The 143431-nt window shown below is 46.0% G+C and overlaps 3 protein-coding genes, 1 long non-coding RNA gene and 1 pseudogene across 5 annotated transcripts; 2 read left to right on the forward strand and 3 right to left on the reverse strand.

Annotated features, from left to right (window-relative positions):
- Nucleotides 1–4075: 4075 nt before the first annotated feature.
- Ube2d1 (ubiquitin conjugating enzyme E2 D1) lies at nt 4076–34332 on the reverse strand. Its single transcript, XM_048451523.3, has 7 exons — nt 34182–34332; nt 11313–11376; nt 11194–11225; nt 9146–9223; nt 8105–8210; nt 5637–5730; nt 4076–4955 (listed from the first exon to the last, which is right to left on the reverse strand). The coding sequence occupies exons 1-7, from the start codon at nt 34203–34205 to the stop codon at nt 4910–4912; spliced, it is 444 nt and encodes a 147-aa protein (XP_048307480.1). The 5' UTR covers nt 34206–34332; the 3' UTR covers nt 4076–4909.
- Nucleotides 34333–34382: 50 nt separating this feature from the next.
- LOC146890846 (uncharacterized) lies at nt 34383–36738 on the forward strand. The gene is made up of 2 exons (XR_014998358.2): nt 34383–34535; nt 36523–36738. It is a non-coding gene; the product is annotated as an uncharacterized LOC146890846 (long non-coding RNA).
- A 12684-nt stretch (nt 36739–49422) lies between these two features.
- LOC125411579 (large ribosomal subunit protein uL18 pseudogene) lies at nt 49423–52798 on the reverse strand (annotated as a pseudogene).
- A 15494-nt stretch (nt 52799–68292) lies between these two features.
- Nucleotides 68293–81565, reverse strand: Cisd1 (CDGSH iron sulfur domain 1). Of its 2 annotated transcripts, none has more exons than XM_048451521.3 (3): nt 81406–81565; nt 73077–73282; nt 68293–68976 (listed from the first exon to the last, which is right to left on the reverse strand). In XM_048451521.3, the coding sequence occupies exons 1-3, from the start codon at nt 81434–81436 to the stop codon at nt 68887–68889; spliced, it is 327 nt and encodes a 108-aa protein (XP_048307478.1). In that variant the 5' UTR covers nt 81437–81565; the 3' UTR covers nt 68293–68886. The 2 variants fall into 2 exon arrangements, with proteins under 2 accessions (XP_048307478.1, XP_048307479.1); XM_048451522.3 differs by lacking the exon at nt 81406–81565 and adding an exon at nt 74231–74252.
- A 1428-nt stretch (nt 81566–82993) lies between these two features.
- Nucleotides 82994–120217, forward strand: Ipmk (inositol polyphosphate multikinase). The gene is made up of 6 exons (XM_085679748.2): nt 82994–83248; nt 98766–98851; nt 101711–101807; nt 108184–108356; nt 111863–111944; nt 115554–120217. The coding sequence occupies exons 1-6, from the start codon at nt 83110–83112 to the stop codon at nt 116165–116167; spliced, it is 1191 nt and encodes a 396-aa protein (XP_085535874.2). The 5' UTR covers nt 82994–83109; the 3' UTR covers nt 116168–120217.
- The last annotated feature ends 23214 nt before the right edge of the window (nt 120218–143431 follow it).

Below are 143431 nucleotides of genomic sequence, written 5' to 3' on the forward strand. Positions count from 1 at the left end.
TTCTGGATAAGTCTTTTATCTTTCTTTGGTTTTTCGAGAAAGGGTTTTTCTGTAGCTTTGGAGCCTGTCCTGGAACTAGTTCTTGTAGACTAGGCTGACTTTGAACCCACAGAGATCCACCCACCTCTGCCTCCTGAGTGCTGGCATTAAAGGCATGCATCATCACCCCATTTTAACTCTTTTATCTTAAATTAACCCATTTCCATAGGCAGAGTCCAGGAGAAGCCATGTAGCCCTGCTGGAGACAGACAGATGCCAGATGCCGGATGGAACTTTACCCAGTAAACCACAACCACGTGACGATACTCAGATTAATAGAAATAGGTTAATTTAAAATGTAAGAGCTAGTCAATAAGAAACTAGAGCTAATAGGCCAACCAGTGATTTAATTAATATAGTTTCTGTGTAGCTATTTAGAGTCTGGGCATCTGGGAACAAACAAGCATTCTCCAACAACAAACTGGCACCAACGTGGATGACTACATCCATAAAACCTGAGAGAGCATTTTTTTTTTTTAAGATGAGCTTTGCTGGTGACAAGACAGTGAGTAGGAGCGCCATGGTTCCTTTATGATTAAGAGAGATCTTCTTGATTCAGCAGGAGCAAAACAAACAAACAAAAAAACATACGCAGTTTTGAAATGGCAGCTTCCTGGTTCGTTCTGCTAGTATGAACTTTGGCTCTTTCAGGTGGAGCACTTGAATGGGGTTTGTGGGCAGCATGTTCATGTTGCAAGTTACTTGGTAGCAGCATGGGGCAACTGGTTACCAGAGTTGACGTGGGAAGCATGCCTCCCACCTGGCAGTCTCAGAGGCAGTGAACGGGCCTCCGCCATGTTGGACTGGGCAGAGCCAAAAGGCAAAGAAGCCTTAGTCCTAACCATGCCACTTTGCATTTTAAGAAGCGGTCCTGGTCAGAAAAGGATTACAGATACACAATAAAGACAGATTCAGATAAAAAAAAAAAGACCTCTAAATGGGTCACAGTGTTGGATAAATGTGTGTAGGCTTCAGAGAGAGAGAGGAAAAAGAATATAGACAGTTCTAAAAGGAAGTAAATGGTTTAAAAAAAAACAAAGTCTTTAAAGAGACAAAGTACAGTCAAGATTAAAGGGGTAAAGACAAATAAACCATATAAAAACAGAATATACACAGAAAGTCTGAATTATGTATATTGTGTTTTCTTTGAATTTTTTGTTTGTGAATGAGCTAAGTACAGAGAAACATTTCATTGTATAGACTGCTAAGCTAAACCAACATATATATTTTAAAGGTATGTTGACTTCAAAATTTGGGTCTAAGGATTTGATGCTTTGGGAAAGAGGTTCTTCTTTTGTAGCCACAGAGGATGAGAACCTGTGGATTCCTTCCAGACTAAAGTAGTTTGATGGACCAAGATCCCCCAAAAGGTCACTGTGAACACCCCCAAAAAATTACTTCACCCATTAAAAAGCAGGAAGCAGTTTGGAGAGAATTATGCCCAAATTCCCAAATATTGTCTATAAATGTTTATTCACACACACAAAAAATAAATGTTTATTCACATTTAAAGGGGGATATGCTATAGGCATTGATATGGATCTTGGTCAATTGATACAAATTTTAGGTCAATTTTATTATATGTATATTTCTGCTCTTGATTAAGGTATTGTGTTTGTGCAGCTCATCTAAAAATGTAAGGTATAATTAAGAAATATAGTCATCTATAATAGTCAAGCTTGTAGTCATGTTAGGTTTTCTAGATGTACAGAGATATAGTTCAGATGGACAGGCATTTCAAAGACTTCTAAAATACAGCATTTAAAATGTTCTAAGAACTTAGGACTTTTCATAACATGAGACACATTTGCTCCTGGCAGTACCAATCACTTCAAGAGGATGATGAGCATTGAAGAGGTTCCTTATAGAGTTTGTTAACCATTTGGGCAAGAAACTGCTCTTGCCTGAACTGCTTGACTGGACTTGTAGGATCTACAGAAAAATGACTGTTGAAGCTGCCTAAAGAAAGTGAGACAGTCCTTTGGGGTTCCTGTTTCATGAAAGAATCTGTAAGACATTCTGCAGGACACAGAAGAAAGTGACTGACAAACTGCCAATATAGGTGGAACTGTTTTTGAAATTTCCCGCTTCATGGAAGAGTCTGCCGGATACTATGGGTCAGTTGGCTGAAGATGGGTGCCTGCAATGTTACAGAAGAACTCTGGGTGACTGTCCAGGCATCTAGATGTCTCTGTCAATTCTAAAGTTTTGGAAGTTGCCTACAATGCCCTTCCTGTTTACTTAGATAATATTATATCCTTCTGGAGTCTTTGTTGGAGTTGAAGAATAGATAGTTATAGTTTTCCTTAGTTATGATAAAAGATAAAGTAGATATAAATGTTGTAACTGTAATTCTTGCTTGATACCTGTTTTGTTATATGTAATCTTGCTATGTTAAAGTTAAAAACCTAACTTTTTATTTAAACAGAAACAGGGAGGTGATGTGAGAGATGATATATGCTGTGAATGTTTTTTTTGCCATTGGTTAATAAAGAAGCTGCTTTCGGCCAATGGCTTAACAGAATAAAGCCAGGCTGAATGAAATATATATAGAGAACAGGTGAAGTCAGGGAGAAAAGTCATGTAGTCCCGCAGGAGACAGATGCCGGACAGATGCCTGATGCTGGATGGAACTTTACCTGGTAAACCACAGTCATGTGGCAATACACAGATTAATAGAAATGGGTTAATTTAAGATGTAAGAGCTAGGCCAAGCAGTGATTTAATGAATACAGTTTCTGTGTGGTTATTTCGAGTCTCAGCAGCTGGGAATGAACAAGCAGCCTCCGTCAACACACACACACACACACACACACACACACACACACACACACACACCACTTTAAAAAAAAACTTTAAAAGAAAACACAAAGACACTTCTGAAAGTAAATGCCATACAAATGGAAAAAAATTTTATTAGTTTGTTTTTGAGATATGATCTCTGATACTATAGCCCTGGTTGGCCTAGAACTTGCTAGGTAGACCAGTTGGCCTCACACGCACAGAGATCCTCCTGTCTCTGCCTCCTGAATGCTGAGATTAAAGGTATGTACCATCATCGTCAGCACAAAGGAATTTTTTTTCAAGTGATACTTTAAGATACTCAAGAAACAAAATGTCTTACTTTCACAATACACTAAATATTATCTAAATATAAGAGCACCTAACCTCAAGAGACATGTAGTTCACATAGAATGGATAGTAACATGGGTTTTGTTCATGAGATGACTACTTCAAGACATTAACATCTCTATTTCTCAGACCCAGTATTTTCTTACACATCCATTTCACATTTTATTTAATTATTTTACAATCATTCATAAAGATGTATTTCCTAAGAGGCTAGCCTGTGCTCCAATAATAACAAATCATGACAAAATAATCAATGGAGTTGAATTTTTTTTGCTACCAAGTAGTTCCGTCAGATTCTTAACCATTTACACATACTTTCCAAATTGTGATGGCATTAAAATTCTATTTTAGAGATTCCAGACTTTAAAACATTGAGTGATGTCATGGCAGTGATACTGAGAGTCTTTCTCACAAGTCGGCCTGGATGTTCCTCAGAGTTATCAAGACTATTCTTTAGGGTAGTGGATACAAACCCACAGTCCTTTTGGGACATTTATAAGTACTCCATCTTGGATGTTGATAAACCCCAGCCTCTAAATTCTTGTTTACAACAAGGGACCAAAGTAAATAACCCCACAGCCAACAAGCTGATAAAGAGGTACTAACTTACTGGAATAAAGTGGCTATTAGAAATGCCAAGATAGGAGGTGGGGTGGTCAAGGATTAGAGGTGACCAAGTGACCTGAGCTGGATTTTAAAGAACCCCATGATGGAAGAAGAGAATCGACTCCTTTTCTTCATGTGGACCACGGAACTCACTCCCAAACAAATGTCTTTTAAATACAAAAAAAAAAAAATATTTAATTTTCCACATTGGAAATAGTCTTCATGAAAAATTCTAGAGTTTTGATCCTTAAGGACAGATCAAGCAGTTTTGGTTTTTATATTAAGTAATCAAGACAGATAGTAGAAAAAGCATTTTATTTATATGGAAAACGCTACAGTAAGATCTGTAAAAGGTGTCAATATAATATTGCCTATACAGAAAAAAAAATTCAAATGTGAAGAGCAACCAAAAAAAAGAAAGTGACACACCCTCCTACTTAGCAGTGCAATTAATTCACATTGCAATAAAGTTAAGTCAAGTACAATAAAACCAAAACAAGGGTCTCTCCATTCTAATCGGTATACTGGGAAATACAGTGTGAAGATCAGTTCCGGCTTAAGAAATATGCATTCAACCCACAGAATATCCTAAGACAAGGGGGCACAGTTAATTCATCATCAGTTGTTGGGGGCTTCAATACTGTTCACAGGGAAAAAAGTCATGAGTTGACATAGAATATATTTAGTCTATACAGTAAAAAAATACAAATTATAAAGTGAGCTAACAAAGAATGAAATCTGAGTTCAGATTTATAAAAGTGATGACATCTTGGACAGTACATACAGTGTTTCTCATGTAAAAACATCTCCTTTCAGCAAAAAAAAAAAAATCATCTGGTTGTTTCTCAGTCATGTCGCGGATCTTGCTTCGAAGATGCAGGTGTCCAAGTGTCTCAGAAACCAAAATAAATGTCCTCCTCAACGAGCACAAGATGCCAAATGCTCTCAGCACAGTTTCAAGGGTAGTTTTGGAGGTTTGTTCTGTCTTGCTTCAGAAACACATTTAAAATGAGTAGCAACCAAAGGGTTCAGTGGAACAAAGGAGACAGCCCACAGCGCTCGATTTACTGCTAATGTTGAAAAAGACATAGATTTTACAGTACTCTGGTATAAGTGAAAGTGTTTGAAAACATTACATTGCATATTTCTGAGTCCATTCTCTTGCGTGCCTGTTGTATCTGTAGGCATACAAAAAGAGAGAGTAAAAACACACATGTTTAACCCGCAGGAGCCTCACTCTGCTCAGAATCTGGTCCTCTGCCTCCTCACGCGACCACCATGCTCTCACCAGCCACGGGGTTTAGGCAACACAAACACGCCAACCCAAAAGCAAAAACCAACGACCTGTAAATTCCTAGATTACTCAAAACAAAACAAACAAGAGACAGAAAACCAACTTCGAACAGAAATCTATAGACACTACCCCGGAGGCAGGGTTATCACGCACCAGGAGAAGGAAGCCACTGGAAGGAGAAGGTCAGAGTGGGTGGGCAGAGAATTAACTTCTCTTCCTAGGAAAAGACAGCCAAACAATGCCCAGGGCTTCCCAGTGATTAAATCCTTCCATGTCTAATTTACCAGCTCGAAATGATGAGGGCACAGCACAGACAGAAAACACATAACACTGACCCGGAAAGAGGTTCTGTTTTTGTTTTAAAGACAGTTAAAAAAAAAAGTCTCCAGCGGGGGTGTGGGGATGTGGAATGACACCTTACACAGAGCTAACTACTTCAGCTATCACCCACAGGCAGCAAACTATATTGAAATGCACCCAACAGGAAGTGTACAACAGGAAGTGTACAACAGGAAGTGGACAGCAGGAAGTGGACAACAGGAAGTGGACAACAGGAAGCACTTACTTTTCTTTGTCTGATTTATAGATCTGTGCAATATCTGGTACTAAAGGATCATCTGGATTAGGATCACAGAGCAGCGAGCATATGGACAATAACACTAGATTGGGAAAAAAAAGAACCAACAAGCATTTCATTAGGTGATGCCCTTGCTGCTTTATAAAGCTTACCCACGCGGAACTCACTGCACTGACTATAAAGGAAACGAAAGAGGAAAGGGCCATGCAGAGGCAAGAGAGCAGCTCGGGGCAGGTGGCTTGCCAAGCAAGCCTGAGACCCTAGCAGAAAAAGAAAGAAGGGAAGAAAGAAAGAAAGAGAGAGAGAGAGAGAGAGAAAGAAAGAAAGAAAGAAAGAAAGAAAGAAAGAAAAAAAGAAAGAAAGAAAGAAAACCAGCATTGTAAAACTATAAAAGCCACATGGGGGTTACATTTTTAGTGTTCTGCCTGCAAGCCAGAAGAGGGCACCAGATCTCATTCCAGCCATCATGTGCTTGCTGGGAATTGAACTCAGGACCTCTGGAAGAGCAGTCAGTGCTTTTAACCTCTGAGCCACCTTTTATATTAATTTTCTATATTAACTTCAGTTGGTAGGTAAATATACTGCTTTTTAAAGGAATGAAATAATTACTTTTGACATTTTGAACTCTACGTTATCTATGTTTACTTAAACAATGTGTGTCATCCAAAGTAGCTGCCGGCAATCTTTCAAGTCAAGAACTTGGGTGTCTGTCCATGAAATGCAAGGTCTTTTCCCAACCAAGCTCCCACTCTTTACACCTTGTATTTAACTAGATTCACACTCACCCATGTCTAACTTATATATTATAAAAGAAACACAGAAACTGGAAGGTATTTGTTTGCTATCATGTCAAAACTTCTAATGAAAACAGCTACACTAAAAAACAAGCAAACAAACAAACAAAAACAAACAAACAAACAAACAAAACCCCTCCATCAGGCAGAGAAGCACAGGCCAGTCATCCTGAATGTCCTGGAACTCCTTTGTAGACCAGGCTGGCCTTGAACTCACTGAAATCTGCCTGCCTCTGCTTCCCAAGTGCTGGGATTAAAGGCGTGTACCACCATCGCCCGGCCCACTGCTGAAATGTTATGAAAGGATGCTACATGACCATTTTAGGTCAGGAAAATGACCAGTTATAAATAATCGAACCGGAGGTTCTTTGGCTTTACCTAAGACTTGAAACAATTATGGCTGTGGCCCCTGCCTCTGGTAAGATTATCCCATTTAAGAACAACTTCTAGCACTGAGATATAGCTCTGTTGATACGAGTGCATGCCTAGCATGCACAGGGCCCTGGGCCCCAGCCCTAACATCCAATGAAGGCTCATGCCTGTCACCCCAGCACCCAGAACATAGAGACAGAAGAATCAGGAGTTCAGTGCCTCATGAAACCTGCAAGGAAAAACACCTGACTCAAATTTATTAAAAAAAAAAAAGGGGGGGGGGATGTGGTAGCTAGTTCAGGGGCAGATGTGTGTAATCCAAACAGTTTTTTCCAACTGCCAGGTTCTATTCTATTAGAGACACTAGGCAAGGACTGCTGGCACCGTATGCACTGTTGGCCAATGAGTGGAACCAAAATGGTTTCTAAGGATCTGTGAGCACAGCTGATGGCTCAGCAAAGGACAAGGTGATGCCGCCTCTCAAAAAAGCACCAGCATGGGGCAGCTGCCAATCACAGTGATGCTGCAGATTCCTCAAACTAGACAGGTACGCTACCTTCACAACATCGCTCTGCAGCATGAAGCAGACCTTTCCTTTTTCGCTGCTTATTTTATCATCCAGTCCTCAAGTTGTCCTTTTTACTGTTACTAGACACTTCAATGATTGGGATGAGTCCCAAAATATGCCCTCCCATCCCCATCAGACAAGCAAACTCCTCTTACTGGCATTACTCTTACTTCTTTTGTAAAGACAGAAGGACAGACATCCACAGGCTTATCATAAAATTTCCAACTCTAGCAATGTTTAAATTTAGATTTTCCTAGTTTTAGTTATGTGTATGTGTGTGTCTGTCCGTGTGGATATGTATACATGTGCATGTGAGCGCAGTTGCCCTTGGAGGCCAGAAGAGGGCGTTGGGTCCCCTGGAGCTGGAATAACAGGTGGTTGTGAGCTGCCCAACTCGGGTGCCTGAAACCCATGTCAGGTCTTATGCAAGAGCAGTATGCACTTTTAGTATCTGAGCCTTCTCTCCAGCCCTTAGTTCCAGTAATTTGAATCTATGATTTTGTTTCTATTTGCCCATCCATTCATTTCTCCCAACCCCAAAGCTTACTAAAAGCCAGAGTGACCGAAGAGTTAATAGAGAAAGTAAAATCAAAAGAGAAGTAAGCACAGAGGGTTGAAGCATTGTTTTTCTTTGTCTGATTATTGGCTTTTGTTTAAATTCTGATCCCTAGACATTGTACAATCTTCCCCATGCCTATTTTAAATCCAATAATTAGAATTACCTTTAGATACAGTCAAAGCTGGCGACCACTGGGACCGCAGGATGTCAAGACAAATACTTCCATTACTGTTTATATTTGGGTGGTAGATTTTCGTCGTGAAAGCAATCTATAAATAAAAGAGAGCAAAATGTGTTGACCGTCACAAACTGTGAACAAGCAGAACCGATCCGCTCAAGGGTGAAATGCGCTCAGCGTTACCCAGCTTTGGAACAGAAACATCTACACGCAGCTCAGCTACTGGGGACTTGAAGGAGACTCAGTCTAAGCGCTGCTTCTCCTCCAGGTGTGGGCAGGTGTCTGGGGTGTAATAGCTGGTGTGACCGGCTCAGTGGCACCTGGACCGATTGCTCTGGCTTTCATCACACCGCCAACTACTCCTGTTAACCCGCCCGTCAGTAACACCCAGCGGGCCACCTGGAGCTATAAACAGGCCACCGAGTCCATCAGAGCAGAAGGGAGATGCCCCCAGCTGGTCACCTGTCCTGTAAAACCCACTGCGAATCTGCGTCTCGACAAGAGGCACTGCCGTGTGATGTCATCCGTGTAAAGTAGGTATTTTAGAATTGCTACAATTACTTCCCTAGCAGCTTGTGTTCATTTTCCCTCCCTCGTGTGCCCATCACTGCTTCTTCCTTGGGCTCTAACCCTCCGAGGACGTGATTTCCTCCCCTCTGCCGTCCGGTGTGCGTCCTTCCTGGTTCCCATTGTGAGGGGATGTGGTTGAGGCTCAATATGTGTTCAGTTTGGAAAGATAATGTTAAGGATAGAAAAGCTTGATCCTTGACAACAAAAACATTCCAGACTACACATATCTCAAGGAGGAGAAGCCCATGAGCCTAGTTGGCAGCCAATGCCACCTCTCGTTTAACAGGCAAAGGCAACTACTTGACTAAGAAAGAGTATTTTGTGTTTCAGATCTGGAGGGTGTACCAAGGAGCTTGCCCTCACTAACCTGCCCCGAGTTTGGGACATCATGAGACCATCTTTAGACAAACAGTGGAAACCCCTGCTATGGGACACATCAGTCACAGAAATAAATACCTTTGGTGGTTTAAAGGGATAGTCTGTCGGGAAGTGGACCGTGAGGAAGAAGACTCCACCTTGATATGCACTGTCAGGCTGAAATGACACAACAGGGCGCATCAGTGTCCGGCCGCAACACGTACACAAGCCCGAATGATTCCCCCCGGGTGTGAACGGCATGAAAGGCTTCTACACACCGTCGTCAGATATCAGCTTGTACAAAGAAACATGATGCTAGCACCAGACGTTGGAGTGATTTACCTGGAGAGCAGGCTCCTTGCCAGGAATGAGGTTTTCCAAGGCGCCCACAGAATTTAAAGGGGAGCAGACACACACAGCAGTATGATTTAACCAAACAGACCACTTACGGGGACCAGTGTAGACGCAAGGGCTGCTGTGAGGAAAGACAATCGTCTAGAGCAGTCACCGGTGTTTTATAAAGGCTAGGACTAATATTTACCTTCTATTTCTTCACTTCCAAATTTTAAGTTCTAATGCCCACTTAAGTGCAACCAAAGTGGGTAAGTGCGTAAGAGGGTTAAGTGGCGCCACCACACAGTTTACCCCCCAATATTCATTTGCTAGTATTTTATATTGTAGAAGACAAAACTCCAAAACCTAGCTGGATACATTCAGTATTCATGATATATTGAATTAAGCAACAGTTTTACCAAAGCTTGGTTACCTCCTAAGTGGCAATAACACACACATGTACACACACGTATACACACACACACACACACAACAAAATATTAAAGGAGAAAAAAACCAAAATATATCCGAAATTCTATTTTCTTCCTATTTCCTGGAATGCACCATGGGTAATAAAAGTAACTGTCATCCTTTCCTCGCTTAAAGTTCTGCATAAAGATTAGAGCATTCGTATTATATAATATAAGAATAAAATTATTCTTACTATGTAGCTGATTGAGTTCTAGTGTAGTAACTGTGAAAAATGTTATGACACTAAGCGTGGTCGGCGTGGACAGTGAAGTGATGTGACAGAAGGTGGTGGAGAGGGTTGGTGCTATTGAAACAGGACAGGCATGCAAAACAACTTCACAGTTGCTCACGACACACGGTTCACCTGGGAAATCCCGTGGCGGCCCCAGCTCTGACGGCGAGGCACACCTTTAGATGATGGGACTTGGATGGCTCGTAGCAGATAATGAACAGCAAGCAGAAGGAACCAGCTTCTTATTGAAAGCTGTTAGGTAAATATGTTGCATTTCCCCCCCTCTAACATAACAACTTAATAGGCTAATGTAGTCATTCAGGGTAATTCCTCGGAGGCTTTTCTTTGAAATTCAGCATTTTTTTTTCTCTCCCAGTCTTTGGATATGAGGGCAAAAGATTTAAAACTCCACGACCGAGTAGATAAAGTGCCCCAGGGGAAGTATGGATGGCATTCAGGAAAGATATTGCTAGCGTGTTCTCATCCAGAAAGTAGACGGGAGCACGGTGCCGGCTCTTTCACAATTAGCATTCTGTTCATAGAAAGCAAAACCTGTTTCAAGCCATCGATGCTTCTCAGGTGTAGGAAGAAACATAGATAACAAAGAGGGGTCAGTTTAAGGCAGTGCAGCAAACTCAAAAGGCGACGAAGGCCACCCACTGCAGGGCTCCTTCACTTCTTCTGCAGTCAAGAGCCATGATGAGACCTACTGCAGACGGACACTTGCCGGGTGTAGCAAGTCCATTCCCGGGTCAGACTTATTGCAAACCTATGAAAACTGTGGATAGGCAAGGGATGCTCGGCTCCCCTTAAATACAGCGGACTCTGTTTTAGAAAATTAACAAGGCCAACACAGATGGCCTGCACAGAGAGCGTGACCTTGCTATATAACGGGGAGGTATCAGCACAGGGAAATATCGCTGTGACCCAGCAGGTGCTTGCCAGTCGTGCTTTAGAGAAATCGCTCCCGCCCCCTCGGTCGTGTTTTGCTCCCTGAGTGATTCAGCGGACAAGAATAGGCAACCTGAGTTACAAACATCAGCTCACAGGTCAAAAGGCAAGAGTGAAGAGCGGCCGCGGGGGTTAGTCCACACGTGTGAGTTGTACTTACGGGCCCCATGATGGTTGCTTGCCAGTGGAACACTGAAACACAGAGGGATGGAGGTCACTTAGAGCTGCTCGAAGCCACCCTTTCAACGGTAGCAACCCCTAGCAACAGAGTAAACTTACGGTCATCTCCCACAGGTCCCGCGGAGCAGTGGGCAGGTGGGTCGCGCTGTAGATCACTTAATTCCTGAAGGAAAGCAGAAATACTTGCAGTTAATCCTCCCCTTCCCTTAGGGAACAGGCACTGTGGACCCAGAAAGACACAGGCTAGGGACATCGCGTGAAATTATTTTAGCTTAATTCTAGTCGCCATGGACTCTGCCACTGAGGTCCTTGATGAGATCGCTTCAGTCTCTGGAGGGATTTAAGCAGAATAAAACAGTGTTTTCCTTTAAGATTCCTAACATGAAAGCAGTTTGTTCGCATCTCCTTGCGCAAGATCGTATATGTCATTGCTACGCAGATGGTACCAACAAAGCCAGCAGGTCCTGGTTGGCACTGTAACTCATGCATGAGCTCCCCAGGTTTTATTTCCAGCCCCCTAAAAACAAGGTCTGACTTCTAGTAAGTTACAATCTAATGAGCGGGGGTGAGGACTTGGGGAAAATGGATACTTAAGGAACAACTTGTAGCATCCAAGCATCTGTGTACAGGATCTTTCCAGAAAGTGCTCGCTGCCTAAGTACGAGAACCTGAGTTCAGTTCCCAGCACGCGTGTAAAAAGTCAGGTGCATGAGGCAAGCCCGGAATCCCCTCACTGGCGAGAGACTGGAATATCCTTGGGGCTGGCTGGGTTGGCTGGCCAGTCAGCCTGGCTACCTGGGAAGTTCCAGGTTCAGAGAGAGACCTTGTCTCAGGAATAACATGGGAAAAACAAGTGAGGAAGACGCCTGACACCAATCAACGTCTGGCCTCCAAACGCCCACATGTGCATGTGTATTCAAACTCGCAAACACACATGCACACACACAACATACGAGTACAGCATATGAAGGCAGCCAGGCCATGTTCTGAAACCCACAGCGCTGATGATTCACGGGCCCGTCTCTATCCTCAAGGTTTCAAAGGGAAGGCCAGTGGCAGACACAGCTTTCAGGCTGGTCAGCTTTCAGGCTGGTCAGCCTTGGCCCAGAATCCCAAATATAAGTGCATCGACTGCCTTGAAGAAATCACTTCATCTTCCTAGCTTTGGTTGGGAAAGAACTGACCCTCCCCAAATGAGTGAGGTATGACCTCAATATTAAATACTGTGCACTGGAGGGATGGCTCAGCAGCTGAGAGCGGGCTCTACTCTCACAGAGGGTCTGAGTTCAAACCCCAGCACTTACACAACAGCCCACAAACATCTCTAACTCCAGCTCCAGAGAGTCCAATGCCCTCTTCTGGCCTCCATAGGCACTCACAGTCATGTGTGCATACACACACACACACACACACACACACACACACACACACTTAAAGATCAATCTTAAAGAGAAAAGCACTATCAAAAACCATACAGGCTGGGAATGTAGCTCAGGAGCGGAGTAACTGCCTAGCATGTGAAAGGCTGGGGCTCCATCGTTATCACTACACAAAGGAAAAGATTATCCCTGAAGAACCCACTTTAGCTTGGAAGATCAATGAGGGTCTATCCCTGACGAAGCCAGTGAAGCGGAACCACAAGGGATGAGTGGGAGCTGGCACTGAGTGGGTCGAGCGATATGCCATGAGCCTGGGAAGGCGTGTGGAAGCCAGGCAGGACCAGAACACACACCCCACGAAGGATACAGTGCTACACAAAGTGCACAGAGATGGTTTTTAAGAAGTAGTGGACTCCATATTTTTGAGTGGCATTTATTTATTTATTTATTGGTTTTTTTTTTTTTTTTTTAAGAGAAAGAGGGAACATGGAAGTTGGGTGGTTAGGGAGAGGAGAGGATATGGTCGGAGTTGGGGGATGGGGAGGAAAGGTCTGGCCAGAATATGATAAAAACCCTTGCTGCAATGTCAAGGGATGAGGCAGAAGAGCAAACTGCAAGATGAGTTACTGAAGGCAAGATGGGGCAGGCGTGGGCACTAAACTTGGAAGAGTGGCAAGGAGACACGAGGCACTGCCCTGGGACACTCTAGGGGCTTCCCTACCTCAGGTCTATGAAAACAAAGGAAGGAGAAGCCACCAAACATGCTGTGCAATATAATGACATTGGGGCAGCAGAGGGTTCTACGGTCTCTGTCATCTGGACCATCCTCAGAGGTGAGTGTCGGCAGATTCCCCTGTTCGACACATGGAAAGCAAGCTACCGCGCCATCTGCAAACCCGGGTAGCCCGACTCCTTACTTCTTAGCTTTCCCGATGTGCAAATAAAGACGTGTTTACTGAGGCAGGGACCTCAAGAAGACAAGGTGGTGAGGAGAGTAGCCATGTGGAGTCTATGATTGAATCTATGATTCAACATCTCCGTGGAAAGATACACAAACAATTTGCACTTTTCATCGACTCCAAAATCCTGCTGGGGATCATCCGACTGTGCACCGCTAATCACCGAAAGACACTTTGCCTACACTTCAGAAATTCTAGAACCTGAAAGACGTCAGCTCATGACAGTGGCAAAACAGCCATGATCGCATCCATTTGGCGTGCTAATAAAGACAAGGAAAAAGATGTGACCAGATGCATGGCTGGGAGCCCAGTGCAAGCCAGAGGCCTCCTTTAAAGTCCATGTCCCTTCAGCGCCTTTTGCTACTTTCATTTCTGTTTTTTTTTCCTCCTTGTAAACAAAAAGGAACTAACTCATTCGGCCCCTCTGTTGCTTCATGTACTGTTAAGCAATGGAAGACTTCAGTCTTCTGCTTTGCCCCACCCCACCCCATTCAAAAACAAGGCTTTGACATTTCATCCCCGGCACCACCACTCACCTGGTGACCATGGAATGACTTTTGCTTTCCAGGTATCGTTAAAATACAGTGTGACATTACTGTTTCATCTACAGTTTCCATGACAACCACGGGACATGATACAGGTCAAGTGTGCAGCAGGATCTCTCTAGCCCATAGCAAACATCCCAATTAACGTTGAGACAATACAGAAGTAGAGCTCATCAGTTCTTGGGTAGCAAAAGATAACGGTTTAAACAGTGTGAGTGAGAGAGAGGGAGAGAGCTGTTTCTAATGACAGTCCCGTTACAGAAGGAGCCTTTTGACGATTTTTTTTTCTAATTTGGGCTTTGGGAAATGCTTTTAAAATTACTTGTGGAGCTGTCTTCTAAACAACATTCACGTACCCCAACTTTTTTTTTCTCCTTTTTCTTTCTCTCTCTCTCTCTCTTTAAGACAAGGTCTCACTATGTAGCCCTGCCTTGCCCGGAACTCATTGTGTAGATCAGACTGGCTTTGAACTCCTAGAGATCAGTCTGCTTCTGCCTCTTAAATGCTTGGATTAAGGCATGAGCCAACATGCCTCCCTCTAAACATTAATGTAAATAGTACTTGTGTTCATTTTAACTAGTTAATCAGAAAAATGCAATCTCTATGGCTTAAAAACTATTAATGATATGCATGGAAATTTGCAATCTGATAATGTGTGCAATAAATCGGATAGAGATACAAATGCACACTAATTAATTTTGTTTATTAACAAGGCAACTCAAAACCATATTTTAGCTGCAACAGCCTTGAACCATATTCAAATCTCAAACGGCAAGCTGTTCTTCAAGTCTTCAAGCATTACATTTAGAAGAGATATTTTCTCATTATTATTTTTTATGTCCTGATTCCACTTCCTCTTTCGAAGAGGGAGGGTGATGGATGAGAGGAATAAAGAAACAAACCTCACAAGTAAATTCTGCAAAGGGCGGGCTCTTAAAGTGTTTCCAGAAAGCTCCCCTGCTGGAAGAGGAAACTGACAGAACATTAAACAGCCTACACTAAGCCCTGCTAGGCTGTCAGGGAATACGCAAGCACAGCCATGGGGCACAGTTCAGGCAGCAAGCACAACAGACAGCAAGGCTCCTCCCTCACCTGCAAAAAAATGCAGATCTTAAATGCAAAACAGAAAGCTGGGTGGTGGTGGCACACACCTTTAATCCCAGCACTCAGGAGGCAGAGGCAGGCGGATCTCTGTGAGTTCGGGACCAGCCTGGTCTACGAGAGCTAGTTCCAGGACAGGCTACAAAGCTACAATGAAATCCTGTCTTGAAAAACCAAAAAGCAACAACAAAAAAAACAAAACAAAACAAAACAAATTGCAAAATAGAGACACGAGGAGGCTTAGGAAATCCTGAGATGAACTAAGGAAGTGAAAGCATTAGGCTGTGAAGAAGCTGTCCATGAAAACTGCACCCAAGCACACCCAATATCCACCTTTGTAAAAGTCAGCTCTGCAGGCAAGGTAGTTTCGGGGGACACAAGAAGTCAGGGGTCACTCAGTCATCCTCTCTTTTCAAACTGCCTTACAATCGGAGTGGCACTTCCTCCCCTTCAACGGGTGTTATTACACATCTACTTCTATCATATCATACACTTGGTAGTAAAACTAATTGAGGGAAATCAATCAAGTTCAATCACCTAAATTACTCAACTGCTCAATCACTGTAAACGAATCATTTAGCACCAATCAGAGGGGTCCAGTATAATAACCTGAACTTCCTTGACCTTCTGCAGCTCCCTTAAATGTGGCAACGATATCGCTGGGTTGTATTTGTGTACCGACAGCTGATTTTCATCTAAACTTTGCATCAAAGAGATACATCAAATTCGCTATACTTGCATTTATTAACTGGGGCATACTCTTTTATATTAATATGAAAATAAAATTCCGACTTCGACCCATACAGTAAAACGTTTTACACTTATTTGTTTCTTTTCAATCTGCTTGCATAGCCTGGAGCTAGACACCGAGTGATCAGTGTTAATTTTATTATGTCACTGATGTGTATCTGGTATTTTTACCCTCACGATTACTTTAGTAGGTCAATAGAAACTATCTAATTTCGACAAAATTTCACACGTACTCTAATATTAATTGTCACGGATACCGTAAGAGTGTGATGAAAGATTTATGTTTAGATGGATCCCCATAGAAAGGAGACAAAGACAAGGTCTCCTGAGTAAACTGGGAGTGTGGGGGTCACAGGAGAGGGTAGAAGGGGGGGGAGGAAGGGAGGGGAGCGGAGAAAAATGTATAGCTCAATAAAAACAATAAAAAAGAAAGAAAAAAAGGTTTAAGAAGATGGGGTGTTAAAAAAATAAAAATAAAAACTAATTTACTGATGCCAGGGCCAGCAAGGTCGACGCCGGAAGCCAAGCCTGATGGCCCAAGTTTGAGCCCTAGGAACCGCATGGCAGGAGGGAACTGGTCCATGTAAGCTCTCTTCTGACCTCCAGGCCTGGCATGCATGTACAGCGCACACACACACACACACACACATACTCTTCACACACAGAATAATTATGATGAACTACATAAATTTAAAAGAAATAATGATAACATGTTCAGGTTAAGCTGTCTCTCCACGTGTTCGAATCTTTGCTCTCTAAGAGTTGACACTATAATTATACAGTTTGCTCAAGAATTCAAGGTTCTCATTGGCGCCAACCACATTGAATGGTTGAGACCTTGAGTCTCAGACACACCGCAGGTGGTCTCTTCTGGGGTTTCATGGAACCCTCAGGCTCCAGGCAGACCCCTGCATAGGCAAGCTGGACCAAAAGAGCTCGCAGTACTTAAGGCCATTCTTAGTATACTCATGATGCCATCCACACGTGAGCATCAAAGCAAAGCAGTGACTCGTGGGGACAACAAAATGCGCAGTGGATGAGGCAAACACCCGCCAGACCATGACCCAAATAAAACCATTGTTAGCAGAATAGAATACCCCCATTTATGCCCAACTGGGAAGTGAGCATGCCGCTCAGTGTGGGAGGGGTGTGTGTTGAAAGACAGCTTTGGGGAGGGCAATTTGGTAATGACTATGACAGTAGAAAAATGCATTTGGTCCTTGGTCCAGTGACTTACTTCATACAAATCACCATGCAAATAGACATACACACACACACACACACACACACACACACAAACACACACGCACGAGGATGTTTGATACAGCATCTTGTCTAAGTACAAAACACTGACTGTAACCCATTGGCCCACCAATAAGGGGACAGCTTACAAACCACATAACTATGAAATCCTGACAGCCATTGAGAAGAACAGCACGGATCCCACAGGCTGACAACGAAGAGTGAGAAGCAAAGGTAACACAGCACTCAAGGGGAGTTACCTAGTTATTAGTCTCTGCTGCTACAGTCTCCAGATTATATACGACACACATACATAAAACAGATGATTGGAAACACACATGGAGCTCTGGGCAATGCATAGCCCTACTGTTCTGCTACTTCTGCTGTGTTGTCTTGTTTGAGAGAGTGTCACTACATGGCCCACGCTGGCCTGGAACTCATAGAGCCCCAGTTGGCCGTGGACTTAAATCCTCCTGCCTCAGTTTCTTATACAATTTAAAAGAGATGGAATGGCACTGTTTTTCTTTCCTTTCTTTTTTTTTTTTTTAAAAAAAAAATCTCTCTATATCTCAAGCATTTTCTCTTTCCATTAAAAACTTCTGATAAGACCAGGAGAGACCAGGTGCAGTCGCGGACCGCAGCATGGATATGCACAAGACTGGGTCAGCAAATCCAGGGCGAGAGTCTAGCTGAATCCTGGAACAAGGAAAGGACAAAGTAGGAGAACCAGGAAGCTGAGTGTTTCAAGTTATTTTCCTCATGCTAGCAAATGCACTACGGTTACAAACGCTATGGACATCACAGGAAGAACATGGATCGACTCCCAATATCATGTTGAAATCTTTCTGAAATAGTAATACCATTTCATATTACTTAATGAATGTTGTGGGTGCTAAACTCGTCTTGTATAGCCTGGGCAACCACTGAGCTAAGCCCTCAAAGGCCATTATTTTTAAAGATTTATTGTGTGTGTGTGTGTGTGTGTGTGTGTGTGTGTGTGTGTGTGCCTGCGCGTGCCTCTATGGGGTATGTATACCTGAGTGCAGGTGTCCATAGAGGCCAGAAGGCAGCATGACATTCTTGGAAATGGAATAACAGAGGTTCTGAGCTGCCATGTGGGTGCTGGAAACCAAGCCTGGGTCCTCTGCCAAAGCAGCAAGTGTTTTTTAACCACTGAGCCATCCCTCTGGCCGCAATGACTATTTATAGAATGAAAAGTTTTGGAGTCAAATTTGGTTAGGTTGAGCCTTGTGCTGATTTTGCTAGTAGCTGTGCAGCCCTAATTAATTAATCCCAAATCTCGAGTACACAGTGTGTGACACAGGGACAGCACCAGTGACCTTGAACTCTCCTGAGTATGGGAAAAGCACAGCGCTTAGTATTGGGCACCTGTAATAGATTCTTAATAAATGCTAATTTCTTCTCCCTTTCCTCTTTTGCTAGAATGGTTTTTTGCTTTTTTTTTTATTTTCACTTCTATTTCAGGAGAGGCTCTCACTAGCTAAATGAGTTAGTCTCAAACTTGCCATCCTCCTGCCTCCCCCGGAGCTGAGAGTGTGCGCCCTCCGCCCAATTTGGAAGGCTTTTGTTTTGAAATCAAGACCTTCAAGCCTCCTGTTCCTGCATTCCTCTATGACAGCGGGCAGGGTGCTTTTGATACTTACATGTTTGGTATTATTGGAGTCATGCTCCAGTCAAATTCCTGAAGATATGGGGAATGAATAGATTTGGCAAACAAATAAACAGGTGTGTAGGTTGCATAGAGCAAAAAGTTTAGCGGTGACCTGAGAAATTACAGGTCACTTAGCCTGGAGTGCCCTTTGTGATAATGTATCATTGAACATCATGGTACCTGAAAACGAATACCAAGAAACTACCAACCATGGAGTATTACCTCACAGGGATTTCTAATACACGGTATATAAAATGTAGTCTAGAAAAGTCTCCAAGCCCAGAGGGAACATTAGAATGTTCTGGGCCTTATTGCTTGTATAGGAAACCTCAAAACTCTATTCCCTCCTATTCATCCGGGATGCTGCTGACCTACTTTCGGGTCACTGCCTCGGGTGGCTCTTCTCCGTGGAGTAGAGGTCCGTGCTGAGCTAACCTCATCCCGAAGCTCATAGAGCCCTGAGCACTGAGATCGCTCGGGGTCAGCAGTGGTCAGACAGGCTGGGGGCTGTGGTGCGCACGGAGACCTAAACACCGGGGCTCTTGTGAGGGATTTCCTGGGTGTGAGGTTCACAACTCTCTTCATTTTGTAAAAATCCATCACCTTTTTTATAGTTCACCAAAGGTTTACATTGTAACTTTAAAAAGAACTGGTGTGATAGCTTTTTTGAAAAGATTTTATTTTTAACGGGGTGTGTGTGTGTGTGTGTGTGTAGGTGAGTGCAAAGAAGGGTTTTGGATCCGCTGGAGCTGAAGCTCTAGGTTATTATGAGTCCTGGGAACCAAACTTGGGTCCTCTGCATCAACAGCAGAGTGCTCACCACTCCACCATTTCTGTGGCCCAACACTGTAACTTTTTAAGCCAGGCTTCCCTCAGTAAATAACAGGACAATATTAAAAGCATAGGCAAGGATGTCTGGAGGCCACATCGTGCAAAGTACGGCTGTTAATGTCCTCAGATACGCGTCACGGCAAGGTGAATGTGAGCGTACCTTGTAGACGTGCGTTTCAGTTTCATTCCAGAAATTCAAAAGTGGGATTGTTGATTTGATCAGGTGTCTTCACAGCGGAGACACCACTTCAAAGAAGCCAAGCCTATATCTGAATATAGACTAAGCGATGAATAAATACCATCAACATGGAATGAAAATGCTCCCCAGAGGAAAGTGGTCTCTGCCAAAGAAGCAATTTTCCAAGTTCATGCGATGGACGTGTGGCAGGGGTATCTAAATTTCAGAATGCAAGTTATTAACAGGTTACAGGCCAATGTCCTGACAGCTTGACTAGACCCATAAAACAAAAACAAATAAACAAAAAAACCCTTGCAAGGCTGAAAAAATTGTGTATTTATTGGATTTCTAGATCCTCCCATGGTTAAGCATGTCTATTCCAGTGCAGACTTCTATAATCAGCAAGACACAAAGAGAAGCATTGGGAGGCCTCAACTGAATTTAAACGGGCACAGATGGTATGTTTATAATCCCCCCCACAATATGCTAAGTGTTCTCCACAAAACCAACCAGGACACAGCCCCTGCCTCTAGGGACTTAACATCTAAAAGTAGATGAGGCCCGCCTAATTCAAAGAAAGCAAACAAATACAAGGAAATAAAGCTGGGAGCGGAGAGGAGGCTGCGTCCATCTCCTGGCTCCCAGAAGAGTAACGCCCGCCCCTTCGCGGAGGGGACCAGCGATCCACGGCGACCTTATTTACCCTGAGATTTAATATGACGCGGCACAGTAAACACTTCTGGAGAACTGGCACTGAGCACACTGAAAACACTTTTGTGGTTTCCTCGCTGTAACAGGCAGACGCTCTGAACTTGCATAGGAGACAGCATACACCGGGCTGGGCGTGTGCAGCGGGAAGCACGCAGCTCGTGCACGGGGGCCTGACTTACGGCCTCAAGTTTAAATTATTCAGTTCCACGCACAGGAAAGCATGATTTCAAAAGCCCTGGCTTCCCCAGCAATTAATTAACAGGATAAAAGCTCCTCTCCCTGGTGCTTGGTTGTGGATTTTTGCATCCGGTTCCATCAATTACTGGAAGAAGGCTCTAGCTTCTCCGGATCCAGTCTTCCCAAGAGAGGGAAGAGGGAATACGGGAACAAATGAGATCAAGATCGTGATGGAGAAAATCTACGGAGACGGCTGAACCAAGCTCGTGGAAAGGCATGAACTCTGTATGGACAGCTGAGGAAACTCCATGGGTCGGAACTAGGTCCTCCGGATGCGGGAGCCAGCTGATGAGGGGCCCCTGGTGGTAGGACCAGGATCTATCCCTGGTGCAGGAGCTAACTTGTTCAAGCCCATTCCCTATGAGGGGATGCCTTTCTCAGACTTAATGCAGAGGGGAGGGGCTCGGTACTGCCCGAAATTAATGTGCCAAACTGTGTCGACTCCCCACGGGAGCCCTTACCTGCTGGGAGGAGTGGATGGGGTGGTGAGCTGGGGCAGAGGTGAGGGGGGGAGAGGAGGAGGGGTGGGAGGAAGAACCTTGGTTAGAATGTAAAATGAATTAAAAAAATAAATAGAAGTTACAAAAAAAAAAAAAATCTCTCCCTCAAAAATCCCAAACCAGCCGGTGACTCTTACAGGACTGACTGCATTTTCTTTTGCCTGATTTGGTGTCGCCTCTGAAGGGCAGACACGCTACATTTGGTGTCTGGGTTTATAATCCAGGTTGATCTCCTCCCCCAGCAGACTGGAGCTCTTCCGAAAGGGCGATGTCACACAGTCACCGGTGTCTCCCCACACAGGACCCCTATGCATCTGAGCTAAAAGACATCTTGATTTCATACCACACGGTTTCCTCCTTGGAAGACTTCAAAATGCTGGTGCATTCAATTAGTTAAGGGATAGGAGGCGAGCTCACTTCAACAAGCCGGTCCTGGTGACGTCATACACCAGGTGTGTCTGCCAAAGGCTGCTCTCAGGGGGCATCTGTGAACGTAGGTGTAAGTACGTGTGGACTCAGATCCACACGGAAGCCATAGGTTAACTTCAAGAGCCGCTCACCTTGGTTTCCAGTTTTTGTTTATTAACCACTAGTGTGCATGCATATGTTTATATGTGCGATGTATGTGCACGTGTGAGCATGAGTGTGGCCGTACCATTAAGCACACATCACAGTTAAAAGGCCAGCTCTCGGGAGTTGTTCTCTTCACTGGGGCAAGTCTCTGCCATGCTGGTGACACCAGGCTAGCAGACCTGGAAGCTCCCAGGTGATTCTGCCAACGCCCTCTCCCATCTTGCCATCGGAGGGCTAAGGGTACAGATGTGTGCCCCCACATCTGGCTTCTTCCCATGGGTTCCAGGGATCAAGCCTAGGTTGTCAGATTTACACAGCAAGTGCTTTTATTCACTGAGCCATTGCAGAGGCCCTGCTGTTTTTCTAAGACATAGTCTCTCACAGGCCTGGAACATGCAAAGTAGATTAGGTAAGCTGTCCCATGAGCCTGGTGAATCTGCCTGCCTCCCCAGAACTAGGGTTACAAGCAGGTTCTTATATGGGCGCTCAAGTCCCCACTTACATATAGCAGGCACTTTGCCCACTAATTCAACTGTCCCAGCCCAAGGCAGCTTTCTAAAGAGATAATATATGCTGTGGGACAATGGTCTTGTATTGTTTTAATAAAACGCTGATAGGTCAATAGCCAGGCAGGAAGTATAGGCAGGGCAACCAGGCAGGAAGTAAAGGCAGGGTGACGAGAACAGGAGAATTCTGGGAAGAGGAAAGGGTCAGTTTGCAGCCGTCATTCAGATACAGAGGAAGCAAGATGAAAATGCCTCATTGATAAAAGGTACCGAGCCACATGGCTAACACAGACAAGAATTATGGGCTAATTTAAGATGTAAGAGTTAACAAGAAGCCTGAGCAAATAGGCCAACCAGTTTATAATAAATGTAGACCTCTGTGTGTTTCTTTGGGGCTGAACAGCTGTGGGATTGGGTGGGACAGAAACCTCGGTCAACAAATATAAACAAATTCCTGGGTACGGGGTAGGGGAGTGAAGACAGCAATGACCCTGGTGCCTCTGTCCCATTGCTGTGCATCAGCATCAGAGTCCAATTTAGAACAAAATTTAAAGGTAAGGATTGGGAGCATTTTTACCCACACGTCATCTCAGCACCCACTTTCCCAGACTTCTGAGCAGCCACAATGGCTGTATTCCCCAACTGCTATCTTGTGTCTAATTTCCAACAGTCCTTTTATTTCATTTTAACTTTTTAAAACTTGAGTGTGTGTGTGTGTGTGTGTGTATTCATGTGTAGTGAATATGTGTACCATGTCTGTGTGTACCATGGGGGGGAGGGCGAGCGGCGGACAGAGCACGACCTCAGGTTGGCCCTCACCTTCCACCTTGTTGGAAGCAGAGTCTCTGTGCACACCATGCTAGCTGACTTGCAAGCTTGCAGGGATTCTCCGGTCTCCTAACCCAACTCAGCACAGGAGTGCTAGGATTACAGGATTTCACATGCATGCTACCATAGCTTTATGTGGCGTTGGGAAACTGGAACTCAGGGGTCCTCACATTTGGGTGGCAAGTGCTTTAGCCACTGAGTCATGTTCCCAGCCTTACTCAGTTACTTCTATAAACATACACTTGCATATATATATATATTTCCCTCAGAAGAATCACATAAGTAAAACACACTTTAGACAAATCCATGAGATATATGGATCTTCTTGAGGAAGTCTTAAAGTTAAAAGGCAGTAGTCACCCATGAAAGTGACCTGAATTCTAGCTCTGGGTTTCTGACTCTGTCCCATCCTGACCACCCTAGCTTCCCACGCCCTCTCATTAATAAGGCCACCAGAGTTCTGAGTCTCCTCAGTCCTCATCCCTCCCCAAAAGGGGTCCAGCAGGCAACTTCACACAACCCAGTGGAGGTCCACGGGGTGAAAGTGTCTGATGTAGTCACAGCAGCAGAGACCTATCAGGATGAGGAGTCGGAAAGACCCCACTAAAGCCTCCAGGAGCACGCTGGATGAGGAGGGGGGAATTGAAGAGACTCCCAGCCAGATAATCTCTAAGATTTGACTTGAAGGGCCAAGCAAGGGAGGCAGGGAAGAGTGGGTCAGAGCAGCTCCAGAGGAGACCAGCAGTTGTCTTACCTTCTCATTCCAATGTTCCCTCCCTGCCATCAACCTGGCTTGGACCCTCATTGATAACACTTGAACACAAACAGCTGTTTGGGTTTTTCCACCTAACACACATCTGACACCAACATGCTCACAGGGCCGCCATGTCGAGCCTCTGCAGTAGTTTCCATTCAACATAAGGTTTATAGCTGGGATGATGGTTCTCCAACCTCAAGACACTGAGAGTCATGAGTTCAAAACCAGCCTGGACTACTTAGTAACTTCAAAGCAGACTTAGACTACATAGCTAGGCCCAGTCAGGAATGAATGAATGAATGAAAGAAAGAAAGAGAGAAAGAAAGAGAAGTGAAAGATAGATAGAAAAAATGGAGAAAGAAAGAGAAAGAAGGAAGGAAAGAGAAAGAGAAAAAGAAAGGGAGAGAGACAAAAAGAAAGACAGACAGACTGCATTATTCAAAATGACTTTCAATTTTTCAAAGTATTATCATGCCTGTATTGTTCATCATGGCTTCAACATAGCTTCCTCTTAGGAAGATTCTTGATCACTTCACCTCTCAACTCACACATATATTCAATTCTCAATACCCCTCTTTTCTCTCCCTCTCCCTTTCTCTCTTCCCTCTCCCCCTCTCCCCTTCCCATTCATTTCACCAACCTCACTTTTTTTTTGTTTTTGTCTTTGGTATTTTCAAGAAAAGGTTTCTCTGTGTAACCATGGCTGTCCTGGAGCTCACTCAGTAGACCAGGCTGGCCTCGAACTCACAGAGATCCGCCTGCCTCTGCCTCCCGAGTGCTGGGATTAAAGGCGTGCGCCACCACCGCCCGGCTCTGGAGCTCACTCTGTAGACCAGGCTGGCCTCGAAGTCACAGAGATCCACCTGCCTCTGCCTCCCGGGTGCTGGGATTAAGGTGTGCACCACTATGCCTGGCATGTACCCACCTAACTTTTATCTTCAGAGGTTTTCTCTCATCCTCAGTGGTCCTTACTCCATTCCCAGAATAGCTTGCCCATCTTTGTTCAGAACATTCATCAGAATCACACACACACACACACACACACACACACACACACACACACACACGGAATGACACTGTATCCTTTAAGGGCAAGGATGCATAGCCAGTCCCAGATTAGGAGATGTGAATGTTTCATGGCTTCACCAGGCAGACTCCATATTGAGCATACAATTCTCAGCATGGCCCTTCCAGGTCCTCCCACGCTCTACCTCACCAATGCTTCCCAAAGGCATGCTTGTCTGCTCCAAATTAGTCATGAGGTTTCTGGTGCCTTCGATTCTATAGCTCTCTGTACAAATAGGGCTTCCCTGTGTCTTTCGGATCGTTTCCCGTCCCTCCAGATCGAAGTCTAAGTCCATCTTTCCCACTGAAGAGCTCCTGATTTCCTCCAAACGAATTTGCCCTACCCTCATTTGGCTTCCTTCCTGCATAAATACATTGTTCTTTCCTTGTGGTATTTCCCTACGTCCATCTATTTATAGTAGCAGTTTCTGTCCTGCCCTTCTGACTAGCTATGTCTACTTTCCTGTGGAGCTCCTTATTCATTTAGTATACCTTGTATCAGAAGGTGTTCTATAAATGCATGACTCAGGATCTCTAAAACTCCACAGATGAGGCAACTATGTAAGGCAACACTCTAAATACCTGGAAGAAACAACCCTTAAAGGACAAAAAGACACCTGTCAAAGAGATGGAAGCCAAAAAGAGTCAGAAAAGCACATTACATTCTTAGCCTGTCATAGAAACACATCTTATTTGCATCACAAATAAGTGATCCGTAATCAGAAGACTTACAAATGTTACAGTACACCGTATGATGCCAACACTGAAAAGTCCCCATAGCTAAGAGTCAATAGAATTTCTCTCTTATAGCTGCAGGGCACACAACTCAGTTTTTACCTTGGTGACAAGTTGAGATGTTTGCTGAACAACAACAACCGCAAATGACAGTTAAGTTTGCTTCAAATTATAAAGGGGAGGCTCTGGATATTGCTTCTTGGGAGAGAGCTTCACATGGCATTTGGGTTCAATCCCCCTACCACAGTGGAGGAAAGAATTAGAGAATGATAGCATGCATGCACACATGCAAACACACATACGGGTAGTGTACACAGCACACAGATCCACAGAGGGGCCAGTGAAATGATCGTGCTCACTCACGAAGTTTCTAGATGGTGAAAATAAGGAGTTCTCTTAGCCAAGGTCAGAAGATAAAGCTAGGACAAGGTAGACTGTCTGACCTCTGCTCTAGCACTTAGCCACTCACCCCAGAGCCACTCACCCCGGGACTGTGGTACCCAGAGCACACTCATCTCCACGACTCCCCTGTTCTTGACCTTTGTCTATCACAAAAGGTTTGAAATGACACCATCTTGGGGGCTGGAGAGATGGCTCAGAGGTTAAGAGCATTGCCTGCTCTTCCAAAGGTCCTGAGTTCAATTCCCAGCAACCACATGGTAGCTCACAACCATCTGTAATGGGGTGCCCTCTTCTGGCCTGCAGGCATACACACAAAGAGAATATTGTATACATAATAAATAAATAAATATTTTTAAAAAAAGAAAGAAAGAAAATAACACCACCTCGTAGGCTTTCAGGAGCATTTGTGTTCAGAGCATTTCCAGAACCAAGAAAAACATGACAGGAAATGATTGTGTACAACTTTACAAAACGCACAGCTGAATCTAGACACAAGGAACATGCTTGCTATTACCTTTTTCCCCGCCTAGTCTTATTTATTTATTTTATAGGTTGATCTGTAAATGATTTTTATTATTTTGCATGTATGGGTGTTTTGCCTGACTGCATGAGAACATGCCTTGAACCTGTGGAGGTCAGAAGAGGGCATCAGAGTCCCTGGAGCTGGAGTCACTGACAGCTGTGAGCCATTATGTGGGTACGGGGATCAAACCAGTGTCCTCAGGAAGAGCATCCAGTGCTCGTAATCAGTCAGCCATCCCTGCAGCCTCCTCTGCGTTTTGAGTCCTACGTTATCAAAGCCCACCATTTAGTTCACAGTACCAAGAAAGATGGTGTTTCAGAAAAAAAAAAAAAAAAACAAGAGAAAACTCATTTTTTAAATGTATGTAAAGCATGAACACACCTTCCAAGCACTTGTTACTAATAGTGCTTTTCAGAGCTCTATTCTTTTTAAAAAAATATATTTATTTTTATTATGTCTCTGTGTGTGGCTGCCTGCAGAGATGAAAAGAAGGCAAGAGTGCCCTAGAGCTGGAATTGTAGGCAGTTCTATGTCTCATGACAGGGTGTGGGTGCTGGGAACCAAATTCTGGTCTTCTGGAGTGAGACCAAACACATTGGGTCATCTTTCTCTCCAGCCCCTAGAGTTCCCTTCTTAATAACTGGCAAAGAATAGGCACTTAATTGTAGGGCCATCTTATACAGGCCCATATTTCTACATGGTACGGCAGCCAGACTTTCTGGCCACAGTCTGCACCTGCAACACAGAAGGGGGTCACCTGGCCTTTCGAGATAAACTGACACCATCCTAAACAAAGGGTCAGCATTTGCCAATGTCGCTCTGCTCCTTCTTTGTAGTTTTGGGAGATCACCTGGGAAAGAGGTGTTAATTCAGTCTATGTGACAAAGCAGACATACAGAGCAGCCATAGTGACCTACGTATATCCTGCTACCCCCCTCAGTTTACGTTTTGGTATAAAAGTTGTTTGGAGAATAAACATGGGTGAATTTTCAGAATGTGAACTCAGGATTTCACAACGGCTCACTTAAAACTCCCTCCTGATAAAGCCACGTGAATCGTGTCTCAATTATTCCCACGCCTCCCTGCGGGTCCGAGAAATAATTTAGGTCCTGGCTGGTCCCGGACCACGACACTTAATAATTGTTTGTGTTTGGAAACAATCCATCTTAAACTGGGCATGGTGTTGCACACCTATGATCCCAACACTCAGGAGGCCAAGGCAGAAGAAACACGGGTTTGAGGCCAGCTATACATATTCTGTCTCAAAACATCAAAACTAAAACTAATCAGGGTGCTTCTCCGGGACCGAGGCTGGACCCCACTAACTGTTTACTCTGTAGCTACTTGAGGCAGAAAACAATGAGTGTTGACACTCTGTATTCAAGGGCAGAACATTTTACCTTGTGTATGAATGACTGGTGGGCACATGTATCTATCTATCTATTTATTTATTTAATGAAGTAGAGTTGGAATTTATTAAGTAAAAATTTTAACACTGATTTAAACTCAGGTGTTAAGAGAGAGGACATGCAAGACTGGGGCTTTCTGGGAGAGTTGCCTTTGGGTCTCATTAGTAAGTAATTTTCGCATCTTTCCTTTCAGCCATGTACACTGAGAAATAGATTCTACATCATGAATTCTTCTACTGTTGCTTATTGCTTTTCAATAAGCAACATGGTATCCTTAAGAGAAGCAACCTACATAGAACTGGAAGAGAGAACGTTTGGCAGAGTACCCAGGAAGAGGCCAGACAGTGGAACCTGGTGCTTCTAGATCCACGCTGCTTCCTCTCCAGCCCAAGGAGAGCTCCTGCACGTGGAAGGCCCTTGTTGCTGTCTGTGCGTTGCTGAAGCAGAAGCAAACTAAACATTCATGATCTCAGCTTCACGGGGCTCACGCAGACCAAGGCAGTCTAAAGCCCCGTTTGCACTGCCACGTGTGATGTTCTCTGATGCGCGGCCTGAGAGCCTCCCACGCCTCAAAGTACCAATCTGGGTCTACTGTGCAGGACTTTAACGGGTGAGAGAAGGGAGAAGTCACCAAATTCCTGTTTTCAATGAAATATCATTTCTTCCAGTATTTAAAAGGTGGGTGGGGTTAGGACCAACACATTGGTAGGCAACTGCGTTATATCACTTTTGATTTGAATGAAAACGCAGGCCCAGATGTGTTTGCATCTATTTCAGGCAGCCGAAGGGGCAGGGATGCTGCTGGCTTCCTGGAGGCAATTTTCACCCTTTGGTTTCCATGTGTCTGGCTCCCCTAGGTAGGCATCAACAGTCTCACCTGGGTCTGTGCCGTGTATTTCCTCTGAACTTTTAAGCTATAATACATTCTCTCATCTTCTTGTACCTTTGCTATGTTAAAGAAAGAGAAGCACAGACAGGGGCAAAAGACTGAGTTCAATTACAGAGGCTTAAGGGTAGAAAAATCCCCACTGTGGCTTCCTTGAGAAAGAATATTGCTTCCCCTTTCCTTGAGGCAAACTGCTCACCCACAAATGATAGAGACACTGGGCTTCTCATGTTTTCTCTTGGGCTATTTCCCTCCTCCTGCAGTCCAGCATTTACTCTTTATCATCGTGTGTGAATAGTTTACGACTCGAAGCCATGACAGGCCCTTCCACAATGGGGCCAACTGGCAATTATGTCACGAAAATTCCACAATGAAATGATACCGACCGAATATTTAAAGAACTACCAGCAACTGTTTTTCTAAATCCTTCTGGAGGAGTCAACACTTCTAGGGGCATGGGGAGATGAATGAAGCTGTTATTCGCCAGTGTTCAGTGATGAGGGTCATCTCTGAGGAGAAGGGTGACTGAGCATTGCTCACAGCTGACGATTAGCTATGCAGAGGCCTAATTGCAGGGTTGGATGTCATACGGCTAAGCACTAGTCTCTATAAACCCATCTGACTCCACATTTTTCTTCTGTGTTTGTTTTTGAGATAGTGTCTCGGATAGCCCAGGGTGGCCTCAAACTCAGTAACTGTGGATGACCTTGAACTGATCCTTCCTGTCTCTACCTCCTAAGTGCTGGGCTAACAGGAGTGAGCCACCATGTCAAGGATGGATGCCTTAGGGAAGCATTTTACCAATGAGCTAAAGTCCCAGATCACTGACTTTTAGCTTAGAAAAACAACATAGAGGTCCACAGGAAGGAAGCCTGAACTGAAACCACCGCTGGAGGGACGATCAAGCTGGGAATCCTAACCATTTCCATATGCTAGATATGCCATCCTGCGTACCCTGTGTCATCCTGCAACCCTGTGCCATCCTGTGTACCGTGCCATCCTGCGTACCCTGTGCCATCCTGTGACCCTGTGCCATCCTGTGTACCCTGTGCCATCCTGCGGACCCTGTGCCATCCTGCGACCCTGTGCCATCCTGTGTACCCTGTGCCATCCTGCGTACCCTGTGCCATCCTGCGTGCCCTGTGCCATCCTGTGTACCCTGTGCTAGCTATGCCACCCTGCATACCCTGTGCCATCCTGTGACCCTGTGCCATCCTGCATACCCTGCACTAGATATGCCATCCTGCATACCTTGTGCCATCCTGTGTACCCTGTGCCATCCTGTGTACCCTGTGCTGACTATGCCATCCTGCATACCCTGTGCCATCCTGTGTACCCTGTGCTGGCTGTGCCCTTCTGGTTAGCAACTCTGTGCCTTTGTTTCTTTGCCTACAAAGTGAGAATTAGATCGCTTCTTAATCCAGGGCCTCATGAACGACTCAAACTACTCCACTCATGCAGGTTACGTACACTCTTGGCATGGAGTTAAGCAGAGCAACCTCCACCCATGGTGGTGGTGGTTGTCATTCTTGGGGACATCGTGTGGATAAGAAAACAGAAGTCAGTAAAACCACAGAGCCAGGAACAAAAGCTAGATCCTCTTTCTCTGGATGATGACCCAGACACACGGGGTCAAGCTGCGTAGGATACCGTGTTTACTAGACCGGCACACAAACACCGTGATTTAGAATCACACAAATCAAAGTCTCAGCAGCCCAAGACATGTACAAAGCTGCATTTTAATCTATGTTCATGCACACAATTTAGATTAATTATTAAAAAGTCCAGTGCTCAATGTTTGGAACCAAAGGCAGCCTATTTCTTCTTGCAGTGTTGGCAGTTGAACCCTGGGCTTTTGGAGCAGTAGACGTGTGCGTTCTAGCACAGTGCCACACTCCCAGCCCCAGATGTTGCATTTGGGGACAGAACACTATACAGAAAAGAATAATTATCTGTGTTACGATATTTAGGAACGAAAAGCCTTTTGTTTCACTTTCCAGAATACAGACAAAAGAAAAAAAAAAGGCTGAGATCTAGCACATACCCTCCAGTGTGATCACTGCCTAAATTTCCTTATGTAAAATCAGCACAAAAGGAACACGACAAAGGTGCTGATGACGGCTGTACTAGGGCTCCTTCCTCCCCTGGGTTTCAAAGCGTGCAGCATTATCTCAGAACACTGACGGCTGAAAAAGTGATGCTTCAAAGCAACGTGTACTAAAGACCGAAAAGCGGTGTTCACAGAAGAAACACCTAGAAAACAACTAAAAATAACAGCCAACCGAGAAGCTGCTCTCTTCTTCTCAAATCGGCTTCAGGCTTCTCTCCTCGGATTTTGCTCAAACTTTATTCCTTCAGTGATTTAGGTGACTGTAATAACATCTTTCTCTCTGTCTAAAAATAGGCCACGGGTGTGCAAATTTATGAGCTGAAATGCAAGACTGGCACAGAGTGACTAAATTAGAGCATTAAATCATTTAGTCTACGCTGGCACGGAGATATATTTGAAGCGCCGATGTCCACATGTTTTGTATAAAGACACCGTTTTTAATCCAACATCCTTGTTCTTTTCACAGGTGGAGAAATGAGAAGCCGTGAACATTATTCTCAAACGTGCCAAATAACTTCTCGAGAGATGAACCCTGGGAAAAACCTGTCTCGACTCCAGCCTCAGGTCCCCTCTTTGGAAAAAGAGAAGAAACTAGAACATCGGGGCTTTTGATCTTACCATGCTAACCCCCAACTCAACCTTGAGATTCAGCATTTCATGGGCAGCAGTAGCGTCTACAGCGCCTCCGCTCCCTGCCCTAGAGACTGTCTCCTTGCCCATACTCTCGATTACGCCGCTGCAAACCTAGCTTTCTGAGCTCCAAGGCCTGATACATTAGGTAAAGAAACAGTACAACCCAGTGGGCTGGGGCTGAAGTTATCCAATTACTTTAAAATATACTCAAAGACAGAAGGCCAGGGGTTAGAGAGATGGCTCAGCAGTTAAGAACACTTATTACTGTTCCAGAGGACCCAAGTTCAATTCCCAGCACCCACATCACATACAACCTTGTCTGTGGCTCTAGCATCAGGGGATGGAATGCCTTCTTCTGGCCTCTGTGGGCACCCGTACATACGTGGCATGTACTCACAAACACACAAATCCTTTTCTTCTTTTTTTTTTAAAAAGCCTGAAGGTTAGCCTTGAACTCCATCTGTAGGAATAAACTGAGGATATATATATATATATATATATATATGCGCATGGGAGAGCTGATCATGAGGCAGTCTGCTCAGACTGGACTTGGTTCTCAGCAAGACAACAGGTTAGGAAGGGGTAAGATGGGAGAATCAACTGGTTTTGAAGGACTGGCTGGCAGGTATGGCTGATATGATTCGGGGCAGTCAATGTCCTATGAGAAAAAGGGAAGCCAAGGTCTGATACTGAAGGATAGTATCATGCGACCTCCAATGGTGTCTCCAAAATATCAGTTGTCATAGGTTTGACATCAGCTGTACTTACATGTTATCTGTGTAATGGACAACTTTGCTCATATTCTATTCAACAATATCTACTAAAAAAAAAAGAAAAGATGTGGGTGTTTGCCATGCTAACATAAGTTAAATACATGGGCTTAGCATGACTGACAAGACTTATCAAGCCTGCACTTACAATAATGTTTCGTTTTTTTGAATGGACGTTCCATAGATAAATCCTATGGTACCTAAGAGCTACTGTGTGTGAAGCCACATGGAAACGCCCCACCATTGTGAAAGGAAGCAGAGTCCGAAAACTTCCTTGGAAAAATGTGTGCCGACTGATCCAAGTGGGAACCAACATTACAGTAAACGTTCAGAAGTCGGCACTGTGAGGACTGCTGCTTCAAACTTAGGGCTGTTTGTTTATATGGTCAAAAATAAACCCCCATCGTGCTATCTTCAAAAGAGAAAACGTCATTACTTAATAAATGCTGATTTTCCATTTTAGAGTGAGTTGACCTTCAATGGCACAAAGAATAGCAACGATCTACACAGCTAACGTTTGGATGCAAAAAGAACCCCAAATCTGGCTGGGTGTAAAAGTTGCTGTCCTCTGTACCGAAAGATGCCTGTCTACTACGGCTCTAAACTCAGAACATTTGTAGTGAGGTGTAGCTGGGAAGGTTGATAAAATGTTCGGGGAGCCATCCATTTCTTGTGAAATCAATTACCAAACACATTATCCACTGTAGGCGCAGTTGTTTCCAAAGCGCTCCCATACACTGTGTTCCCGGCAAGGACTACTGCTGTAAATGTGAAGACTTGAGGAAGGGGACAGGCCAGAGGGAGAAATGGGTGCGGTAAAGAATACAAAGAGAGGAGGGCTGGGATGGAGCGTGTGTGTTGGTTGACCATTCGTACTTGTTCCTCATTCTCTACTCATGCATCAAAGCATCCAAACGATTTAATTTGTGGTCCTCACTATTGTGTCTTCAACTCTACAGTTTATAGTGAGGGTGTAAAAAAGAAAGAAAGAAAGAAAGAAAGAAAGAAAGAAAAACAACAACCGGCTTGGCTTGCCTCTCCATGAATCACAGCCAGGAGGTCATCTTGCTGTGTATCAGCAACTATGTTCACAGTACAGCTATGTGACCTGAAGTGGCAGCTGCATGCAGAGCCACCAAAATAGCAAGGGCAAGAGCTTTCTGTTGGCTCCTCGTCCCCAATCCCGGTTTCCCAGCCCTTTCCTCCCACTGAGCACCAGCCAACTGCAGAGCCCAGAAAGACCCAGCCCCACGCTCTGAGAATAAAGGCCCTAGGCCCACCACACCTTCCCTGTCCGCCGGGGGAGTCCGGGGTGCAAGCACAAGAAGGAGGGCTCCGGGGACACTGTGAGGACGCACGGCGTGATAGGGGACGCAGGCCGCCCATTGCAGGGCAAGCACCGGCCCAGCGGGGATGCACACACCCCGGGACAATCTGGCCACCACACGGGCACCCGCAACCAGGGCTACCGGTTCAGCCGGGAGAGGGCACGACGGGATCGGGGTACCCCACGTTCCAGCACCCGGACCCTGCGGGTGCACACCTCACCTGTGCGGGGCCGATCGGCACCCCGGCCTCCCTAGTGCCCACGCCCCTCCCACGCCGTGCGCCCGGGACTCCTAGGGACCCCTCGGGGGCGCCCAGGTCGTCCCTGGTCGCCACTCACTTTCTGGATCCGCTTCAGCGCCATGGGGCAGGCGGCGGGGGCTGCGGCTGATCCGCGTGTCCCGGGCTGCCGCCTCGCGGGGCTGCTCCGTGTGCGCCCGAGCGCGGTGCGCGAGTGTGCGGGCGGCGGCGCCGGGCTCTTTTGTTTCCGCCTTCGCTGCTGGGAAGGAGCCTGCGCCCTCCCCGCCGCGCCCCGCCCGCCTGGCACACTGGGAAGTGTAGTTCCAGGCTTGGCCTCTTCGGCCGCCCGTGCGGACGTCGTCGGGTCACCCGTGGGTGACAGCTGAGGCCAGGCTGCTTCTCCTTGCAACTGCTCTGCAGAACAAGGTCCCGAATCTGCAAAACAGTACAGCAGGTGAGCTGTTGCTCTCTGGAGCTTCTGAGGTCCATGGGTCGCTCCTCCTCGCACGGACCCTGCAGCGGGTCTTAACTTCCTTTGCAGATTTCTCCATCTCGTCTCCGCTTGCCCCTGGAGGCAAGAGGGATCTTCTTCAACTGCGCTCCACCTTGTTTTTTTGAGACAGGGTCTCACACTGAACATGAGCCTTCTCTTTTTTCCTTGTCTCCACCTTGCAGCAATAGGACTGCAGACAGCTTTCAACACACCCAACCCTTACATGGTCTCTAGCATTCGAACTCAGGTCCTCAGGCTTGGGCAGCAAACAATTTACCCTCTGAGCTGTCCATCAAACCTTTCTCAATTCTTTGATGTTGCTCTCCCTTTGAATTATGACTTTTGGGCTTGACATCAGCAGAAAAGGTTTTCGCTTTGGTCAGTCTCAGATTTCTGGATGACTTCGGTCAGACTTAGGTTTCTGATGACTGAAGTCAACCCATTCCTTCTCCAAAGTAGTTTTGAATCCCGTTTTGTTTCTCATTGCCCTGGCTTCAACAGTGTCACCGCAGCTGGGTCGGCTACTTCCGCGAAGTTCTCTTCTAGAGCTTGGCAGTGACCTGCCTGAGACCACCCTCATGCCCTCTGCACAAACTAGAGCTGGCCTGCAGCCCAGAAGAGTCTGAGGGATCCGGCTTTGCGAGGCCCACTCAAGCGGTCTTGCTCTGTCTGCTCATTGGTCCACTTTTCTGCCTCCAGGTCCTCGTCACCGTCTCTTTCCCACGGCATGGGCCTTTTGCCGCCTTGCCTCTGTTTCGCAGTGTTCTTCCAGGTGCTGTTTTCATTGGTTCGGAACCACGCCAATCCCTCTACTATATGTGTGTGTGTGTGTCTGCGTGCGCGCGCGCACGCGTGCGCGCGTATGCACACACGGCGTGCACATGCACATGCACACACGCGTGCACCAGAAATTATTTCCAAAATACATCTTGTTTTTTGAGACAGAGTCACTCACTGGAACCTGTGGCTCACCAACGGAGCTAGGCTGGCCAGACATCTGTTGACTTCACCTCCTTAGCCTTAACACAATCCCCTTCCGGCCTACGTTTTTACATGGGCACTGGGGATGGAACTGGGTCCTCATGCTTGCTGGTCAGCACTTCACTGGCAGTGTCTTCCCACCAACCAGCCTTATTACACTTCCTGCCTCCTCCCCCCAGAGAGAAGAGTGGCATCCTCCCACTCCATCTTTTCAGCTAGGGAACAAACCCTAGATTGACTCTTCTCGTGTCAGATCATGGAATCCAGGGGCTCATGCACACTACAATAAAAACGCAGTGAACCCCCGAGCATACCCCAAAACCCAGCTTGGGAGTGTAAGGAAATACTCTTGGTCAAAGAGGCTTCTGGGATACACCAGCTAAATCCTGCCTTCTGCAAAGAGCAGTACAGAGGCTAGCTGGGAGCCTGAGCAGCATCCTTGTGCTCTGGGACAGGAACACTACCTTTGTGCTCCTCCGGAGCATCCTTGAAAGTGGAGTCAGGGATGTTCGGTCTGGTCTTGGACCCCTATTGCCTTCAGTGTTGCATTCCCATGCTGATGGCTTTCTGATGTCATGCCGGAAGATCGCCTGCTACCCTCATGGCAAAGCATCACTTCCAGGTAACTTGCTGCCCGGCAACTCAGACAAACCTCCTGCAAGAATGACTCAGTGGTTGGTACTAACCAACCCCACAGAAAACAGAAGCACATTCTCCTCCAGCATCGCTGTAGTTAGGAAACTTTGGTCTCAAAGTCCCTGAGGGTACAGGACACAGACATCAAGTTTTCTCTCTTCTAGGAGGTCCTATAGACCGCATATAGACTCACTAATGGAATCACCCTTGTGCTTAAAGATGTAGACGCCCAAAGCCCCAGCTTCGTGCAAAATACTATCACAATTTATCACCACACTCCTTTCCAACTTTTGCTTACCTGCTGTCATTGATGAGTGCTTTTCTTTTTTAGGCAGCGAGTATTGGCAAGGGCAGAGAGACTATCTCCCTCACACATCACTGCTGAGACTATGAAATGGTGGGGTTTCCTCTAAACACAAAGTTACGAAGAGTAATGAAGATGGCCAACCAGGCAAAAACTTGCCCACTGAGTGCATTTTTTTTTCATAATGAAAATGTATAAACAAAAATACACTTCACTGTCCAATAAAAATAATGGTCTGCTGTAGTGGAGAATATTATTCTGCACTAACATGAAAGAAATGTTCCAGTGTGCCCGTGAGGAGTCCAGTCACAGAAAAATTACATGCTGTGTGAGTCTGTGTATATGAAGTGTCCAAATGGGTTGTCAAGTAGATTAAAGGTTGCCAAGGTTCTGGGAGGAGGGGTGGACATGCTTAGAAGGGGTTGGGCGTGGGACTTGTCTAGAGATAATGAAATTGTTCTAAAATTAGATTGTGGCTATTGTTTCAGAACCCAATGCTTAAAATTGCTGAATTGTACACTTGAGCTTCGGGATGCCTAATTCTATCTCAATAAAATGGATACAAAGAAAGGATGTTCTAGGCACACTCCAACTTGAATCGTTAGGTATCATGACAATCACTCTTTTTCCGAGATTCTTCCCAGAGTCAACCCTATCTGAAGCAGTCTACAAGTCTTTGTTTTATGTTTTTATCTAAGTAAGAAAGGAGCTAAGGGCCCAGAGCCCTCACCTCAACCAACATCTGTAAAGCAAGAAGAGCCTTGACTGTGAGCTGAGAATCTGTGATCACATTTGAGAAAACCCCAGTTGAAGCTGAAGAGCGCAAGGAGTTGGGGTAGTGGAGACACGTGCACTTGCAGGGTTGGGGCTAGCCTCAGCACAGGGAGCCCCCAGGAGGCCCCCTCTGCAGGTTCCCCCAGCCTCAGGTCCCTAAAGTCTGACTCAAACAGTTCCAGAATAGAGGGGATGCTGGATCTTTTTTGTGTGTACATGTGTGTGCGTGCATGTGCACACATGTATGTGCACAGGTATATGTGCACGTGTGTGGAAGCCAGAGGTTAAACTTGGGTGTCTTTTCTAGTCATTCTGCAACTTGTTTTTGATGCAGGGTTCCCCACTTTTTACTGGAACTGACTCATTTGGCTAGGCTAGATGGCCAATACATTTATCCAAGGAGCAGCCTGTCTCTGCCTCCCCAGTGCTAGGGTTCCCAACTCAGACTCATGCTTGTTAGCTTGATCCATCTTCTCAGCCCTGGATTCAGGATCTTGCTGGAGTAATGTAATGGTCCAGGAACTGAATGAAGGTGATTGAATCATTTGTAGAAGCCTTCAAAGAAGATCACCAAGGGAAAGGTGTGAGAGTGAAAGCTCTCTGGAACCAGGCAGGGTGTGCCCACCAAGATATACCCACTTGATGGAGTCAGTGGCATGTGGAAGGTTTTCAAGGACCTTGGAGAAAATGGCATAATGACATTAGTCAGATGTCCCAAAGACTATAGTCAACAGGATGTGTGCCTGGAGGCCAGGCTGTATAGCTATGGCCAGGGAAGACCAGCAGAGGGAGGCTGAGCTGCCAGGGCTGCCACTAACTGGGCCCTCTCTAAAACAGAGACTACCTGATTTGTGATTGTGCATTTTGCATCTCCTCTATCTGGTCTCAGTGGAGAAGTGTCTGTCTTTGCAAATGCAGAACCCCTTTGTGCCTCCTCTCAGAGGCTGTGCTACCCAGCAGTTATCCTTGCTTGGAGCAGGCTACCCAAAAGTTGTCTCCACCCATGGGTGCTCTCTTTGGATTGACAAGGGTTCTCATTTGTTCTGGGACAGCTCTTAGTTTCTAGGCCACGCAGGCCTTCATATACAACACAGCCTTTTCCTGCTTGTGGTTTAGACGTCCCACAGTGGTAAAACCAGAATTCCCAGGAGGCAGGGCTTTAGCAGGAAAGCTGAGAGTGGCTGGTAACAGGTGTTTGGCTCCCATACATACGATCATCATTCATCGCCCATGTGTTGCCAACAGCTGTCTGGGGCGTTGGCTCGTGAATCCCTGCACTGTCAGCTGCAGGCCAGAAGACTGGGGAAACATCCTTGGGCAGGGGCCCTCTGCCGTCTTTATAGGGCCAGTGTTGACTGCAACCCGATTGGAAATCAGCAGAAAGCCTCAATGGAGGCAGAGCCGGCTGGACTCTTCTCAGGAGCAACAAGCCTCTGTCCAGAGTGCTTCTGCCCAGTGCCCCTTACATTTCTCTCAAAACTGCTTCTGTTTGTGATCTTTTCTTTTCACTTTATTTATTTATTTATTTATTTATCTATTTATTTATTTATTTATTTTGAGACAGGGTTTCTCTATGCAACAGCCCTGGCTGTTCTGGAACTCACTCCGTAGATCCAGCTGGTATTGAACTTGCAAAGATTCAGCTGCCTCTGCCTCCCAAGTGCTGAATGCCCCCACCACCCGACATTTCTTTTCTTTCTGATGTTAAACAAACAAACAAACAAACAAAAAAACCAACCAAATAAACAGTCTTGAGCCCTGAATGGCCAATAAACTGATGTTTAAATATTCTTTTGGTTGTCTTTTTTTGTTTGTTTGTTTGTTTTTGTTTTTCTTTAATTGTTGAAGTCTAGAAAGGAAAACCTACCTGTGATCCTAACTGTAATTCATCAAAAGAAAGTCGTCATGAGCCAGGTGTAGTGGTGTATGCCTGTGATCCTGATAAGACGGCAGCAGAGGCAGGAGAACCAGGAGTTCAAGGCCAGCCTTGGTTGCATAGTGAGGTCAGCCTAGGTTATATCCTTGTCTCAAAAATGAATGAAGAGAGGAAAGGAAGGGAAGGGCGAAGAGGAGAACGGAGAAGGAAAGAGGGATGAGCTTTAAGTGGCCCTTCTCAAACAGGGCTGACCCCCACTTAGGCATGGTGCCCTGTGGACAGGCTCCTGACAGTCCACGCTGAGGCAGGTGGGTATTTTTTGACAGGCCCAAGATGGTTGGAAAGGGTGAACAGGCTTGAGGTCCAGCCGTCTTGCTCTCTACGGTCACTGGGAGGCTTGGGGACACTGGCTTGACAGCATCCCTTGTCTGGTCGTGAGAGGAGCCCACCCTGCAGTGTGGAGGGCTGATGTGTGTTCAAAAGACGTAGTTACAAAGCTTGGATTCGTAGGGGAGCTTGTTAGAGAAAATGGCTTCTGGGCTCTGTCAGGAAAGTGCTTGTCTCACAAGCATGAGGCCCCAAGTTCAACCCCCAGAACTCACATAAAAAGGCAGGGTGTGGTGGTGCATGCTTGTAATCTCAGCTCTGGGGAGGGAGATCCTTGGGACTTGCTGGCCAGTCAGCATCGTCTACTGAGCAGTTCTAGACCAGTGAGAGACTTTGTCAAGGAATAAGGTGTCTGTTGATTAAGGAAGGAGAGCCGAGGTTTGACATTTGGTTTCCACATACATGTGAACCCATATATACATGCATGTATACACACACATACATATATACAGAGACAGAGAGAGAGCAACTGTTGGCGTGTTTCTAATAATTAAACTAGTTTGGAAAACAATGGCTTCGCCCACAATCCTTGTTAAAGGATTTCTATTCCAATTCCATTAACAATTTCTCCAGAACCCAGGACTCTTGTGACCTCCACATGAATTTTCAGAACTGTAGTATCTTTTTTCTTTGATGTCATGTTGGGTTATGGTATAAATTCTCCTGTCAGAGCCTTTAGCCCTGACTCTCACACTGGGACACTCTGAGACTCTTTCCTCTGCAGAACCATTGCCTATCACTGCCCAATCGCCTTTGGTGCCACGGATGACGTCACTCATTCTTAGACTCGTACAGGACAGTCGATTGCAGTTTACCGAAAGGGGAATGTTTGTAACCTCCACCCCCGCTGTAAGCTGTAATAAGCATGTTAATTCCAGGACGGTTGTTGAACAAGTCTACAAGACACAGCCCTTTGACAAACAAACCCACTTCCAGGATCCCTGAGTCATAGCTGGCTGTGTTTGCTGCAAAGCTGAGCAGGAGCTAATTATAGGCAATGGATGCAGAGGTGACTCTAGCATCAATTAAGAACGGGGAAGAGCCAGGAGCCGCTCACCTGCCAGGGCCTTCACGGAAAGGCAGAGAAGGGATAGTTCCCTCTGCCAAAGGGATTTGGTTAGACTACCTGGTTAGACTACCCCAGGGAAAATATACTCCATAATATATCCTGATGTCATCCTTTCAAACATTTTATTTATTTGTTTATTTCATAGGCACAAGTGTATGTGCACCTGTGTGCACATGACATGCATGAATGGAGGTCAGAGCTCAAGTTTTGGGGAGGGTGGGATCCTTACTTTCATCATGTGATTCTGAGGATGGAATTCAGGTCTTCAGGCCTGGTGGGAGATACCTTTACCTGCTGCGGTCCCCCATTTTGTCTTGCTGCCCCCCACCCCAGTAGCTTTCTAGGCTTCTGCTGTCTGAATCTTTACTCCACAACATCCTTCCTCCTCCATTCCCCTTCCTTTCTCTCTCCCGGCTCCTCCTCTGCAGCCAGGCTACCAGGGACTTTTCACTCAACCCTCAGAATACCAGATGCAGCGTTCCTTCAGCCTCGAACCCACACCACAGGCCTTCAGAAGGCGGGAACTCTGGCAAGCTACCTTTACTGAGTCTTCAGGACATTGTGCTCACGAAACGGTCCCACGCAGGATCCCATTTTCACCAGGTACCTCAACTGCGGCCCCTCTTGCCTCAGTAGGAAGTCGAGGGGGATGAGTGTGAGCACAGCTGTCGTCTTCACCCCTTCTAAAGATCACCTCCTTCATCTGGTGTTAAAGTTTCGGGCCACTGGCGGGTTTCAGAGCGTGAGGGGTCTTGGAATAGTTTCTAGACATTTCTAACAATACACTCCGAAGAGGGGGGTGGTTGCAGGGAAAGGGAAAATGAGTTCAGGTAAGGAATTCTAGGACCCAGCACCCAGTTTCGGAGGCAGGGAACCAGTAAGATTACCTCTGAAGAGTTGTCATTTACTGCCGGGATCCTTGTGGCTTGTTATCTGAGCAGCTCCAACATGGTCACCTGTGTCGATGCCCGGGTTTAGAGCCCTAAGTAGAGTTCAGCTGTGACCATTACATGATGTGGCATGCTGACTGCATATGTGCCGAGATGAGCAAGTAGGTGCCCCCTGGAGGGGGGCTCACTGCAGAGAACGGAAGAAGAATAGACAATACTAAGAAATGGCAGGGATCAGACTCTCCAATCTTCCAAAATATGACACTAACTGAAGGTGAAACAGTCCGGTGTGTGTTCTCTATGGTGCTCTGTGGGTTCTACATCTTTATGTGGACATACCTGCCACAACATAAAATCCATCTATTTAAAAAATGTCTTCACTACTTTTTTTTTTTTATAGGCATAGAGGTGTAAGCCTGGAACATTTTCATCCACTGAATTTTAGTAATGCAGGTGGGAACTTCTAATTAGCACATTTGCCTGCGAACCCTTGATCAGCCTTGTGCTGGGTCTTACCTGGGATGCTTTCCCGTCTTGTGGACGGCCGTCCTCCCACTCAAACTTAGCAAGACACCTTTGTTTAGATCGTGAGATCAGGGTACTGTGAGCTGACTGAGGTCTCCTGGGAGGCTTCGCCCTCACCACCTGTGGAGTCCTAAAGTCTTTAAAGAATAGATCTAAATTTAACAGGAAAGGTGTGAGGTTACCATCCCCCCTCAGTTCTGGGGTCAAACTCAGGGCCTCATCTAGCCTAAGCTGGAAGTCGACCACTAATCCAGGTCCCCAGCCCTTCCTGGAGACATCTGAACGCTCTGTGGTTGATGCTAAACAGACAGATGCAGCAGTCTTCTGGGTAAGGAGGCAAACCCCACTTTCCTTGTGCTTGCTGGCCACGATCATGAAAGACTCAGGGAGTGGAGAGCCCATCATTCCCGGGCAGCTTCAGGTTTAGGACTGGATTTGAGGAGGTAACACTCCTGTAGTCGGAACAACAGTTCTTTATAGCATGGTGTTTAGGAATAAAACTTGACACTGACTTTTCTTGAAAACATATGATGCTTAAATTATTGCATATATGCACCTATGTGCAGGGATATTCCTCCCAGGACTGGGGACCATGGACACAGAGAATGCATATTTTTTTTTATTTAAAGAAAATTTTTTTTCATTTTACATACCAACCCCATTTTACCCTCCCTCCCATTCTCCCCCACCCCGCACCTCCACCCCTCCATAATGCCCCGCATCCACTCCACAAAGGAGATAAGGCCTGCCTTGGGGAGTCAACAAAGTCTGTTAAACCAAGTTAAGGCAGGACCAAGCCCCTCCCCGCTGCATCAAGGCTGAGCAAGGTATCCCACTGTAGCAAATGGGCCCCCAAAAGCCAGTTCATGCACCTAGGATAAGTCCTGGCCCCACTGCCAGGGGCCGCACTAACAGATCAAGCCACAGAACTGTCTCCCACATTCAGAGGGCCTAATTCAGTCCCATGCAGGTTCCTAAGCTGTCAGTCCAAAGTCCCATGAGCTCTAGCTCAAGAATGCATATTTTTGCCTGTTTAACTGCGGAGGGTTTTCTATTGAGCTCTAGCTCAAGAATGCATATTTTTGCCTGTTTAACTGCGGAGGTTTAACTGCGGAGGTATAAACAGAGCTGCCTCCTAATAACTGCTTCTGGCTGCTCTACGCTGTATTTCATTTGACTTCCATTCGTTCACTTCTAGGCCATCTCTTTACACTGGCAATTACAAAATACCATGTAATAATTTTAAGCTTACATCGCTTACATACATGTGAATCCATTCTAGGACAGATTCTTAGACGTGGAGTTTCTAGATCAAATGATATATGAATTTTAGATTTTTAGAGGTTAGCATCATGCAATCCTTCATAAAGACGGATGCTTATTTTTCTTCCCCGCAATCTCATCTGAAATGTCATTATTTTCTTGTAGAAGTGGGAAGTGGATCTACTAGTGCTTTGAACTGTCCCAGCAGGCTCTACCAAGGCAGTCCTGCAGGCTCTACCAAGGCAGCCCTCCCCGAAGGCACATGGCTCTTGGTTCCTATCCGCTCACATTGCTGGAACCTGCACTGCATACAAAGGAAGCATAGTGGGTTCTGCAAGCACAAGACGGGGTGGGGGAAAAGGTGTCCCCTTTCACACAGGACCAGGGACAGGGCAAAGAGCAGTCTGTAGAGACGTCTTAGAGGAAGGTGGCTTCTGTCCTTTGGCTCCTGTGAAATCCTTGAGAAGCGGTGATGGCCAGGAGTGAGGTCTTGGCTCTTCCTGTCTTAAGAGAGGGTGGGGAATCTGCGAGCAGACGTCAAACTTCTGTAAACATTTGAGACAGAGGCTGTGTTATGGGTGGGAAGGGACAGAGTTCAGAAAGAGCAGAAGGGGTGTGGGGAGGAGAGGAGGTTTGTAGGGAGAACGGGGTTTAGGGAGAGGACATTGTTGAAGGAGTTCATCATCATTGTCTCTGAGTGGGTTCATCACACATGGACCAAAGTTGTCTCCATTATCTTCACTGGAAATTTGATTTGTCATTCTCTGGTGGCACAGGCCAAGACATCAGGGTTCTCGCCCTGTCCTCTTCATATACTTTTCTTTTGATGCGCTGAACAGCTAGTGCCACCTTGAACCCCCATACCCATAATCCAGCATGAGAAGACAGACAGGGGACATCATGCCTTGGATGCAAGAGAAGGTTTGCTTTGATGAGGTGAAGCTCCCAGATCTTTCTATCATATCATGTCTTTCAAGTGAGAGAAAGAAATTCTCCGAAATCAGTCCAGAGAGATGCCCGACAGAAGCAGAAACCTGGGAGCTTCCTAAAGTCATAGGATCGAAAGTCACAAAGAATGTCAGGGGTCAAATGGTCTCACGGGGTAACTGACATAAAAATATTCAGACCATGGACGTAAGGGCCGGTGCAGGGAAGAGCGACTGGAGGAGGGAGCTGGATTCTCACTGATACCCAGAATGAGCCTGTTTGCTACCCTTGTAGCACCTGTCCTTCAGTCTGGGGTGATGTGGAATTCCCCTCTGTATGCTGTGAATATGTGTTATTACCATTGGTTAATAAAGAAGCTGCTTTGGGCTATGGAAGGGCAGAATAGAGCAAGGTGGAAAATTCAAGCAGAGATAGAAGAGGAAAGAAGGTGAGTCAGGGAGACACCATGTAACTGTTGAAGGAGATGCCAGAACACTACTGGTAAGTCACAGCCTTGTGACAATACACAGATCAATAGAAATGGGTTAATTTCAGATATAAGAGATAGCTAGAAATATTCCTGAGCCACTGGCTAAACAGTGTTGTAATTAATATAGTTTTTGTGTGATTATTTGAGTCTGGACAGCCGGAAAACAAAAATGTAGTCTCTATTTACAATGGGTTTATTATCATGAGTTGTATAAAATAAATATAACTTTTCACTCATTTACATTCTTCAAGGCTCTTGTTGGAGAGGTTCATGTTGTAAAAATCCAAGGAGGACCTTGGGATAAAAAACAAAACAGGAAGAGAGAACAGTAGCAAGCTACAGACTGTGGGGAGCGGATGGCCACGAGGGTGGAGTAAATCCTTCCACAAACAGTCTTGATGTGAAACCACAGTCTGATCAACGTCTTTATTCTAGACTCAAGAGATCCTGGAATGGAGCTTGGATTCCTGACTGCTGAAAATCATGAACTAGTGATTAGCGATATCTGAAGGTGCTCTACTTAGGCAATACCAATATACAGCAATAAATAAGTAGCCTGCTGTGGGGGCGTGCCTGTCAGCCCAGCAGTCAAGACGTGAAGGCAGAAGGATGGTGTAGAACAGCTTAGACAACACAGTGAGTTCAAGGGCATCCTGACCCTGTGTCAGAAGAACAAGGGCTGGCGGTGCAGTTTGCTGGCAGAATGTTCCCCCAGTGTGCGCAAGGTCCTGGATTCAACGCCCCACCATCAAAAAGCAAAACAAAACAAAACCCACAGAAACACGGCAAAGGGAAATCCTCCATTGGAAAAGTGTCTGCAGTACAAACATGAGTGCCTGAGTTCGGATCCCAGGAACCCACTTAAATAACTGAGAGTGGTAGAGGGTGGCTGAACCCTTAGCCCTGAGGAGACAGAGGCTGCTGGATTCATGGAGCCTTCTGGCTGGTCAGTTTAGCCGATTACTGAGCTCTGGATTCACTGTCTCTAAACAAACGAACAAAAATAACGTAGGTGGATTGGTGCAGGGGTTAAGAGAACCCCTTCCAGAGAACCCAGGCACAATTTCCTGCACCCACGGGGTGACTCACAACCATCTGTAACTCCAGTTAGTCCCAGGGATTCGACACCCTGGCCTGGCCTCCTTGGGCACTAGGCATGCATACATATGTACATACATTGTGCACAGACATACGTGTAGGCAAACACCCATTCATGAAGTAAAAACAACTAGGTAAGCTGGGCGGTGGTGGTGCTCAGCTTTAATCCCAGCACTCGGGAGGCAGAGGCAGACAGATCTCTGTGCATTCAAGGCCAGCCTGGTCTAAAAAGCAAGTTCCAGGACAGTCATCAGGACTGTTACACAGAGAAACCGGTCTCAAAACAAAAACAAACACAAAACAAAACAAAAAAGCCTAGATAGAGCAATAAAGGAAGGAAGATACTCATTGTCAACTTTGGCTTTACATGAATGCACATGCATGTGTACATACACCAACACATGCACAACACACACATACATACACCTTCATATATGCTCAAAAACTTAAAAACAAAAACCTGAAACAAACTCTCCCCTCCAAGCTCTCCTCTTCCGCATCTTTTTTCCTTTGCTGTTTGCTCTCTTTGCTCTCAACTCACTCGCTAGCCTCATCCAAAGACGCTTTCTTCCCTCTGGCCTTCATCTATACCTAGCATGGAGTGAAAAAGGAATCTACTGGAAGTTCAGTCTTCAGAGTCAGAGAGGGTTGACTTTGACTCCCAAACCCTCTCAGCAGCAGCTGGGTGAAACTGGATACGTTACTTAGCTTCTCCGAAGTTCACCTGTGGTTAGGTGAGGTGGAGAGCGACTCTGTGCTGGATTGAGCTGAGTCGAGGCGGCATTGCAAGCCGCTGCTAAGCCTATTGCTGGAATTGCTTTCACTGTCAAATTTAGCCTCCCGCCCGCCCAGCTCCATCTACTGGAAGGTGCCTGTCTCCTTGTTGACAGTCCCTTCGTTTTCAAAGTCGTGGGAATCAGAGCGAAGGCACAAGGAAGGAGGTGTCCGACTGGGTCTTGCACAGCTGCCCCTTCCAGAACTCAAAGAGACTCTATTTGCAGTTCATAGTTGCGGCATTTCCTTCTCTTCGTCTCCACAGAAAACTTTGAGCAACAGCTCATGGTGAGGGCGGAGGCTTGGCTCAGTCAGCATCTGAGAGCACTGTGTGTTTTAATCTTATATATAGAAACTCCGAAGATGCCACTTAAAAGCCATTAGAACCAACAGCCGAATGTATCAGCATAGCCAGGTATAAAATCCACCCCCTTATCAGTGGTTTTACTGGTATTGCTGTGCAATAGTGAATTATCTGAAATAAGAATCAAGAAAGGAAACCATTTACAGCAGGCATCGGGAAACGGAAACCAAAGGCCTGGAATATATTTAACCAAAGAGGTGAAAGATCTCTGAGGTGAAAATTGCGAAATACTGGTCATGAAAATTGAAGATAACACACACATACGTACATTCACCTACAAACGTACAAACACACATACACACATACACACTCATATACATGCACATATGTGCTTACATATATACACACATGCACACAAATCCATTCACATACACACATGAGTTGAAAGACATCTGTTTAGGAATGGACGCATCAGTATTATTAAGACACTACTCAGCAATTTGCGTACTTGATAAGATACATTTTTCACGGAACTGGGAATAACAGTTGTAGATCTTTATGGGGTGGGGGGTAAATGTCAGTCACACAACACACAACATAGTGGAAGGTGTTGAGAGCATGCGACAAAGTCATAGCAATCAAAACAGGGTGGATACATAGACCAGTGGGACAGAACGAGAAACCAAGGGCATGCTCACATCCACAGTTCCTGAGGGCTTTCATGCGTTCTTTTTTGAGACAGGCTCTCTTGGGGCTCAGGCTGATCTGAAACTCACTGTGTAGCTGAGGCTAGCCTTCACCTCCTCCTGTCTCCACCTCTCAAGGGTGATTGCGTCACCATACCTGAGCGTCAATTGATTTTTGGCAAAGGTGCTAAGGACACACACTGGAGAAAGGGCGACTTTCTTCATTTAGATTTATGAATATTCATCCTGTTCTTTGGGTTTGTAATTCAGTTCCCTTGCTGTGTTGCATAAATGGTCCTGTCTGGTTTCTGTTTTCCTTTGTAAAGTTGCGGTCCACATCTCTCCTCCCTGCTTTTTACATTGTTTTAGAACAATGACTTTGTCGTGTATGTATGTTGGGTTAGCATTTAATAATTACACGCAATAATGGGTTTCATCATGGCGGTTTTACACATGTATATAATGTGTCTCCAGCCTATCCACCCATAACTCTCTCGTCTCCCTCTCCCTCCCGCTAACCCCCTTCCAGTCCCTAACTAGTCTGTCCTCTACTTTTATGTCACCCCCCTTTTATGACTCAGTGAGTTTCCATAGGATTGTTTCCAGGACACGGGTCAGAATTATCTCCCCCTTCAAGCAACAGCAACTGCCTCGAGATCCTTGGGGGTGGGGGTCTGGGCTGGGGCTCAGGAATCCTTCCCCAGTAATGGGTTTCACTATACACCATACCTCACTCTTTCTGGCTAGCTACACTGTTTTCCTCCCCTGTCCCCAGCCTCCTCTGGCTGGACCCTTTTCTCCCCACAAATGCCCCCTTCTCTGTCTCATCATAGAGTTAATCTAGATTTTTGCATACAAAAATGCTGGATTTTGTCTTTTTATACTCTCATTACCCTCTCTAGTTTCCCTATCCTTTCCTTTTAGACTTCTTGTTCCCCCTCTTAGAACCTCTCTACTTTCCCATGGTGTGTGTGTGTGTGTGTGTGTGTGTGTGTGTGTTTAAATATAGGTTCTGTGTATGAGAGAAAATACTCAATTCAATGCTCGTCCCCTGAGTTTGGCTTTACTGCATTTAACACCATGTTCTCCAGTCTGGTGCCACCACTTCCTGGCAAATGGCCGGATTTCACTCCTCTCTACTTTCCTAGTGGGTGTGTGCCACATTTTCTTCCATTCATCCGAGGGAGCTCTTCCCTAGTGTGGGGTTCTAGGCTCAATAACTGGTGCCACAATAAAGTGGGAAGGGAGGAAAGAAAATGAACTCTTGATCATTGTTGGTGAACATGTAAATTAGAATAGATATTATGCAAAGACAGAAGCCTGTTCCTCAAAAGATTAAAAGCAGAAATACAGTACTGTCCAGAATTCCCTTCAACTCATCCAGGCACAGAAAGACACTCATCTGTGGAAGGCCAAACCGTTCTCATAGGGACGGGAAGTAGAAGGCAAGCTGAGTACCAGGAGGCCAGCAGAAAGGCAGGTCCCTGGATTCCACTTTACAGTGCTGCACTGCCACGATCCAGCACCAGGGGGCAGGAGAATCGCGAGTCCCGGAGTCCGAGGCCAGTCTGAGCTGTCTGGGGGAGACCCTGTCTTTATCAAAACAAAAGCAACAAAACAAAATCCCAGAATTAAGAAGTCCCGGTGTGCTGTGTGTGGTAGGGTGACCACAGATGGAAGGTATAAGCTGAGTACCTCAAAAAGCCAGATCAAAGAAGTTTTTGTTGTGTTTTTTTGGTTTTCTACCATGAAAAAAAAAAAAAAAACCTGAAAGGACATTTAACCTGATTTTAAAATGACATAAAATCACATGGACATATATATCAAAGCAGAACTTGCTACACTATTAATGTTACTTTATTTTGTATCTGTTAAGGTTCATTTATTAAAGGAAACACTGGTGTGTGGGGAGAGGGGGAGCAAAAAATAAATAAATAAAACAAAAAAAGAAACAGCATGTGTTGTTTAAGATCCTTCAGTGATGCCCTAAGGCCTGGGCACTAGATTAAGGCTATCTGCTTTTCTCTTTGTCTTCTTCTTGTGACTTATTTAGACATTTGGAAGATGTAAATATTATGTGACAGACCCGCAATTGTATGCAAATGTATGTGGTATACCTATATTTAATGTATGTGTACATATAAGTTGTGTGCAATACATATGCAGCATTCCATATTGCAGAAAAAACTATGCTAATTATACTCTCCGAAGAGACAGCTGCTATGCCACAGTTATGTGTGACTTTCTTTTAAAAAGGTTTATTACGTGTGTGTGTGTGTGTACCTGTGTATCAGTTTGTCCGTGTATGTGCAGGTACCGTTTGAGGTCAGAAGAAGGTGTCAGCTGCTCTGGAGTTATAAGGAGCTGTGGGGCATGGGTTCTGGAACTGAACCCTAGTCATTAGTAAGAGCAATCAAGCACTCCTAACAGCTAACCTATCTCTCCAGCCCTGTATTTCTGCTTTTTATTTAACTATTAGTTGGAAGACTTGATTTTGCTATGTAGCCCAGGTTCTCTCAAACTTGTAATCCTGCCTCAGCCTCCAGTGTGAGAATTACAGGTTTGAACGACCTGACCAGTCTCTGTGTATATTTTTCTATAGTTTTGTTCTGTATTTGTAAAAAGTGGCTGTGTAGCTGTTATCACTGACTGTAATATTACTGTCTTTTTTTTTTTTTTTTGAGACAGGGTTTCTCTGTGTAACCCTGGCTGTCCTAGAGACCAACCAGGCTGACCTCGAACTCACAGAGATCAGTCTGCCTCTGCCTCCTGAGTGCTGGGATTAAAGCCCTATTGTCTAGCTTATTACTATTATAAAAATATTAATTTGTACTTTAAACTATATTTATCAGCTAGCCAGTTTCTTTCCTTGTATGGTTTGGGGACTGACTTAATTTGTATGTGCCTGCTGAACAATTTAAAATGTTTGATGCTTTTTATGAGCCCCACACAACTTATCCACTGGCTTAAGTCAGTGGGGATTTTGATTGTTTAGGCTTGTGCTACTACGGACAAAGTATCATTAATGACTTTTGCTTTCCAGGTCTTGCAGCTGAGCAAAGGTTCTTCTGAGGGCCACTTCGTGAAGTTGGTTCTCTCCTTCCACCTTTCAGGGGGTGGTGGGGATTGATTCAGGTCACTGGGCTTTTGCAGCAAGTACCTTGAGCCTCTGAGCCATCTCGCTGACCCAAGCGAAGGGTTTTCTGGGTGAAATTCTAGACACAAAGTTCATGGATCTCACAGTCCACACACGATCTTCTCTGCATGCTGCCAAGTCACCTAAGCTGCTGCTCCAATTCACAGTTGCTCCTTCTTGTTCAAATTTAGTATGATGCCTCCTACTGCTTTGTTAGGGCACTTGTACCCTACTGGTCTATTGATTGCATATTCATAGTTTCCAATTTTATGCTTTTGTTTGTTTGTTTGTTTGTGTGTTGTATGTATCTGCATGTGTATGTGTTCCTCATGCTTTTTTATACTGCTTTAAAATCTCTTTCTTTCTTTCTTTCTTTGGTTTTGGTTTGGTTCAGTTTTTCAAGGCAGGGTTTCTTTGGGTAACCACTCTGGCTGTCCTGGAACTCACTCTGTAGATCATGCTGGCCTGGAACTCACAGAAATCTGCCTCTGCCTCCCAAGCGCTGGGATTAAAGGTATGTGCCACCACTGCCTGGCTACTCTTTCTTTCTTTTTTTTTCTGCTTGGTCAATAAGTTTATTATCTTTACGAAAAAAATCTTCATAGAAAATTGCTTTAGCTCTTAGCAGCCCATTCCTGAGCTCTGAGGAAGCTTGCCTTCTTTTGAGCAACCTTATTTTTCTTCTGGGCAAGAGACATTTGGGGAGGGTTGCACCTCTTCTTCTTCTTCCCTGCTCTCCTGATCATCAACTATCATCTTCTTTTCACAGACTGGATTCTCTTGTATAGCAGCATGAGCTTCCTATACATCTCTTCCATATCTGGAGTAATGCTGTTTTTCATGTACTGAGAACTGTGTCTTGTAAGCATCTCCATCTTCCTCCATTAGGTAACTCACGTAGCCTGCAACATTCTGACCCATGATGTGCCTATGATGTGCTTCTGCGTTGACCTTGCTTTCAGAATCATATCCAGGGAATCGTTTGGTACTATAAGGAATAGACAAGTCTCCATCCACAGCTCCCTTCAGGGCCCCGAAAACTTTATTGCCAGTTGGAGTTCGGGCAAGACCTGCATCCAAACAGCAAGTGAAGGCACCAGGCTGACCATCAATGCTTTCCACACTGTATTCACCTCCAGTCACCTCCACTTGGCCTTCATAGATCGTGTCCACACCAAACCTACTGAGAAGCCTGTGGGCCAGCAGCAGGCCGGTACAACAGGCGGCAGCGTAATTTGTCAGGCCAGCTTTCACTTCATATTTCGGCAGTTCGTGTGCATACGCTGTGCAGACTACCATATCCCCTTCTATACGGGCACAGGCAATCTGGCAGATGGCATCTCTGTTAGTAACATCAACTATCATCCTGTATTTGGGTGTGTTGTACTTATTCTTGTCCTGGGTCACTAATCGCTTCCGAGCATAGTAGTCAGTTTCAAATCTCACTTGGTATCTCTTGAAGTAGGCCTTCTTCTTGACAACTTTCACAAACTCCACCCTGCAGAACAGAAACCCGCAATCGTGGCTCCACGCAGACCTGCGGGCCGGGCGGTGCTAGGGGGAAAAGCCGGCTACTCTTTATTATGGCTTTTTTTTTTTCTGCTTTGAATTTTTAAAACTATTTTTCTTCCTGTGTTTGGCGTTCCTTCTTAAGCTTTTTGAATTTTACACGTGCCCATTTTCTAAGTAGGGAGGGAAAGAAGACATGGAGATGGATGGATGGAGAGGTGGGGAGATCTGGGTGATGAGAGGGGAAACCACGATTAGAATTTACCGTTCACAATTTTCTTTATTTAAAATACAAGACAATTTAAGGAAAGGAAATTGGGTGTGATTAGAGGGCTCTGGTAATCAGAGGCCCAGTCACTGGGATCCTATTGTTATATTTAAGTCAGCAATCTCCTGGCCACACAGGAGGTGAAACATTTTCTACCTGCTCAGGTGTCCCTGCTCACACGACTCCTTCACCCTTTGAAACTGCCTTTGAGGGAGGGTCAGAGGAGTAGGTTTCCCCCTTCCTCCATGTGGATCCGGTGGGTAGGGTGGGGGGGACCAAACTCAAAGTGTCAGACTTGGCAGTAGGTACCGTCCCCCGCTGAGCCATCTTGCTGGCCCTTCCTTTTTTTAACCTTATTCTTCTTTATAAATTCTGCATATTAGATGGGAGTTTTAAATATTTATGTAATCAAATCCCGGAGGGATCTAGGCAATCAGCTCTTTCCCTTTTGAGTTTGTGTTTCTGGAATCTTATTTAAGAATTCTCTCTTCAACTCAAGGTCATTAAAGTATTTTGCCGTATTTTTTTTTCTCTCCCTAAAACATTTGTTTTTGTTTGAGTCCCAAGTTGGCCTAGAAATCTGGGTGTCCCTAGCTTCATTCCCTGAATGCTGGGTTACAATGTAGTTATAGACGTACATGAACAAACCTAGCTTTTCTAGACATTTTCCTGTTTGTGTTTTAATCTGGAATTGTTACTGGGAATGTATGTGGAATGGTTCAGAAAGCTAGTCTGTCATTTTCCGTGTGATGGACGGTGTGTCCTTCACTGTTTAAGCTCTGTAAATCTCTCCAGTGCTCCTTTCTCTGGTATGATTATTGCCCCACCCTGAATTATACTACTTCAATTACTTTAGCTTTATAATGAGTTGCACTTGGCTTATTCTTTATGTCTTTATAGAATCTCACAGTGTAGTCCAAGTTAGCCCAGAACCCACCCCGTAGCCTAGGCTAACTTCAAACTCATTAATCTTCAGTCTCAACGGTCTGGTGCTGAGATTTCAGCTGTGAACAACCAGTATGCAGCGATTCTTTACAGTTTCATGTTCATTTTAAGGTCAGCTGTCAAAGTCCACGGAAAGCATAGGGATTTGACTGTAATTACATCAAACGCAAAGATTACTCTGGGAGAAACTGACATTGTTAACACAACAATCCTGTTTTGTATGGTGGATGTTCCATCTACTCATGGCCTGGTATGTGTTTGCTTGCTTGGGTTCCTAAATTTCTCTTTCTCTCTCTCATGTTTATATATGTTGTACGTGTATGTACATGTGGGAATGTGCATGCTGGTGCATGTGCACATGTGTATGAATACATGTGGGTGCCAGAGGTTGATGCTGTGAATTATCTTCAATGTCTCCCTGCCTTGTTTTTTTTTTTTTTTTTTGAGGGTTTTCCACTGAACCTGGAACTCAACTATTTGCCTATGCTAATTGACCAAGGACAAGGATCCACCTGTCTCTGCTTCCATAGAACAATTAAAACTGTACCTCACCTTGCCTGTTTTTTTATGTGAATGTTGGAGCTCCAAAGTCAGGTGCTCATGCTTTTTTGCAAGTCAAGCACTTTAAAGACCGACTCATCTCCCTCACCCCCTTGTTTGCTCGCTTTTAACTGAAAGCTTAGACTTTTCTCCCTCAAAAAAAAAAAATCTATGTATCTTTTGTTATATTTATGGCTTGCAAATTTTAGTTGTTCTTGGTTCCTAGGTTTTAACTGATTTTGGTATCTGTTATAACTCAGATCTTGAAGGCCAACCTCCCAAGGGTCACGTGTTAAAGCTTTGGCTCTCAACTAGTGGCACCATTGGGGGGTGGTAGACTCCTTCAGAGGGGTACTTAGCTGGAGGGAATGAGTTCATTGGAGGTGTGCCACTGAAGGAGACATTGAGACACAGGCCCTTCCTCTTTCTTTTTGCTTCCCAAATGGGCTGGCGTGAACAGGCTTCTTACGCCACGCATTTCAAGCAAGATGAACCATGCTGTCATAGGCCTGAAACAACAGAGCTGGGTCACCATGGACTAAAACTCCAGAGATCGTGAGTCACCCCATCCCTGATTCTCTGTGGGCAGAATTGTGCTGTCCTTTCTATCTATCTGGTTTTGGTAAAAACTGAGATTGATAATTTAATGACTATAATCAGGTAAGTGGTTTCACCATAGAATATTATCCTTTGCTTGTTCATCTGGTGCTGGGACTCGGACACAGGGCTCTGGCAACAAGCAATGGTCTCCCACCACAATCCCCAGGCTCCCTGTTGTAATGTTTAGACTGTAGCTAAGAATTTCAAATATCGTCTTTCTGTTGTTTGTTTGTTTCTGATTCCCGTATTATCTAATATATATTATCTTAACTCCAGAAGTCCATGATCTTTGGCTATTTGTTCTCAGTTAGCAGTGATGGGTGGGTATACTTTAGGGGTCTCTGTGTATGTCAACATTTTCTTCAGTTTCATGTTGGGATGGGGTGAGTAGGGGGTGGGAAGAGAAGGAAGCAGGAGGGAAGAGGCTCAGGTCTTCTTGTTTAACATGTAGAATGTCGTCCAGCCATGCTAGGTGTGTTGTTACCCAGCTTGTTGCTGTATCTGGTATTCTGGGACTGGGTTCTCCTCCATAGCAACAGATGCTCACAGAGAACCCTCACTGGTACTTGTTGCTGTATCTGGTACTCCGGGACTGGGTTCTCCTCCACAGCAACAGATGCTCACAGAGAACCCTCACTGGTACTTCTGAGGGGAGAGAAGGGAATGACATTCACAGTGTTCAAGGCAGTCATTCAGCTCTCCTGTTTTCAGTCCATGCCTCATACTGCCATATTTAAGGTCACCCTTCTTGGACACCCACAGTTCTAGCATCCTGGAGGTGGAGACAGGAGGACCCTGTGTTTGAGGACAGCCTCAGCTACATAGGAAGACCCTGTCCCTAAAACAAATAACAAACATAATTATACCCAATTCTTGATTTTCTGTAGAGCTCCATTTTTCTAAATGGTAGGAGTTTGTTTTGATTTTTTTCAAGACAAGGTATCTCTGGATACCTGGAACTCTGTAGACCAGGCTGGTCTCAAACGCATAATAAATCCACCTGCCTCTGCCTCCTGAGAGCTGGGATTAAAGACATGCAACCACCACAACCTGGTTATGAGGGGTTTTTTTTTCCTTTTTAAATTTTTTTTCCTAAAAGATTTATTTATTTATTTATTATATATACAGTGTTCTGCCTGCATGTATGCCCGCACACCAGAAGAGGGCTCCAGATCTCATTACAGATGGTTGTGAGACACCATGTGGTTGCTGGGACCTCCGGACCTCTGGAAGAGCAGTCAGTAATCTTAACTTCTGAGCCATCTCCCCAGGCCAGAGGTTTGGTTTTTTTTGTTTTTTTGTTTTTTAATAAAATTGTTATAAAGATAGAATATTGAAAACAAGTATTTTTATGCCCATGATTTTCTATAGACTTCTATTTTTCTAAGTAGTGTAACATTTTTAAAATGTTATTAATATACAAATGTTGTTATAACTCTTTATCTAAACGTTTAAAAAAAATTGACCTATCTTCCAAAACTATAGAGTTTCTTTGTGTTCATATTTTTGGGAAGGGGATGAATCTGGAATTTGGTTTAGAATGCTTCATTAATGAATTATCATCGGGTGTATTGCTATATTTAAATCTTCAGTATCGTACGACAGAGACAGGATGAGGGGTCTAACCTCTCCCCAGCTGACTACCCAGACACGTCAGCAACAAGCTATGAATAACTGATCTTTCTCTTCTTTTGATGGCTCGAAATGACAACGTTTATGTTAAAGTCTCATTTGAATTAAGGTCCCTTCTAGGTTTTTTCTCCCCCCTCATTTCTTTTTAAATCCCCGTTCCATCTCTCACATCATCTCATTTGTCGCTTAGGTGTGACTCTGCTTTGCTCGTCTGAGGTTAATAATAGCTCTGCTCTTCCGCACTGAGCTCCGCAGTGCGTCCCAGCACACACTCCCTTCAAAGGCCTTGTAGCGACAATCTGTTGTCTTTTCCCCTCTCACTACATCCGATCCATCTCACGCTGTGTGCTAATCTGCAGGAGGGAGATGCTACCAAACATGTACAGGGTTAAAGATACTTTGTATTAGAGGAAGCAAGTAACGAGACGAGACGACAAGCGTTTAAATTTGACAAAAGAAACCCACAAACCTACTTGAAAGGAATGAGCAGGGTGCACACAGTGAAGCATTACTTTTGGAAGGAAAGCTAAAAATAAGAAATCGTTTAAAAATGATAGGGCTGCAACTACTGGTACCAGTATAAACACACTAAAATATATTAAAAGGAAGAATGGTTGGCTTATAAGCAAATTACATCTATTTATTGATTTGTTTGTTCGTTGAGATCGGTCTCACTGTATCGCTGAGGCTAGGTTGGACTTTCCTATGTAGACCAGGCTGGCCTTGAACTCACAGCAATCTTCTTACCTCTGCCTCTGGAGTACTGAGACTAACCATGCCCTGCCACAAGTTGCATTTACAGTACATACTTCATACGCAGAGCACAGCAAATTAAAGATACTCAGAAAACGTGCAAGTAAAAGCAGAAAGACTTTCTAAGAAAGTACAAGGAAAAGGAAAGTCATTCAGGGATGGAGGTCTCTCTCAGCTCGCCTCAGGTGGGCAAGGCCTTGGCTTCAAGGTCTAGCACCATGAAACAAAACAAGAGTGAGACGGAACAGTGTGAGCAGACATGGAGGTAGGGGTACGGAGCTCAGGGTGGGCAACACTAAGCAATGAACAGAGGCTTAAATGTCAGGCAGGTGAGGAGGTGTGTATGACAGAGGAAATGCTCTGTTCATATTATGGGGGACTTTGACTGTTCACGGGTAATGTGAGACAGTGGGGCCGACATCTGCTTTGTGAAAAGTCACCACAAACAGGAGTTAGAGAAGCAGGAAAAGATGGGTCTGGGATATAGCTCAGCTGCTAGAGGGCTCACATAGCACACACCATCTCCAGCATGTCGCAAAGTGGGCATGTTGCTCACGTAGCACACACCATCTCTAGCATGCCATGCAGTAAACATGTTTCTCATTTGGTACACACCATCTCTAGCATGACACGAAGTAAAAGCATGTTGGTGCACATCTTTAATCCCAGCTCTGGGGTGGGAGAGGCAGGAGGGTCAGAAGTTCAAGGCCCTTCTAGGCTGAACGGTAAGTTCTGGACCAGTTTGGGCTACATGAGATCTGGTTGGTAAAAGCAAAAACGAAACCAGGACTGATGCACATACGAACTCACAGAGACTGTGACAGCAGGCACAGGGTTTGCACAGTCCCGGGGTTGAGAGGGTCAGTGAACACAAGCTTCCAGGCCTAACCAGGACCTTACCTCCAATTGCAATGACTTGCAAAGGAAAAATCAGTTTTCTCCAATGGAGTCTCACTGGGTATACAAACTACACTTAAGGGCAGGGCCCATGTCTAGCAGTAGATGGCAGTACAAAACAGATTCAATGACATTTTTGGAGATTTTCTTTTTTCATATTGCTTTTTTTTTTTATAACCACCTTACTGTCCCTTTACTTGTATATTTACAGTCTTGTGGGTTTTTTTGCTTTTCCTGTGTGTTTCTCATATATTTCTTTGTTTCTTCATTGTTTACCTCCCACCCCACCCACCCCCGCGTGCTAAAGAGAAAGAGAAAGAGAAAGAAAGCAGGGAATTGGATGGGCGGGGAGGATGTGGGAGGGCCGATTGTGATCAGAATATATTGTATGTGAAAAATTCATTTTCCATTTAAAAAATTTTAAGTTAAAAAAAAAGCCAAAAAGCCAACAAAACAGAAAAATGGATGAAAGAAACAGTGGCAGCTGGAATAGAAAAGATCAGTGCAATTGGAGGTGAAAGGTCAAATGCCCCATGAGGCGAAATGTCTGCCGGGAGGAAAGAAATGAAGGAAAGAACTTGAAAGAGGTGGAGGCAGAGGGAAAAGACACAGAAGCAGCAAACCACGAATCTGGATGCACACGTCCTCGACACAAAATGACTGCCGTGACATGCCAGAGACAGGGGGACACATTTGTCACAGGGTCACACAGCGGTAAGCACAGGGTCAGAACAGCGGTAAGTTCACAAGGGTGGGCCACACGTCAGAACCCCACCTTCTTCGGCAACCCAGATAAGGCAATGTGGGTTCTTTTATCCCAGCCTTAATCACGAAAATTAAGCCCCATCATGCTCAGCACACAGTAAGTATAGCTATCCATTTCTAGGTCCACATTTTTTATTTCAGAATACAGGGTAAAGAGGATACAGCAGAGTTCCAGAGCGTCTAGAAATGCGGAGGGAGAAAGGCAAATAGAGCCTGCAACAAGTAACCAGGGAAGCCCAGAGCAACCCCAAGGGAGCTTGCGCTGTAGAGGTCAGGGCGTTGGAAACCGAGGCTTGAGATTCAAGGTGTCAGCTACTGAGGCAAGAGGGCAGAACAGGGTCAGACCAGGAAACGATGGGCTCAAGTCCAAAGAGGTGAGGAGGCAGGCCGTAGCTCAGCAGTGGAACAGGCCGCATCAGTGTCCGGAGACTGAGCTGAGCTGAAGCCCCAGGGACATTCTCTGCCTGCCAGTCCTTGATGTCCACACCAGTTATCAGACATACGGTTCTGAGACCATTGCCATCATGGTGCTAAGTCTACTGATTTAGGTAAGGGAGCTGAACCCTTTCTCTGGCCCGACACATCTTATAAGCTTTTGCTCCTGGTTTTCCTAATACTATTTTAATACATACACGTGGCCTTATGATCTCAGTCCTGCTAAGTTACAGGGAAGCTTCCTGTCTTCTCCCTGGGATGTCTTTATCAGACTGTGGTGTGCCAGTGGTGCCACACAGATGATGCTCACCTGTCGAACGGCAGCACAGTCTCCCTCCGCCCTCCAGAGTTAAGGGATGTTTGGAACATGGAGTCTCTCAGGGAATGACAGCGTGAAAACCCAGTTTTACACAGTAAGGAATACTTTAGAGTAGGGCACAGCCTGGTATCAATGCAGTTTTTCCTTCCCTCCATTTGGAGATTGAGCTCTGAGCACCGTGTGTCCCCAAGCTTCTCAATCTGTGGTTGGTTTCAGCCATGCATGCAGAAGCCATGATTGTGTGTTCGAGTATGACCCAGGAGGTGTGAGCTGTAGATGCAGTAGGACTTCGGATCAGCATGTAGCTGATTTTGACTTCTGTCTTTCCCTTGTTCACAGTTTGACCTTTGCGAGGCATCTACCTGTTCTGGCCATCCAAAGATGAGGAGCAAGAAACCTGACCTTTCTGGGCTACTGTGACATCCACTGGGATGATGCTGGAAGGAAAATGTCAAGAGGGCCATATTCGTTAGAAATCACTTGTCTTAAACCCAAAGCCTAAGCGACTAAGTGAAGATAAAGGAAATGCTATGGCATTTGTACAGGAGGGAAAGCACCAGAAATCCTACTTTATAGCACACTTTTCTGTCAATGCCTTGGCCTATCTTCCCACATTGCCAAGGGAGAGGCAGTATATCTGTGCCATTGCTGCCGAACACCAAGGCAGATCTCTTTTATCCCATGCTTGGTATTTTATATATACCAAATTATATATATATATACCAAATTATATATATAATTTGGTCTGCATTCTCCCTCTGCACCAGGCAGGTATGAACCAAGAAGGATGAAGTGTGTGGTGGTGGTGGGGCGCAGTGGAATGGCAGGGCTGTTCCTACTGTTCTCTCATTCATCCCCAGAGTCTTCCCGTCACGTGGGCGGGTGTTTGCCCTTCTTATCCGTCTCCAGTTTCCTCTGAGGGAGTTTGATCAAACAAGGGTCATGCAAACAAAACAACCTGGCCCCATAGGAAATGGTTGGTCAATTGGGATTATGATTAAGTTGTAGACTCTGCTCAAGGAAACAGCTTCTCAGACATGAAGCGGTCAGAATTCCTGTGGCTTGGTGGCATGCTATTCAGCATCAAGAGACAATGAGTAACTGGACACCCTTAGGTGCTGGGTGAAAATTATGTGTTGTCATGGCTCGGAGCAAGCTCCTGCTCCAGGCTCCAAGAGCCCAGAGTCAGAATGGAGATGAAATGCTTCCTAACCAAATGACACCTTTAGGGAAGGAGATAAACCCAGACAGAGCAGCTCTTCCGAATGCCAAGAGTCCGGGCTGAGGCAGCTGAACAAGGCGACCGGCCTTTGCTTAGGTCTTTATTGAAAAGTAATGTGAGCTGGGGTGTGCTGCAGCGGTAAAGCACTGGCCTAGCATGTTCGAGGCCATGGGTTTGGTCCCCAGGGCTGTGAAGATCAGTTTCGTTTGAATTTTTATTGTCTGTGTACTGTCCTCATGCAATAAAGCCTTGCTTTACTCCTGTCCAGTGGGAGCCCTTGTCCTATTTTGTAGAATGGAGGCTGCTTCAATTTCATACATCTCTAACAAAGGCCAATTAGATTTGTAACTAATTCCGTCGTGTTTGCCTTCTGACAAATATATAACCTGTGTTTTATCTTCATGACCACTCTGTGAGACAGTCCTATTACTTCTGTGTTATAAGGGTTCATGAGGGTTAATGACCTGACCAAGTGCTCTAGCCCGATTATTATTATATATAATTAACACCGTCCCCTTTGAAATTACATATGGTGCAGCTTAATTTACAAGAGACATCTGTTCTCTCATGCTTATTGCAGCAGTGGTCAGCCATGAAATCAACTGCAGTGTGTGTCAACAAATGAACAAAGAAGACGCGGTACCTGTGAACACCCAGTGGAGCCCGTCAGTGGCTATGACACAGATGGAACTTGACAATGCGCTCAATGAAGTAAAAAATCAACCTTGGATCAGGAGGTGGAGTCAACAACCAGTTGACAGAAAGTAACCATAGAGAGTCAGAGGGAGTCTGGAAGATGGATAGAGATGAACAGGGAGTAGTAGGGAGAGACGTTTTGGTTTGGTGGAGCAGAAGGATGCTCTCTTCTGAGACGCTGGTGAAGAGGGAAGGTTAGCTACTTGCTCCTCAACCTCTCTGAGCTCGCGGGCTTTCACCCTGGCCTCTGACTCCCCAGTCTTACTGATAAATAGAACAATAGAGATTTAGTTGATTTAGTTAAAAACTACATTCGGTGGCAGCTGCTGGAGGTGAACAGCCGCTGCCTGAGGAGTGGGCTAGTAACTGTGGACTCACAATTACTGACTGGAACAATTGTAGATGCAGGTGCAGCCACTGTGTTGGCAGAAAATAAACAAAAGTAACAAGCCAACACTGTTTGCACAGAGGTCAGGGGAACATTTGGCTTGGACAGCTCCTCATTATATACTGACAATGGCTAAGCAGCAACCACTGATTTTCTACGCTTTCCAATGAGGTCCTGGTAGGTAAACTCCTGTGTATTCTGGTCTCTTCTGCCCTGACAATCAGGGATGACAACTCAGTCTCCAACTGCACTGTACAAGGCAGGGAGACACACAGCTTCTCTTAAAATATAGCCTAAGCAGGACCCAAACTTGTGACCTTTGTGCCTTGCCCTGATTCCAGCGTGGACCCACAGCAGCTGGCAGTGGGGCACATGGCTGTGAGCACCCAACCCGGGGAGTGAATTCACGGCTGGGGCTCTGAAATTGGACCATATTCGGCCTTCCCAATCCTTTCGGAGGACTGGGTGGAGTTTGTGGTGTTTTGCTGACGGAACTCTGCTTTATTTCTTCTGCTGATTGAACTTCATCTTACTCTAAAGCACGCGCACACCTCTAACACTGATTATTGACTGGTCAATTATCTGAGGATCCCGTGTCCTACCCAGTGGATGTGTAAAACTAACCATGGCAGAGAATAACCTTGAGAACTCAACGAAGCGAGTGTGAGTCTGACTTGGACTCTTGCAATCCTGATGCACACCTGTGCCTGCCATCCTAAGGAGGCAATACACGGCCAGCAGGCTGTGCAGACCAATATGGGCAAAGTCAAGCTTGGTCAGGGCAGTGTCTTTTGTGCTTACGGTTTAGAAAGTACGTATTTGTCCTTCCCTCTGTCCGACCCTGAGCTGACCACTTTGCGCAGACTGTCGGGGTCCCAGAGGTAACCGTGCACAGAGGACAGATGGCAGAAAACAATGAAAGGAGGAGATATTCCTTCACAGGTCCCGGAGGATGAGAGAGCCAAACAGACAAGGAGCTCTGGCCTGCAGAGGGACAAAGCCCAGACTGGTGCGGAAGGGCTGCTGCTTCAAAGGGTCCTGGCCTAACTAACAATGAGGATCCCACCGGAGTATGTCCCAGCCCCAGAGCCTGGCACCCTTTGTGGCAGCTTGTCATATCTCTTGAAACAGCTTTGGAAGCCGTGACTAATGCTGAGGGCTGGGGAGGGGAGACAAGCTGCCAAGGCTGGCTATCACCTTGTGGCATGGGTGCTGTCTGAGCAGTGCTGTAGACAGTGGTCAGCTCAGGGAGTGGCTGGAGAGATGGCCCAGCCATTTTGAGCATTTGGTGCTCTTACAGAGGTTCTGGGTCCCAGCACCCATATCAGACAACTTACAACTGCCAATTCTAACTCCAGGAGGACCTGATGCCTTCTGACTTCTCTGGGTACTTGTGCTTATGCGGTACACACAGACAAGCAGGCAAATGCATATACATGGAAGTAAAAAATGTTTAAAAATTCATTACGCGCCAGGTGGTGGTGGCACACGCCTTTAATCCCAGCACTCGGGAGACAGGTAGATCTTTGTGAGTTCGAAGCCAGTCTGGTTTACAAGAGCTAGTTCCAGGACAGGTTCCAAAGCTACAGAGAAACCGTCTTGAAAAACAAACATACAAAAAATTCATTACGCATATGCATCTGTGTCTGTATGTGGGTATATGAACAGGTATCTAAGTATCCTTGGAGACTAGATGTGCCAAATCCCCTGGAGTTGGAGTTACTGGGTTGTGACCCACACAGTGTGGCTGCTGGGAACCAAACCTGGGTCCTCTCTGAGAACACTGACTGCAGACTTTTTTTTTTTTAAATATTTATTTATTTATTATGTATACAGCATTCCATCTATGTATGCCTGCAGGCCAGAAGAGGGCACCAGACCTCATTACAGATGGCTGTGAGCCACCATATGGTTGCTGGGAATTGAACTCAGGACCTTTGGAAGAGCAGGCAATGCTCTTACCCTCTGAGCCATCTCTCCAGCCCCTGACTGCAGACTTTTAACCTCTAAGTCATCTCTTTAGTCCCAAAATAAAATTTTAAAGGTGGGGGGTGCGTGTGTGTGGTAAAGACAAATGAGGTAGGTGCCCTTGTCATGGGTGATGGGCTGTGTCAAGAGAGCAGCTGCATCACAGGGTACATACCTCTCCCTGCTGCCCCCTGAGCATGCTCCTTCAGAACAGCCTGGAGGAAGGGGTGTGGCTTTTCCTTCTGCAGCGCTGGGATCAAGCCACACCAGGTGAGCACTCCAGCGGCACCCTCAGCTGGGTCTAACTTGGTTTCCTGGTTGGTTTTTTAAGCCAGCTAAGCCACAGCTTTACTGTTAATTGGATGGATACATTACAGCCCAAACCTGTCAGGGCAAGTTATTCAGCACGTTTTCCTGGCTGGGAAAGAACTTACCAACCAAAACCAACCAAACTAAACCAACCAAACCAAACCAAACCAACCAAACCAAACCAACCAACAAAAACCAACCCGAGTTTAGCATCTGTGGCTTACCAGAATACAGAAAACAATCAGGTAAAATAAATAAATAAATCAAAATGGATTTTCAGGTTTGGAGAGGCGAAAACAAGAATGTTGGTTTCTGGGCAATTATCTGTAGCCTTTAAAGCTGCATTCCATTGCATGCATGGACCCGAACCAGTACTCCCTGAATGCTGTTCTCGGCACTCACATGAATGACCAAAAATGTAACACTTTTCCCTCAGAGATTAAGAAAACTGGTTAGTTCCCAAACCAGATGTCCGAACCACAGGGAAGCTGAAAATGTCAGCTGCTGAAAGCGAATTCCATTTTAGGGGGACACAAGGTCAAGGACTTCAGACACAACCAGATTTAAAAAAACACAAAGGGTAATTTAGGGTTCTGTGTTGTCAGTACCAGAGGCTGCGCACTAGGTGGCACTGTGAGCCAAGACTGAAACCGAAAGAGCAAAAGGGCGCATGCAATCTAGGGTTTGCAGGGTTCTGACCGAGGGTGCATTAAGTTGGAAGGGTAAAAGATGAACAGACTCAGAAAAGTTCACCATGGGGCGAATGTGTGGGAAAGATGACGGCTGAGAAATTTATAGCCGCACTGATGAGTTGAACAGGTAGCTGGGCTGTGTCAACAAAGAACCAAGACTCTGGAGACACAGTGCTGAGGCAGAAGGCGGTCAATTGAGGTCGGGGCTACACACAGGGAGATCCTGGCTCAAACAACAAACACAAAAAGAAACAAACGCAAATAAATACAAGAGAAAAGGATTACTCTGCAGGGACAGAGGACGTAAGAGATTGGACTTTAAAGGAGCTGGGAGGCTTCCTGAGTTTAAAGGATGCTAGGACCTGGAGCACACTTCCCTAGCCCGACAGAGAATTCGGGCTGGTGATGGAAACAGAAGATACAACTTATTCCATAAGCAGGCAGGCAATGCTAGAAAGTTATTTTCAATGATAAATGAAACAGGGAGGGCAGCGAGACGGCGCAGCAGGGCAAGGGCTCACTTGCTGCCAAGTCCTGACCTCGTATTAGATCCCCAGACCGTGGAAAGGTGGAAGGAGAGAACGGGCTCTTCCGACATGTGCCAGCCCCACCATTCACACACAGAAATAACGAACAATAAACTGCGAAATCTACACGGCTCTCAATACTCACCTGAGGCCTTGGTGAGAATCAACTCCTGACTCTCCTTAGGAGACACGAGGAATAGTCTTGTCACCAGAGACCTGTACAGGAGCTACCAACAGTGAGGGCTGTCTTCACGACACGAGGCTGGCCGGGCATTCTCCCAGCACCTGTTTGATGTGGAACGGCTTTTTTTTTTTTTTTTTTTTTGGTGGTTCACGGGTGTGGTGGTTAATTATGATGGCCAACTTGACAGGATTGAGAGCTAAGAGACGGACCTGGATCTGGCTGTCAGCGAGTCTCTAGGCCCCGCTAACAGAGATGAGAAGGATCAGCACACTGGGTGGCGCCACGCCACTGCCCGGGGTCCCTGACCAATAAGAACAGTGAGTTCAGCACCAGCATCTATCTGCTTCCCGGCTGTGGATGCCATGTGACCAGCTGCCACTGGGGAATGCACCCCCAACCTGTCTACTATCTCTGTCACAGGAAGGAGAAAAGTAACTAATTCCAGAACGCCACTGATCGGCAGTCCTACTGAGGCGAACCCTGGGCCTTGCAATGAGAGGCTGGGACTAAACTGCTGAGCTGACTCCCAGCCCAGACTTAAGCCTGTAATAAACCTGGGCTTTGCTCAGGAAAGGTGGATGCTCAGCAGAAACTCATCCTTTGGGAAATCTTCCTTCAAAGATGGTCCGGCTTTCACCTAAAGTCATGCAGTCCTGCCCTTGCTCTGGACCCATGGCAAGTTGAAAGCATTCAAAGCAATTACTAACGCCCGATGAACCCGTAAGTGCTGAGTTCAGATTTGAAACTTAAGTCAAGCATCAAACAGCACTGACATCAACAAACACATTCCAGAGCTTTAGATAGGATCTTGGCTTGCTGCGGCTCAGGCTTTGTGAGTTTGCAGAGCAGTTAAAAATGGTAGGGACAGATACATGGATGGCTGCCATCTTATTTTGTCAAAGATTAGCCGGGTGGTAGTGGTGCGTGCCTTTAATCCCAGGACTCGGGAGACAGTGGCAGATGGATCTCTTTGAGTTTGAGGTCAGCCTGGGCTATTACACGGAGAACTCATCTCGAAAAACCAAAACGGAAAAAAAAAAAAGAAAATTACTTAAAGGAAACAATACCACTACCAAGATTTCAGTGAAGGATACTTTGATATCGTAAATATTGGAATTGCCTTACAATAAAAAGTAAATTCATGCTGATAACTTTTTATTATTACTTTTCCTTCCTGGATAGCTAAACATTTGACCTTGGTCAAAATTTGGGGACCAAAGTCTTATGTCATTTAGCACAATCACATCCACTTAAAAAGCTGAGAAGAGAAGTGGCTCTGCCTGTCAGGGACAGGTCTACCACGGAAGCTTAGGTCTGTGACCCTAGCAGGAGTGAGGCCAAGACAGGCCTGTGTTCAAAACTAGCCTGTGTTACACGATAAGACTCTGTCTCTAATAAATACATCTTGGCAACTAGCAGAATACACTCTCAAACAGAGCCTATATCACTTATGCTACTAACTGGAGACCTCAGGCAATGTTTATCTTAAAGCCAAATATCACCATAATGGATGCCAAAATTAAAAAAAAAATCTACCTAACTGGGAGCGGCTATCATTTACCAAATAAACCTTATTGTATGATGCCATAATCGAACGCATATCTTTTTGGTTACATCACAAACTGTGATATCCAATTATGGGGTATAGACATCTGACAGACAGATGTCTCTGCATCTCTAACATGGCCCTTCACACTGGAAACCAAGAGAACTCAAGACCTTTCTGCGGAAAGTGAGGCCAGTCTTCCAGCGGTTCCCCTTTCTGGTGAGACAGTCGCATAAGTGTATGTTGGTCTGAAATCTGGAGACAAACCCTGGAAGGGCCAGTTAGTACAACTTCCTTGACTTAAAAGGCCGAGAAACAGGCTGCAGACACAGTTTCGTGGGTAAAGTGCCTGCTGTGGTGTGCATGAAGACAAGTCAGGATCCCTAAACCCCCAGAAAAGCGAGGTGAGCCTGGGATTCCAGCACTGGAATCCAGTGCTGGGGGTTGGGGGAAGACAGGAGGATCCCTGGAGCTCCTTGGCCAGCCAATGTAGCCAAACAGATGAGACCCAACAGTGACTGCTGGCCTCCACACGGGACCACATACCCCATATGAACACATACAACATGCACACACACAGGCTGAGAGGCCAAGTGGTTTGCTGAGGTCAGTAAATGGCACAGAGAAGAGAGCACACTGTTCACGGGGGCTCAGCTCGTCAATGAGGAGGACGTGTGAAGCCTTGGGTGTTCAGGCAGAGTAGCAACGGTGCATATTAACACTGTCTTCGAGCCTCTGTAAGGAAAAGGCTGCACAGCTGAAAAGAAGATGGAATCCTTTTTATCTTCAAAGCTAGTTTCTTTACTAGCGCAAGCCATGCACTTGATTATCCAGGGTGGGAAATAAGAATTTCCTATGCTTTTGATGGAAACTTGTTACTCTCTGCAAGGCTCTGTGATTTCGGGATCAATATACATGAACATGGGTATCGAATCCCATAAGGCCTTCAGTCCGATGCCCTTCTACTATTGGGCTTAAGTCCTATATGACTACATTTTGTTTTGTTTTTGCACATATGGATGTGTGTAATCATATTCACATGTATGTGGTGCATGTGTGCAGGTGCAGGGGTGTGCAGGGGTGTGTTCAAATGGAGGTCTGAGGTTGACACCAGCGTCTTCTTTGATAGCTCTCCACTGATTTGAGGCAGCGCTTCCATTTAACTCAGACCTCATCGATTCTGGCTAGTCCAATTGGTCAGCTTGCTTGGCTGATTCTCAACCCCTGACTCCCAAGGCTGGGATGACAGGCAAGCCTCCATAACTGCCCGGCTTTTACATAGGCACTTTATCCACAGAGCCATGGTCCCAACATTCTTTGTAACTACTTAACCAGCATCACTGTGGTGGTCTAGATTTCTGCTATTGGTGGATCAATTAAATATCCACAGAGAGGAACACAAGGAAGTTGTTGCCCCTTTATTGTTGACCTGGGCAATTTTAAGGAGAATAACATTTAGTTAATTCTGACTGAAAACATTAAAACACACAAGCTGAACCCACACTATCACCTTGGCCACAAGGACAGACAAGGTCATGGCAGATTTCCCTTATCCTGTAATAAATCAATGCAACTTGATCACCCTCCATCACCTTCCAAGTTAACTAAGTAATCTGAAAAGGTGATTTTTCTTTAAATTTACAAGTACAATGTACATGTACATGATGTTGAGAATAATTTAATATGTTAACCTCAGATACATCTATATTCTAAGACTATCACTGTAAAGGAACGGATCCTTACATGACCAAAATAACCCATATACCATGAGGTTGGTTTAGCCGTTCTTTTTTATGCCCTTTCAACAAATGTGCACCACGTGCTCCAACAGCAAGGCTAAAGCCATGAATACAAAAGCTGCGATTTGCGAGGTACCAACCACATCTAGAACCCAGGGAGGTCAATCAGACAGAGTGAGTGTCTCATTAATTAATTAATTCTAATTAAACGATCAGGTGACATCACAACACTCTGGGGTGCAGCACTGAAAATGTCCATTAAGTTTCTTTTTTCTTGATGATCAGAGGTCCCACGTTGTCTCCAGTCTCCTCATTATGTTTTATGTGAGCCCCATCACAGAATGGAAACTAGGAAGAGAGAAAGATTGTAAGATGTCTAATCTCCACACCAGTCTCTGCTTGCAGCAGGGGATAGGAATGCCTAGTGCCCATACACCACAGCTTCTATATTTCTTGGCTAGCAAATGTATTTCATTGAACAGGAGGAAGAAATGGACAGGGGGATAAAATCCAGATCGCTACTCTCAGACTTCCCTGAGATCTGGTGACGCATGTTAAAGGACACCACTCTAGGGACTTATGCCTTTTGTCTATTTACAAATAGGCAAAATAAAAACAAAACAAAACAAAACCCAATGAGGTGTGTGCTGAGGGTTGAATCCTGGGTTTTGTGCACACTCTCCCACATGCCCATGGCTCTACGTGGAGGAGTTCAAGTGTATTCCATTACAATCAATTTGTCGTTGGGGGTAGTAGTTACACACCTATAAGGTCAACATTTGAGAGGCAGAGGCACAAGAATCAAGAGTTGCAGGCCACATAAAATCCTGTCTCAAAAACCAACAAAACAAACAAACACAACAATCCAGAAGAAAAATCAATTTACTATGATCCCTATGCCAACCATCCTTGCTGCAATCTTTGCTCCAGGTTCTCCATTTTGCTCATTCCTGAGCCCCTAGTGTTTTTCCCTTTAATGTATAGTTCATTTTGAATGGGTCATGAAGACATTTTCTTTTTGAAATATGATTATAAATTCCTAATGTTCCTTCATTTTCACTAATCCACATCACAGATCTAACTGACATTATTGTGTCTGCCAGTGTTTTCCAGAGAGGTTCCAAGAGCCAACTTCTGCAGGATACGCACTTGCTTCTGCTGTGCTTACGAAGCAGATCAGAGACTGATCTGAGTCACAGCAGACTTTTTATTATTATTATTTTATTTTATGTGTATGGCTATTTACATGTGTGTGCAGTGTCAGGGAAGGCAAGCAGAAGGCGTCAGATTTCTGGACCTGGAGCTCCAGAACAGCCACATGTGCGCTAAGAACAGGGAATGTCAGCCCTGGGTTTTAACTGTGGGGACAAAGAGTATTCCTGGGGGATACTCTTGAGCCAGGCTGCTGATCTACTCACAGTGTGATAGGCATTTAGGACACCAGCTTGTGCCTATTCTTGATTCTTTCTGAGATCTTAACTCTAACAAAATCGTTATCTACTTATGGGACAAGTCAATGCCAGAAGTTTCCTCCTGCCTCTGCGAGCCCTCTTTCCCTGTTCACTCTCACCGACAGCAGCTCATACTGGTAGCACTGGTTTTTTTGGTAACATAGGCTTTCACCGACTTGGACACAGAGTTTTAATTATTCTGTTGAAACGGCAGCAAAAGGTCAGCTGCTAATTGCTTAATCCAAGAGTCTCCCCATCATCACCCACTCACCTGGCCATGCTGCCAGGCCAGTTCAGCACCAGAGTCTGGAAAACTCTCCTTCCTACTTCGACACTCTATCTTAGCTTCTCTCCCGACTCTGTATCCAAATGCAGAATATTCTTTGAGATTTCATCTCTGATTCTTATCGAGTCCACCTTGACTCACCAGTTCTGGGGGCCTCCGCTGCCACCTTGTCCCTAAGCCACGCCCACTGCTCCTGCAGATCAGCACCTCAAACTCACTCTTTGCAACTTAACTGCTTAGCACTGCTGTGGAGACATTAGCTTTTCAACCTGAACTCCGCGTTTCTGGTGAAGATGCCCCCTTTAAATCACACACTAAGACCCTGCAGTTTCCTCCCCAGTCTCCCTGATAGTCCCTGCCAGGGCTGGAGAGACATCAGCAGGTACTTGTCTGCTGCTCTTCCAGAGGACCTGAGTTTGGTTCCCAGTACCCATGTCAGGTGGCTTACAGCTACCTATAACTCTAGTTCCAGGGGGACCCAACTCTGTGGGCACCTACACTCACGCACATACAAAAATAAAGCGAATAAAAGCTGGGCGGTGGTAGCGCACACCTTTAGTCCCAGCACTCGGGGAGGCAAAGACAGGCGAATCTCTGTGAGTTCAAGGCCAGCCTGGTCTACAATGGCTAGTTCCGGGACAGCCAGAGCTATACAGAGAGACCCTTTCTTGAAAAACAAAACCAAACCAAATCAAACCAAACCAAACAAACAAAACGAAGAAAAAAAGTCTTTTCAAACAGTCACTCTTTTCCACGGATCCTGCAGATCTCTCTGTACGCCCGCAGTCAGCATTCTACTCTAAGTCATGTCTGAAAGACCCATGGCCCAAAGCATGAAGCAGTTTGCACACCAGCCCCCTCTCCTTAGGACTGCGGCTGTCTGGCACATTTTGAAAAAGCATTCCCAATGCCTGCATGTGCTCATGCACGTGTCTCGTTCTCCCAGGGACAGTCGAACTTTCAGAAAATTGTAGCCCACGGCACAAGCACTCCCATTCAGCAAAGCACCCGAATTACACATACCGGGCTCACCTGGGACACCAGTGTTTGCATGGGAGCAGGTGCACACTGAGCAGGTTTAGGAATCTACATTTCACATTACTGATGAAGAGCTTCTGTGACTGCGGGGAAGTCTCCATGTTTCCTTCCTATGGTTTAATGAGCAGCACGAACGGAGCCTATGTAGGCACAGCTTTGAAAACAAGTCTAGTCTACAGAGCACCAGAAGATTATGTCCTAGCAGCTCCGGGAGTACCTACAGTTCACATTCCATATCCACACCAGGCCTTGTGGGACACGTGACATCTCTTAAACTGTGTTTTATGAGTACTGCTCCTGCACAAGACCTGAGCTTGAACCCCAGCTTTCAGCACTCGCTGGGCGCCTTACAGCTGCCAGTAATTCAAGCTCCAGGGGGATCTGATGCCTGTGGCCTCTGCAAGCACTTATGCTCATGTGAACACATCAACACACGCACGCATACAAACACACAGTATGGAAAACTAAAAAGTAATAAAATAAATTACTCCCCCAAACACACTTTCTAGTAGGCATTATATAGCCCTTTCTATGTTTATGACACAATTCATGATAGCATTCTCCACTGCGGTAAGCCTCTGATATATCGCCATTTCAGAAAATGGTACTTAAAATTATGTGGGGTTGGTTTTTTTTTTTTCCTTTTTCTAAGATCTAGCACTAAACTCATGGCTTCCACCACTGCCTATACTCCCAGCTCGGCATGCCACGGCCTTGGAAATTAAGCTTTGGAAATCAATTTTCCACAAATGTGAACAGCAGCCCATTCAGAGACAGCACTGGGTCTCTCGGGACATCTGAAATTCTGAAGTCACCCACTGCGTCCCCCAGTTGTTTAGAAAGAGGATCCCACTGTCCATGCCTAGAGCCTGCAGGTGTCACCTCCATCTGACAGAATAGAATTCTTATCACAGCAAGTGAATTTTAATGGATTAAAAATTGCCAGGTATTTAATTATAGGAACTGTAGCTAAAAGAAGGCTTAGGATATTTCCCAGTAAAGAATCTAAGCCAGGGGGCTGGAGAGATGGTTCAGAGGTTAAAAGCACTGACAGTTCTTCCAGAGGTCCTGAGTTCAATTCCCAGCAACCATGTGGTGGCTCATAACCATCTATGAGATCTGGTGCCCTCTTCTGGCCTGCAGGCATACACGGAAGGGATACTATATACATAATAAGTAAATAAATCTTAAAAAAAAAAAAGAATCTAAGCCAGGTGAGGTGCTGTACACCTATAATCCACACTTGGGAGCCAAGACAGGAAGGCTGGCACCAGTGCAAGGCTATCCTGGCTACAAAGGGAGCCTCTGTAGGTCCACGGGCTACCCAGCAAGATCCTGTCTCTCGCACACACTGGCTCAGGCTCAGTCTCTTTCTCGCTGCACTCAGGCTGCAGACGTTCCTCCCGAGATAACCTTGGAGAAGAATTCCCAGTGGAAAATCAGAGACTTTTCCTTCACCTTTGGGGAAGGAAGATGATGGTTAACTCGGTTGAACTCAGTGAGGGTATGATGTAATACAGCTGTGTGGCAGCTGTGTATCTGAAAAAATATACTCCACGAGAGTAGGGGAAGCTGCGTGTGGTGGGGCAAGCCTGCAACCCCAGCGCTGGAGGCAGAGGCAGCAAGTCTGAGCTGCCCTGCGAGACCCAGCCTCACACGGGGGCAGCGCTCACCTTTTTGGACCTCCAGCAGCGGCAATACACAGCCTTATCTCCCAGGTCCTCCATGTCGAAGGCATGCACGACCTTGGGGTTGTCTTTCTGGATCTGGAGGTTCACCATAGCTTTGGTACGATTATCTTTACCATAGAACTTTTTGTAAGCCAGGTAACCGAGAGCAGCTGTCCCAGCAGCAAATGTCACGGCTGCAATCCACTCAACTGCAACAGACAAGGGAGGCATAGAATTAGAGACAGGAAAGCCCACGGAACCTGACAGGCATAATTTTAAAAATCACATTCATTTCTGATTTATGTGTAGATGGCACGTGCTCACAGCACGTGTTGAGGTCAAAGGGCAACTTCTGGGAGTTAGCTTGCAGTCTCCCTCCATCACGTGGATCCTGGAAATCTAACTCAGGCTGACAGGCTTGGTAGCAAGCACCTTTACCTGCGGATCCATCTTGCCAGTCTGGTAATGATTTCCAGTGTTAACAAATGACCCAAGCCCAGTGGTGCGGCAGTCCTTTCCTCACGGCTTTCTACAGCCCTCACTAACACAGACGTGGTTTTGCTGCTGAGTGGACAGCTAAGCTAATCTAAGAGAGGGAAGAGCGAAGACGGCAGCGAAGGGACAGCAAGGCCTGATAACCTTTCAAGTGCCCACTAACATCTTCAGCCTGCAAGTGTCTACTGCTTGAAGAAGAAAACTAAGTCTGAGAAATAAGACCCAGGTTATAAACAAAACAGAAAGGTCAGGAGGTGCTGGCTTTCACTAGCAAATGAGCTCACTTAAAGAGCAAAATCCTGTAGTGGCTTTGAAAAGTTTTAATTTATCAAAACCGCTACAGTAACACAAATAGAATCAGATCTAGACAAGACGAAGAAAGACCTATAACCCCCACATCCCCAATCACCAAGCATTCCCAGGATTTGCCTGGCAGGGTTGGGTCTAGGACAGAAGTTATTCAAAGGCAACCAAAATGTGCACATTGCTTCCTCATAAAATACAAAGCAGACTATAATAGTTTCATATGAAACATTCAATAAATTCATTTCTATTTTCTTTTTGAATTTCTAAAACTTCATTTTGAGGGAAATATTATTCTAATTATCCTATAATTAGATAATTACTATTATCCTAATAATAGTAAAAATTATTGGACTAACAGGCCATGTATTTATTCCTTCTGCATCCAAGGACTCCTTAGAAACCCAAGTGCTTAGCAGCTACCCCGGCTCCAGGCAGTGAGTGCAGAAGCTAAGTTCGGCATTATCTGGTTGGCCTTAGCCTCAGAAGAGAGTCGTCTAGTCCCAGCATGGAGGGGTTGCAGGAAGAAGTCGGACAGGGTCAGGAGAAACACACTGGGCTGCTTCCTAGCACTTCCTCAGTCAGGTCTTCAGTGTCTGAAATGAGTTCCCAGACTATCAAATAAAGCCCTAGGGAGATAAGTACAAGAACATTTTATTGCCAAACACAATCCCATGGGCGCAGTGGACCCCAGGACGTTTCTGCTGTCTCACAAGCGGGACGGATCTGATGGTGCCTACACAAACCACAACTGGAACTCTAGCTTTTCTCTTTTCTTTCTTTTTTTGAGACAGGATTTCTCTGTGTAGCTCTGGCTGTCTGGGAACTTGCTCTGTAGAGCAGGCTGGCCTCGAACTCACAGAGAACCTGCCTGCCTCTGCCTCCCGAGTGCTGGGATTAAAGGCATACTGGAGCTCAATCTTCAAGAAGAAGCTCAAGCTTCAAGAAGAGTCTTCATACCAAGCTAATCCTTTTCATTTCAGTCTTCTCAATTCTTAATAGCTTCCACCATTGTCTCTAATGGGCACACTCTATGGATCATGGGCTCTGTTTTCAACTACATACAGCAACATCTTTCTCTGCAAAAACCAATTCAGATTGGCTTCCATCCCAGGTCATTTCCATTTCTTCTTGCTAGGGCACCTAAAATAAACATTAACTGGTATTTTGTTATTCCCAGGTGCCACATGACCAGTGGTCACCTGACACCTTCAAACCTTTGACCTCATTGGGAATTTTTTTTTTTTTTTTACAGTACTGGGAACTGACCCAAGGCTTCTAGGCAAATGTTCTGCCTCTATGCTGCACGCCAGCCCTTCAGCACATTTTGTAACTATGTATTTTGTGCACATTTCTCTTGAACACCGGTGTTCAAGTGGGGTTAAAATTTAGTTCAGTTTGCCTGACCCCCAGCATTCCCCTTCGACAAAGAGTTCAGGAAGAAGCTGCAGGTAGCTACAGCCAATGCGAAGTTACTCACAATTCAAATGGAAGAGTTTGAGGCCAACCTTAGCTAGACATTGGACCCTGTCTTAAAAAGATGAAAAACCACAATGTCACAGTGTCTGCTGACATGTAATCGGAACTCAAAAGGCAGCTAGCTATAACCCTTCGTCTAAATTAAGATAGCACAACTCCTTGAATATTGTGATCTTAGTTCTTCTGTTTCAGGAACTTAATTTTCCAGGTAAATTAACCCACCCCTGATGCCCATTTGCTGTAATGGAACCCAGGCTCCACCTCCTGAGAAGCCTTTTATATTTATTTTAATGATCCCCACAAACTTCAAATGTACTGAGGTTTGTAGAACAACTGGCTGGCATTTAGTTGAAGGTAGTAAACATTCTTCCATTCTCTTTTCTCAGATTACGATATTAATATACAGGATGACATTAAAAAACAAATCCCAAATAAACTTTACCTTCTCCAGGTTTTTTTTGACCAGGGGAAAAATGAAAGAGGATCGGACACAGAAAATCAGCCATACCATAGATGTTGTGACAGACAGACACTCAGGGTGTCTGTCCCATGGGAATCGATATACAGGCCCTGTGACCACCCTGACAAGTGTCACAGTACCTACCGCACGGATGCTGGAGAAACAGCATTGAATGCACTCCAAGTGAGTGCTGAGACTCATAGGGCTACATAAAGCCTTGGAGGGGAAATTCTATTCTTCCTTCTTCCCAATTCTGATTTTCTAATCTCACTTAGGGACAAACTGCTAGTTTCCAGACAGGAGAAAAATGTTGCTATTTTATCACTCCATTACTGCACCCTCAGTCTTTTTTTTTTTTTTTCTGGCAAAAAGTGGCAAACACCCCTGGTAACTCCAGGGCAAAGAAGGAAAAGGGAAGTACAGAGTTAGAAAAAAACGATTCAAACGCCAACCAGGAGAGAAAGAATCAGAGAGTAAGCAAATCACACAACCCAAGAACACTCAGTGTTTGCCCTGCCTCTTCAGGTGGGGAGCGCTCAGCATGGCAGAAGTCTGTCTCTTAGGATTAGTAAGACACCACACGCCTGTCGGGCTGGAGTTCCGCATCCACCACCAGACGCTGGGTACCCGCTGGGGTCCTGCTCTTCACACTCAGGGCATGGCGGGGTCAGTCTTATGTTCATTCACAACTTCAGAGACAAGGCAGGACTCTTGAGAGGCAGAATTGCTCTCTACTGGCCCTATCGACCCTGAGCACCTTCCTGCCTCCTCCAGGGCTATCTCTATACAGTTCTTAAGGGTGGCTCTTCCTGGAGATCCGTCAAACCTGTTTTCTTCTACATAAACACCATTAAAGGGAGATTAGAGTCAGGCAACGGGGCAACAAGCTCTCTGCTTCCTCCTGCTGCCGTGGGCTTGCTTTATAGCCTCTGGTTTTCCTTGGACGTGCTCCTAAACCCACAGACCTCTTTATGACTGACTGATCCCTCCGATCTGCTTCTCCGGGAGGGTGAATTTGCTTTGCCTTAGAAATCTCACCCTTCTTTTCCTTTAGACTAGTTTCTGCCCAAAGGACCTTCACCTACCCACTACCACCACCAACTGCCACAGAACCGGAATGTGTGTAGGTCAGGAGAGGGGGAGGGGCAGCATGCTGAAACCAAGCCTTCCAGGCCTGCGGTTTTTTTCCCCCTCCAGGTTTGGTACACGCGGCATCAATGTCAACATCAAGGGAGCAATATACAGTGGTAGATGACCAATTCACTTGATTTTCACCTGTCTCTTCCATGGCCTCAGTGTTCCTATATCTGAGCTTTACTTTCTCAGACTCAGAAAACAAAAAGCATCAGCATAGGGCACCGCAGACACTGCGGTTATTTTTCCTCATTCCAGAAACTTCCACCAAAGACAACAGCTCGTATTTCAATCCCAGCTCCAAACCCCACTCTAATTATCTGCTTACTATGTTTTTGCTGTGACCTGTACATTCTTTTGCAGAAAAAAAATCCATTAAATAACTTTGCGAGACTCAAAAAACTTACTGAATTAATAAATTGTGATAGAATGACCTGGGAAGAAAGAAAGGAGTTTGAAGAAAGCATGGATATAAATAGTGTATAAACTGATGGGCCAGCATTAAGAGCTTGTGATGACCCAGGCTGGGAGTGAACAACAAAGCACACAAAAACACATAAATCCCTCTTTACAACCTGTGGACAGGCCCAAGTAAGAAAATAACACAAGAGAAGGCAGGGCAAGGCAGCCACCATTAAAACACAAAGCTTAGGGCTGCCAAGAGGGCTCAGAGGTGTAGGTGCCTGCTGCCAAGTCTGTCTCCCTGAGTTTCATCCTGGACCCACACTGCGGGAGGAGAGAATAATGCCCACAGGTTGTTCTCTGATCTCTGCTCAAGTGCTGTGATCTGTGTGCCCCCCATCCTCGACTCATATAAAATAAGTAATTTATTTTAAAAAAAAAAATTTGATTTGAGAGGCTGGTGGGATAGCTCCGTGAGTAAAGGCACTTGCTGGGAAAGCCAGATGACCTCACCTACAGAACAGAAGAACAGACTCTACAAAGCTGTCCTTCGACTGATACTCTGCTAAGCAGCACGCATGCCTCCTCCTTCCACATCAGCAGCATGCATGCCTCCTTCCACATCAGCAGCATGCATGCCTCCTCCTTCCATATTAGCAGCATGCATGCCTCCTCCTTCCACATCAGCAGCATGCATGCCTCCTCCTTCCACACCAGCAGAATACATGCCTCCTCCTTCCACAGCAGCAGCATGCATGCCTCCTTCTTCCACAGCAGCAGCATGCACGCCTTCTTCTTCCACATCATGTGCACACATACGTGTGCTTATGCACACAAACACACACAGAGGAAATTATTCAGTTGAGCTGGCTTCTTAGTTTTAGAGGTAAATTATGGCTGACTTTTGGCTGGACAGAGTAAATCATTTATATGGAGCATGTTTTAAGACAAGTAGTCAGATGTGGCTGCTTACATCTTTAACCCAGCACTGGGAGGCAGAGTTAGGTGGATCTTGATGAGTTTGAGTCCAGCTTATTCTGTGTAGGGAGTTCCAGGCCAGCCAAGGTTATATAGCAAGATGTTGTCTCAAATAAATAAACAAACAAAGCAAATGAAAACAAGCCTTGGTAAGACAGCACAAGATAAGGCTATCTAGAGAGCCAGGAAGGCTGACAGCAGGCTCTGTGAGGTGTAGAGGCATTTACATCAGAGCGAGTCCAGAAAGGCCATCTACTGGGCAAGAGGAAGAATCATGAGATTGCATGCGTGGGCACCGAAGGCCACTTTCCAGAAACCAGAATGAGCTCACAGGTGCATGCCCAAAGTGTCTCTTCCTAACTAGGGGAGAGTCTCAAGTTCTAGTGCTCTTCTGCATTGTCTCTAACTCTAGTTCTGGTCTGACATCAACTTAGTTTTATTAACCACTTTCCCCATGCACCCAAGGCTTTCCCTCCCCAATATAAAGAATTCTGCGAGCATAGACATTCTCCCCCGCCCCCTTTTAATTTTTTTTTTTTTTGTCTTGCGATAATCATGTTACATAGCCTAAGCTGGCCTCCAATTCTTTGATTCTCCAGCCTCAGCCTCCTGGGTTAGCAGGTTATTTCCAGCCACACCTGGCTGTAAAGCAGTATTTTATTTTTTATTTATTTATTTTTTTTGTTTTTTTTTTGAGACAGGGTTTCTCTGTAGCTTTGTAGCCAGTCCTGGAACTAGCTCTTGTAGACCAGGCTAGCCTCGAACTCACAAACATTCTCCTGCCTCTGCCTCCCGAGTGCTGGGATTAAAGGCATGCGCCACCACCACCCGGCTTCAATATTTTATTTTTCAACTAAATACCAGTAGGAATGTGACTCTGAGGGTCCAGGATGTGGTTCAACTGGCACATTGCTTGCTTTGTTGGCATGAAGCCCCGAGTGAAATCCCTAGCGCCAAATAAACTGGGTGTGATATTGCATATCTACAATTCCAGCACCTAAGTAGAGGCAGGAGGATCACGAGTTCAAGTTAGAAGGCAGCCCGGGCTAAACAAGACTCTGTTAAAAAAGAAAAAAAAAGCAAGCAAACAAACCACAACAATTTTATGAGGTACAAGAAGTAAACTTTAAAAGGTATATTGCAGGGGCTGGAGAGATGGCTCAGCAGTTAAGAGCTGTTAAAACTGTTTTTCCAGACTACCAGGGCTCCAGCCCCAGGACCCATGTGTCTGGATCACCAGCTCGCGGGTAACTAACTGACACCCTCTTCTGGCTTCCATGGGCACATCATGCACACCGTGTACCAATAACACGCAGCCCAAAAAGTCGTACACATTAAATCAATTAAATCTTAAAAGGGGGGCATTTCTTTCCAAGGCATTCTATATTCCAACTCTGAGGGGGAAAGAGCAGGAAGAAGAGATTTGCAAAGACTTTGGGACTCTCCTTATGGTCTTTATAATGATCTCTCTGCTGTTCCTATTTTTAAAAAGTTACCCCACATGACAAAGGTAAGTACTTCACGTTGGAGCTAATTGGGGGGTTCCAATAAGAGGTTTCATATATCTTCAAGAATGGTAAGCTAACGGAGAGCCACCTTTGAGATTCCTTGTGCCCACAAATTAAGCAAAACCAAAACTTTATCTTCGTTTCAACAGCATACTAAATCAGGTCCTAGCATCTGCTCATGCAGTAGGATCCCAGATTTCAAACAAAAACCTATTTTGCAATCTCTTGGCTCACCTCATACATGTGCAACAGTGTTCTTCCTACAAAGTTAAGACAACTGCACCACAAATCACATGCGTGTTTTATTTTATGCAACAGTATTACTGCCAAGAACACTGTTTTTACAGGTGTGGTGGCCCAGGCCTATGGTCTAGGCACTGGAGTGGTTGCTACAGGAAGATTTTGAGTTCAAGACTAGCCTGGGCTACAAGGAAAGTTTATGTCTCAAAAAACAAAACAAAACCAAAAAAAAAAAACCCCAATAACAAACAAAACAAAACACCAGATTTTAAAAGCCATAAAGACAATTTAAACTCACCAAAGTGAATGTATTTAAAGGAGTCCCAGATGGTTACCCTTTGGAGTAAATTTTGCAAAATTTAGTAACTTAAAAATGTTTGGGCATTAGCATGATGGCTCAAGGGGGAAATGTGCCTGCTGCCTGACACCTGAACTTGATCCCCGGGACTCACACGGTGGGAGAGAATCAACTCCGACAAGTGGTCTTCTCACTACCACATGCGCCATGGCACCAGGGACACTCACACAAATACATGTTAAAAAATAAGTAAAACGGTCAAAAACGTTTTCCTCCCTTTAACATGCCAAGTCAGTTTCGTCGACATAAGTAGAACCTTCCAGTGTACAGAACTTAACTACTACCCAATTAATGTCCAAGTTAGGAATGGCTACAGAATCGAGCACCACAGACAACCAGTATTTGCTGGATGAATTAATGTGGTTCATCGTAACTTTTACCTTTATTTGACTAAGGTTAGAGGCAACCAAACCCTGGGGTGTGGCATTTTATACCTGGGCAGAGTCTATCGCCCATATTGCATAGCCTGTGGTCAACTTTAACATAAAACCTTACACTAGCCAAGTTTCACAAATTCTCTAAATTTCAGCCAGATTTCTTCAAAATACTGTTTTCAAGGCTTAGGGAAGAAGACTATTTTCAGTTGTTTCTTGGACCACTGCCACCAGTGGCCGGATTCAAGATGCGTAAGAAACTGAGAAATTAAAGACCTCGGTCGGATTAGATTTCTTCACCTTAAATTACAAAGCCAGCAAAATATCTACGACATGACCATTCCCGGACGCCAGAGACGCAGGAAGCTTCCAGTTTCCCCACACCGCCTCTCGGTGTCCTGGGAGGGACTACGGGGCAGAGGAGTTTTGGGGTGGACTGTGACCTGCTAGCCTGTGCCTGGCTGGGGAAGCGGTCCACGGTCAGAGATGCCGGCCCACACCAGCATCCCATGAGCTCCCGGCAGGCCTCATGCCTGTCCTTGTGCAGGTCAAGGTGACGGTCCGGATAAAGGTGGCGGGGACCCGGCCGCGGGCAGCTCACCTCGCACTGAGGAGTCGTAGCCGAGGCCCATGGTGCGGGCAGCGGGAAGGCCGTGGCAGGACCGCGCGGGCGAGCGCTGGGGACGAGGGAGACCCGGGCAAGACGCGACCTCCGGGAACACTTCCAGTCACTGCGCAGGCGCCGCGGCAAGCTTGGAGAGCGCGTGTGAGGGCGCGCCGGTAGAGTCGCGCATGCGCACTTGTCCCAACCCGGAGGAACAGTGAAGATTTGACAGCCGCGGGACAGCTTTGGATGCCAAGGCGGTGACTGCGTCTGTGCCAACCGGGCGAGACTATCCAGGCCGGGTTTTACAGGTGGTCCAGTTGTGAGCGGTTCAGGTGACTCAGGACTAGTAGCTGCAGGACTGTCGCCCTATGGTCTGCCAGTTCTTTATGGCCGCTCATAAGCCTGCTTTGGCTACAGGTAACGCAAGGTGTGGGCCAGCTCAGTTGTGGGTCCTGCAAATCTGGCCAGCTCAACTGTGGGTCCCGCCAGATCAGACTTTGCTATAGGATGCCAGTGCAGACACCGGCATTGATGGACCTCTCTGCTAGCCCTACACTGGGCCTCCATCCTTTGTCTTTGACCTTGCCAGTCATCCACCCAGAGAGTAACAAAAACGACTTGCTCCGACTGGCAAGACAGTTTAGCAGTAATGTTCTTGCTCAACGCCATTGTGCTTGCTCAACATGCACAACGCTCTGCCTTCAATTCCCAGCATCGCCTTGAATAAATAAACATAAGTGTCTCGAGTATTCGTCTCTTAAAAAAAAGTGTTCACTTAGAAAAACGACTTAGGAAGCCGCAGAGTCTTAGAGATTAAGAGCACATAGAGCTTTTTCCATAGGACCCAAGTTTGATTACCAACACCAACGTAGGTGACCTGCTCTTCCAGTTCCAAGGAACCCTACTCCACTGACCTCCTTAAGCACCGGCATACACATACAATTAACAATTTTTTAAAAAAGTGAATTAGGATGACTGTCAATCTCTAACACATAAACTTGTCAAGAAGACGATGAGGCCGCGGTTCGACGGGGTGCCAGCTGGAAGGCTGCATTCTCCTGCCTCTTTGATCTGGGAGGGCCAGACGTGGTGGGAGGTCTGACTATAACCAGCCACCTCTCTGGGTTGCCCTGCCGCCGCCTCCCAGGCATGGGGTACCTCACACTGGGAAGCACCTGGGATGACTGTTTGCCCCGGGAAGTTCTGGGGTGATGGGAAAGAAGCAACTAGTCGGCAGGTGAGACAGGAGTCCAATCCTGCGGTATCTGAGCATGCTCAGTGCTGTCCGGTAGCAGGTTCAGACTCAGTCAGACTCAGAACTTGCTCAGTTCGGTGCTGGCCAACCTTCTGGACGTGCTCCTGGAAGGATGAGCGGGTCTCGTCAATGGCTACTGCGCATGCTCAGGGGGACGCTGGCTGGGCTCCAGTAGGGTAGCCTCTGGGCATGCTCAACACGGCGGGGCCGGATCCAGGCTAGTAGCTTTTGCGCATGCTCAGAGTGGTGCTGTCCGACCGGAGCGAGAAGGGGGCGGGCAGAGGCGGGGCCGAGGCACCCTTATCCCCGGCGCGGGCGGCCGGGGTTCAGAGTGCGGGCCGCGGAGCGGGCAGCGCGGTCTCGGTATGGGTCCGCGCGCTAGGCCTGCGCGGGCGATGCCGTCCGGTCCTCCCTGACGCCTGACGCCGAGTGCCGCCGCCCCGATGGCCGCCGAGCCCCCTGCGCTGCGCCTGCGGCCGCCGGGGAGCGCCGGAGACAGCCCGCCAGTGCCGCGCCTGCTCGGAGGCTGCGTGCCGCTGTCGCATCAGGTGGCTGGCCACATGTACGGCAAGGACAAAGTGGGTGAGTGCAGCCTCGGGTCCCCTTCCCCGGTCTCCGCTGTACCCTGTCCGAGCAATCCCCGGCCTCCGCTGTACCCTGCACCGGCAGTCCTCGGCCTCCGCCGTCCCCAGCTTCGGTGGTCCTCAGTACTTGGCTGTCGCCATCCCGACAGTCACCGGCCTCCACTGTCCCCACCCTGCAGTCCCAGGCCTCCGGATCGTGGTCTCAGCTGTCCCCACCCTGGCTGTCCCTAGCCTCCCATCCTGATCTCAGCTATTCAGGGATCTTCTATTCCCTACCCGGCAGTCCCCGGCCTCCGCTGTTCCCGATCCCGGCTATCCCTAGCCTCAAGTCCCCAGCTCCCGCCGCACAAGCTTCCCCTGTCCCCGGGGCTCGGAAGCCGGGCGCCCCCAGGAGCGGCCACAGGCTCCTGGTGGCGCGGAGAGGCGTGCCCCTTCGTCCCAGGGAAGGCGCGTGTTGATTGGAGAAGGCGTTGTTAGTAAAAATAAGGAACTTGGTTTTCTCGTCTGGACCGGGAAGTAAATTCTCCCTGGAGCTCAAGATCTGTTTATAACCCGGAGTAGTAATTGCAAAAAGGACCCAAATGCATACATACGATGCCAATCCGATGCTTCTCTGCTTGATGCAGCTGCGTCGCTCGAGGGGAAGAAAAAACAAACTGCTGTATGTTTTTAAACTTGCCTTGGCTCATCCGAGATCACTCCCTGTCCCTTGAGGAGGGTTCTCGGTGTCTTTGATTGCGCTGGGAGGCGTGGTTCGGCAGTGCAGAACCTTGACTCCTGGGTAGGCTACCCGCCCCGACTGTTACATAGATCAGTACACATATGAAATATACATCCTTTCCTTGTTCAATTTTATAGACTGTTTCTTGGCATTTGTCAATGTTGTTTGTGAATTCACGATTTATAGAACAGCAGAGGGTCTACTCCAGGGCAGAGACTGTGTAATTCATCCCGCTCCCGCTACTCACAGCGGGCCAGTGGCAGACCTATAAAGAATAGGATGAACTTGGGACTCCTGTGGATATCTGACCCGGAACAACCGTTAGAGACGGTTTGTGTTTTGCTGATAAAGTGGTTCAGGTTTAGGCTGGTAAGCTAATACGTTTTCTTTTTCTTTCTTCGGCGGTATAGAGGATTGATTTAAGGACCTCAGATAGGCTGGGTTAAGAGCATTACCACTGACCTACATCCCCAGCTCTCCTTTTTCCTTTAAGACAGGGTTTCCCTAAGTGCCACTTGGAACTCTCTGTACCCCAGGCGGGCTTTAAACTTTCAGTCTTCCTGAGTGCCTGGGGGTAGAGGCATGAACCCACAGGCTTTGCTAAGGTAATACATTTTAAGACAAGCGTGGCTAAGTGACACACCTAAAGTCTCATTGCTAACAGTGTCCTAGAGGCAGAAACCTGCACCCACTATGTGTTGTGCCTGTGAGAAGCAGCATACAGACAGTCTCAAGCTCTGCTACGTGCAGGAAATGTTGAAAGGCTACGTCAGAGTTAAGGAACTACACTCTTGAGGTTCTTGGCTAAGATATTTCCTCCTATGCATCATATCTGGAGTCCGCTCGCCCCTGAGGACAGAGTTTCTACAATGTAAAGGCGGAAGAAAGTGATTGTTTCCCTGGCCAGGGTCCTGGAGGTCTGCTTCTGAGCAAAGAACAGACCCAAATAAAGAGCATCTGTGACTGGCACTTGAGACTAGCTCATGATGCTAGCAGCCTCTTTAGAGTCATTGGTGATTGATTACAAAGTGTCCTGAATGTGTGTCCGCATTATAGACAATGCTGAAAGAGCTGATTTTTCAGCCGACATGCCTAATTGAAAGGATAATTTAGCTTGCAAAGAAAGTTGTCCCCAATTTTAGTATTAAGATTTTTTTTTTCCAATCTCACTAGATTCATTTGACTAGGAGAGATCAAATTCTTCATGTTGTGCGGCAGTCCTCTGCTTGTTGCTCTGGGCTCTTAGGTATTTACCCTGTAGACCGCTCTAGTCATCTTCCCTGCTCATAAACAGATAGCAAAGTAGTCAGCAATCCAAAGTTCAGCAGTTTATTATTGTTCCTCCCACTGCCACAGCTAGGTCAATAGTTGAGACCAGTGGTTCCCAGCCTTCCTAATGCTGCGACTCTTTATCGCGGTTCCTCACGTTGTGGTGACCCCCCCCCTGCAACCATAAGATTAGTTTTGTTGCTACTTCATAACTGTAACTTTGCCACCATTATGAATTGTAATGTAAACATCGGTGTTTTCCAATGGTCTTAGGTGACCCCTCTGAAATGTCTTGCGGCCCACAGGTTGAGAACTGCTGGTTCAGCCCCTCCTCTGCGCTGCCTTAGCTCTTGATAAACTTTTGAAGATATCATGGCTGTTTGCATTTGTTACCATCTTTTATTCTGTGTTTAGCTTTTTGTCCAGACCATTATCCATAACCATCTATTGGAGATTTCTTGGGGTGGGGGTGGGGATCTTCCTTGATCAAACCTGATTTTTCTTAGCCAAGAATGATTCCACAGCCTCTCATTTCCTTTGGAAACAAAAACAAAATCTCTTCTCCAAAGTAGTATCTTTTGACTTAAATTTTGAAGTCAAAGCATTTTCAAAATATGTATGTTTGGTTAATGTCTTTTAGCAGCTGTTGCTCCTTCTTCAGCATTCAAACAATTCAAAGAGAACATAATAACATACAGTATCCAGATTCTCTATGTTTTCCACCTTTATGTGGCTTTATTTTAAATTGTATTTCTTTTAATTTTACTTTTAATTTTTGGCTTTTTGAGACAGGGTTTCTCTGTGTATCTTTTGCTGTCCTGGAACTCATTCTGTAGATCAGGCTGTCCTTGAACTCAGAGATCTGCCTGCCTCTTCCTCCCAAGTGCTGAGATTAAAGGTGTGTGCCACCATACCCAACTACTTTCTTTCTTTTTTAAGGACTTTATCCTTTTTCTTTTCTCTCCCAAGCGACATATATTTTTAAACACACTGTAAACCATTTAGAGGTTTTCTTCATCTGAATCTATCTTTATGGTATATCTCTCTTTTTCTGATCAGGAGTCTTTAATTTGCTAAGTGATATGGCCTTGGGTTTGACCCCTGGATCCACCCCATTCCTTAGCTTTCTGAGATTCTAGCCTCAAGGCAGATTTACTGGTTGGTGCCAAGTTTATTGCCCCAACTCTTTGGAGTTTCAAGGTCACTGCTACCTACCACCAAGAAGCCTGCTGTGGGCTATTCATAAACACCATTTAAGTGTTTGATAGCAGAGGCTCTTAAAAGAGCTGCAAGGTTTCACAGCTAAAGCTGAGTAAAGGAAGCCTCTCTTAACTGAGATGCGCTTGTCTCTAGCAAAGAGAGCCCACCCAAGGAACTGCTGAGATCAATAAGCCATACTTATTTTTTTCTCTCTGGAATTACTTCCCAAGCTCTCTCAGGCTTTATGTGGATGCAATTGTCCACGTGGGCACCATTTGTTGACTAAAGTTTCTAAGTTTCTGTCCTACCCAGCCCTGCAGCTGTTGAGCCCCAAAGAAATACAGAGATCTACTACATTAATTATAAACTGATTGCCTATTAGCTTAGGCTTCTTATTAACTATTTTTTTTTGTTTTTTTGTTTGTTTGTTTGTTTTTCAAGATAGGATTTCTCTGTGGCTTTGGAGCCTGTCCTGGCACTAGCTCTTGTAGACCAGGATGGCCTCGAACTCACAGAGATCTGCCTGCCTCTGCCTCCCAAGTGCTGGGATTAAAGGCGTGCGCCACCACCACCACCCGGCTCTCTTATTAACTCTTATAACTTATATTAGCCCATAATTCTTGTCTGTGTTAGCCACGTGGCTCGGTACCTTTTTTGGCGAGGCAGTCACATCTTGCTTCCTCTGTGTCTGGATGACGACTGCCTTAGGATTGACCTTATCTCCAAAAATAAAAGAGTTATTGATTTAATTAATTATTTTTTTTTTAAATGAAAACCACAGAACTTAGAAGAACCCAAGCCCTTGAACAACAAGCATAGCCGAGGAAAGGCTGTTAGTACTTCTGACCCCACTTTGATTGGTATTCTTGACTGAGATCGTATCTCATCAAAGAACATTGAAAACTTAGTTCTCGGGATACAAAATGTTTGGCTCCTGAAAATCATAAAAACGGCTCACGATCCTTTAGAAAAAGAAACAAGTGGTGCCCCTTACTCTGACTGTCCTAGGGTCAATCACTGGTGGCACCATTCTGCCTGTCCTTGGGCCATTGTTTTCGGGTACTCACTATACACGTAAACAGCATTCAGAACCTTCACACGGATGCTACAGTGGCACAGGCTCTCTTTTACTCTGTCCTGTATCCTGTAGTAAACCATGTTCATTTGATGTATAGGTGTTCCTTGACTTGCGATGGGGGTACTAACCCTCACCAAACACACTGGTGGCTGGTGGCCTTCTGGAAGCTTCCCTTTGCCCCACTTCAGAGCATCTCTTACAGAGTGCATGGATCTTTGCTTACCTGTTCCTCTCTTGCTGGATGTCCTTGAGTTTGCTGTAACAGAAGGTGCAGTAGACATTCCTGGACACCATAGCTCACCTTGCGCATGGTAGCACCGAAATGCAACAGTTGGTGTAGGTCCCCAGAGTCCCAAATGTTTGTTTACGACTCCTTTAATGCTTTAGGATTTTATCACAGACCACTAGCTTCACTTAGAGCCGGAACTGGTGCCTTGACCAAACTTGGTACGCAGAAGTAAGGCAGTTGGTGGGGGCAATGAGGGTTAAGCTGACACCCCTAGTAGGAACCCTCACAGATATTCGGCATTATTGGTCTGCCCGTTCTGAAGTTAGCACAAAGTTCTGTAAAGCTTTCAAGAGAGCTGCAGGGACAGCGGAGAGGGGGAGGGAGGCATGTTGCCCAGTCTGTGTTCTCAGCTCCTCGCACGTGACTTTTTTTCCCCCTGAACTTTTCCATAAGTAGGTTGCATATGTCCTGCCATTTATATAGTGACACTTCTGCGTGGATTTCCTAAGAACATCCATATTCCCTTCTGCAGCCAGGGTGTATTTATGGCATGTGGGGATTTAACTGCTACAGCTCCGTTGTTAGAATCCTCCTCCTCATTTAGCCAAGTTTGAGTAAAATGATTTATCCCATTCGTGCTCTGCAGGACGGCAGTCCTCCACCCTTACCACAGGCATTCGGCTATGTCTGGCCGTGTTTGCAGCACAGCCTCACCCTTCCTCTTGAATGCTGTTGACGCTGAAGAATACATGTTACGTCTTTCAGGAAATGCTGTCCTGTCTTGAGTTTACGAAGGTTCCATAGAATGAGATTCAGGGTGTAAATTTCTGACTGGCACAGAATGCCCATCTGGAGACCCACGATAATGGTCTGACCTTTATTAGTGGTTAATTTTGATCATCTGGTTCAGGGATGGTACAACTTCTCACGCTGTAGTTAGTATTTCTACCCTTGGAATAATGGGTAAGTCGCCTGTGATAGACACTTGAAGGCCCTGTGGGTATTTGGACCATCGTCACACCTCACTCCTAGATTTTGATGTCTAGTGATGCTTCTGGTTTGAAGCAGACGGTTGTGAAACTGTGATTTCCCCTTAGATCTCCCACTGGTGTTAACAATCGCAGTTCTAAGAAATAACTTCCCTTTGCTCCTCCGCTTGTACATCGGGACTCCGTCAGACCCAGCCACAGAATTCGATTTCCCTCGCCATTGGGACTTTCTTTCTGTCCCAAGCTACTGTAGAATGACATCGGCCCTCCCCAGCTGTAGAATTAGCCTTTTGTTCAAGGCACCCTGGCTCCCTTTTTAGTGGGAAATGCTGTTTCTGTTTTCTCCTCCTCCTCCAGTTCCTCGATTGAACTCGGCCACAGGGCCACTCTCCTGACCCAGGAAGTGACCCTTGGAATTGAAGACTTGGGTGTTAGGGGTGTTGGTATTGGGGTGTCATGGCTGGCAGGCCCTTTGTGGATGCAGTTAATGCTGCGTAGATATTTTAGAAATCACAATTGCATAACCACTGGTGGCCTTCCTTTTCTGGACTCTCAATTTGCCTTTCTCCTCTTCCCCAGTGAGAACCCTGATTCCCAGTGTTCTTAGTCTGTTTGTTCTGTTGCATAATGATATAGTTCTTAGAATTTTTATAGCAAGATTTCAATAGAAAACAAATCTACATAAGTAATTCAATGTCAGTTTTTTTTTTTAGTTTACAGTTTATTTTGTATTTATGTGTTTGTGCCTACATGAGTTTAGACCCACCACATTTGTGTGGTACCTGGGTAAACCAGAGGGCATTAGTCTCCTGTCATTGGAGTTACAGGTGATTGTGCATCATTTGATGTAGGTGCTGGGAACTGAACCTGTGTACCTTGTACAAGCAGTCAGCGCTCTAACCTTTAAGTCGGCTCTCCAGATCCATGGTCAGGAGTCCTACACAGGGATTATAAGATTAGAAACTGCTCAAAGGGTTTTTTGGGGATCAGAATTTTTAGTTGTCATTTCTTTCCCTTCCCTTTTATAGCAATATTTATTAGAACTCTACTTGGTTTTGTTTCTTCTTGAATTAGTTTCCCCATTCCCATTTTGTTGCAAAGATCAAAACCCTAGCTAGAAAGGGTCAGGTGGCCTGGTGCACGCTATTAGATCCCAACACTAGGGAGGCAGAAGCAGGCAGATTTCTATGAGTTGGAGGCCAGCCTGGTCTACAGAGCAAATTCCAGAATCTATGAGCTGGAGGCCAGCCTGGTCTACAGAGCAAATTCCAGAGCTAGTCCTCTACCGCATTCCTCGGCACTCCTCGTAGGTAACATATTTCAATATTTTCTTATGCATCCTTTCTGAGTCTCTTTAATAACACTTTTCCCTCCTCTGCCTGACACATAGGGTGTTGTGCCGTAGATAACTTTCTGCAGGTGGCTTTAAATGTTCACACCATCACCTAGGAATCAGTATGCTGTCTACCAGCAGACACAGCTTTTTTTTTTTTTCCTTCCTAGTTCTCTGTGCCCCTGGGTGTGCGCGGACCGCGGTTTATTCAGCCGGTCTCTTGGGTCTTCTCTGGCTCACTGCTCAGTGCTGGGGAGTAGGCATCAGGATAACTGAGTAAGCATCCTACTTTCTATTTCAGGGCTGTCTTGCATTTTTCTGGTTCTTCGTGGCCAGGTGTAGATTTTCAGCCCCTCCTTATGGGTCCTTTCAGCAACCCGACTTCGAAGTCCCGTTTGGCATTGCTTTCTCACGTCACAGATTGCTCAGGAGCAATTGATTTGGTTTCGTTACCACCTTGAGCCCTCCAGAGCTCAACCATGTGGCCCAAGGTCAGGATTTTAGGTATGTGCCACCACACCAAACGTGACCTGTTGGCAGCATCTGAGGTGTGAGATTTTCACATGCCTTTAAAGTGTCTGATTGTTTTATTATAATTTGGGTCAGACAGATTGCACAGTTTTGATGTGTGAGCTCAAGCGTTCTTGGATCAGATGGCACAGGTGATCAGTGGCATTGCCGTCACCATAACTTTGTTCACGTGGCTAAGTGCTGGCTGTTGGTATTTCCACCGTGGAATTACTCTTTTTTGCCGTTGTAATTAAGTAACTTGAGAGGAATATTTGAGTGTTATACACCCCTTTCCTTGCTTAAGTAATGTTGGAAGCATCCACTTGAGAACTGCCAAGCTCATGTCTCTATCACTTGGAAGGCCACACCAGGAAATACTCCCGGCTTTCTCCAGTAGCTGGCATTGTGCGCTGGAGACCCGCTTTTCTCCCCATGCATTCTTTTCAGGTTGTACTAGTATGTCTCAGTACTCAGTCAGCGGATATCACCCATATTGCTGCTGCTACTTTTAATCATCTACAAAATGCCACTTTCCTACATTTGGACAGTGGCAGCTTCTGAGGCTTGCTCGCCTGTCTCTTTGACATTTCCTGTTTTTAATTTTAAAGTGTCTTCTCTGCTTCTGGCATAAAAAAGGTGATGCATGCTTGTTTTGTGTCTTCCCTCTTGCTGCCCCGGAACTGGGAAAGAACTGTCTGTCTTTCAGAGAGGCGCGGCATTTCCAACCTGGATTCCAGGTGTGCTCAGTGCTTGTGCGTGGTTCTGCTTGTCCTTTGAGCAGCCTGGAAGGAAGAGACCGACAGCCTCATACTTCATGTATCGGGGTTCTGTGTGTTTACCTGCATGCATGTGTGTGCATGAATGCACGCCCCGGGAACTGCAGGCAGGGCCCCGCCCATGCACGAGCCTGAGCAGCCTCTCCCTGGGCCTGGGCCTGTGTTTTGAGCTCAGCATCTTAGGGCTTTGTCTCCCATCTTCTCAAAGCATTATTGTGTTTACTCATTTTGAAATCCTAAGTAAACAGTGTTGCTGGAAAATTGTTCTCATGTATGTATTGTTGCCTTATTAATGTTACCTGTTATTTTGTTTGTTTTTAAAAACAGGGTCTCACCCTGTAGCTCAGGATGGCTTGGAGCTCTTGTGTGTCTGGGTTGGCCTAGAGCTCATATGGGCATGAGGCACCGCTCCTGGCTTTTGACTTTTGCCATTGTTTATTTTTCATTTTATTTTTATGAGATCCCCCCCCCCACACTTTGTCTGTGTACCACTTGTGTACCTCTTGGGCCCATAGAGACTAGATGAGGGTTTCAGATCTCCTGGACTGGAATTGCAGACTATTGTGAGTCATGATGTGGGTGCTGGGAATAGAACTGCAGTCGTCTGGAAGAGTAGCAAGTGCTCTTAACTACTGAGCCATCTCTCTGGTAACTTAACCATTTTTTTTAATGTTTACAATATGGTTATTTACTTTTTAAAGATGGAATGTCATATAACCCACGCTGGCTTTGAACTCATTATGTGGTGCGGGAGAATTGTCTATATTCTGTCAATCATGTTTTAAATAAATGCTGATTGGCCAGACAGGAGGTATAGGTGGGAAAACCAGACAGGAAGTGGAAATGATGCAAAGAGAGCAGGAGAATTCTGGGGAGGAGGAAATTGATTTCTCCCAGTCCTGCCCAGACCACCGAAGAAGCAACATGTGAGCTGCCCCACTAAAAAAGGTACTGAGCCACATGGCTAAAATAGATCAGAAAAATGGGTTAATCAAGATGTGAGAGTTAGCTAATAAGTAGCCTGACCTAATGGGCCAATCAGCTTTATAACTTACAGAGATCTGTATGGTTGATTTTGTCTGGGACTTGTGGCAGTGGGGAACCGGGTGGGACAGACACCCAAGCAAGCCTAGCCCCTCATGTTACAATTATGTAGTCAGGTGACCTTGAACTCTTGATAGTCTTGTCTCCCAGTTTCTTCAACTGGGATTAAAAAGTATGTGCCACCATGCCTAATTTACACAATGCTGGGGATTCAACTCAGAGACTCTGGCAGCTAGGCAATTTGTTTGAGATTATATGTCTATGCTTTTTTTCCCCCAACTTTGCTGGAGTTTTTAGGATTCACATTTACACTATTTCATATCCAGCAGCGGCTCTCAACCTTCCTAATGCTGTGACCCTTTACTATACAGGTCCTCATGTTGTGGTGACCCCAAACCATACAATTATTTCGTTACTACTTCACAACTATAATTTTGCTACTGTTATAAATTGGGATGTTAATATCTGATATACAAGATATCTGGTACGCAGCCCCCCAAGGGCTTGAGACCCACAGGTTGAGAACTGCTGATACAGAGACTAGACTATAGAGAATAGCATTTGGGAGGCTGAGGCAGGAGGATCAAGGCTGGCATGGGATGGGTAGTAGGCTCTAAGTCATTCTGGGCTAAACAGCCTCTCATCATAACCCTCAGACCGACCTCAAAACAAACAAACAAACAAAGCTGAGAAAGATACTATCTTATTTCCTGAGAAATTTGATGAGATTACAATTGCTGTTTTTGTTTGTTTGATTTTGTTGTGTTGGGAACAGTCACTAGGAGGCCATTTTGGCTGCGTTTGAATGGCTTCCTCCAGCACCACCCACTCTTGCAATGCTGAAGACTGAACCCAGGGCCACATGTTTTCAATGCAATGCAGAGACATATCTGTCAGCAGCCCCTGCCTCAGCCCTGGCCCCTAGATTTGTTTCTTCCTGTGTCAGTTTTAACAAAGTGTATTTAAAAGAATTTGCTGATGGTACCCTTGTGAGTCTCACCTTCTCTTCTGACTGTTCATTTATTTTCTAATAATGATATGTTTCCTTCTTTTTCCTTGGTCTGCTCAGCCAGATGCTTACCCATTTTCTAGATCAGCCACTTTTGATTTCACTGGTTCTTGTCTGTTATCTCTTGACAAAATTGTTTATCGAGACATGGTCTTACTTTATCTCTCAGGCTGACCTTTAACTCCTGACCTCTTCCCTTGCTTTGGGAGTTGGGGATCACCATGCCCAGTGTCTGTTTCTATAGAATTGGCTTTTTGTTCCTATTTATGTGAAGTTAATACATCTTTCATTCTCTAACATATTACGTGTAGTTTCTCTTCCCAAATGATAGAAATACTTAATGCTTTCTTTTCACATTTATTTATTTGGTAGACCAGCCTGGAGGAATGGCTCAGCCATTAAAGTCTAGGCTCACAACCAAAAATATTTATTTGGTGGTGGTAGGAGATGGGAAGGTGCCCGTGTGGAGGTCAGCGGATAGCTCGTGGAATGTTCTCTCTTCCACCACATGGTTTACAGGGACTGCACTCTGGTCCTTAGGTTTGGCAGCAAGTTCCCGTATCCACTGAGTCGTCCACCAGCGGACTGACGGAGAGATTTAAAGCCACACTTTTCACTGTGCATGGCCCTGTGCAAACTTGCATGTGCGATGTTCTCGCTGTCAAGTGGAGACTTTCTCATTGCTCCTGTGGTTTGATCCAGCATAACTACAGTGGTGCTGTTTATTTTCCCATTAGTTAGCATTTCCCCTGCAAGTCTTGCTATTTTTGCTGTGGTTTGAGGACATCCTCTGCAGGATTCCAATCCTTGCAGATCTGGGACTTGGTAAATAGAAATGCTAGAAGAGCTTGTGTGTTCTGCTGGCTGTAGTTCTGCTGCTGTCCTGTCTTCCAGACGACCTGAATGTGCAGGGATTCTCTACCTCAGCTGGGACTGTAGCCCCCAGGCATGAGCTGCGTACAGCTTCTCTACTGTATAAACTGGCCCATGTTTTGCTGTTCAGGTTTTATATATCATTACAATGGCTCCTCCACCAAGTACCCCGAACATCTTGGTGAATTTGTTTATTGTGTCAGTTGTCACTTTGGCTCCTTGTATCCTGAAACTGTATTAAATTTTGTTACACATCTGTAATTTTGTATCTTAATCAACTGGCCTTGTCTTTATGAAATGTCTTTCTTAAATATGAGAAGATTTTTTTCCTTGAGGCGGGAGAGATTGCTCAGTGGTTAAGATTGATTTACCAGTACCCACTTGAGTCAGTTCACAGCGGCCGTTAAGTCCAGCTCCAGAGGATCTGATGCCTGATTCTGGACTCTCCAGGTGTCCACAGACGCCCACCCCATCCCCCACCCCCACAGGCGCATACGTGTGCAGAAACACACATATACACACATTTAAGAAGATTGAAATCAAGGTTCCTTCTCTTGGAATTTGCCGTGTGATGTGCTGTTTGTGCAATCAGAGTCCAGCTATGACTGGAGTTTGCTAGTCCTGCCTCCCTCCCATCCTTCCCTTCCCATTGAAAGGCTCAACAGGGCCTCACACTGTGGGCAAGTGCTGTGCCCATGGAGTATGTTCCCAGCTCCTCTCTCTCCCCGTCTCTTCTCTCTCTCTTTCTTTCTTTTTTTTTATAACCCATCTTTGTCTTTATATTTGAAGTGTGTAGAGGTTTGATTTCCTCCCAACCCCCCACATGTATTTAGGATCCTAGTTGTCTTTGTCTGTGGATTAATTTTTATTCTAAATTTATTTTAGAACATCTTAGTCTTGGTATATTTCTATGATCTCTCATTTTAAACACTTTTAACATTTAAATAACTCCATTATTTATAAATACCACATTTATAATAATTACCTTAAGTAGAATATGCATTTGTTTTAGTGTGTGCTTGTTTTCTGTGGTACAGTTTTATTTCTAATAATAAAAGGATTACGTGTTAGCCACTTATGGTGACCCATCAGAGAAAGATATAAAAGCCATCTAGAAGCTAGAAGTGGTGGTGCACACCTTTCATAACAGGACCGAGGAGACAGAGATAGGTAGGTCACTTGAGTTCCAGGCCAGCTAGGGCTATAGTGAGACCCTGTCTCAAAAAACAAACACACGCATACACAAAAAAGATCCTAATATATGTTTATGATAATTTCTGGAAGGATGGAAAATGTAAAGATGAAAATTGAAATTACGTAGACTGTTCCTTTTACATAAACTTGTTTTGTCAATATGTGGTGGTTATTTTTGTTTGTTTGTTTTGTTTTTTTTTTGAGACAGGAAGGGTCTCACTCTGGAGCTTTGCTAGGCCAGCCTGACCTTGAACTTGAAATCTGTGCCTGCCTCTGCCTCAGGGTACTGGGATTAAAGGCGTGTGCTACTGGACCTGGCTTCCTTACACAGAAATTCTAACAGGATGTTAAAATATTTCTGAATGCTTGCTGACTTGTTGAGTTTTTGCAACAGCGATTTTTGTGAAAAGACAAAAACATTGAACTTCCTGTCAGCGTACAATAGCATCAGTTTGAGAACTGTGGACTATTATTTATTAATGCATTGTTTTTATAAACGTGTGTCCCTGCAAGAGTTTGTTGCACCACGTGTGTGCAGTTGTCTGTGGAAGGCAGAAGAGGGCATCAAGTCCCCTGGAGCTAGAGCTGCAGATGTTGGGAGCTGCCTGACGGAGTCCTGGGAGCTGAACCCAGCACCTGCAGAACTGTTGCGGTCTCTGGTGCTGAGCGGTCTCTGGTGCTGAGCGGTTCTCCTGCCCCAGTCTCAGACTCTGGGGCGTCTTTGTCTTTGAGAACTCCATACCTGCTGAACACTTGCCTGTCCTTGCTCCTAACCTTTACCAGTCACCATTCTGTTAAGAGCGCGAGCACATTGGGTGCTTTGTGTGAGTGGAATCCGGCAGCAACATCCAAGGCATTTTGTTACAGCAGCTGCAGCTGGCCCTTCACCTCCGAGCCTCGTGGTTTTGAAATGGGTCTTAGGTGTTAGTTCGGGAGTCTCTGACTCACCAGAGGATTGCCCTCAGCTGTTGTTCAACGCCAGCTTCCCCTCATGTGCCCTGGCATCCGAGCTGGAGACTCAATCTTCCAATCCCTTACCTGGGTGTACTTGATTGTTGGTGGCCTGGGACTCGAAGGTGGGCTTAAAGGCATGTGCCAGCCTGCCTGTCCCTTTCTTGTTTAATTTTTTTTATTATTATTATTTTGAGACGTCTCTGTAATGCTGGCTGTCCTCAGACCTGCTGTGTAGACCAGGCTCTCTAGAACTCAAGAGATCTGCTTGCCTCTGCCTCCCGCGTGCTGGGATTAAAGGCGTGTACTACCTCTCGGCTTCACTGTTTTTTTGAGAGAGTCTTGACCAGTTACCCCGGCTGGCCTTGAACTTGTGGCAGTCCTTCAGCCGCCGTCCTTGATGTCCCGCTAGCTGTTGGTCTCTCTCAAGGTTCATTTTGCTCGTTTCTTCTATGGTAATTTGATTTACCCGCTAAATTATTCCCATCTCGTGTGCTGTGTTTCTCAGTTGTGGAATTTCCCTCGGTTCTGTCCGTCTCTGCACTTTTTTCTGATTTCTGTAGCATACACGGGATTTTGTTGAACACCCTTGCTTCCTATTTGTAATCATGTGGCCGTCCTACATCAGCGTCTGTTGATTATGCACGTTCTTCCTGTCCTTCGGTATGCCGCATACTTTGCTATTGAACGTAGGGCACCCTGTTTACAGAACACCGGAAAGGAGAGTGAACGGCTCTGCTTTGCCCTCTGGAGGGCCCGTGTCCTCTTGGCAGAGCTCAGGGGACCATGCATTGTCTTAGTTAACGGTCGTTGTCCTGTCACCGTGGAACTTGCTGGTTGGGATTTGGCTTTGGTCTCAGGTGCCACAGTTGGATCTTAACTTCACTCACCTGGGACAGGGATTGTGAAAACTTGGTTATGTTGTGGCACCCCGTGCTCTGTTCCTGTGGGGCCTTGGATCAGTCTGCTGCTCCACCCAGCTGGTTGCAGTTGCTTGATTGGCTGCTTGTAAATAACGGTGTGGCATTTGGCAGGGGCTCCTGGTTGTGCAGACCGGGCACCTGCCATGAGAGGCAAGGGGCAGGTGTGCTGCGCTCCTGACTCATGACGCCTCAGTTTTCCCCTCTGGGATTCAACCCAGGCGTCTGTCTATGCATCTGTCGTTCTCCATAGCGAGTGGAGGGCATGCTTGCCCTACCTAAATTCCCTTGTTCAGAAGCAGGTTTCCCTCCAGTCGTTCTTAATTATGTTAGACTAATCCCGAGTTCACTGAATCTTCTCAACAGCCGAGCTTTCCCTCACAACTTACTGTCTCTTTCCTTCTGTCCTGGTGTCTAGATTTTAGACTTCTGCTTTGGTTCTTTAAATTATGCATTTTTGCCATGGTCAAGTTCACATCATAGTAGGAAGTGGTGGTGCATCCTTTAATCCCAGCACTCAGGAGGCAGTGGCTGGCGGGTCTCTCTGAGTTCAAGACCACCCTGCTCTACAGAGTGAGTTCCCGGACAGCCAAAGCTATTATTACACAGAGACAGAGAAACCATGCCTAAAAAAACAAGAGAGAGAGAGAGAGAGAGAGAGAGAGAGAGAGCGCGCACCCCTGCCCCTTGCACACACCGTATTTACAAGCAGCCAATTAGGCAACTGCAACCGGCTGGGCGGGGAGTCACAGCTTGGATCCCAGGCCCCACAGCAGTAATGAAGACGTTAATGTCAATTGACAAAAAGAAGTAAAGATACAAGTGGAGTGTCTTGTAAAACTCTGAGTAGACTTTTGTCCCAATTGTCATGGTTCTGTGACATCCCAGCAGATAAAGATTGAAGATTTCGGTATGTAATGAGCGCTGGTACTGCATGGGCTGTGCCAGTGCTGGTGTGCCTGTGGTGACTTGGAAAAAGACTCTCGTGTTGCACGGACAGATTATAAAAAGGCTGCTCTGACTGCTTCAGGCTGGGACTTTGCACAGCTGTGCACAGTACGTCTGAGCGGGGAAGATGAGAGGATTATAAAACATTGCCAAATATGAAATTCGTATATGGCTACTGTAAACACACATTTTTTTCTTGTTTATAAAAATGGACTGGATTTGTGTTACTGCTTTTGTTTTCTTTTATTTAATCATAACATATCATAGAAAAACTATTACTGAGAAGTTTCTAGAAAATCCAGGGGCCATGAGAGACTCTCACTAAGGGAGAAGAATGGAAGATAATAAAGCTTAAATGTGCGCGGTCTCTCATTGTAACAGGAAATCTTCCCATGTATGAAAGCCTATGTTCCCTGTGAAGCAGGGTACCATAAGCAAAACATTGACCGTCGCCTGATTTCTGTTGCGCAGGCATACTCCAACACCCAGACGGTACCGTTCTGAAACAGCTACAGCCGCCGCCGCGGGGCCCACGCGAGCTGGAATTTTATACCATGGTAAGTGGTGCAAGACGCTTTGTTGTCTTACGTGCTCTTCAGTGTTCTGCGGTGACTCAGCGTGAGAAACGTGTTTGACAGCATGCCCCGGGTCCCCGCGTAACAGACAAGCTTCGTGCTTTGTGGAAACGGTTTATCTCCCAGGGTTTCTGCTGCAGCCTGGTATTTTCCGTTATTTCACATCCTAAAGGTTCTTATTCTGAGTCACTGAGTTGATTTCAATCAACTGGTCGTGACCCACGATCTGAAAAACACGTAACAGAGAGTTTGTCGCTCTCAGAAATGCTAAGTTAGTGCTTTTATTGCAGCTTCTTAGAGACTTGTTTTGCCTAGTGAGGCAGGGTCTCAGTGTATCACAGGCTGGCGCAGGACTCACGATGCCTGTGCCTCAACCTTTCCAGCGCTGTGTGCCACCATGCCCTGCCTCTTCGAGTCTTCAGTGTTTCTCTGCGCTGTGGGAGAAGGACTCATTCCTGATACCTAATTCATCATATGACGCAGAATATTTTTAGTGTGTTCACAGTGTTCGTGACCACCAATTATTTCTTAACTTCAAACATTCTAACCACGTGGCTCCCCGTTCCCTGCCCGCCAGCCACAGATCCACCTTTCCCTCCATGTGCTTGCTGGCTTCTGTGTGTCTTCCCTTGGGCGACACTTGCTCAGGTATTTCCCTTGTTTTTCAGTTGAAGTGTGTGTGGAAAGTTCAGTTCCATCCTTACAGTAGTACATTGTGGATATAAGCCCCTGTCAAATGCCCACTTGTAGGCCTTCCCTGCCATTCTGTAGCTGTCTTCTCTTCACTGTCTTGGTAGTGTCCTTTCAAGCACAAAGTCATGAACTTCACTGAGACCCAGCTTATATCTGTGCTTTCTCTGGTTGCTATTTTGAAAAGGGGTCTCATTGCATAGCCTAGTAATTTACTAGGGAGCTCAGGATGCAGTCTTCCTCAGTTTCCCAAGTACCATGATTACAGGTGTGCACCAATTATCTAACTATAATTGGTGGTGTTTGGGCTTGTATTGATTTTCCTCATCCTGATTAAGAGAGCAGGAAGGTGCCTCTCTCCACCCCACTGGGAGCTCCTTTTCCTTCCGTTATTACCCACTGTTCTGTTCCGTGTAGTCTCTGACCCTCTGAAAGCAGCCTTCCATGTCGCGCACACCCAACACAAGGAGTGGGCGGTTAGGTGGTGTGATCACTGGCTAGGGCAGCCACAACAAATAACACAAGTTGTTTGGCTTAAAATACAGAAGCGAAGTTTTTCACACTCGGTCTCCTGGTCAGGCATTTCTCTCGAAGGCCTCTGCCTTTCCTGCCCATGGACTGTCTCCTCAGCTCTTCCTCTGTGGGTTTGTGTCCTAGCACGCTTCCTGAAAACACCCTCAGCATGACGAACCCTGCCGTCTCCAGATGTGTCCACATCTGGGGCACTGGGGTTGGGTCACGGCTCACCCTGTAAGTGATCGATTCCCCAGCAGGGCAGATTTGTTTCCGTGCCTCCTGAGCGGCACGACAAGATCCTGGGCTCGAAGATTGAACCTAGAGCTCTGTGCTCCAGTCTTTGGGTTAGCGTGTGCGTGACTATCGGTCGTGAGTGGCGTGCCCACACTGCGCGGATGAAACATGGTTCGCTCACTTAGTAGTCAGCATTTCTCGGTAGATTTCTGGTAGAAAGACAATAATTTCTTCTCTTTCTTTCTTTCTTTCTTCCTATCTATTTATTTATTTATTTTGGTTTTTCGAGACAGGGTTTCTCTGTAGCTTTTGGAGCCTGTCCTGAAACTAGCTCTTGTAGACCAGGTTGGCTTCGAACTCACAGAGATCCTCCTGCCTCTGCCTCCCAAGTACTGGGACTAAAGGCGTGAGCCACCACCACCCGGCAATAATCTATTTTCTTTCCCCTTCCTCTTAGCTATGAAGTGTTCAGCTCCTGGTCAATGAAATTCTATCTTATATGTTTCCTAAAAGTTGTTTGTAGTTTCATTGTAACCTATGTAGTGTGCTCACACATAAAATCATGGTCGTTTAGATGTATGTTAAAGCTGGCTCTCAGAGTTTGAAATGAATAAAACTTGTCTCATAGATATAAAATAGATAATATGTAAAATATTTAATTTAGTGGGAAAGCCAGACAAGTGTTACAAATGATTCAAGGAGCCTGGCAAGATGGGAGCTTGTCTCTAGGTCTGATAACCTGGATTTGATTGGGATCTACATAGTGGAAGGAAAGAATTCATGCCCTTAAGTTGTCCTCTACACACACACTAAATGAGCAAAATACTTAAAAATAATTTATTTGTAAAAAATACAAATAAAAATGGCTCAAAAAGTTAGCCGAGTTGCCCCCTCTCCCCCTACGTGCTGCAGCCAGCACAGCCTGGATAGCCAAGACTGGCGGGGGGTGCCGGGATTGAGACACGGATTCTTCTTTTCAGGTGGAAGAACAGCAACCTTTATTTTGCCCAGCAACCTTTTATACCTCTACTGCTTCTGTGGAGACCCACTGGCCAGAAAGAACACAAACATCCTTGTCAATTACAGACCACAAGGAAGTTCTGCTGTCAGTCAGGGGGAGTGAGGGCAGCTGGATCTCAACACCTACGCACACCAGAATTTACTTTCCTGTGTTCAGAGAATTATTGTGAATTTGGGTCAGTTATATACAACTCACAGACTGGCAAAGAGTTGAAGGATGTTGACAGGTAGGACATCATCAGGAGACTTCGCGGATCGCCAGGTCGGCGTGCCATAAGTAGCTGGTTATTATTACAAACCCGTGCCGGGTGATTACGAGTCTGTCATACTTGTTCTTCCTGAGGGGTCACAGAAACCTAACCAACACTGCCCCTCTTTCAGGTTTACGCCGCTGACTGTGCCGATGCTGTTCTCCTGGAGCTGCGGAAACACCTGCCCAAATACTACGGCGTCTGGTCCCCGCCCACCGCACCAAACGGTAATGCGCTTTGAGTACATTTCAGGCTTTAGTTCCCAAGCTTGACTTTATGAAGGGTCTGTGTAAGGGCTGTAAGACATGGAGTGAGAGTGTTTCTCTTGCCTGCCGTCACTAAACAGAACTCACTGGTACTCTCCTCTTTTAGTCACCGTTTTCTTGAGTGACGTGTTACACATTAACTGATCTGTTACAGTCGCACGGGTCCGTCTTAGTACTGTACTAATTTGCGAATGTCCGTTTCTTATCTAAAGAATAAAACATTAAGAACCCACACAGAAGTGCCTTGCCGGCATAGCTTCCGTCTCCTGCCTTACACCCAACCTGCAGGTTTTGACTTTCAGTCCTTTGGGACGTTCCACAGCAGAGAGATGAGACCTTGCACATCTGTCGTGGAGGCTGGTGACGTGTTCAGTTCGTCAAAGCTTCAGGCTTTGCTGGTGCGGGTCTTGAACCACATTGTAACACTGTTTGAGCTTTGGTCCCTAACTTAGTGTGTCAGATGTCACTTCTGGGGTGTCTTGGGCTCCTCTGTCTAGAAACTCCTTAGTAGTGATCAATCTAGGGCTGGCCTTAGACTGTCAGCCCTAAATAAACATGGGTTACTTAAGAACCGCCTGTCCTTCACTGTCTTAGAGCAAGCAGAGGCTCTGTGGTGTTCAGGGTGATTGCCGCTTACCTCAACCGCTCAGGTCTAGCAGTGTTTCCAGCCTGGGAGTATTTGTTTAGACAGATGTGTCTGGGTGATGGGACCCATCTCCAGACTTGGGACTCACTTTTGTGAAAACTGAAGACTTTTTTTTTAAAAATTGTTTGTTTGTTTTTGTTTTTTTGAGACAAGATTTCTCTGTGTGACAGTCCTGGCTTTCCTGGAACTAGCTCTTGTAGACCAGGCTGTCCCGAACTCCAGAGATCCACCTGCCTCTTCCCCCCCAGTGCTGGGATTAAAGGCGTGTGCCACCACCGCCTGGCTTGAAGGCAGTTTCTACGGCATTTGTGGTGAACCTGGTTTAGACTGTAATCTAACCTGTGCTGCCAGTGTGGCCCTATATCGGTGCTCACAAACTTAATGATTGTGGCCCATGTTGGATTTCAGATGTTTGGATTAGCAATGTTAGATTCATTCACTCCCCATTTTTTCTGTCTGTCTGTCTTGTTCTCTGGCTTGAAGGCCTTAGTCCCAAATATATGCAGATGTTTATGATTGCGAAAAACTTTCTGATAGTTACTCCATAGACCGTAGTAACTGCCCTTGGGTGCTTTTGTTTGTTTGCTTGTTTTTAGTTTTTTTGAAACTAGGTCTTACTATGTAATCTTGGTCGACTTGCCTCTGCTGCCTGGATGCTGAAATTAAAGGCATATGCCGCCATATCCATGGCTCTTCATTCTCTGTATTCCGTTACCTGTCTCCTGTGCTTGTGAACACACTTCCTGTTATAGCATCTTTCCTTTCCCCTCTGCCGTGAGTGGCGCTTCTCAGGGATGCCACTCATGAGACCAGAGAAGGAAGCTGGCTTATCCCGGTCCCCGTGAGCTGTGCTGAGCACTGCTGCTTGTCACTGAGCCGCTAGTGCCGAGGACCGTGGGGGTGGAGGTCTGGGTAATGAGATAGATACGCAGCTGAACAAGTTTCTCGGTCGGGTCTGGAGAGGTGGCTCAGAGGTTAAGAGCACTGGCTATTCTTGGATTCAGTTTCCAGCATCCTCAAGGTGGCTTCTAACTATAACTCCAGGGAATGCGATACCTCTCCTGACTTTACAGGCATCTGTACACACCTGGTGCTTATGCATACTTGCAGATAAAACAGTCATACACAAAATGAAAAGATTTTTTATTCTTTTTTATTGCTTTATAAATAATACCATTCAAATGTACACCTCCTCCCCTCCTCCATTTCCCTCCCACTCTCCCACTCCCCTTCCCCACTCCCCCTCCAGTTCTAAGAGAGGGCAGGGTACCTTGCCCTGTGGGAAGTCCAAGGCACACCTCCCTCCATCCAGGCCTAGGAAGGTGAGCATCCAAACAGACTAAGATCCCAAAAAGCCAGTACATGCAGTAGAATCAAATCCCAGTGCCATTATCATTGGCTTCTCAGTCAGCCCCCATTGTCAGCCACATTCAGGGAGACCGGTTTGATCACATGCTCTGTAAAGAATATTTTCTGAGAAGAGTCTTTGGAGAACATGATGGCTATGACATAGATAAACATAAGCATGTATTATACGTGTGTGTGTGTGTGTGTGTGTGTGTGTGCGTGTGTCTGTGTGTTTGTATGCACACACACATCAGTGTGCACTTTTTTTTTCTTTTCTTTTTTGGAGATAGGGTATTTCTACATAGCTCTGGCTGTCTGGAATTCACTATGCGCACAAGGCAGCCTGAAACTCACAGAGATCCACCTGCCTCTGCCTCCAGAGTGCTGGGATTAAAGGTGTTCCCCACCATGCCCAGCCATTTTCTGTTTGGCCATTGTCTCTTTGCTGTGGATGAAGCGTATTAGGAAAGAAATGCAGCATCAGAGAAGAGAAGCCGTTGTCGCGTCTGCTGTAGTCTTTTCTTCTGTCTGTGACCGAAACCAATCCCTAAGCAAAGGAGGGAGGCACCAGTGGGGTTGGCAGCAGTGTGAGCAGGTGTGTCTGTGTGGGAAGTGAGGAGACTGGAGACTGGGCAGATAATCATGATGGGCGAGCACCAGCAAGAGCCCGCTTGAGCCTGCATCAGATTGCATTTTGCCGTCTTAGCTCTTTTCAGCTCGAGATAAAAATCAATATGTAATAAATAGATGTTCTCGTTAATGTTTAACTGTGGGCCAAGGCTTAAGATTAGCTTCAGGGTGGAGGGTATCTGTTATCAAGTGCCTGCTTGAGTTGTGATTATGCCTTTTCATTTTGTGGTTATTACGTTGTATTTGTCTTCCTGGGCAGGGGAAGAGTTTGCTCTAGGGAATTAGCCTGCGTTTGTGTTTATTCTGGATGCTGCGGTTCAGCTCGCACGCCTGGTGACCTAGCACAGGTTTTAATACCCGTCAGTCATGCTCATGTTTAATCCTTAGTGTGTCCTTGCAGTCCAGTGCTCAGTGAGTACCAGGCCCTGTTGCAGATAGAACGTTCCTCCTGTGCCTCAGGAACAGCTCTGGAAGGCAAGGCTTAAATGCTGCTGCCTGTGTGCCTCAGGGCAATGCCTTATCATGTGAGGAACTTCTGGAACTGTCCCTACACATCCTTAGCACTCTGGACCATGGTAGGCCTGTGCTCTGTGTATGCCATTGAGGTACATGCGAGGGCAACACAGACTAACACATGACATGGTGGTGCTGCCATTTATTTCTGCACGTGCCCCCAGCCCTTCCTCTCTCTGCCATTGTCCCCACCAAAGGGATCACTCACTTCTCACAAGGGGAATGCCATGTTGTTCCATGAGCCAAAGATCTGAGAATTGTCAGAAGCAGGTCACCTCTGAATCCTAGCTCCAAGCTCGCCTCAGATGTTGGCCTGGTACGGCGACTGTGGTTGTAGCCTGGGTTCCAGATCGTGACAGGAGCATTTCTGGGGTCTGTGGGTGGCACTGGAGTTGTGGTGCACCATGCTGAACAGTAGCGTTGGTGACGCACCTCAGGCTGCACCAACTGGAGGCCAGCCCCACACCCATACTTCCTATATGTCAGGAACCTCCTCCTCTTCCATTCAGTCCACAGTTCATTAATGGTTCCATGGGGAAACACTGCTCCTCCTTGGACCCACGGGACCTCCATGAGGAGACATCTTTTGTTACGGGTGTGCCGTTGCCTCAGAAGACGGTCCTGTAGACATGCCTTTGATCCTTCCAGACTGAGTTCAAGACTGACCTACTTTGACTTGCGCTTTATTCTACTTACTGAAAGGATTTGCTAGTGACATTTTTCAAAGTGAAGCAGTCTTCAGGTTGATAGACAAGACTGCTGTCAGTCTCACAGTCTGGCACTCAGGTTATAGCCCACTCTCTTACTTCTCTCTGTCAAAAGCTGTGTTAAGCTACTTGCCACGCGGCACCGGTTCTCTCCTAAGAACACTTGTGCTCCTTTCTTTCTGTGTGTTTTGGGACAAGCTCTCACTATGTACTGATAACCACGATGCCCAGGCTGTCGTTAGCCTCTAGTGCTGAGATGACAGGCACTCATCCCCATCCCCAGAGGCTAGACCTCTGCATGCCTAAAGCAGGCTTTGATGTTTGGTTTTTACAACTTTGAAGAAAACATCCAAATGAGAGTCTTAGCTGTGTGATATTTCACTCTTGTAGTCTCGGCCCTGGGAAGGCTAAAGTGGGGAATGCTGTGAGTTCAAGGCCAGCCTAGGAAGACCCTGTTTCAAAACACCAGAAAAGAAAAAGGGAGGGAGATATCATTCTGATTTCCGTGTGTGTGTGTGTGTGTGTGTGTGTGTGTGTGTGTGTGTGTGTGAGAGAGAGAGAGAGAGAGAAGCGGAGGCCAGGGAACGGAAAGGAAACACCTAGTTCATCCTCAGAAGGCCTTCACTCGTTTTCATGTTGATTCAGTGCTCGTTGTCTAGCAGTGATGTAATCCCAAGCAGAGACACACGAGAGCCAGGTAAGTTAAAGAAACATGCACTTGGCTCTTTGAGCTAAACATAAAGTAGAGCCATGGCGTTTGGGCCCTACTTATTGAAGACATGACTGAATCTGTTATAGTGTAAGGCGGGCTGGGTCCATAGTGTCCAGTGCCGTGGGAATGGATGGGAAAGGCAACACCCATGTTTTGTAGGCCTTCACTCTATGGAAGGAGAAGAAAGAACAAAGGGATTTCTAAGTTGGGTTTGCAGGTCATTGTTTAAATTCTCAAGAGTCACGCATTTGACACACAGAAATCAGTCTTCCACTGAGATGTGTGCGTACCTCCCGGCTGACAGGTTACACTCATACCCAGCCTTACTTCAGTATGACTCAGTATGACATCTTCTCCAAGTTAAGAATGATATTGCTGCTGTTCTGGGTATCTCCCGTGTTAAGGTTTGCCTTTACTATTGATGCTCATCAACACTGTAGTGAGGGCGAAGCTATCCTTTCCCAGATTCTCCATCCCATGTTGTCTTTTCAGACTCAGAAGCTTGGCTGTGTCCAGCTGAGCTTTGTCTGCTTGTCCTTTGCTCTTCAGGTCAGGCCTGTGCTGGTGCTGTGTCCAGGCCTGTTGTCAAGGTGCCTGGGCAGCTTGTTTCAGGTTCGGGCTCCTAGGCTGCCTGTAGTGTTTTTCCAGGCCGCTGTCCCACTGGCAGTGCAAACCTGCCCGCCCTGCGTGATCAAGAGACGATATTTACCTCTTTACCCCTCATCCTGTGCAGAAGGCTTAGCCCTGTTAGGTCTGAGGGCCTTGAGTTGGTCTAATTTGGTTCCATGCAAACATCTGTATTGGAATTTCCAAACTGTGCCAGTCTGGGTGGGACAGGAAAGAGAGACATGCGTTAGTGTACATGGTTTCTCCTGCTCTGGTACCTTTTACCTAGTTTAGAGGAAATAGACACTTTTTCCAACTTTACTGTGTGTGCACACGCATACATTTTGCATGCATGCACTAATATGAGCCATCACACACATGTAGCAGTCAGAAGACAACCTTGGGTATTGACTCTCAGCTTCTACCTTGTTTAGGATGGGATTCCCTATTGGCTGCTGCATATGCCAGATGGCCAGCCTGCAAGTTCCCAAGGATGTTACCTCTGCCTCCCATCTCTCTGTAGGAGGGCTTGGATCGTAGATTCTTTGTCCCGCTTTGCGTGGGTCCTCCTGGTGCTTGTACACACCAGCCCACTCCTCAGCCCTGAGAACTAAAGCATGAATCATGATCTCATTGAGAATTTTGGCAGGGTTGTTTTCCTTAGGAAGAGACAGAATTATTTCTTTTCTTCTTTTTCTCTTTGCACCTGAGTCCTTGCTTTCAAGGTCAAATGCTGCTTTCAAGGTCAAATGCTGCTTTCAAGGTCAAATGCAAGAAGCGGCTCTCATGGTGTGATGACAAGTTTTCCCTGAGCAAATGTGTGCAGGGCACTGAGGTGGGGACAGAGTAGCTGTGCATTTGGAAGAAGCAAGGGCAACTTTGTTGTCATTTGGATTCAGTCCCCAGTTTACCAATGTGAGATGAAGGAAAACTACAAAACTCTTAGAACACTAGGAGATCTCATTCTGAGCCCAGAAGGCAGTGTGCTCATAGGGAATCGTAAGGCTACACATTCTCTTCGCCCCAGTGACGTCTGCATCACACACAGGAGGAATTTCTCTGACGTCTATGCTTGTTAAGGAGTCTTCTCTCCTCCAGCATTTGCTCTTTGTTTTTCCCTGGAGGATATTTGAGTGATATGATTGCCTGTCGCTAATGAAGGTTTTTCTCTAACAGATGTGTACCTAAAACTGGAAGACGTGACTCATAAGTTCAACAAGCCCTGTATAATGGATGTGAAGATAGGGCGGAAGAGCTATGACCCCTTTGCCTCCTCAGAGAAAATCCAGCAGCAGGTCAGCAAGTACCCTCTGATGGAGGAGATCGGGTTCCTGGTGCTCGGCATGAGGGTAAGAGTGGTTTGGATGAGCTGTGCGCATTTTCCTCACACAGCACGCCAGGGGGCTGCAGGTTTTAGCTCAGTGCCAGTAGATAAGAATGAGCATCCTGTGCTGTTTAGTCATCCGTGATGTGAGCTATGAGGGCAGAGGTTTTATGTCTTGCTCACTGGTCTGTGGTCTGTCACACTGGTCTAGACACCTAGTAGGTAATTAATACGTAATGACCAGACCCTAAGATGGGAACGCCGGAATTTTGTCGTAAAGACGTTTTAAGCTGGGCTGGGCATGGTGGTACAAGCCTTTAATTTCAGCACTTGGGAGACAGAGGCAGGTGGATCTCTGTGAGTTCAAGGCCATCCTGGTCTACAGAGTGAGTTCCAGGACTCTGTTATGCAGAGAGACCCTGTCTTGAAAAGCCAAAAAAAAAAGAAAAGAAAAAGAGAAGTTTTAAGTTTAAGTGTACAATAAATATTAAAAGCTACATATTCATTGTAGCTTCCCTATAAGAGAATAACTATTTTATACTTTGGGTGTTTTTTTTTGTTTTTGTTTTTTGTTTTTTTTTAAACAGGCATCACTGTGTGGCCCTGGCTGTCCTGTAACTTGCTCTATAGACCAGGCTCTGGCCTTGAACTTAAGAGATTCACCTGCCTCTGCCTCCCAAGTGCTGTGGAAAAGAACTATTTTCTAACTAGAAAAAAATCCATATTATTTCATATTTCTATCCAAAACACTTTTTCATTTGCACATAGTTCTGTGAGTCAGCATTATATTTTTTAATTTTAGCTGATCCATAAGAATCTCATTTATGCTTTGATATGTGCGTGTACTGTTCATCTCAGGACAGATATGGGGTTGGTGTCATCAGGTGGCTGGGACTGCTTGGGTGTCTCGTGGTCTGGACCTTTGTCCGTTTGCCATCTGGTAGAAGGTTAACGTGGGCATCTGTGGCCTGGGACCTCATTCTGAGGGGCCGGAGCAGGAGCTTGAGAGGCAGGAGCGACTTGCTGTCATTTTGTAGGGCTATCAGATGGTCGCTTCCGACCTCCGATGCCACAACACAATTTTTTTTTTTTTTAGTTCTGTGAGCCACCATGTGGTTGCTAGGACTTGGAACTCAGGACCTTTGGAAGAGCAGGCGGTGCTCTTAACTGCTGAGCCAGAGTGTGTACGATAGGAAGGAAGGATTGTTGAAGCCATTCTGCAGAGGTCACCACAGCTGGGAAGTAATGTAGCATGTGGTCCTCTAAACCAATAGTGTGTCTAGCTGTGCCTGATGATTTGGGAGGGAGTTTGTCGGAGACCACTAACGAGCCAGCGCCAGCAAAGCAAATCCCACACTGGACTTGATACTTTGATCCATAAAGTCGAAGAATGGGTCAAGCGATTTTTCATTTTAGAAAGTTATAGTGAACACGAGCATATAAAAACCGACAAAACGGCCAGCAGAACGGCTCACTGGGTAGAGGAGCCCTGAGAGCCTGCCGACTTGTTTGACCCCCAGGACTCATGTAAGGCTGAAAGAGGGAACCATCTCAGCAAAGTTCTCTCCTGAGCCCGCACATGCTCTGCGGTCTTTTCTTACCTGCTCTGAGGTGGAGTTCTCAGCCTAAAAGGAGCTCTCCCCAGTGACCCCTGACTTTCCTTCCCTTCCAGCTCTCAAACATTCTACTATGGATTCTCTCATTCTTCAGCTTCTTTCTTTGTTCTGAGCATTGTTCACCATGCGAGGCTGTTGTGTTGCGGATTGAACTGTTTCCCCTTGAAAACCAAAGCAGTTCTTTCCCTGTGTGAAGTCATTCCATTGCTATGACATAGCTCTCTCGTTAGTCACAAAATGTCCACGTCTTGATTGTTTTCCTATTTAACATATCTCGAGGTCTCAGTGATGTGTATTATCATACCATAATCGCACATGCTCCTTTCAGTGGCTCCACGGTTGTTTCTGGACTTTGCTATTACCACCGTGTTACAGTGAGCCGTGGGTCTGCTTGTTCTGCCACTGTTTAGTGTGTCCTGGCACACGTCTGTGTGGTGGAGTGCTGGCTGATGTGAGCCTACAGCTTTGATGGCGGAGCCGACTGAATAGTGATCTTTAATCCTAGGAAGAAGAAGCAGGTGAATCTCTGTGAGTTTAAGGGTACACAGAGAAACCCCACCTCAAAAAAATCAACAAACAAACAAAGGAAAAGAAAGAGCAACTTCAGATACCATTTTCTGAATAGCATATGTGATTACTATTTGTTTGTTTCTTGCTTGCTTTCTTAGAGCAGTGGTGGTGGGGGGGCTTTGCTCCTAGCCAGCCACTTGATAATGTCTTAGACCAGTGGTTCCCAACCTTCCTAAAGCTGCGAGCCTGTAAACAGTTCCTTATGTGGTGGTGACCCCCATTGTAAAATTATTTTCATTGATACTTGTTTCCCCACCCCCCGGGATAGGGGTTTCCTCTGTAGACCAGGCTGGCCTCGAACTCACAGAGATCTTCCTGCCTCTGCCTCCTGAGTGCTGGGATTAAAGAGTTCCACGTGGGCTTCTGGACAAGCTCTCAAGGCTGAAACATGTCTTCAGCTCATTTCCTTTTCAACTGTTTGCATTTGTTAATAACTCGAGAATAATTTTAATCTTTTTTCATTTCATATTTATTTATTTATTTATTTATTTGGGTTTTCAAGACAGGGTTTCTCTGTGTGGCCCTGAGCGTCCAGAACTTGCTCTGTAGACCAGGCTGGCTTGGAACTCGGATATTCACCTGCCTCTGCCTCCTGAGTGCTGAAACTAAAGGTGTGCGCCACTGCCATCTGCTTGACTCTAAAATAATTTTAGATGTCAATAATAAAAGACATCATTTCAAAAACATATTTTTTGGAAGCTTTTGTTTTTGTTTTTTGAAGACGGCATCTCTTTGTAGTTCAGCCTGGCATCTTTGCTGTGGGGGTGAGCTCACCTTGAACTTCTGATCCTCTTGCCTCTACCTAATACCAAGTGCTGGTATCACAGGCGTGTGCAACCACACCTGCTCATATTGGTGCTGGAGAGTGAACCCAGGGCGGATTGCATGCTGGGAAAGGATCACTGTGTTGTATTCCGACTCCTCTCCACTTTAACTCCTTTTTCTGTGGCAGAGTTTCATGTAGTCCTTTGCTTCAGACTTGCTGTGTAGGACGACCTTGATCTCCTGACCTTCTGCTTCCACTTCCCATGTTGAGGCCAGTATTGCTGAACTCAGCAGAAGTTGCAATATTAGGAAATGCTCTCAGCTTGGCCCTGTAAATTTGTGATTAATTTTGATGAAATGAAATAGATAATTCTATCATATTGAAAATCTATGTTACTCTTAGCAGCTTTTCAGAAGTGGGGCGCCTAAATGCTGGGTGCTCTTTTAGGCCTGTTCATGTGACAATATGGTTCTCTTCACATCCAAATGAAGGATTTTGTATCTAGCTGTGAATTCACCCCACATGGCCAAGGGCACCCCTATGAGTGTTTGAATGTTCGCTGCTCTTTTATTTTGACAGGTTTATCATGTTCATTCTGACAGCTACGAGACACAGAACCAGCACTATGGAAGAAGCTTAACAAAAGAGACGTTAAAGGAAGGTGAGCCCTGGGAATGAATGCTTTGCTAATGCGTCAGCAAGATGCGTCTGATCGCACATAATTCTCCTGTAGAATAACGATTCAACTCATAAACTTAAAAAAGGAAACCTAAATAGACAGAAGTAGGTTCACCATCATCCCTGAACCCTAATATACCCGTGTGAGTTGTGAGCGTCCCTTCCTTTACACCTTCATTAGTGTCGAACTTGTGAGCTTGCTGGCTCACTTGCTTCCTACTTCTGTGATACGATCCCTAAGAGAACCCACCCAGGAAGAAGCCTTTATTCTGCTTCCGTTCAGTGTAGTGTGTCTCCTTTGGTAGTGTGCCAAGCACCTTCCTGTACCATGAGCACTAGTCCTTAGGGGTGAAGGCTCTAGGGAGGTAGCTTGACTTCTCCATGCTCAATGGGTTGTGTAGGTTCTTCAACAATAGGGCCTTACCATAAGTTTGTGGGTAGCAACCAAGAGCCTTGGCAACTGCTGGGTTGCTTGGGGGTAATAGGGCCTTACCATAAGTTTGTGGGTAGCAACCAAGAGCCTTGGCAACTGCTGGGTTGCTTGGGGGTTCCCATGGGGGTCCCTGTAATGGTCTGATCTGTCCCTTTAAGAGACAAGCCATGCCCACTTCCTCCCCCATCTGTCTACCCTGGCAAGCTGATCTTCAGCTTCCAGACTGAGCCCTCCCTTTCCATCTCTCTCCCAAAAAGGTAGCTGCTGCTGTGGCTCCTCTCCTCTTCCCCCTCCTCTCTCTCTGTCTCTCTCTCTCTGTTCTTCTGCCTTCTCCCCTTCCCTATTTCCCCTCCCCCCCATAACCCACTGAGTAATATCCAACCTCACTTTGCATGGCATGCCTATCCATCTGTCTCTCACCCGCCGTAGCTGCGGATCCTCGTAGGACTGGTTGCTCCATCTCAGTCTCCCACCCACCACGCTGCTCCTTGTTTAGGCTCCCTGCCTACAACCCATTGGTCCTCATGGCCCACGGGCCACTCGGGGCTCCCTGCCTGGAACCGGGGCTCCCTGCCTGAACCGGCTGGCTTTGTGGCCTGCTGTGGTCTCGAGCCCGCTGCTCACTGCCACCACTCAGGGACCTGCAGCGTTTCACCCCTCGGGAAACAGCACTGTTTTATTTTTACCATTGCAGTCCCTTTAGCCAGCAACTCAATTAGATGTGGTCCATTCCTTTGACACCATTCCTTCAACAGGATGCTTCATTTGGCGAGAGATGTCCATCTGGGGCTTTCTCTCCCCATTATTTGGTGATTCCATTTAGGTCACCTTCAAAATATGGATATATTTTAAGAAGCTTCTGCTGTATTAGGTTTCCATATGGACCCTTCAGATGGCCCCTACTTTTTGCTGTCCCTTCCCAGGTTCCCTATCTTTCGCTCCTCCATCCTCCTCCTCCCCATTTGATCCTTCTGTTCCATTCACCCCCATCTTAATCAGTGTTCTGTTGTGTGAAGAGACATCATGACCATGGCAACCTTATGAAGGAAAGCATTTAACTGGGGCTTGCTGACAGTCTCAGAGGTTTGGTCCATGATCATCAGGGTGGGGAGCTTGGCAACATGCAGCCAGACTGGGAGTTCTACCTCAGATCTGAAGGCAGCAGGAAGAGAGAGCCACAGGGCCTGGCTTGGGCCATTGAAACCTCAAAGCCCATCCAAAGTGGCATACTTCCTCCTAGGGGACTGCACCTACTCTAACAAGGTCACACCTCCTAATCTTTCTATTTAGTACTACTCCCTGGTAACCAAGCATTCAAATCTCTGACCCTATGAAAGGCCATTCTCATTTAAACTACTACCCCGCCTGTCCATAATTATCCTGTTTTCTCCTTCCTAGGGAGATCCAACCTCCTGCCTAGTCCCTTACTGTACTCTTAACCCCTGTGGTTATGGATTACTGCTTACTTATTGAAGAGTTAGCAGCTAACCTCCACATATAAATGAAAGCATACCATATTTGTCTCTTTTGGTTCTGGGTTACCTCACTGAGGATTTTTTTTTCTAGCTCCATCCATTTACCTGCAAATGTAATGCAAATGTAACTTTTTTTTTAACAGCTCAGTTGTACTCAATTTTGTAATTTGCTACATTTTCTTTATCCATTCATCTGTTGACAGACCTTCAGGTTGTTTCCAGTTTCTGGCTGTTATGAATAGAGCAGCAGTGAACATGGTTGGACAAGTGTCTCTGTAGTAGGATGAAGCCTTTTTTGGGTACATGCCCAAGAGTGGTATAGTTGGATCTTGATGTGTATCTATTCCTGGCTTCCCGAGGATCTGCTGCCACACACTGATTTCCATAGTGGCTGTACAAGCTTGCACTCCCACCAGCAATGAATGAATGTTCCTCTTTTCCCACATCCTTGACAGCATGAGCTGTTGCTTGTTTTATTGATCTTGGCATTTCATTGGTGTAGGATGACATCTACAGTAGTTTTGATTTGCATTTCCCTGATGATTGATTTCATTTCCCAACAGTTTGCATCGTATAGTGGGGGAACAAGTTACATAAAAGCAAGTTGCCTAACCTGTACATTCCCAAGTATGATTAAACATTAAGGTTAAATAATGATTAATATTATTCCCATGTATAATTTAAGAGTTTTAAGATTTATTCTTATTTTATATATATATTGGTGCCCATGGAGGCCAGAAGAGGGACCGGATCCCCCAGGACTGGAGTTGTAGATGGTTGTGAGCCCCACAGCAGGCCTTGAACATGTGATCTTCCTGCCTCAGCCTTCTGCATTGCTGGCACAGGCCTGCACTCCAGGCCTTCGAGTTCCTTCTCAATGTCAATGCCATTCATAGCAAGAACTAGAGTACCTGTCTACCTGCAGTGAATGTTTGCCTTAGGGATTATACTTTGACATTGGTATCATTTAAGTAATTTTTGTTTTGTTTTGTTTTATTTTTTTCAAGATAGAGTTTCTCTGTTTAGTTCTTGATGTCCTGGAACTTACTTTGTAGATGAGGTTGACCTCAAACTCAGAGGTCTGCCTGCCTCTGTTTCCTGAGTGCTGAGATTAAAGGCATGGACCACCACAGCCGAGCTTTATTATGAGTTCTTCATCAGAGCACTGATCTAAGTTTCTATGTAGAGATTTAAGTTTCACTGTATAGTTAATGATTTGATTAACTAGAAGGCATGGTGTGACAAAGTGAAGAATTTTATCTGCTAATGAGCTTACTTGTAGCTGAAGTTTTTGTTGGGACCACTGGCTCCAAAATAAACACCCAGAGACTTAATTATAAGTGCCTGGCCAATAGCTCAGGCTTGTTACCAGCTAACTCTTAGAACTTAAATTAACTCATTTATATTAATCTACATTCTTCCATGTGGCATTACCTCTCCTTTATCTTATACCTCCTGTTTCCCCTCCATGCCTGAGTGGGGACTCCTCACTCTGCCCTTCTTCTTCCCAGTGTTCTTAGTCTGGTTCTCCCGCCTAACATTATCCTGTCCGTTATTGACGAGTCAGATTCTTATTAGACCAATCACAGTGGCATATATTCACATGGTGTAAAAGAATATTCTGCACTCACTACAAGTGACAGAGGCACAGTTTGACCCTATCTCTGATGAATTTCGTTTACAGGTGTCTCCAAGTTTTTCCACAATGGCTTCTGTTTAAGAAAAGACGCGATTGCTGCCAGTATTCAGAAGGTTGAGAAGATTCTCCAATGGTTTGAAAATCAGAAGCAGCTTAACTTTTATGCAAGCTCATTACTGTTTGTTTATGAAGGTTCATCTCAGCCAGCTACTACAAAATCCAACGAGAGAACTTTGGCCGGGAAGTTTCTCTCCAAAGGCCACCTGTCGGACGCAGACGTCCTGGAATGCAATAACAACTTTCACCTGTTTAGCTCCCCGGCCAACGGGACATCGGTAGGCAAAAGTTTATCCAAAGTGTACGCGAGGCACAGAAAGCTGTACTCCAAAAAGCACCACAGTCAGACTTCACTGAAAGTTGAGACTCTGGAGCAAGACAACGGGTGGAAAAGCATGTCCCAGGAGCATCTGAACGGAAATGTGCTGTCCCAACTGGAAAAAGTGTTCTACCACCTTCCTGCGGGGCGTCCGGAGATGGCAGAAGTAGAAGTGCGGATGATAGACTTTGCTCACGTGTTCCCTAGCAACACCGTCGATGAGGGCTATGTTTACGGTCTGAAGCATTTGATTGCTGTCCTGCGGAGTATTTTAGACAGTTGAGTCTTGCTGCGGTCTGTGAAGGAGTGGCCTGTCACCGTGGCATTAGCTGTGCACCTGTAATGCTCTGTAAAAAGTTTGTATTGTGAGTCAGCGTTCTATTTGTCTTTATACTTTTGGTAGAAGGTTAACTTTTTTATATTCTTACTCAGGAATACTAATTTGTTCATGAGAAAACTATGAAGACTAAAGAAACAGGAATGTCGAGCCGGGAACGTGCAGGACAGGGAGTAGACAGCCGGACCACTCTGACAAAGTCATTCAGATTCACGTCACTTTGTGTAGCCCGTCACCAAGGGACCTGTCCACCCAACCCTGCCGGTGAGCCGTGTCTAAACTGTGGCGCTGTCAGGCCGTCCCCGTAAGATCTGGAAGGCACAGGTTGTTTTCATCAGGACCAGTGTGCCCGAGCTCCCTAAAACTGGAGAACATTTCACAGGGCAGCTGGGGCTGTGTGGGCTCCCTGTGTGAGCTCTCCAGGAAAGGTGCTTCAGTGGGCGTGGTCCACCTGCAGGGTTCCCCACAGCTCCTCCCTGCTCAGGGCTGCTTCACAGGGAAGGGTGAGAGAGGCTCATGGCCTGCGGAGGCAGCAGCAGCGGTCTTGAAACTAAGAGCACAAATATTTCCTCCCTGGGGTCAGGAGAAGAGAGATTGTTTGTAAAGAACAAATTACTCTCATAAAGGGTGGGGCTTTTTATTACCGATGTGAGGCCTCGGAGAGGTGCTTGGTGGAAACTTGGTTTATTTCTTCTTTAAATAATTTTTGAGTCTTTTCCATTTTTAAAAATCCGTGTTTTTTTTTTTTTTTTTTTTTTTTTTTTTTTTTTTTTTTTTTTTTTTTTTTTTTTTTTTTTTTTAAATGTATCCCCATTTACTTTCGAGCCTTAGCGTAAAACACCTTTCTCAGAATCTGGTTAAGCAGTGACCAAACCGTGGCTGCTATAGGCCGGAATCCTGTCTCGGTTCCACGCCCACGGCGTCTAACAGAGAAATCATAATTTATTCTCACCCAGAACAAGGACAGGCAACTTTTCCTTGAAAAAATAGATTTGTAAGTGTTATGTTTAGTTTACACCTACCACCTTTTTCAAATTAACTAATTATCAGTAAGATTTTTTTTAAATTGAGATTAAATTTGCAAATCGTTTTCCTCTCAGTGCTTTGCACTTTGACTCACTGATGGGTTAAAATAATTGAACGGCTTGTCATTTCTGGAAAATAGTTTTGAGTTATGACTTGACTTCTTTTTTTTAAAAAAAAAAAAAACCTTTCCTTCAGAATTACAAATAAAATTTTTACACCCTACAACCATTTTCTTTAATGTGGAGGAGATTTTAAGTTCCTCTTACTCTCCTGACCCCATCCAAGGACCGTTTGCAAATGTCGACACCCAAGCATGAGCCTGAAACACACGGTCGTTAGCCAGAGCGACTGGGGCCTGTGTGCTTCTGTGAGTTCCCACCAAGGAGGCTGCAGGTGTCCCCACAAGGCCTTCGTGTTCTCTGCCCAAGCGTGTACTGGCTGGAGAGAGAGGGTTTTGTTTCTTTCATTCTGTGGGCGTGAGTTCCAAGCGATAATTACTAGAAAACTTTGAGTTTTACCTTTTTTCCTGCGATGTTGACTTGTTATTTGGATATGATTTCATAACTCTCAAGCTCGTCTGGTGAACACTATTTTGAATCTTAAGAGGCAATTTGGGAAGGTGCCAGGCTATGTACGATGAATAAGTCAACTCAAGTACTCAAAGCGTTGGGCACATCTTAGCTTAGTCAGGTCCTTCATCTACAGCTGTTGCAGGCATTTTGGAAGCCAGCATCCTGCCTTCCGGTTTTGTCTGAATAAAACAGGAAGCGATTCTTATCTCTGCTTTTCAGGGAAGGGATTAACATTCAATTCTTCTTGTTTACATTTTACCACTGTTGCCCTCTTTATGTTACTTTTCGATTATGCTTTTCGATGATGTGATCAGCGTGTTTATGTAACCAACCTGTGGCGTTTTCTAGTCTGTCCTGTCTTGTAAGATGATGCTGAGATTTGCCACTTTGGGGAAGAGGCATCCATCACTAGCCAAGCGAATGTGAACACAGAGATATTTAAGAACTAAGCAAATGAGGAGATGGCTTGGGCTGATGGAAATGCTAGCCCCCCCCTCCCCCCAACATGGTTTTAGTGTATTTCTTATGGGGTACACTCATGGAAAGGACTTTTAAGAAATTGTGGATGTGAATATGTTTCTCAAATAAAAGTTTAAATTGTAAAATAGTTTTATAATAAAGTATTTACATTAATTATTTTAATATGGATGGAAGTTGCATAAATTATACTTGTTGTTAAATATTTAAATAGTCTTTCAAGAGAGTTTTGGAAACGTGTGTAAGTGATTCTGATAGGTGTGGTGTTAAATAGTCTGGGATGCTTTGCTCTGTGTGTCTGAAGGGGACTGTGCACTCTGCCTGCGCACACTACAGGTTGCTACTGTGGCCCCGCTGGCCACTCAGCTGAGTAAGAACTGGTTTCCGAATGTTGATGTAATTCAGTAATGACACTGTCCTTTCATGGTTCGTGATCTCTCCGCGATGCTCTTACGGTCAGGCCTAGGAACTATTAAATTTATAACATTTGGGGGGAAATGAATTTCCATAATTCAGTTGCAATTTTCTCATTGATTTTGGAGTTTGGAATGTGAGGCAGGAGGGAGGGCTGGACTGTGAGGTGCCAGGTGCCGAGGCTGACTGTTAGTGCCACACCACCCGAGGTCTGCTATTTAAACCTGCTTTGTCTAAGCGGCTGTTTAATGTCTCTCCTCCAGACCCCGGCCTTGATTTTTGCACATTTGTAGCTGCGGTTGCCCTTTGTTTCCCCCCAACATCGAGAGTCCTTTTAGAACGCGGTGACCCCCAGGGTGGTTTCTGGAGGCCTGGCCCTCGGGTCACTCAGATCCCTTCACCAATGTGCGCCAGTCAAGCCGCTCTCAAGTACACATCCGTGAGCCCGTCGAGACTCACCATTTCCAGCGTCCTGTCTGGATAGCGTGGCCGCTCAGGACTCAGAGATGCGCAGAGATGCACAGAGATGCACAGAGATGCACAGACGCCTTCACTGAAAGCTGCTGCGGCTAGTGCTTGGGTGAAGATTATGTGGTGAGTGCTGAGTCACAAACGAGGCTGATAATTTTTTTGACTTTTGGGCTGAGACCAAGCGAACATAGGTGAAGTTACAAGTGTGGCCCCCATTTGGCTCTCCAGCCGGTGGCAGTTAGAGATGGCATAAAACAACCTTTTACTTGGAAGGCGATGTCTGGCTTTGCCTCCAGAACAATACTAGCATAGTGTTGCTGCGGTCGCCCCTTACCAGTGCGAGTATCTTAGACCTCAGATTTCTAAATCGCCAGTATTTCAAATTCGTCAGTGGATAGATGAAGTTCCTTCTTCACTTCAGAGTAGTTACATTATCACATAAAATACTGATATTTTGAGAAGGAGTTCACATCTTTGCTGGCAATATTGAAAGTCTTCTAACCTGTTTTGTTAGCTTCTATTAATAACAGCCATGATTCGTACCATTAAGTCAGTAGAAAGTCGAATTTTTTTTATCATTGTTATTATTTTAAAAACCGTGTCATTGTAGCTACACTTTGGCCTGGGGTCCACTTCCAGGATTAACAGTTTAATTATTGAAGGTAGAGTCTGCAATCCCCTGGAGATGAGGAGAAAGGCATCCGTAGACACTTGGCTGTGGGAGCTGTACTGGAAGATGTACAAAAGCATGGAAAGGTGCGCCCAGGCTGTACCCGCAGTAGCTGCAGGCGGCAGCGCAGCCCTCCCATACTCGATGAATGAATGTATTGCTGTGCTTGGGTGTAGATGTCTCAGTGTCTCGAGTGCTCCTCCTCAGTGTTTGTAATTTGTACCCTTGACAGGCTCTCCTTGGGGTACAAGGGTCGTCACTGTGTCTCTGGAGCCATTTAATGTGATATGCCAATTTTTATAAGTGATATTTAGATAATCCTAATAACTGTATATTCGACAACTTATTAAAATGTTTTGCATTGGAGTTTCTTTCCGTTAATTACCACGTTTGAACAAGCGAACGGTGTAAAGCCTGCAGCGAATGTTTGGGTGCTGTGGCATAAATGTGGTGTGAGCAGGAGGCAGAAGAGGACTGAGGTGGGAGACGCTCACTGAGTGACGGGGGCGGAATCAACTCCTGTGAATGCTTTTTTTTTTCTATCATACAAAGTAGGATCTTGGGGAAATTGCTGCTGTTCTGAAAGTGCTTTGGGTGTTGTTTTGCTTTATGAGACAGACTCACTATGTTGTAAAGGGAAACTCAGACCACAGGAATGGGGAGTCCGACTTCCTCTGTGTCCGGCAGGAATTGCCCAGAGAGAGCACCTGGTCCCTCTCAGTTTTTCTTCCTGCGGTCCAGGTAGCCACGCCTTAACTGGATGTGATTGGTTAACAGAGCTTCCCCATCAGTTGGCTTTCAAACAAGGTTATCAATAGCCCAGGCTGAGCAGGGAACTTCCTATATAGATGGCAGTGGCTTTGAATCCTGATCCCCCTACCCTCACCTCTACAAATGCTGGGGCAATGGTGGTGATTATTGTGCCAGCATGCCTGGCTTGAGATTTTCAAAACAGAGCTCCGTAAGTCTTTCTCGAGATGTGCGCTCTCTAGTACTGAGGCAAAGCAAGGGATGGGGCTAAGCTGCTCCCCATGGACTGTCACCAGGGATGACAACATATGGAGGGCATGGTTCTTCCTTGTCAGGACCAGGTTAATGCTTCAGCGAGCCAAATCAAACCAACACCTTTGGTTTGAACTGGTAAGACTGGCTGCTCAAGTCCTGAAGAGAGCAGAGCAGACTATCACGGCCACAGTCCCTGTGTCATAAGCCAAGGACGAAGACCAAATGCTGAGGGGAACCAAAAAAAAAAAAAAAACAAAACACGGAAGTGATGGGTTTGCTGCCTCTGTGGGACTGCCGGTTGTGGGGCTGCACTCCTATGCAGCAAGACTTGAACACCATCCCCTGGGTGTGGAGAGTGCAGGACAAGCTGGGCTGCCTGGTAAAAAGAAGAAAGAAATAGGCAGGGAAGTTGAGGTAGGATGGCCGCCACAAGCTCAAGGCTAGCCAGGGCCGCAGAGTAACAAACAACCCCATCGCCCATCTCAGACAAAATGTAACAACAACAAAATGGATTTGAGGTGTGAGAGGATGCCGCCAGCGATGGCTCAGTGGCCACCCTTCCCAGTTGGAAGGTGGGACTGCTAACTTTGTCCCGACCTCAGCCCTACGTCCTGCTGTAGCTTTGGTGGCCTGGGATGACAGACTAGACTCACCATTTTCCATTAGTTGAGCATTGGCCTTGGCTGTATGATTGCCAGTTCAGGAGCACGTTCTGTGTGAACCAGAGCATCCTGGACATCCAAACATGGCATGGGCATTTTCATTGTAAATCACCATTGGGCAATTGGTTCCATTGCCCCAGATGTTTGCTTAGGCAAGTGCCCCACCACCGCGTTACACCCGCAGTCCTTAGAACTATTGTTTAAGGACCTGAGGGAGCATGGCATGGCACGGTGTATGGGAGTGCTATGTAAGCAATAAGGACTGGCACTTGAATTCCCAGCACCAGTGTAAACGTCAGACCCAGCCATGGCCTCGGGCGCTTGTATGTAATGCAAGCATTGCGGGCAGAGACAGGCAGATCTTGTCAGCCTGCCTACCTGAAAAACCGAACTCGCAGGTCAGTGGGAGAGCCTGTGTCAATGCAATAGAGACACCGACCTCCCTGCTCTAACCTCTGAAAGAGCAAGCACACCTGCAACAACATGCCCCACCCATACCTCATACACATGTAACTATTACTTATTAACAAAACTGACCAAATCCCTTAGGATTCCCCCCTTCCCGCAGTTCTGCCCCCCCCATGTCAATAAAAATTGACAAAAATGGAATCACTTATTTTGGAAACAATTGTAGTTTCTGTGCCAGGCATCAGGTCAGCTCTGAACAGTGTCATGTAGGGTAATGGGGACCAGTATTCCCATGGAGACCCAGGCATGCACGCACACATGCACACACATGGGCATGTACCACACGCAGCTGCAGCATTTGGGGAGGCAGGTGACTGACTGGGCAGAAAGCCTACATGGCAAGCCAGATCTGACTGGCTAGTTGGGGTTCTCACTGCTGAGCTGTGTTAAAAGTCTACAGACACCACCTTCAGTTGCCCATTTAGATCTAGAACGTTCCGTGGCTTGACCTTTAGCTATAGTCGTTGGACTGTTTGCTTTCACAGGATAGGCACAAGGAAAGGGTCAAGTATGAGAACCTCACCATGCAGTGTAAGGACCGTGGTTGTAAACATGGATGGAACAGGCATCCACCTCATGGGTTTGGGTACCTTTCAGAGGGAAACCCTCACATCTGTATAGAAGCTGCTACAGTAACTTGCAGCCCTCGTCAGTTTGAATTTGCAGCTTCCCTCCCTGGTGTTGTTGGTCCCAACTCCTTGAGGTTAAATCAGAGGAGGGAACAATTCATTCAGGTACTGGGTGGGCCTGGCCATCCCAGCCGTCACTGGCACACCATCCCACCCAGGTATAATCGGCTTAACTCTGTAGCCGAGTGGGTGGATCTGCTCCTGTGGGCTCCTTAAATCTCTCTATTATGAGGTAGGCAGTTGGCTTTCCGCTCTGGGGTGTGGGCCAATGAACTCAGGACGTTCTCTGCCTAGGGTAGCCTAGGGCTCAGGGGAAACTGGAGCATGCAGACAGGCTGCAAACTTCCACTTGAGTCTAGAGATTGCCAAATCAGTCCCTACGGGATGGCACCAGAGAGGGGCTCTGACGGTGGCCACAGCACAGTCAGCCACAGGCTCCATCCTCCGACCGTATGCTGGCCGAGGTGAGATTTGCCTTCTTGTGGTTCTTGGTTTCATTGGGCAGCCCTGTCTTATCGTAAGACTGGATACTTAACTATAAATACCTTTAAAAATCTCCCTTTTGCCTCTTTACCCAGATTCCTGGCCGTTACGCACCTCCCCAATTTTAAACTTGGAGTGTTATCCTGTGCATCTTATTCATGAACTTCGTGAACTTCCTCAGAGACAAGTGATGGCTGAGTATTTTTTCATGTGTACAGAAAACTGTTAAAGAGTCCATGACAGTTTTGGTTCTTTATTTAGCACAGTGTTTGCTCACGAAGTGGCTGTTGAACTTTTCTCCTGAAAGACCAGGTTCAATTTAGGTGTGAGAGCTGCTTGGCGCTAATGCAGGATTTGAGCTCCAGCACGCTTCCTGGTTATAATTACCTTCCCCTGTGTGTTTCTCATGCATTTCCCCCAGGCAGAGGAGAAGCTAGGTTTTTGGTTTTTGAAACAGGATTTCTCTATGTAGCAAACAGTCCTGGCTCTCCTGGAACTCACTCTGTAGACCAGGCTGGCCTAGAGCTCACAGAGATCCATCTGCCTCTGCCTCCCGAGTGCTGGGAGATTAAAGATGCTGGATTAAAGGTGTATTGGTGTTTTGCCTGCAGGTATGCCTGTATGAGGGTATTGCATCCCCTGAAAATGGAGTTATAGACAGTTGTGAGCTGCCACGTGTGTGCTGGGAATTGAACCTGAATCCTGTTGAAGAGCAAACAGTGCTCTTAACTGCTGAGTCATCTCTCCAGCCTACTGCGGTTTTTGTTTGTTTTTTAAGCAAGCATCACTGTTTTGTGTTGCAAGGACTAACACCTTGTCCAGGAACTGTATAAGACAAGTTCAGTGGGGTCTCCGTTTTGGAGGCAGAAAGGACCTCCATCTGCTTAACCTGAGGACAGAGGTGTTCTGCTTGAGTCATGGCACAGGCCCTGTGGTTGCAGTTGGGACTTAGAAAAGAGATCATGTGGAACGTGGGAAGCAAGAGATAATTCAGAGGCCTTGCTCAATCACTGTAAAAAAAAAAAAAAAATCCAAAACCAAAACTCCTCTGCTCAGAACCAATCCACTCCAGGAAGTCAGAATTAGTCTTTTCTAAGGGTGGAGTCCCCGTGACCTAAGCCCCTCTACCTAGGTAGGTCCCACTTGTGAAAGGTCACGCCATCTGTCCTCACGGTTGCCCAGGGGCTGGGCTTTTAGCCCTCAAACTTTCCCCATAGTGAAGCAGTCTGCCCAGTGTGCTCTGAGTACGTTTTGCTGGCATAGCAACAGGACCGTGTCTTCTCGGAGGAATGATGCACTGGTTAGTGTTTTGCCAACATGGGACAGGCTGGAGTCGTGTGAGAGGAGGGAACCTCAGCTGAGAAAAAGTCACGGTAAGATTGGCCTACAAGCAAGACTGTGGGGACATTTTCTTGATTAATGATTGATGTGGGAGGGCCTATCCCACCGTGGGTGGTGCTGCTCCTGGGCAGATGGCTGAGCAAGAGCAAACCGTGGGAGCTGCCCACTAATCAGCACTTTTATGGCCTCTACACCCATTCCTGTCTCCTGGCCCCTGCCCTGAGTTCCTACCCTGACTTTCTTCAATGATAGACTCCAACCTGTGGGCTGAAATGAACCCTTTCCTACTCAGGTTGCTTTCGGTCACGGTGTTTATCATAGCAAGAGAAAGCCAATTAGGACACAGGACAATAGACAACACTCTGGGCTTAGCTCACTGAGTCACGGGGCTTAATCTCGGTTTCTGGATTGCAGCCTTTGCGTAAATCACCTGACCTAAGGAGGGTGAGCAGCGTGCTCAGTAGCTGCAAGTGTCCCACGTGACTTCTCTAGGATAACTCTTCCTTCGCTTCTACAAAAGGGCTGTCGCCTGTCTGCTTCTTTGCCGTGTGGCATAATCTCTTTGAAGTAAACCCCCACAGAGCAGGGAACGGTGGAGGACCTCTCCTCTACCTCGTCTTCAGACAACCAAAGGATATTTTCCAAGTATCGAGTGTCCTTCACTTTACAGTAGTCTTTTCAAAAGACGTTGCCCATTTCTTGGGATTTTCACAAGGACGTGTCGAAGGTAAGTGGTGGCTGTCCGACCCGCATGGAAATAGCGGAGGGCCACTTAACTCTTGGTTCCTTTCTTTGAAAGAACAAGAAGGTGTCTGTGAAGATGGGGCCATCCTCATGTAGTTACCTCTTCACCCGCCCCCACGCCCAACATGGTCCCTCGCGTACTTCCCTTCCTAGCGTTTTTCTTGGCGAGTTCCATGTGCACAGGTGTCTCTTCACAGCACTCTAACCCCTCCGTCTCCCATCCGTGTTCGATTCCAGCCACGGCTCTCCTCCCCACTTCAGCCTCTCACCTGAATGGCGGCGCCCCCGCCTGCAACAATGCTGCTGACTACCACTCTCTGTCCGCTGTGTTCTCTGCTTCCTCTCTCGAAGGTGACTCCCCCCACCCCAGCCCCCGCACACACACAGGCAAGAAGAACAGAGAGGGCAAAACCAGGGTGTGTTGGAACTATGAAACCACAAGGCACAGCTGGCCTGACCTCAGCAGCTAGACAGGACGCGGCCATTACTAGCCACCCCCGCCCCACACAGCCACACACTCCTTGTATCGGTCATATCCTGGAGAATCTCTTTTGATTGCTGCTACTTTCTTAGTGAGGAAAGGGAGGGCAGGTGAATTAAGAGAGGGTGAAGGGTCTGGTGATATGACTCTGGGTGAGGATAGTGGCACGCGTGTCTGGGCTCCTTCACAGAACCCAGGGACTGTTGTCATTTGAAGCCATCAGACTTCGAGTGCTGCCAGGCAGCTGTGCCAGCTGTGCCAGCTGTGTGTCCTCCACACACTTTTGGCTCTGAGGCACAGGTATTAGGTTGGTGGAAAGCTGGAGATAACCAAGGTTTGGCTTTCCAAAGATATTGGTCATTTTTCGTGTGTGCGAAAGCCAGAAATGAAATTGGCCCCAAGTGCAAGGTGGGTCCAGAAAGCCTCGCCCTAAATGCCAGGGCTCCATTGCCACCAAACCACTAGGGCAGGACTGCTGGGACGGAGGGCAGCCTGTCAGAACTGACCCCAGCGGGTGCCCCAGTCAGATATCAGGACCAATTGCATGCTGGGAAATCCCAGGCACAGTGATTTATCCTAGGTGGACTGCCCGTGCTAGGCGGGTTATCTGTGTGTAAGACAAACATTCTGTTTCCATGGAGACAAAGCAGTCCATCACAGGTTCAAAGGGCAGACGGGCGGGGCTGGAAAGGGAAAGGTCTTCTCTGTGGAGGTTCAAGGTCTTCCCCAGCCTCCGTTCCTAGCTGCCCGCTGCATTCATTGCAAAGGAAAGATGAGAGTTTGGTGTCCAAATTCAGTTTCTTCGGAGCTGGTCACATTTTTGAACACCCTCCCTTAACTTAGACAACACAAGCCACTCAACCAGACAAGCACAAGGTGTCCTACTTTTCAGTTTGCTGGTTCAGATTCTTTTAGGCAATAATTGACTTCATTGAAAAGTTAAACTGTGAGCTGAGGGGTGGCTGTTAGCTGATTGTTACCGAGTCCTTACTCAGCTCCAGCGCCCAAGAGGCTCCAAGCCGTTGGCCGATTGGCAAGGAAGTACTGCTGACTACCATACTCGGAGTATAATTCAGTCATGCTACAACACTCAGCGTTTCAAAAATACTTAGAGAAACGGCTCAGATTCCTTCCCCGTAATCCCCAGCTCAGATCATGTCAGCGATATTTTTCCATCGGACTTCGTAGCATAATTTACAGGGCACGATTCACTTGTGTTTTTCACACACTCTCAATCTATTTCACTCGCAAATCTTCTGGGTCTGTGCGAACTTCCAGTTTCTGCCTTCCCCTCAGTGCTCTCCAGGCTACCACCGTTGCTCGCTCTCCTCTCAGCTCCACCCCAGGCTGCTCAGTGGAGCCCTGATTACTCCAGCACCCTCTGCCCATGGCCCCGTCTTCACCCTGCTCAGCAACAAGAAGAGTCACTAAGATGCAGCTCAAACGGCTCTACTCAGCTCAGGATCCTACATTAATTCCGCCCTGCACTTGCGTCGAATCTGAAACCCTCACAATCTCTTCTAGAGTCTTCTATTCCCACATCTGTGACTACTTCCTTATCTCATTTCCTGCCACCCCGGTCATGCTTAGTATCCTCCTGACAGACGCAGGACCTGCAATCCTTTTATTGCAGCTTGTCGTCAGCACTTTGCTTCACCGGGAACTCCCGACTGTCGCATGCTCTGACCTCTGAAAGCTCCAAGTGAGTCGTGGGCAGGAAGGTGTTCCCTGGGCAAAAATCATTTGGTGCCTCTTTACATGGGGCCTCTGCAGTCTGATTCTGTTTAATGGCCTCAGGAACTTTATGTGATTGTTAGCTTTAATGGTCCCACATCTAGGTTTGGAAAGCCTAGAGTCATCTGGGAAGAGAATCTCAATGAAGAGGAGTTGTTTGGAGTGGGCAGGCCTGTGGAAATGTTTTCATAGCAGCCGAAGGGAAACCGGACACTAATCATTTTGTGGTTTGTTGCTTCTATACTTCTACTGGGGCTCAGAAAATGATACCTCCAAGTTCCGGGCTGCAGTTCTGAAGAGCTGAAGGCTGTTGGCAAAGCCCAGAGACAAGTCCCCTTGTGCCCTCCTGCTCTTCTCAGCCCCGCTTCTCTTTCTTCCATGGGACACACCGGAACTTTTCTCCTCCAAGGGCGGTCATAAAACCAAAAGCCGTCCTGCGGCCATCAAGAAATTCTGTGACCTACCCTTGTCTGATGGAAGTAGGATTGTCTAGAAGTCTTGGGTCAGGTTCGGTTTATCTGCCGGTTAAGGGATGAAAAGACAGGAAATAGGTTACAGTCGCAGCAAGCAAACAGGTTTTATTAAAAGCGAAAGTGCATGCAGTGTTCACACCTCCTCCGCGCTCCCCACAAACTTCTCACACGTGGGAAGGGGATCCTGAAACAGAAATACATTTTCCTTCTGGAACGCTGGAGCTAGCTCTTAATTGGTTTCGGTGGCCTGGAATAGGTCCCCTCCCCTCATTTTGGATTGGTCAGCTTAAAGAAGAGGGCAATGATAGGCCCACAGCTCCAAGCAGGACCGACTTTAGGCAAGCCTGGGCAAGTCAGCCTCAAGGGGGCGCTGCCGCCACCGCTGCTGCCGCTGGTAGAGCCTGCCAGGTCTTAGGGTGCAGAAGTTTTGCCATCTTGTTTCCCATGGCCACTTTCCCCTCTTTCTGCCTTTACCCACTTAGCCATCGTCCTCCCCCTGGGGATTTGTTTCGGGGGTTCTAGAGAAGGGAGAGCTAGGTTATTAAGGATATAGTCGGGGTGATTCTCTGTTTTGACTGAGAGCTTTTCAGGAAAGCTAACCCCTTTCCTACTGTGCAGGTTCCTTCCCCTGATGCTTCTGATTTAATCTCACGCATGCCCAGTTGTGCATAGGCATAGGGTGGTAAGTAGAAGACTATGCCTAACAGTTCACTTTGAGGACAGTTTGTCGCATTGCACATGCACTCCAAACCGGTTCAGGCCGGATTGGTCCTTTATCCGTCGTTTCTGGACATAACTAGAATTTGACAGAACATGCTTCTGATGGCTGTTAAGGGGAAAGGGAATTTACTCTATTGTTCAAAGAGCGTGTGTGTGCAGCTCCATGGAGGTGGGAGTGAGTTGCATGTTGCCAGGTACATTGTTCAAAGCGAGATTTAAGTGCATGACATCTGCATGCGAGGGCCTCAGGCTGCCAAGAGCATTGGATGAAGAGGGATGTGTGCATAGCCCAAGTCTAGTGGGGTCCTAGGTGGCTCGGCTGGTTTCTGAGTGCTAAGCGGCACATTTGGGGTCAGGTGTGTTCCAGTACCTCGTGGTTTGGAGATGTGTTACTCGGCACATCCTTGGTGCTACCATCGGAGCTGCCCCAGCGGCACTGGAACTCATGCCCAGGTACCGTTCTTCTACATGTGTGTCCTTTCTCTGGGACATCACCGCTCTTTCTGACCCCAGGCAACTGTTTGCCGCTGCATTGGAGAAGGCCACTTTAACCAGCGGTACCGTAGAAATTAACAAATGTGAAGGAGGCAGAAGGCTCAGAACACCTAGCAGGCACTTGGGTGGCTGGGGCCGTGATACATGACTGTCAGCCCAACTCTTGGGTGGCTGAGACAGGAGGATTGTGAATTCAAGACCAGCCTGGGTGACACTGTAAGAGCCTGTCTCAAAAATGAAATATGCCCGGTGTGGTGACTTTAGCTTGTCATCCCAGCACTCAAGAGGTTGGGGCAGGAGGCTTGCCATGAGTTTGAGACTAACCTTGGTTACATACACAGTGGGTTTTAGAGTCAGATTCTTTCTCAACAAAACAAAACACCAAAAAAGAGAAACAAAAGGTGTTTACAACAGGAGAGCTGAGACAAGGAGGTAGAGAGGGCCTGTTCTGTCTTACGTGGCATCACAGCAATGGGGGACTCAGAGCTTCCGCCCTGCGGATGTGTACAGGTGACTTGTGTTGGCTTGACACAGTCTCAACTCGATACAAGCTAGGGTCAGAGGAGAGGAGAAAAGAGGAGAGGGACCCTCAATTGAGAAAATGCCTTTATACGATTGGGATGTAGGCGATCCTTTAGGGCATTTTCTTAATTAGTGATTGATGCATGAGGGCCCAGCCCATTGTGGGTGATGCAATCCCTGGGCTGGTGGCCCTGGATTCTGTAGGAAAGCAGGTTGGAAAGGTCATGATGAGCAAGCCAGGAAGCAGCACTCGTCCATGGCCTCTGCATCAGCTCCCCTCTCACCCCATCCCTGCCCTGGTTCTGACTTCCTTTGACGATGAACAGTGATACGGAAGTATAAGCCGAACAAACCCTTTCCTCCCGTATTAGCTGGGGTTTCTATTGATGTGAAGAGACACCATGACCATGGCAACTCTTTTACAGAAAAGCATTTAAATAATGGGGTTCATTTACAGTTTCAGAGGTTCAGCCTTTATCATCATGGCAGGGAGCATGGTAGCTGCAGGCAGACATGGTGCTGGAGCTGGAGCGGAGAGTCGTACATCATCCAGGCAACAGGAGGTTGACTGAGTCACTGGGCAGTATTCTGAGCATAGGAAACCTCAAAGCCTGCCCCCACAGTGACACACTTTCTCCAACAAGGCTATACTTATTCCAGCTAAGCCACACCTCCTAATAGTGCCACTCCCTAGGAGATTATGGGGGCCAGTTACATTCAAATTACCGTGCCGTCCCAAGTCTCTTTGGTCATGTTGTTTCATGACAGCAATAAAAACCCTAACTAGGAAGTGACTGATAGACTAGCCTTCCGTTGAAGGTTACAGGGAGCTTAGCAAGTGAGCGAATTTCCAAAGATGGCTCCGTGAGATTTGTCACTGTGATTGACAAGCTGACTGGCCAATAGCTGAACAGAATAAGCTTAGGTTGGGGAGCCAAAACTGAGAATTCTGGGAAGAAGAAGGATGGAGTCAGAGGAGTTGCCCACAAGCCTTGGGGCAACACATACATGAATAGAAATGGGTTAAACTGTAAGCGTTAGTAACAAACCTGAGCTATTTGGCCAATCATTTATAATTACTGTATGTCTATGAGTTGGTTATTTGGGAGCAGGCAGTCAGGACAGGAAAACTCCACCTACACACACACACACACACACACACACTCACACTCACACTCACACACACGTTGTGGGCATGCACATACACACAATTTTCTAGGACATGCTATCTCTATACTATATTCTCAAAGATGTTTGAAGTACTTTCCAGGAATTCTGTGAGATCCTGGGGGACTGACTTCAAGGGAAACACCCACAGCTTCCTCCTCAGCCCTTGATTCTGCTTGCCTCTGCTTTCAGCTGGACACCACACTGCGGGAGAGCAGGGGTGGAAATCAACTCCCTTTTCTTGAATGCCCCTGAACAACTTGTACAGGACTTATGGGAAGACATAGAACAATGAGCTTGGTTATTAGACAGTAATACAAAAAATAAACAGAATGTTAGGTAAACATTGTGTTACTTAAATAAATGCCCCCACACCACACTCCTGCCCTCCCAAGGAAGGATTTCTTCATTGTTATGATACTGAAGTCTTTAATAAAAACATCAGGCTTTGATGAGAGAGGGTAGTGGGAGTAGAAATGACTGAAATTTATTATATGCATATGCAAAAATGTTGGAGGATAAAAGTAATGAGAATAGCAGTGGTGGCTCATGCCTTTAATCCCAGCACTTGGGAGGCAGAGGCAGGCAGATCTCTGTGTGTTCGAGGCCAGCCTGGTCAACAGAGCTAATTCCAGGATGCTATTACACAGAGAAACTCTGTCTCAAAAAAAAAAAAAAAGGAAGAATTTAAAAACCCACCATGCTCTAAGGGGCTCATTGGACTTTCTCCCCATCTTCCTTAATGATGTTTGTAAGCAGAGCAGAGGGCTGGAGAATGGAGTCCTGACAGCCTGTTCTTGGCAGGCACAAGTGGCTATTGTAGATCCATACATCCATCTATCCATCCATCCATCCAACCATCCATCCATCCAGTTAACCACCCACTTTTCTTTCCTTCCTCCCTCCCTCCCTTCCTCCCTCCCTCCCTTCCTCCTTTCCTCCCTCCCTCCCTCCCTCCCTCCCTCCCTCCCTCCCTCCCTCCCTCCCTCCCTCCCTCCCTCCCATCCACCCTCTCATTTAAGACACAGGCTCACTATGCAGCTGGGTTGGTCTTGAACTTGTCATCCTCCTGTTGCTGTAACAACATACCCCAGAGAAGCTACTGAGGGAGGAGAGATGTACTGGGGCCTCACTGTCTCAAATGACAGCCCGTCATGGTGGGTAGGAAAGAGGAGCAATGTGTGGTTGGTCCTTGGCAGGGGGAGTCGAGGTGGCTGCCTGTTCCCACTCATGGGAGCAGAGAAAGCAGGCTGGGGACAGAGGGGACTATAATTTTCAAAGCTTTCTCCCAAGTCTGCATGGCCTTCAGACTAGAGCCACAAGCTGGGGGCAGAGGTTGGAATTCTAACCCTAGGCATCCATGACTTCATTTACTGCCGTCACAGTAGAGTAGGTTTGCTATCTGAGGGTGGTCTCCAGCTCACCCTGGAGAGGCAAGGATGACCCTGAACTCCGAGTCTCAGCTTCTGCCTCCCAAATGCTGGAATTACAGGGATGTTTGACCAAAAGTGACTACTGTCAATTTTGAATATGTCCATTTGACAGACGAGAAGGGTGTTCAGAAGAAAGTCACCATAGTTTGTTCACGGGCCTGTTAATAGTACGAATCAGTCAGAAAGGAGATCTAAGGTAGGCATTTGTTCTTACGTATTATCATTACGGCATTCACATCTCAGTTTATAAAACAACCAAAAGGATTCTTTCTCCGAAGGGGTTCAACCTAGATTTAAGACTTGTTCACCTCAGATCTTCAGACTATTTGACAGGGGATTTCCAGATTAGTAAAGAAAAAGAAAAGAAAAGAAAAGAAAAGAAAGAAAAGATGTTGTCCATTTTTTTTCCTGCTGCCATGAACAAGAAAAAAAATCTGCAATAGAATTAAATTTAAAAAATAATACATAGTTTTAAAAAATGTGGGTTCATGGGCTCTTGGAATTCATGGATATACACTGAATGACAGAAACGGAGTCCTGCAAACTCAAGAACAGACTTTTATTTATTTATTTTTTTAACGAACGGATGTTTTAATGTGTGCTGAATTGTACTGGCTAATAAGCTATATTTATGATATGATGTTGCCAGTTAGGTCTGAGAGGAGAAAAACTAGTTTGTTGGGAGTTTGGTCCGATTATATAGATATAAAATGTGAACCTGTATAAAGGAGGGAACTTTCTTATGCACCTGTATAAGATTCACCATAGATGGAAAGTTTTTTTGTTTTGTTTTTTTCCCCATAGATTTACTGAGATTAATTCAAGACGTTCTTAGTAAATTTTTATTTAAGTTTATAAGCCCCTGAATCTTGTTTTAGAAGCTTTCCGTCACCCTAAGCTTGTTTTAATGTAAACCTAAAGACTTCGCTCCCTCCCGCCTCTGAAAAACCACTCTAGTGCCACCTCGTGGTCACTACGTGAACTGCAAGTTGAAAGTTGCTAAGGGGTTGCTGACATCCTGGTTAAAAGTTCTACGATCTAATACTTGTGAACTAGCATTAAAAATTACTTTCAAAGTGTCCACACCCTCATATAAAGTCCTTACTATATAAATATTTCTAGGTGAAATGTCTAAGCGTGAATTTTAAACATGAGGGCACCCTTCCATTATAGGAGAGTACATTGGAAGCCCAGGATGCTGAGGCACGCCAGGTTGAGGCAGGGATGTCATGGCTAGCCCACCCCTTGAAATTAAATACTTTTCTCCCCACTCATGACACTGATTATGTTTGCAGCAGTTGGTGAAACAGCGGTTGATTCTAAAGCTTGGGACTTTACAAATGAAAATATATAGGGATACATGAAAACAGAGGCTGGTTATCTTTGGGTATTAGAAGAATCAGTGAAGTTTTCCTTTTGGGTTAGTTTTTCTCTTGAATGTGTGCATATGCTCTAGGATAAAGCATAATAAACTGAAGTTTTTAAAGGCAACATAAAATTTCAAAACGCTGCAAAAAAAGAAGCTTGAAAAAACTAACTTTCCACAACTATCCTTTTTCTTTATCTCCCAGTGCAGGCAGTGACTCCAGTAGGCCTGGGCTGAAGTTCAGGGCACTGGGGTGTGGGGTGTATTGCCTCAGCCTAGAGTGGCTTTTTTACAGGAGACCCCACATTTTTCTGGTTTCACGGAGCTCAAGATTGTAAGATTCCTCGATGCACAATGGAATGGGTTACGGGGTGAGGCAACACGACCTTGATAATGCTCCTGAAAGCAGTGCTGTATCGCAGAAAAAACATCCAGAGAAACAATAATTTTAGCAGGGCTATATAAGTAGGAATATATAATAACAACAGCCCCACTTAGATTCCATTCCTGCCTCTATTATTTTTAAACGATTTATTTTATTTTTTGTTTTATGTGTCTGTGTGTCTGGGTGTAGGTATGTGAACATGTATGTGTGTGTGTGTGTGTGTGTGTGTGTGTAACAATAATTGAATCAATAGAAGTCACGAGTTTGAAAGAGAGTGAGAAGCGTATGGTGGAAAGAAGAGAGAGGAAAGGGATGTAATTATATTTTAATTTGATAAAAAAAAACCAAAACAAACCGAGACAAACTCAGAACAGTTGCACGAAACACTGTCCGAGGTGCTGAAACCACAAGGTTGGCAGGGAGTAAGTGTTGGAAACCACAGTTACTGAAACTGCGAGCAGGGGAAGGCATGAACACATACATGCATGGTCTCACAAACCTACACAGAAGAAGAGAATGAGGGGAAGAGGGAGAAAGGAATGAGAAAGAGAAGAGCCAGTGAACCTATTCCTGACAGGCTGGAAAGCAGAGTGTTGGGACCGTGACAAGCATTTACATGTGTGTTATTAAGTGTGTAGATGTATATGTTCTTGTGTGTGCACATGTACATATGTGCATGCATAAACATGTGTGTTATTAAGTGTGTAGATTTGTATATGTTCTTGTGTGTGCACATGTACATGTGTGCATGCATATACATGCGTTATTAAGTATGTAGATGGATATGTTCTTGTGTGTGCACACATACATGTCTGCATGCATATACATGTGTGTAATTAAGTGTGTAGATCAGATGTTCTTGTATGTGCACATGGATATGTGTGCATGCTTGTGTATACATGTGTGTACTTAAGTTTACAGAATACATGTGCACATGTGCTTTGTATGTTTGTGTGCGCATGTACATGTATTCATGCATGTGTCTGTATGCATGCATGTGTACACATGTGTATTAAGTGTGTGGATGTATAGGTGCATGTGAATGCTTGTGTGTATTTATGTATGTGTGCTTACATAAATATACACATACATATGTGTGTTTGGGGGAGGGAATTTTACATTTTTTTCAACCTCTCAGTGGTTCACTTTCATTTACACCCCATTCCTCAGCAGTTAGGGCTCATAACTAAGAAACAAGGTCCTTGAGGAAGGGACAGGGTCACGTGCATCTTCTGAGGACAAAGGACAGCACTGGTGCCTCAACTCAGGCTGTCATTTTGAAGAACTGTAGACTACACAGCTGGAACAAGAGAAATGTATGTTCTCAGAGTCCAGGAGGCTGCAGGTACCAGATTAAGGGTGTTAGTATGACCAGGTTCTAGTGAGGATTCACTTTCTGGATTACAAATGGCCTCTCCCTGTGTCCTTACCAGGACGAAGGCAGTGCAAGATCATGGAACATTCCATAGAGTAAGCTCTCTGGTTTCACAAAAGAACTCTAACTGTTGTGGATTGCTGTGGGAGCACATTCTGCTCCTTCAGCCAATAGCCTCTAAGATGTCAGCCCACTTGGGCATGGTCTCTTATAGTTTAAAAAGCAGTGGGAACCGTGTACCCACTCTCTCTTGCTTCCAGCCCCCATTCTGGCTGCTAGACTCTGTTCCTGTTTGCACTCAGAGGACTATTGTTTAGGATGGTGATCTGTAAGTTTTCCCCTTAAATAAATAACTCTTTTATTACCCTATTTCTGAACTGGTGTGGAATTGTTTTACGGCATCAGTGGATTATTATTTTCAAGTGTGTTACACTTGTTTATGCAGTGGAGCATTTGTTCTAATGGCGCAAAGATGTGTTGCAATCTTTTCTGCTGCATTTGTTTAACTCTATGAAGCTGTGTTATTTTGCCTGCCCAAAACACCCGAGGGTGTAATAAAGCGCTGAATAACCACTAGCAAGGCAGGAGAAAGGATAGGTGAGGCTGGCAGGCAGAGAGAATAAATAGAAGGAGAAATGAGAAAAGGAGGGAGGAAGGAGCAAGAGAAGAAGGAGAGGAGGACATCAGGGGCCAACTACCCAGTCACCCAGCCAGTAAAGATGAAAGTCAGATATACAGAAGTAAGAAAAGGAAACAGTCCAGAGGCAAAAGGTAGCCAGGATAATTTAAGAAAAGTTGACAAGAACTGTTTCCAAGACAAGGTTTCTCTGTGTAGCCCTGGTTGTCCCGGAACTCACTCTGTAGATCCAGCTGGCCTTGAATTCACAGAGATCCATCTGGCTCTGCCTCCCAAGTGCTGGGATTAAAGGCGTACGCCACCACCAACTGGATAACATGCGCTTTTAAAAGAAAAATTTGCATAATTCTTTTTTTGTCATTATTTAACCACCTAAAGCTGCCTTTGACCTATTTTTCAAGTCCAGACTTTTGTTTAGATTTATTTATTTTTTATATATGAATGTTCTATCTGCAAGTACACTTCTTTGCCACAAGAGGGCATCAGATCCCACTAGAAATGGTTGTGAACCACCATGTAGTTGCTGGAACTTGAACCCAGGAACCCTTGAACTTTGGAAGGGCAGACCAGTGCTTTTAACCACTGAACCCTCTCTTCAGCCCTAGGTTCAGACTTTTAAGCAGCAGAGACCTCTTTACCGCCAGTGATCTGTTAGAGGGCTTTACATGGCCTACGTTCTCCACAGAATCTGAGAATTGAGCAAGGGTTATAACACTTCAGTATATCCTCCATGAACAGACACGGGCCACTCTGTCTCTTTTGGGGTATTGGGCACCCATCTTTCATCACGAAGCTTTGAAACCCATTAGGTGGTGTTTATGTCCTAGACCCTCTGCTTGGTGGTCATGAAACCAAGTTCTGCTCCGTGGGGTCTGAGTGAGGGTGATGACGTCATTGTTCCAATCATGCCCTTTAAAGTGAGGGGTTTCCGTGTCCTTGTCTTTCTAGTCTTCTTCATGTGTGTGAGTGCAGGTGGTCAGAGGACAATCCTGCTGTGGTCCTCATCTTCACCCTGTTTAAGACCTGGTCTATTGTCTTGACACTGTGCATGCCTGAGGATTCATGGGGAAGCTTGGAGATTGCACAGAGAGAGTGAATACACACTGTAGCCAGGTGGGGCTGGAATTTTTTTTTCAGGAGAGATGGGAAAGCATCGGTATCGGTGGGTCTTAGCAATCAGGCTCTTCATTTTACTCTGCCCCACTGGGTAGACTTTGTAAGTACGTCGTCATCTTGGCTTTGATGCAGATTCCTTAACAGCAGCACCGGGATCATGCTGCTTAATAACTTCTCAACGTTGTCATGTAAACTACCAGTTACCATAGCGACATGATCTGATCTGAAATGATAAATTTCCAACATCATTATTACTCTCCAAGACATGTCTCTGGCGAGCGTCTCAAACTATGCGGGTGACGGGTTTGACAGCTCTGGCGTCTGGCTCCCACTTTGATCGCTGTTTAGCGTTATCTTTAGGATTCTCAGGTGCTGTGTTTGGAAGCCTCTGGCTGCTACACCTTTGCTTTGGTCTTTGTTTACTATTCTCCTGGATTACTGATTCCCTATTGGCGGTGTCATCACGAGAACCAATGTGAATTCCAGCTGCTGCTGCTGAGTCTTCTGGAATTAGGAAGCCAAGCCCACCGTTTTCCTCCTGGTGTGTCTCACATCGTATTCATTTAACCTCGTGTGAAGACTTCAATGTTTCAAGAGCCGTTGAACTACCTAATGAAAACCCGTGAGCAGGCACGAGACACCCCCTTTCCAGTTGTTCATTAGGGGGAGTCCAGGAGACTCCCCAAAACAACGTAGGTTTTTGCTGCTGCTCTTGGTTGCCTCCCAGAGGTCAAAGGGAAGTGCCTGTTGCTAAAGACATCACACAGTCAGACACAGGACTTAGGAGATTTGAGCTGGGCCTGACTGGAAAACCTCCTTTCTGAGGTCTAGCTTTCGTAGTACCAGAAGGTGCTCTGCAAGCTGCAAAGAGGAGGCAATCAATAGTCCTACCCTGCTGTGATGCCTGTGAGCCACGACAGTGACCGCCTGAAGGTGCCATAGCGGCACTCGGACGCAGGCAGTAACCAACAGCTCTCCCGTTGGACTTTAGGCATACTTTAGGATTTCCCTCAACAGGAGGGAAATCATGCCTGGGACTAGAAACTGAGCCCAATACCAGCGAGGGAATGGACCTTAGAGGTCAGTTTTCTGTTCAGCTGAGATCTATTTTCAGATCCCACTGCTGCTTTACTAGACCAGCACAATTCCTAACTGCGTTCTAGAGGTCATCCTCCCCCGACCCATGCAGCACCTGGCCTGGACTCTGCAAATGGACTGGAATCTCATTATGCAATCTGGGCTCCTGCAGACAGACTCCTCTGTGCTTTGGGCTTACTTCGAGGCTAGTGTCAGCTTAATCCAGCCTTTGGCTATACCCGGATTCCTCCTGCACGAACAGGGCCAAATGTTCTAGCATCTGTGAAAGACGTATTCTGCATTTGCGGCCACACTCTCGATTCCCCCGAGCTTCCCCATTGTGCTGGGTAGTTCTATGTCAACTTGACACAAACTAGAGTCACTGCAGAGGAGGGAGCCTCAACTGAGAAGATGCCTCTGTAGTACTGCTGTAGACAAGCCTGTAGGACATTCTCTTAATTAGTGGTTGGTGGTGGTGGGAGAGGGGCATAGCCCATTGTGGATGGTTCCAGCCCTGGATTCTATAAGAAAGCAGACTGAGCAAGCCAGTAAGCAGCACCTCTCTGTGGCCTGTGCATCAGCTCTTGCTCCGGGTCTGAGCTCTGTGTGAGTTCCTGTCCTGACTTCCTTTGGTGATGGGCTGTGCTGTGGAAGTGTAAGCCGAATGAACCCTTTGTTCCCTAACTTGCTTCCCGTCATGGCATTTCAGCACAGCCCTAGGAAGACCGACTAAGCCATCATGCATTGTTTTTCTCTCCTTTCTATTTTCTTCTCTTGTGTCTTTCGGTCCACAGATCATCAATTCTCTTGCAAATCTTCAGCTTACAACTCATTCTGCACTCAATTTGTGTGCCCTGTTCAACATAGTAGGACTCCTGAGGGCTAGGAAAACAGGGGCCGTGTTTCTCAGGTGATTTGATTCAGTCCTCTGTGTCTGAAAAAGGAAACTTTTTATTTCTTCTGCTCTTGGGGATGGTTCTTGGTTTTGCTGGGCTGTAGCTTCATCTCTGGCAAATGCACGCATTTGGGTCCAGTCAGGACATGGAAACTACACAATGGTTTGGACATGGGACACATGACATAAAAGTTATGAAGTCCCTATCCAAGAGTAACTACCACATGTATGCAAACCTCCCAGGTGCCATAGAGCTCAGGGAGAGTGCAGACAGATGGATTGGGAAGCAGCTGGGGGCAGCTCTTTGGGGAGAAGGTGTGGCTGCAGCCAATGAGCGGAAGAGATTTTTGCTGGTCGGCCGTCCCTGGGCAAACAGCTCCTTAGGATCAGCTGGGTACAGTTAGAGACATGCTGTGGCTTGCGTCTGTGTTTCGAAGGTTCTGGCCAGGTAATAACCATGCTAGACAAGGCCAGTGCTTCCAGGATGAGGGCTGGGTCTTCTGAGCACACAGGTGGGGCCATCCGCCAGATGCCCTCACACTGAAAAATGCAGACCTAGGAAGTAGTCAGAGAGCCCCTTCCTTCTGGGACATTGCTGCTGTGTTCCCCGCAGAAGAATGCATAGAGAGATCGAACCATTGGTGCAGGGCATGAGTTGAATGGTGCTAAACAACGCGATTTGGAGCTTACTTGGTTGACAGCCAATGTACAAGGTCTCCTCTCCTGTGCTTGTAGTATCTGTGACTATTAAAACACATCGCGGTTCAAACAGAACAACCATCACTGTGCTATGATGCTGTTGTAGTCACGGAACTGAAGACTTCTGTGGGGGGGTGGATGCAGGAGCTTACTTCCTCCAGAGGATTCCTTCTGTGCAATATTGGTACCCGAGCAGTGGTTTTCTTCGTGGTGAAGGAATGAGAATTTCACTCACCCCACCTTTCACACCAACTGTGCCTTGGGAAGCTTCGCGATGAGCCAGGGTCGTCTCATCTATTGGTCAGTTTCTGGCTTTCCCTCTTGGGAGCAGGATGGAATGAACAGCACATGCTATCCATCAGGGTTTCCGTATTGGTTCTCTTCCTGTTGTGGTGCCAGAATCCTATGACCAGGGCAACTTATCGAAAGGAAGGGTTTATTCGACTTACGGCTGCAGAGCCCACATGGCAGGAGGCACGCATGGCGGCCAGAGAAGGAAGCCGAGAGCGCTCCTATTCCTAACTGTGAAGCGCGAAGCTGAGAAAATAAAACTGGCAATAAAACAAGGTTTTAAATCCTGCGGTCCTGCTCCCTTATTAAGGTACTTCCTTGAGCAAGGGTGCACTTCATCAATCTCCCCAGACTGTGCCAGCAACTGGGTGCCAAGGGTTCAAATGCTTGAGCCTACGGGGGCATGGGGCATTCTCATTCAAACCACCGCAGTTCCTCCCTCAACATCTTTATAAGAAACCAGCAAGTTAGCCCAAGTTTCCTTCTTCTAGATATTTGCTCCCTGTGGATTCCAGTTCATTTCAGATGAAGGCTGTCATAGAGGTGAGCGGGTTCCCTGGCTGTCTTAAGAAGGTGTCTAGCGATAAATTATTTATGTTAACGTGGAACACATCACACAGGGGAATGCGTTTTTATATGATGTGGATGGTTTTGCAACTTCGTGGAAGAATTCACCCCTGAGATGTTGGAAAACAGGTCAGAAAGGTCTGAATGAGACATTCTTGCTGGCACAGTGAACCAGCCTCTCCTTTTTGTGTGGGCAAATCAATATTTTTATAGGTGGAAATACATTCTCTTTGTCAGTCAATGTATTCTTTCTCCCTTGCTCTTATGTGAGATTGAACGTTTTCCAACACTCTGATTGAATTGCATCTTGCTTGCAATGCCACTTGGCCGGATCGCTTTAAGGATATCAATACCCGAGGGAGGAAATAGATGCATCCAAGGGAAGGAAGGTGATTAAAATATGGCAAGATCAAATCTTGGTGGCCTAATTTTATCTGGATGGCTGTTTCGACCTGCCCATGTGTTCCTGAGACTGAAATTTACAGACGGTTGTGAGCTGTTATGTGGGTGCTGGGAATCGAACCTGGGTCTCCTGAAAGAGCAGCCAGTGCTCTTAACTACTGAACTATTTCTCCAGGCCCATTATTTGCGTTTTGGGTTAAAGTGTCTTGTATCCCAGAATGAGTTAAAATTCACTCTATAGCCAAGGGTGAACTTAAAATCCAGGTCCTGCTGCCTCTGCCTCCCGAGTGCTAGGATTACAGGTATGTGCAGGGTTTATGCGTTGTTAGGGATTGAACCCAGGACTCTGTGTATGCTAGGCAAGCACTCTCCACACTGATCTGTACCCAGTCTTGTGCTTGTTTTATAAATGGACATTACTTCCTGCAAAACCAACTCTAGAAAGCAGTTGAAGAGTTTTCTCTTTCTGAAGGATCCCTCTCCTGTATGTTTTAATCCATTGGTTGTCTTCATATCCATTTTTATCTCTGACAAGAAGATTTAAAAAAGATTCAGTATATGGATTATAGTCTGTCGGGTTGGCAGAGTGAAGCATGATGGGAGAGAATTTACAACTTGGGAGACCGTCAGTTCTGACTTTCAGCTCCGAGTCACGTCTTGGTGTAAGAGTTGGTTTATCTTTCCTTCCTGTCATGGTCATTTCTCTAGTAGTCTCTGAAGATTTCCATTAAAAAAAGCAAAAAAAAACACCAAACCAAGATTTAGGCTGAAGGCCTCCCCCCACCTTTTGTGAAACATTTTCATATAGCTTCGGCTGGCCTCCTACTATACAGCCAAAGGTGATTTTCAACTTTTGATCCTCCTGCCTCCGCTTCCCAAATGCTGGGGTTGTAGCCATGTGCCAGCATACGTAGTTTTGGAATGGGATGCAGGCTTCACGTATGTTAGCCAAGCGCTCTCCAACTGAGCCGCAACCCCAGCCCCAGCTTCAAAACACACATTGACGCCTCTCTGTGAACCCTGCCTGGTTGCGCCAGGGTCATGTGTCTTTTCTTTTCCTTAGACCTTGGGCAGGCGAGGGCTGGTGTGGCAAGGGCTTCCTGTTCCATTCGAGAATTAAGGAGACCATTGTCTCCCAGTTGTATTCCTAGGAGCCTGGCTGACTGTCAACAGGTCTGGTCTTCTAATCCGAGGCTTCTTATGACAGCCATTGGCTCTTTTCCAGGCTCAGCAGATCGCGGGACACCCCCTTCACCTGTTTGTGTTGGCTGTGCCTGGTGGGTGCAGCTTGCAATTGAAGAGCCACTGCTGAAGCTGGTCCTGCCCGGGACCTGGCTGAGGTCAGAAGTCTGTTCTTACAGTGGTGGACAGGATGGTCCTGTCAGACTCACAGTTAAAGCTCACTGTGTATTCATATAGCCATTACCCTGGATAGCGTATCAAAAGAGCAAACGACAGGAAATCAGGGTTGTGGCTGTATATTCCGGTGGTCGGGATCTCTTTGGAGATCCTCCACCCACCTGCCATGTGGCAACAATACGCAACACTTCTGTGTTTGAATGTGATTGAATGCCATTTCAAACAGAGAACACACCGAGGAATGACACAGACTGGTGAAAAAAGGAGCCTGTGCCTTTAAGCTGGAAACTGGAACGAGTTGGGCACTTTGCTTTTAATGACACCAGAATTACCTGTCTATTTCTACCTGTTGTGAAATGGAGTTTGCATACGGAACACAGGCTGGGAGTTGAAAATTGGTGCGTTTTTTTTTTTAATAGCCATCTTTTTCAGAATAGCTGTTTCTCTTTTGTACGATAATAACTTAAAAGGTACTCAGCAAAATTAGCCTGCCGCATGAACACCGTGACCCAGCCAATGCCCGTGATCTTAAAAAGGGATGGTTATCCAGGTCTGGTGGCCACCTTATCATTCAGCTGCTCGGGAGGGTGAGGCGGGAGGGTGGCAAACTCAAGCCGTCTTGTCAGGGTTATGTCACAGGTAAGTTCAAGTACAGCTTAGGAAGCTTAATGAGAAATTAAGTTTCTGTCTCAAGATGGACAGTAAAGCTGGAGAGATGGCTCAGTGGGTGAAGACACTTACCTCCAAGCCTTGACAACCTGAGTTCTGGCCCTTGGACCAAGATGGTGGAGGGAATGAACCGGCTCCTTCGAGTTGTCCTCTGACATCTGTGCATACACACACACACACACACACACACACACACACACACACACAATGCACGTGCACACACACACGCATACATACACACATGCACACTCACACACATGTATTTATACATATGCACACACACTCACGTACACACACACATGCACACACATGCATGCATGCGTATACACACATGCACACATGCACATGCATGCACACAATGCGCCCACACACGTACACACATACG

This window comes from Myodes glareolus, chromosome 18, assembly GCF_982192425.1.
Source record: "Myodes glareolus chromosome 18, mMyoGla1.1, whole genome shotgun sequence".
Lineage (NCBI taxonomy): Eukaryota > Metazoa > Chordata > Mammalia > Rodentia > Cricetidae > Myodes > Myodes glareolus.

Excerpts from the sequence above, each read along its gene's own strand:
- Ube2d1 (XM_048451523.3), bottom strand. The coding sequence starts at position 34,205 with ATGGCGCTGAAGCGGATCCAGAAA. Across the intron at positions 11,226-11,312 it reads GGGACCTGTGGGAGATGACC|TGTTCCACTGGCAAGCAACC; the intron begins GTAAGTTTACTC and ends TCTGTGTTTCAG. Across the intron at positions 5,731-8,104 it reads AGCTTTGACTGTATCTAAAG|TGTTATTGTCCATATGCTCG; the intron begins GTAATTCTAATT and ends TTCCCAATCTAG.
- Cisd1 (XM_048451521.3), bottom strand. The coding sequence starts at position 81,436 with ATGGGCCTCGGCTACGACTCCTCAGTGCGAG. Across the intron at positions 73,283-81,405 it reads CTACGACTCCTCAGTGCGAG|TTGAGTGGATTGCAGCCGTG; the intron begins GTGAGCTGCCCG and ends TGTCTGTTGCAG. Across the intron at positions 68,977-73,076 it reads GCTGCTGGAGGTCCAAAAAG|TTTCCATTCTGTGATGGGGC; the intron begins GTGAGCGCTGCC and ends CTCTCTTCCTAG.
- Ipmk (XM_085679748.2), top strand. The coding sequence starts at position 83,110 with ATGGCCGCCGAGCCCCCTGCGCTGCGCCTGCGGCCGCCGGGGAGCGCC. Across the intron at positions 83,249-98,765 it reads GTACGGCAAGGACAAAGTGG|GCATACTCCAACACCCAGAC; the intron begins GTGAGTGCAGCC and ends TCTGTTGCGCAG. Across the intron at positions 98,852-101,710 it reads AGCTGGAATTTTATACCATG|GTTTACGCCGCTGACTGTGC; the intron begins GTAAGTGGTGCA and ends CCCCTCTTTCAG.